Source organism: Ovis canadensis, chromosome 18 (genome assembly GCF_042477335.2).
Source record: "Ovis canadensis isolate MfBH-ARS-UI-01 breed Bighorn chromosome 18, ARS-UI_OviCan_v2, whole genome shotgun sequence".
Lineage (NCBI taxonomy): Eukaryota > Metazoa > Chordata > Mammalia > Artiodactyla > Bovidae > Ovis > Ovis canadensis.
This window is the reverse complement of record NC_091262.1, coordinates 63,643,304-63,787,482: the sequence shown is the minus strand read 5'-3', so window position 1 is coordinate 63,787,482 and position 144,179 is coordinate 63,643,304. Positions and strand designations below refer to the sequence as shown.

The 144,179-nt window shown below is 38.0% G+C and overlaps 2 pseudogenes; one reads left to right on the top strand and one right to left on the bottom strand.

Moving 5' to 3' along the window:
- The first annotated feature begins 50,966 nt into the window (after positions 1-50,966).
- Positions 50,967-51,956, top strand: LOC138423411 (tigger transposable element-derived protein 1-like; annotated as a pseudogene).
- Positions 51,957-79,385: 27,429 nt separating this feature from the next.
- LOC138423410 (RAB7A-interacting MON1-CCZ1 complex subunit 1-like) lies at positions 79,386-133,664 on the bottom strand (annotated as a pseudogene).
- Between the last annotated feature and the right edge of the window lie 10,515 nt (positions 133,665-144,179).

The window sequence follows — 144,179 nt, the reverse complement described above, 5'->3', positions numbered from 1 at the left end:
AAGTTCAGAGTCCATTGGGAGGGTGACCACACGTGTAGCCTAATGTTCGCAGCCTGGCCTAAGATGGAGTCCAGCTCTGTCTGTTTCCTCCTTCACAACCATTAAAGGAAAACTGAATATTTTTAAAAAGAAAAACAAAATTTCCTAGAAGAGTAAATTTTAAATTAACACCAGATTTCTATTCAGCAGAAGTGAATTACAAAAACAAAAAGTTACATTAAAACCAGAATTTTTTGTCTGGTCAATTTTTCTATAAAATTTGAAAGCAAAATGAAAATATGTATAGATAAATATGATTTTTAAATTACTCCAAAAACAATTTTTAAAAAACTGGAAATGGAATCAAGAATTTTGAGCACCTAGGATTAAAAAGCAGAAACTGCTGAGTATGTTTATGAAGTGGGATTGATAGCTAAATTCTGATGCTGAAAATATACTTCATTAGTGATACAGAGTTGCATAATTATAATAGTATTTCATTCTATTTATTGATTCTCAATTTTATCATCAACCTAGAAGTAAAACACAAGTTAAAATTATACTTTTTAGCAAATAATCAAAATACCATATGCTAAGTATCTGTTTATAAACATTACAAATACTTCAAAACATATAAAATAAATACAATAAAACATGTTATAGAAGGAACAGTGGGATAGGATAAGAATCGAAGAGGAAGTCTATTATAGAACACAATTTTCCAAAAAGGGAGAATAGAAACTGTTTACACTGATAAGAAATTTAAAAATAAGTATATTTAAAGTTATGACAAAGTCTGGCTGCACAGACCAAAAAAGAACAGTAGCTCAGTAAGTATGGAAAGAACATCATCTCTAATTTTAATTTATTCACTATTTCAATATTGTAACACATGCATGCATTACTTTTATAATTATAATATCAATTACTTACTGATATCCTAAAGTATGTAATTCCTATTTTAAAATGGCTTTGATATGCTAAACTTTTCACAGAATTAAACTTTTCACAATTCAAAACCAAATCAGTGTATGTGTTCATTTATGAAGGTTTTGTGCCATATTCAAGGAGTTCTCAATGTTTGGGTAACATATTTAATTAAGCAAACACTCATTAAGAACATAATTATAACTGGAGCTCAGGTTTTTTGAGCACAGGCCACCTGTTCTCCTTGCTTGCACTCAATATGCTCAGTCACGTCCAACTCTTTGTCACCCCATGGACTGCAGCCCACCAATCTCCTCTCTCTATGGAATTTTCCAGCCAAGAATGCTGGAGTGGGTTGCCATTTATTACTCCAGGGGATCTTTCCAACCCAGGAATTGAACTCAGTCTCCTGTGTCTCCTGTATTGGCAGGCATATATTTTTACCACTGAGCCACCTGGGAAGCCCTCTCCTTGCTTGGCCCTGCTATAAAGATTTCTCTGCTAAAAGAAAACAAAACAAAACTCTAAGCTTGACTATAACTTATTTTCTTAATCAGGATGTCTGGATGTATTAAAATTATCCTCTGCAGCAAAAGTTGGCAGATTTTTTTCTATAAAGGGCCAGCTAGTAAATATTTTAGGCTTTCTGGGCTATAAGTTTTTCATCACAACTACTCACCACTACTGTTGTAGCTTGTAAACAGCCATGGACAATACTTAAAGAATGAGTGTTACTGCTGCTAAGTCACTTCAGTCGTGTCCGCCTCCGTGCAACCCCATAGACGGCAGCCCACCAGGCTCCCCCGTCCCTGGGATTCTCCAGGCAAGGACACTGGAGTGGGTTGCCATTTCCTTCTTCAATGCATGAAAGTGAAAAGTGAAAGTGAAGTCGCTCAGTCGTGTCTGACTCGTTGCAACTCCATAACTTCCAATAAAACTTTATTTACAAAAGGAAGTGGAGAGCCAGCTTTGACACTCAGGCCTTATTTTATCAACACCAGTAATTCAGACTTGTCAGCTTTCCTTCATGCCTATTTTCTTGTTACCTACTTGCACAATTCTGACACATTATAACATACATGTCAGTATTAAATTGCTGGGTATATTGTAGAAAAATCATGTACTAGTAGGTATAAATCATTGACAGTTGTCTCTGCTTCATGCTGGGCCCATACGACTTTCCTAGTTTTCTCTCATTATTTAATAGATTTATAACTGGTTTCATAATCCAGTCCCTTTACACTGATTAGAAACAGAAAGCTTTATCACACTGACCATTCAGAGAATGTGATCCACATTTTATTTCATTTTGTCTACCTGGAAAACTCACTTGTGTTCAATTCTAATTTCTTGCTGCTTGTAACAAGAGGCCAAAACAGATTGTGAAGGCTTTTGTGTTATTTCTTTCAAACCTTGCTATATTAAGATAAAAACGATGAGCATTGTATTTCAATTGAGTCACTAACAGAATGATCTTAGTTTCTATTCAGAAAGCTCTGGTACATTCTCAGATATAGATGATAGATAATAGGCCTACAATAAATACTTTCTACCAGTTTGATTAAACTGACAAGACCAGGAGATAAGGAAGTTCCACATCCTCTTATTTTCCTGTTTAGCCCTTGGGGTGTTTTGTATTATAGCATTGTTGCTGTTTCCTCTGATAAAGCCAGGTGAAGGTATTTATGGAAAGACTGTGATATACTCTGAAGACAACTGACAACAACTTGAGACACACAATGAAGCTGAAAATTTCTAAACAGAAATGTATGCTGATGCTAGGATAAGAGTCATCTGAACACACTAAGGGCTTCTCTTGTGGCTCAACTAGAAAAGAAACCGCCTGCAAAGCAGGAGACCTGGGTTCAATCCCTGGGTTGGGAAAATCCCCTGGAGAAGGGAAAGGCTAGCCACTCCAGTATTCTGGCCTGGAGAATTCCATAGACTGTATAGTCCATGGGCTTCCCTCAGTTAGAAAAGAATCTGCCTGCAATGCAGGAGACATGGGTTAGATTCCTGCATCAGGAAGATCCCCTGGAGAAGGAAATGGCAACCCAGTCCAGTATTCTTGCTGAAGAACCCCATGGACAGAGGAGCCTGGCAGGCTACAGCCCATTGAGTCTCAAGAGTCAGACACAACTTAGCGACTTTCACTTTCAGTTTTTGGGCTTCCCTAGTGGTTGAGCTGGTAAAGAATCTGCCTGCAATGCAGGAGACCTGGGTTCAATCCCTGGATTGCGAAGATCCCCTAGAGAAGGAAATGACTATCCACTCAGGTATTCTCGCCTGGAGAATTCCATGGACTGTATAGTCCATGGGGTCACAAAGAGTTGGACACAACTGAGCAACTTTCACTTGAACACACTAATGTTTGGCTTTAATGCTAACACCACAGAGGCACATTATAGTGAACATTTCCTTTACTTCTCAGAATTAAAAAGTGTGTATATATAGATTTTTATCCTAGAGTGTTATATGGTTCTGCCCTCTAAAGTTTAGCGAAAAGGTCTGGTTGTAGCCACACGTTCTGGGAAGGAGGACTCACTCAGAAGGACAATGCAGATAGTGGAGTGCAGTTTATTACACCGGCGGGCCCAAGGCAGAGTCTCCTCTTAGCCAAGGACCCCAAACAGTATTTGTAAAAACCTTATATACCCTAAGTGTACGTGCCCAAATCCACCTCCCCAAATTCCCTGAAACTAGCCTGAACAAAGGAAAAGAAAGATACAGTCAAAGATAACCCATGATTCATGTGCCTTAGGCCTAGGTAGTTAACAGTGGACAATTATCAATAGGCCTGTGGTCATACCCCAATAAGCATAATAGAATTTATGATTCTATTTGGTTACACAGATAATTAGGGTATTCTTTTAGGTGATGGAGAGTCTAGGTATGAGCCCTGGGGCTCTTCCATCTGGGGGTATGGTTTTCCAGTTGGTATATCGTTTCCTTAGATACGGGCATATAGATCAAAGCCCACAGTCCAGCCCAAGATGGAGTCCTGCTTTCAAGACGGAGCCTGTTCTATCAGTTTCCTCCTTCAGTCTGTCTTCAGGTGCTGGAAATTTAAGTCCTCACAGAAAAGAGGCTGGGTTCATAGTAAGAAGGATTAGAGTTGAAAGGACTTGTATTACACATACTCATTCTTGCATCCCCACAAAAATCTAAGCTGCAGACTGGAATGTCACTCCTCTCTATTTACTGAATCCTTATAATTTTTCTTCTCCCAAAGTTGTATGGCTTAAAAGTTGGATTAAAGCTAAACATTCAGAAAACTAAGATGATAGCATCTCATTCCATCTCTTCATGGCAAATAGATGGGGAAACAGTGGAAAGAGGAACACACTTTATCTTGAGGGGCTCTAAAATCACTCCAGATGGTGACTGCAGCCATGAAATTAAAAGATGCTTGCTCCTTGGAAGAAAAGCTATGACCAACCTAGATAGCATATTAAAAATCCTCTGCTTTGCCAACAAAGGTCCATCTAGTCAAAGCTATGGTTTTTTCAGGGGTCATGTATGAATATGAGAGTTGGACTATAAAGACAGTTGAGTGCTGAAGAATTGATGCTTTTGAACTGTGGTGTTGGAGAAGACTCTTGAGGGTCCCCTGGACTTCAAGGAGATCCAACCAGTCCAACCTAAAGGAAATCAGTCCTGAATATTCATTGGAAGGACTAATGCTTAAGCTTAAACTCCAATACTTTGGCCACCTGATATTAAGAGCTGACTCATTTGAAAAGACCCTGATGCGGTGAAAGATTGAAGGTGGGAGAAGTGGGCAACAGAGGATGAGATGGTTGGATGGCATCACTGACTCAATCGACATGAGTTTGAATAAACTTCGGGAGCTGGTGATGGACAGGCAGGCCTGGCATGCTGCAGTCCATGGGGTCACAGAGAGTTGGACATGATTGAGCAACTGAATTGAACTGAAAGTTGTATACTCTGCTCCCACTTCTGTAAGATCCTCACTCTGCACATACCACCAAAGTGCAAAATATGTGGAGTTTTTTGTCCTTCTAGAAAGACATATTTCTCCACTTCTGGTAAGCAGGGGTGAAGACTGGTGTATCCTAAAAATGTATTTAGTAGCTATATGTGTGCTTTGTATTCCTTCCATTTATAGCCCAATATCTCCTGTCTTTTCTTCTTTCACTAGGAGTAAAAAATCTCTCAGAGATTTTGTAGGTTTGACTCAGAGTTTGACTCACTGCAGCACAATCCTTTCTCATAAACCTTTAAACTGGAGAATGGTGAATTCTCAAGGAGTAGGAACAGACTATTACCATTTAGTTTGCTCTAGCACAAAAGTTTTGGAGAAGGCAATGGCACCCTACTCTAGTACTCTTGCCTGGAAAATCCCATGGACAGAGGAGCCTGGTAGGCTGCAGTCCATGGGATTGCGAAGAGTCGAACACAACTGAGCGACTTCCCTTTCACTTTTCACTTTCATGCATTGGAGGAGGAAATGGCAACCCACTCCAGTGTTCTTGCCTGGAGAATCCCAGGGACGGGGGAGCCTGGTGGGCTGCCGTCTATGGGGTCACACAGAGTCAGACACGACTGAAGTGACTTAGCAGTAGCAGTAGCAGCACAAAGGTTTACATCTTTAATTTGGAGAGGAAAAAGTTGCTTACTGCCAACAGACACAGGCTGTCTCTCTTATCCACCTCTGAATCAACCACTACATTACACATCCTCTAAAATCTCGTATTATTTTCTACACTTGGGGCTTTGTGACACATCGTGGGGATATGGCCAAATAATGCTACTAGTCCAATTTGGAGGTCCTCGCCTCTCTGAGATTAAATCAGGTATTGCTTTTCCATTTTGCAACAAATGGAAAACTGTTTTTAAGTCCCATTTTCAAACTCTAAACTGGCTCTGAAGTATCTGATTAGAGTTTATTTACAAGAATTGTAGTGTTACTACCTGCAAGTGAAAAATTCTATGAAAGGTTTAGCCCACACTGAAGTTATTACTGCTGGGAACAATTGGCACTGGGACTTTAAAATAGCAAATCCATCAATCAATGCATATGTATTTTCCTAGAGACATACCTAAATAGATAACAATAAATATGGGAGAAAGGATAGCTTTATATAACATAACATATTTGTTAGAACTTTATAGATCAAACAGCAAAAATTACTAAGAATTTAGGTCATATGAGTAAAAATATTTGTTCTATTAAATAAAAATATATCAAATTCTGTCTCTAAGAACAGAGCCAACTTTCCTGTATATGTAGAACATTTATATAAAATTGACTCACTTCAAAAATTAAAAGTAATACAAGCAACAAAAGTTAATAACAAAAGTATATACAAGGTAAAGGAAAATATCATTTAGGGGGAAAAATTTATCTAATGTCTAAATCAGTGAGTAAAACCAAGTTAGTTACAGTTTTTAAAGATAAGCAATAATGAGAACAAAAGATGAAAATGTATAGAATTTTCCCAACACTGTGGTTTCAGAGAAAAATGTATATTTAATGATTTTTCTTATTAAATAAGAAACTATGATCATTAACATTAACTAAGATTCAAATTAAAAGTATAAATCTTAATGTAAATTGCAGTCTTTAAGGATATAAAAATAAGAACAAAGCCTACTAAAGCTTATTAACTTTACCCAAAACTGTATTCAGAGATAAATATGGCATTTAATGATATTTTCATTAAACAAAAATAATATTAACCATAACTAAGTTTGAGTTTAATTTTAATAATTATAAGCCAATGTTATTGATGTATATTTGAGCAATGTTAAGTGACATATAAATACATATATCATGTTTATAAAAAAGGGGACAAAGGCAGTATCATGGAAGAATTTACGATTTCAGGTAATATATGTTTTTTTCCATAAGCAAGCATAATCCAAAAAGCAAAGATAAAAACTTTACATATTTAGAAAGACTATATATTTTAATCATGAATATACTTTAAAATGTGAAAAAAGTATTATCCATTTACTTGAAAAATATAAAAAGTATAATTTTCGACAGGTATATTATGCATACAGTATATTACATATATACTTTATACATATATTTCCTCACATGCCCTCCAAAATGTTTAAAATGAAATAGAAAAACAAAATGTTTAAAATGTTAAAATAAAATGTTTAAGATGAAACAGAAAAAATAAAATGGAAAAAATGAAGACATTTAAAGATGAGCAAAATCTTTCCTTATGTTAACTCTAGCACTGATAATTCCATTAGACAAGATTTCCAATTTTTGCTACCAGTCCACAGAGTTCCCCTAGAAGATAAAAACAAACAAACAAAAACTACTATAATCCTATCACAGAGTGAACTGATCTCTATGACTAAACGGTTACTACACAATTCCAATGACAATTCCCAGGCCCCATAATTATGACAATAAGAAATACACTGATAAAGTTGTGTGGACCCAGAAATGAAGAGTATTCTGGTTGACAAGGCTAAGAACCAACTGTTTTTTGATCAATGAAGAATGCCACTGCTGGGAAAAAAAAAAGATTTTTACTGTTTCTGACCAGCATATGAAGCAAATGATACGGAAGAGTTACCACTATGAGTTTTTCCAATATTATAAACAGGAAATTTTACATGCTCTTTATTTTTAACCAAATATTTTATTGGGAATTTTCAGGTTTTACATTTACCTGTTGGTTTCTATAAAATATGTGTTAAAACGTCTTTCTGTTTGTGAAGTTCAATCATAGGCTAATACCTAGAATGAAGGAGAGGCCAAGATGAAAAGATAGAAAAAAAACTATAAGAGATAACGGTGAAAACAAGAAACAGGTCCATAGGGAGTGGGAGTTAAGAAGTTGGAAGTTGTTGTTGGAAAAGGATAATAAAATTATATAACATGATCCTGATTTGAAGCAAACTAGAGATAATTGTAGAATATGAAGCAGTCCAGAAATTGTGACGGTACAGTGTTTCAGGGTCTGTTCAGAAGAAACAAAGATTTTGGAAATGAAAAGGAAATGAAAAAACAGACAATCAGCACATAGGTAAAGACAAAGATTCAATCGGCAAGTTAGGAAAGAGAGTCACTTCCCCAGTTTAAAGCAGAAATGAATTGAGGTATGGAAAATATAAAATAAAACTATAGAAGTAAAGAATAAATGTTAAAGTATAATATCTTATTGGGTTTCCCAGATGGTACAGAGGTAAAGCATCTGCTTGCCAATGCAGGAGATGCAATAGATACAAGTTCGATCCTTGGGTCAGGAAGATCCCCTGGAGAAGGAAGTGACAACCCACTCCAATATTCTTACCCAGAAAATTACATGGACAGAGGAGCCTACAGTCCATGGGGATGCAAAGGGTCAGACACGACTGAGAGTGAGCACATACATATGCCCCGCCCCACCAACACACACACAATCTTATTCACAGGAAGTTCAAAAAGAAAGAAAGAAAAATAGTAAGAAACTTTTGAAAATTTTATAGTAAAGGATTCCCAGAACTAAAGTATGCTATGTTTTTTCATAGTGCATATTTAAAAGGAACAAGGTAGTATGAAAAATAAATTAAGAGCAATCTTTTCTACCTACATGAGAGTAAAATTTCTGAAATCAAGGATAAAGTGAAGCTTATTAAATATCTCGAGACTGACAAAAATACCTATAGTTAATTAGCATAAATTTGATAACTGATTTATCTTTAACAATACTGTAGGCCAAAAAATGCATACAAAGTGGAAAAAAAAACTTGGAAAATAAAAGTAAATTTCTAGTAGAGTAATATTTAAATAGTGGTTATTTTCAGACATATAAATGACTCAGAAAGCTTATCACCCAGAGACCCTCTCTGAAATGATTATTAAATGCTATCCAAGAAGAAAAAAAAATATATATATATCCAGGGGAAAATTAAGACATATGAAGTAAGTAACTGAATTTTTTATTGCCTATCCAATAACAATAGCATTCTCCCATAAAAGTTCAGAACCAAAAGGCCAAAGGTTAAAATTTTGGAGCTATGCTGGGGAAGACAGAAAAGAAAGGTTAGAGGTAGAAAGTAGCAAAAGGAAGAGAAATATTAAAAATAAACACAGACACAAAAATATGCTAAGGGACAGAATAGAGATAATATTTGTATTTAGAATTTGGAAATAAAACAATAGAAAAATATGTATCAGATAAATATTAACCAAACAAGAGAGAAGAAGAAATAGGATGAGAAGCAGCAACTAATGTGCCAATAAAAGGGACAATGATAAGCTTCATAATTTACATATTTATTGCATAAGTTAACATATAAAGCAGATCAACATTAGAAATTATATAGTTACATACCTTTGAACTTGCTATTTCAAAGAATTTATACCCAAGGAATAGAAAATAAAAAATATTCATCACATAATAAAAATATTATGAAACATTACCCACATATTACAGAAAAGTGGCTATCTGAAGAAATCAAAAATTTTAATTTTACAGGATAAATTCTTAGTTTACAATGCAATGTAATTAGAAATCAATAGTAGAAAGACAATTTTCATAATCCCATAGACAGAAGAGAAAACCCACACATATTTCACACTGCTGCTGCTGCTAAGTCACTTCAGTTGTGTCCAACTCTGTGTGACCCCATAGACGGCAGCCCAACAGGCTCCTCTGTCCCTGGGATTCTCCAGGCAAGAACACTGGAGTAGGTTGTTATTTCCTTCTCCAATGCATGAAAGTGAAAAGGGAAAGTGAAGACTCTCAGTCATGTCTGACTCTTAGCGACCCCATGGATTGTAGCCTACCAGGCTCCTCTGTCCATGGGATTTTCCAGGCAAGAGTACTGGAGTGGGATGCCATTGCTTTCTCTGATATTTCACACACTCACTCCTTAATACTCTAAGGATATACAGGAAATCTATGGAAGTTTTGGAAAAGAACTCCAGTGAAAGCACCCCAAAACAAAATCTGCTGGAACAAACTAAAATATACCTATCAGGAAATTTTAAAGGGATAAAGAAAAATGAAAGAGCTAATATGATTAACTACAGAAGATAGAAAGAGTACCATAGATAAATAAACCACTTTATGTTCGAAAACATGCAAGAAAAGATTAGTAGTGAGAGAAAAGAAAACAACATGAATATGCAAATATATATACAGAAAATGATAACTACAGAAAATATGGGCAGAGGCTATAAGGAGGCAATTCCTAGGTGAAACGTAATGATGCCACTCAGTATCAGGAGTACTCGAAGAAATGCACACTGGAACAAGGAGAAAACATTTTTCATCCATTAGACTGGCAAATTTGAAAGTGTGACTGCACCAAAGTTTGAGGGTATGGGGAAAAGAGAAACCCAAATATGCTGCCAGTAAAGCTATATACCACAAAGTATGAAAGAACAATCGGGTAATATAAGTAAAGGGAACATTTACCTTTATAGCCAAGCAATACTCTTAGATTTACACCCTAGGGAAATCTGTATATATACACATGGAGATAGGGGTAAAGTCATTCATTGTGGCATCCTCAGAAACAGCTTAACATGCTTCAGTTGGATCAGTGGATAGATAAAATGGGGCATGACACAAGCCGTAATACTATGTAATTAAAGAAATAGATCTCAAAATCTATTGATTTTTTTCAACATGCTTTTGTGACCCTATGGACTGTAACCTGCCAGGCTCCTCTGTCATTGGATTCTCCAGGAAATAATACTAGAGTGGGTTGCCACGCCCTCCTCCAGGGGATCATTCTAACCCAGGGATTGAACCCATGTCTCTTACGTCTCCTGCACTGGCAGACAGGTTCTTTACTATCTGGGAAGCCCTTTTTTCAGCATGGGTTACCTCAAAACGTAGATAAAAAAGTTGCAGTAGAACATTGCATTAAATAAACATAATTTTTAAACCACACATAATACACATTATTACTTACTTGTATGCACATTTGTATATAAATATAGAGATGGAGGACTGGCAATTTAAGTATTTTATTTGTGATTACGTGTTTTAATGATGAGATGGAAAGTTATGGATACAGGAGATTAAAAACAAAAGTATGGGGTCTGAATAAGAAGGATGATAAGGTGAATCAATATAAATCTATGCATCTAGATCCAACATGAAATAACTACTTCAAATGCATTAAAAATATGCAGTATGAGCCAAAGAAAATTTTGCTTTTGATAGCCAGGAAATACATGTATATATACCTTTTGTATAATAAACTTCAGATTCTGTTTTCTGTATCTATTAACCTATGAAATGACTGTGAATATGACATTGACAAGAATGTATTGTGGACATACATATGTATGTATATATATGACATTTTGCAATATTTCCAGCCCATATAAAACAGAAATATAACCAAATTGAAGCGTTGTTCCTTGTGTCTACAGAGTATGCCAGATGGCTGGCTCAAGGCTGAGTTGTAATTGCGCAGAAGACACTGCTGACCTTAGACATCAAAATGTAGGAATTTTACTTTTTCAGGTAACCCAACAACACAATGGGAATTTAAGTGGACCCACTGAAATTCAGGAAACAGAACTTCCTTCAAATAATTAGAATAGAATGGTTTAAATTCAGGCTTAATAGAAGGCAGTAACATTTCTAAGTGAATGACTAGAAGAGTTTTCATGAGGAAATGGATGTGTACTCCAGTGTGGAGGATTTGATTAGATACTTATGATAATGTGCTTTAGTAATTACATCCAGACAGGTGCTAAGCAGAAGTAATTAAAAAACAAAACAACTTTGAAGATTCTTTTAGATTAAGGTTTAACTAATATTAATAATACTGAGATAAACAAATTCCATAATCATCCTGTGTGCTGCAAATGACTGATAAATTAATGAATGAATATTGGTCCCATTTCCATAGCTTCCCCAGACCCTTTCCTGCTGCTATTTCTTATGCCTGTGGCTAGGGACATCCCTGGTCACTTCATCTCTTCTCCTGGTCTTGATGTTGCTTCTTTTGCTGCCTCATAAGATAATTTTTCCAGTTGCCCTAAACTCTGGGTACATGCTCAGTGTATACATGAAAAATTTTTGTCATGATAATATCTTCTGATTCAATAATTAAAATCTTCCTATTTAGCCAAAATGTATTTAAAATTCTTTTAATAAGACAAAAATAGGGCCCAATTAGTTTCTTATAACCTCTAATACAATTGTTGGATTGTTTTTGACTTTATATAATCCTCATACTATAATATCCTGATTCAAATTCTTCCAAAGACTGGCTGTAAAGAAATTCGATGTGGCATCACACAGGACATTCCAAGTCATCTATTCTCATCGGCAGTCCGCACATGTTCCTGAAGCTTCTAAACCAACCTGAACCACTATTCTTGTTCCTCCCCTAAATGATTCTGTTTCACATCAGGTAAACCAATTTGGAGCTTAAGGATTGTGCTTCCCACCTGATCAGTTTCTGTTCATTCTCACTGGTAGTTATCTCTTAACCTTGGAATATCTGATTGGGCACCTGGGTTAAAAGAAATTAATCTTATCCCCTTGCCCTCAAATTTCTGAGTCCCTTGAGTAACATATAAACAATAAATATTTCCTCTTAACTTCAAATTTAATCTGCATGTATAAAGATTAAAATTTTAAATTTAATCTTTATGTATAATCAAGAAAAGTGTTAAAATTTAATCTTAATGTATAATCAAAGATAAGTGTGGCCTACAGTGCGGCAGTAGGCCACAATAGGAATGTCATGGGCTATTGATAAAACACATTTCAAAATATTAATTCATTAAAGAGCATTTAAAACATTACAATATAGGGCTCCTACACACATCTTCCCTCCATTTATTTCCCTAACACACAGTCTACAATCTAGACAAACCAAACTATAGTTAATTGAGTATGTCTATGTTTTGTTTATGTCTAGTTTTGAATTTGTCTATGTTTTGCATCTGCTATTTCTTATTCTAGTAATGCAAAAAGAAGAAAAAAAGCTTAAAACCTTTTAGATTTTGACTTCCAATAAGATGTGTATTTTAAAGACCAACCAACCACACACAAATATATGAATATATGAGTGAATATAGGTATAAAAGAAAAAAACTTTCACATAAAAATCCTTAATCTTATTACATGATACATCTCATACTTTCATTTATTTTAAAAATTGATTACAATTTAATGGACTGATTTTGTGAATTTTAAAGTATCATGTCACTAAACTAAGGAGGAAACAAACCCAAAAGAATTGACTTATCTTTCCACTTAGGTAGTCTCCACTTCTTATCATCCCTGTCTTTAGTGTCTACCTATAGCATAGATATCAAGCGTTATTAAAATTTACTTGACCATTATCACCATGCACTCTTTACACTGGAGTCCCTTTAAATTCATCTTTGAATCTCCAAATCTCAGTATGGTGATTGACATATAAGAGGCATGTAACAAATGTTTCTTCATTGAATATAAGAACACTTATGGACTTCCCTGCTGGTCCAGTGGCTAAGACTTTGTTTTCCAATGCAGGGGGTACAAGTTTGATTCCTGGGTCAAGGAGCCAAGATCCCACATACCTCATAGCCAAAAAACCAAAACATGGAAGCAATGTTGTAACAAATTCAATAAAGACTTTTAAAATGCTCCACATTGAAATAAAACAATCTTTAAAAAAAAAAGAATACTTAAAACAATCCCTCAAACGTATTTCAAAAGCCTAAAATGAAAAATCATGAGAAAAAAAAAAATCATGAGAAACGTTGGGCTGGAGGAAGCACAAGCTGGAATCAAGATGGCTGGGAGAAATATCAATATCTTCAGATATGCAGATGACACCACCCTTATGGCAGAAAGTGAAGAGGAACTAAAAAGCCTCTTGATGAAAGTGAAAGAGGAGAGCAGAAAAGTTGGCTTAAAGCTCAACATTCAGAAAACGAAGATCATGACATTTGGTCCCATCACTTCATGGGAAATAGATGGGGAAACAGTGGAAACAGTGGCTGACTTTATTTTTCTGGGCTCCAAAATCACTGTAGATGGTGATTGCAGCCATGAAATTAAAAGACACTTACTCCTTGGAAAGAAAGTTATGACCAATCTAGACAGCATATTCAAAAGCAGAGACATTACTTTGTCAACAAAGGTGCGTCTAGTCAAGGCTATGGTTTTTCCAGTGGTCATGTATAGATGTGAGAGTTGGACTATAAAGAAAGCTCAGAGCCGAAGAATTGATGCTTTTGAACTGTGGTGTTGGAGAAGACTCTTGAGAGTCCCTTGGACTGCAAAGAGATCCAAACAATCCATCCTAAAGGAGACCAGTCCTGGGTATTCATTGGAAGGACTGATGTTGAAGCTGAAACTCCAACACTTTGGCCACCTCATGTGAAGAGTTGACTCATTGAAAAAGACCCTGATGCTGGGAAAGATTGAGGGCAGGAGGAGAAGGGGATGACAGAGGATGAGATGGTTGGATGGCATCACCAACTCAATGGACATGGGTTTGGGTGGACTCTGGGAGTTGGTGATGGACAGGGAGGCCTGGTGTGCTACAGTTCATGGGGTCGCAAAGAGTGGGACGTGACTGAGCAACTGAACCAAACTGAAAATGAAAAAAGTTACATTGCTGATACTTAGTTCAATAAGACAGTAGAATGGAGAAAACATGCTATGGTCCATTATAATATTGGCCCAGATTAGATAACATGTGAAAATAACTGAATCATTTAAGATTCAGTGTTATAGACTGAATGTGCCACCCACCGAAGACTGATATGTTGAAATACCATGACTTGATTTAATGATATCAAGAGTTGGGGCCTTTGAGAGGTAATTAGGCTTAGATGGGGTCATGAGTGTTGAATCTTCGTAAATGAGATTAATGCCCTATGAGAGTTCCGAGTTTCCTTCACCTCCTTACTCTGCCATGTGAGGATACAAGAAGTTAGTAGTCTGCAACCCAGAAGAGCAGCTCACCATACTGACATCCTGATCCTGAACTTCCTTCCACCCTTTAAAGCTATGAGAAATAAACTTCTGTTGCTTATTAGACCATCTAGCCTATAGTAATTTTATTATAGCAATCTGAGGTGTGAAAGACTCCTAGAAATGGCCAAGTTTTCCTCTCTAGTCTCTAAGAAGGCAGGAAGATTTTTGATATTGTTCATTCTTATTTGCTGCTGCTGCTGGTAAGTCACTTCAGTCATGCCCAACTCTTTGTGGCACTATGGACTGTAGCCTGCAAGCATCTTTATCCATGGGATTCTCCAGGCAAGAATACTGCAGTGGGTTGCCATGCCCTCCTCCAGGGAATCTTCCTGACTCAGGGATTGAACCAGCATCTCTTATGTCTCCTACCTTGGCAGGCAAGTTCTTTACCACTAGCATCCTGGGAAGCCCTCATTCTTACTTACATCAAAAACAATAATAAAATGAAACATTTTGATGATTATTTACTTAGGCTTCAGTTATCTGAAAAACATTCCTGTCCACACTGATTTTTTCTCTGTTTAGGCCAGAAATAGACAAAATATGGTTTTTTTTTCCTACTTCTTAAAATCTTTACTCAAAAATGCTTGAGTAAAAATAGATTTAGAGCCTGATGTGTTTTAAAGTGATGAAATTATTTTTTTAATCTGAAATAATTTTATAAGAATATGACAGACTTTTATAAAATTTCAAGATATTTCCAAAGCTTTTAAGCCTATGTGTTAGGGCAAATAAGTAGAGTTAAATACTGTTTCTTCTAAGATTTGGAGCTATCACAGTTACAGTTTACTTTCCTATGAGATATTTTGGATAAATGATTTGTGAACTCTGTAAGTATATTAACACTTGCAGATAGTTTTATTCTCAGAAGCAGGGGAAAAGTTTCTTAAAATGAGTTTATTGAAATGCAAAATTTTCTTCTCACCAAGTAACAGAAATAAATATAAGAGGACTAAGAAAGTATTCTGGAAATAAAATACAATTGACCTTCTCTATCCATGTGTTACATTACATCAAAAATATTCCAAAAAACAAAATTAAAAACTCCAAAAAGTTCCAAGAGCTATATCCGAATTTGCTACATATCTGCAACTATTCACATAGCATTTGAGTTCTGTTCAGTTCAGTCACTCAGTCATGTCCAACTCTTTGTGACCCTGTGAATTGCAGCACGCCAGGCCTCCCTGTCCATCACCAACTCCCAGAGTTCACCCAAACTCATGTGCATAGAGTCGGTAATGCTATCTAGCCATCTCATCCTGTGTTGTCCCCTTCCCCTCCTGCCCTCAATCCCTATCAGGGTCTTTTCCAATGAGTCAACTCTTCACATGAGGTGGCCAAAGTATTGGAGTTTCAGCTTTAGCATCTGTCCTTCCAATGAACACCCAGGACTGATCTCCTTTATTTTATTATTTTTTTAAATTTTACTTTAGTTTACTTTACAATACTGTATTGGTTTTGCCATACATCAACATGAATCTGCCACGGGTGTACATGGCCCACCTCCCTCCCCATACCATCTCTCTGGGTCATCCCAGTCCACCAGCCCCAAGCATCCTGTATCCTGCATCGAACCTAGACGGGTGATTCATTTCTTACATGATATTATACATGTTTCAATGCCATTCTCCCAAATCATCCCACCCTTTCCCTCTCCCACAGAGTCCAAAAGTCTGTTCTATACATCTGTGTCTCTTTTGCTGTCTCACACACAGGGTTATCATTACCATCTTTCTAAATTCCATATATATGTGTTAGTATACTGTATTGGTGTTTTTCTTTCTGGCTTACTTCACTCTGTATAATCGGCTCCAGTTTCATCCACCTCATTAGAACTGAGACATCTAGGTTGCTTCCATGTCCTGGCTATTATAAACAGTGCTGCGATGAACATTGGGGTACACGTGTCTCTTTCAATTCTGGTTTCCTCGGTGTGTATGCCCAGCAGTGGGATTGCTGGGTCATAAGGTAGTTCTATTTCCAGTTTTTTAAGGAATCTCCACACTGTTCTCCATAGTGGCTGTACTAGTTTGTATTCCCACCAACAGTGTAATAGGGTTCCCTTTTCTCCACACCTTCTCCAGCATTTATTTCTTGTAGACTTTTGGATCGCAGCCATTCTGACTGGTGTGAAATGGTACCTCATTATGGACTTGATTTGCATTTCCCTGATAATGAGTGATGTTGAGCATCTTTTCATGTGTTTGTTAGCCATCTGTATGTCTTTGCAGAAATGTATATTTAGTTCTTTGGCCCATTTTTTGATTGGGTCATTTATTTTTCTGGAATTGAGCTGCATGAGTTGCTTGTATATTTTTGAGATTAGTTGTTTGTCAGTTGCTTTATTTGCTATTATTTTCTCCCAATCTTGAGAAAGAAGAATGGAACTGGAGGAATCAACCTGCCTGACTTCAGGCTCTACTTCAAAGCCACAGTCATCAAGACAGTATGGGACTGGCACAAAGACAGAAACATAGATCAATGGAACAAAGTAGAAAGCCTAGAGATAAATCCACACACCTATGGACACCTTATCTTCGACAAAGGAGGCAAGAATATACAATGGTTTAAAGACAATTTCTTTAACAAGTGGTGCTGGAAAACTGGTCAACCACTTGTAAAAGAATGAAACTAGATCACTTTCTAACACCATACACAAAATAAACTCAAAATGGATTAAAGATCTAAACGTAAGACAAGAAACTATAAAACTCCTAGAGGAGAACATAGGCAAAACACTCTCCGACATAAATCACAGCAAGATCCTCTATGACCCATCTCCCAGAATACTGGAAATAAAAGCAAAAATAAACAAATGGGAGCTAATTAAAATTAAAAGCTTCTGTACAACAAAGGAAACTATAAGCAAGGTGAAAAGACAGCCTTCGGAATGGGAGAAAATAATAGCAAATGATCTCCTTCTGAATGGACTGGTTGGATCTCCTTGCAGTCCAAGGGACTCTCAAGAGTCTTCTCAAACACCACAGTTCAAAAGCATCAATTCTTTGGTGCTCAGCTTTCTCTATAGTCCAACTCTCACATCCATACATGACCACTGGAAAAACCATAGCCTTGACTAGACAGACCTTTGTTGGCAAAGTAATGTTTCTGCTTTTTAATATGCTATCTAGGTTGGTCATAACTTTCCTTCCAAGGCGTAAGTGTCTTTTAATTTCATGGCTGCAATCACCATTTGCAGTGATAGTGGAAACGTTGCATTTACATTGTATTAGATAGCATAAGTAACCAGAAATGGTTTAAAGTATATGCGAAGATAGGCAAATTCGACACTATTTTATATGAGGGGATTAAGCACTGCAGATTTTAGTCTCTGCAAGGTGTCCTGGAACCAATCCGTGATGGAGACCAAGGGATGACTGTGAATTCTTTTTCCTAATCTCTCAGCTGTCAGACTAGCACAGAGAAGAAAAAAATACTTCTAAAAACTCATAGCCCAGTAAAAAGATATTTTATGGGTATTTGATGCAAAACCACCAAGTATATCTTCCAAGACATGTGCTTACTTGATGGACAAACTAAATCAGAATTACAAAAATCTTAAGCTCAAAGTTAACTTTGAAATTTAAATAAAATTTGCAAATATTCAATGCATATATTGACATGGAAAATATTTCAAGCATATATTGCTTTTATCTTTGGGAAAAAAGAATAAAATTAATATATTACAGTACCCATGTGACTACAAATACACTGCACTTTGGGGAAACATGGAGTACGTTGCTTGAAATTACTATCATCATCAAAGTTCAGGCTGACAGGAAGTCTATCAATGTCATGATTTTAACTGAATAATTAGTAGTCACATCATGTATTCTCTAGTCAAGCACAAGGCTGTATTGCAGTATATAAGGCACAAATAAATGCATTCATAGGTAATTATCACAGTTAACTGTGGAGAAGGAAATGGCACTCCACTCCAGTATTCTTGCCTGGAGAATCCCATGGATAGAGGAGCCTGGCAAGCTGCAGTCCATGGGGTTGCAGAGAGTTGGACACGGCTGAGCAACCAACACACACACACATCACAGTTAACTGTAGAGTTTTGATGTGTGTATAAATGATACAAATTAAAAGTAAAATTACCCTACAAAGCTGAAGATTATGTTTTTAAAACAATATATCAAGAAATGCATAGACCATGAAAGTACACTTCAACGAATTTTCACAACCTGTGCATATTTGTGTTTGAGCAGACCTCTCAGCACCAAGGCTCTCACATGGCCCTCCTAGTTTCCTTACTTCCATTGTCAAGAGTGGTCTCCATCCTGATCTGTATCACAAACTATTGGATAGTTCTCTTCCTATATTTTATATAAATTGAATCAGTAATTCATGCTTTTGCATAGGGTTTCTTTGGCTCAATATTTATGAGATTCATCTTATTATGCCTTAACATTCCATTACATGAATATAGCAAATTTACTTACCCATTCTACCACTGATATACATTTGGGCTGTTTCCAAATTGGGCAAATTCAAACTGTGCTACTATGAATATTCTCCATATCTTTTGATGCATATATGAGGCCTGACTAAAAGGCCTGACTAATAAGATTTGCACATGACTAACTTTTGTAGAAACAATTGTGCTTTTTTCTGCAATAGTTTTCCCAAATTATGTTCCTGACAGAAATGCACAAAGTTTCTAATTACTGTACATATTGATCAAAAGGACTGCCAATTATTAGGTTTTTAAAAATTTTAGCCATTCTGATAGATATGCAGTTGTATAACATTGTCAGGTTAATGTGCATATTATTAAAAATTAAGTGAAATAAATTTTCATATTTATTGGCTACTTATTTTTTTGTCACACTCCAAAAGTCAGTTTTTGATATATTGTGTATGAGCTATTTGATACATATTGAAAATATCTTCTATTTCTGTGCATTGTGCTTTTACTTTCTAATGGTCCTTGTGACAAATATAAATAAATAGCCAAATTTATCTTCCCTGATGGCTCAGTAGGTAAAAAATCTGCATACAATGCAGGAGACCAAGGATTGATCCCTGGGTCAGGAAGATTCCCTGGAGAAGGAAATGGCCACCTACTCCAGTATTCTTGCCTGGGAAAATCTCATAGTCACAGGAGCCTGGGGGCTACAGTCCATAGAGTCACAGGGAGTTGGACACAACTTAGCAACTTATGAATCCTATCCATGCTGTACGATTATTGCCTTCCATTCCTTCCTTAAAATATCTTTGCTGAACTCATGGTCCTGACGATATTTTCAAGTTATCTTAAATAAATTCTATTGTTTTAATTCTTACATTTAAACATCCAATTCATTTGGAATTGACTTTTGTGTTATGATATAAGGTAGAAGGGAAGATTTACTTCTGTTTTCTGATTTTTCTAGGTAACTATCCAATTGACACAATATTCTTAATTAAAAATACCATCTTTTCTTCAATCCATTACATTCTCATCTTTAAACTAAACAGCAGTTCTATATCTGTGGGTCTATTTCCTGTCATTCATCTTTCTTCTATTTCTGTATCTGTGTATTCTTGAACCAATAATAGACATTACTAACCAGCTTTATAATTAGCCTTTATGACTGGTTGTGTACATCCTTTGGCTTAATTCTCATGCTTATGGAATACTGTGGCAGATAGAATTTTAAGATGGCCCATTAAGTTTTCCAACCCCTGGAATACATACTCTGCACAGTACCCTCTCCATGAGCATGGGCAGGACCTGAGGATATGATGGATTAATGGCTCCTTTGACTAGCTTATGTTATATAGAAAAAATGAAAGGATTGTCGTTCTCATGATTACATGACCTTATTTAAGACTATCATGTAGAAGAAATAAGTATCAGGTATTGTGAGAGCCACGCAGTTAGGCAATGTCTAGAAGCTGAGAGGCACCTGAGGCTAAGAGAAGCAAGAAAATAGGGACCTCAGCCTCACAGCTACAAGGAACTGAATTCTGACAACAACCTGAATCAGCTTAGAAATGTATCCAACACTAGTCAGTCCTCCAAAGGAGCATGTAGTCTGGCTGACACCCTGATTGTACCCTTATGAGACTTAAAATTACAGAACCCACCTGAGCTGGGCCTGGTCTTCTGAACTACAGAAACTGTGAAATAACAAGTGAATTTTGTTTTAAGCCACTGTTTGTTTTAACGGAAGCAAAAGAAAATTAACATAAGTAATTTGACTTTTCTTAGTCATTTTCATTTCCATATAAATTTTTAAATCACCTTATCAATTTCCATTTTAAAAACCTGCTGAAAACTTGAATGGAATGGTATTCAATTTGTAAATAAAACAGAGGAAACTTTTTCCTATTAATACAACTTTGGTTTATTCAGCTTAGAAGACTTACACCTTGTGTTAGAGTTAGCCTAGTTGTTTAATTTTCTATAGATGCTATGGATTTGAATATTTCAGTTTTATGTGATAATTATTTTGAGAGTATAAAAAGTTTTTTTTTTTTAAAGAAAAAGAGATCTCCTTAAGAAAATTAGAGATACCAAGGGAAGTTTTCATGCAAAGAGGGGCAAAATAAAGGACAGAACTGGTATCGACCTAACAGAAGCAGAAGATATTAAGCAGAGGTGACAAGAATACACAGAAGAACTATACAAAAAAAGATCTTACTGACCCAGATAACCATGAATGTGTGGTTACTCACCTAGAGCCAGACATCCTGGAATGGGAAGTCAAGTGGGCCTTAGGAAGCCTCACTACGAACAAAGCTAGTGGAGGTGATGAAACTCCAGTAGAGCTATTTCAAATCCTAAAAGACGATGCTGTGAATGTGCTGCAGTCAATATGCCAGCAAATTTGGAAAACTCAGCAGTGGCCACAGGACTAGAAAAGGTTAGTGTTCATTCCAATCCCAAAGAAGGGCAATGCCAAAGAATGCTCAAACTACCTCACAACTGCACTCATCTCACACACTTTCAAAATAGTGCTCCAAATTCTCCAAGCCAGGCTTCAACAGTATGTGAACTGTGAACTTCCAGATGTTCAAGCTAGATTTAGAAAAGGCAGAGGAACCAGAGATCAAATTGCCAACATTCACTGGATCCTGAAAAAAGCAAGAGATTTCCAGAAAAACATCTACTTCTGCTTTATTGACTATGCCGAAACTTTTGACTGTGTGGATCACCACAAACTGTGGAAAATTCTGAAAGAGATGGGAATACCAGACCACCTGACCTGCCTCCTGAGAAACCTGTATGCAGGTCATGAAGCAACAGTTAGAACTGAACATGGAACAACAGACTGGTTCCAAATAGGAAAAGGAGTATGGCAAGGCTGTATATTGTCACCCTACTTATTAAACTTACTTATATGCAGAGTACACCATGAGAAATGCTGGGCTGGATGAAGCATAAGCTGGAATCAAGATTGTGGGAAAAATATCTCAGATACACAGAAGACACCACCTTTATGGCAGAAAGTGAGTAGGAACTAAAGAGCCTCTGATCAAACTGAAAGAGCAAGGTGAAAATGTTGGCTTAAAACTCAATACTCAAAAAACATAGATCATGGCATCCAGTCCCATTACTTCATCACAAATAGATGGGGAAACAATGGAAACAGTGACAAACTTTCTTTTCTTGGACTCCAAAATCACTGCAGATGGTGACTGCAGCCATGAAATTAAAAGATACTTTTTCCTTGGAAGAAAAGCTATGACCAACCTAGACAGCATATTAAAAAGCAGAGATATTACTTTGCTGACAAAAGTCCATCCAGTCAAAGCTATGGTTTTTCCAGTAGTCATGTGTGCATGTGAGAGTTGGACCATAAGTAAAGCTGAGTGCGAAAGAATTGATGCTTTTGAACTGTGGTGTTGGAGAAGACTCTTGACAGTCCCTTGGTCTGCAAGGAGATCCAAGAAGTCCATCCTAAAGGAAATCAGTCCTGAATATTCATTGGAAGGATTGATGCTGTGGCTGAAGGTCCAATACTTTGGCCACATGATGTAGAGAACTTGTTCATTGGAAAAGCCCCTGATGCTGGGAAAGAACGCATATGTAGAGGGGGACTACAGGATATGAGATGGTTGCATGGAATTACCAACTCAATGGACATGTGTTTGAGCAAACTCCAGGAATAGTGATGGACAAGGAAGCCTCCCGTGCTGCAATTCATGGAGCAACAAAGATTGGACATGACTGAGCAACTGAACTGAACTGAATATATGTCATTACTGGTATAAATTTTCTTCTGAAACACAAAGGAAATAATACAGGTCAAATGAAAATAAAGGAAGGTTCAAGGAATGTAGAGTTTTCTATTTTTACTTTAGTACTGCAGATGTCAAGGGAAAGATCAAAGATCCCTCCAGAAATGTTGATTGAAATCATAGCATAATAAGATTGGAATGTTTGATTAAGAAATTGCATTTAAATCTATTGTGATCTTGTCAGCCCTAGAAAATAAATCATCAGCTACTTTAATAAGGTTATTTTTAGCAGTATGCAAACTACATTGGGACATAGGGGCAACTAATTAAAATTTCTCATGCAGAATGTACTGCAGGTTTGTATTATAACAAGACTCTCATGGGCATAAAAACATGAAAGCAATCATAGGTAAGAAAGTTAACTTAAAATTTAAACTGTGAAGCCATGAATTAAATTTAAAAACAAAGTAAAGGGCAGAATCAACAATGTCTCTAAAGTTTTAGCCTGTGTAAATATGATATAATGGGGTAGCTCTGTCATCAGTGGAAAGAAGGACTTCAAAGAACAACTGTCTTAAATGAGGGTAGGAATGGTGGAAATAAGAAGATAAAAAGATTAAGGATTAAAAAGGCTCCTATACCCCCTCTATTTGGTTTAAGATCGATTTCTTAAATGGTAAGAAAGGAGCAGGGGCAACTCTTGCTTGCAATTGCTCTGAAATGAATCAGACACCAAAGATAAGAAATTGGGTATCATAAGATTGGCAAAATAAAATACAGCTTACAAAAGCAGGTTTCCACAAAGCCAGACAGAGGGTTGAAGTGAAAATTTAGACTGGATATGTTTCTTAAGGAATCAAGAAAGCTAAAGATGAGCAGTGAGAACTTGTTTAAGAACACTATGGCAAACAATGGGCTTCCCCCAAGTCTTTCTAAAAACGAATATCTCAATTTGAAGGAAGTCAAGTCTCTACTTCCATTACCATTTTGGAATTATGAATGTTCCTCTAGTTAAAGCTAGAACATTTTCAAGGGTATGGGTAGTTCTGAAGCTACTTTAGATATATACTGTGTGTTAAGTCACTTCAGTTGTGTCTGACTCTTTGTGACCCTATGGACCATAGCCTGCTAGACTCCTCTGTCCATGGGATTCTCCAAGCACGAATACTGAAGTGGGTTGCCATGCCTTCCTCCAGGGGATCTTCCTGACACAGGGATCAAATCCGTGTCTCTTTAAGTGTCTTGAATTGGCAGGTGGGTTCTTTGCACTCAGTTCAGTTCAGTTCAGTAGCATCCAGCTCTTTGCAACCCCATGAGTCACAGCACACCCAGCCCCCCAGAGTTCACTCAAATGCATGTCCATCAGGTCGGTGATGCTATCCAGCCATCTCATCCTCTGTTGTCCCCTTCTCCTCCTGGCCCCAATCCCTCCCAGCATCAGAGTCTTTTCCTATGAGTCAACTTTTTGCATGAGGTGTTCAAAGTATTGGAGTTTCAACTTTAGTATCAGCACTTCCAATGAACATCCAGGATTGATCTCCTTTAGAATGGACTGGTTAGATCGCCTTGTAGTCCAAGGGACTCTCAAGATATCTTCTCCAACACCACAGTCCAAAAGCATCAACTCTTTGGTGCTCAGCCTTCTTCACAGTCCAACTCTCACATCCATACATGACCACTGGAAAAACCATAGCCTTGACTAGATGGACCTTTGTTGGCAAAGTAATATCTCTGCTTTTTAATACGCTGTCTAGGTTGGTCATATCTTTCCTTCCAAGAGTAAGCATCTTTTAATTTCATGGCTGCAATCACCATCTGCAGTGATTTTGCAGCCCCCCCCCCCAAAATAAAATCTGGCACTGTTTCCACTGTTTCCCCATATATTTGCCATGAAGTGATGGGACCAGATGCCATGATCTTCGTTTTCTGAATGTTGAGCTTTAGGCCAATTTTTTCCCTCTCCTCTTTCACTTTCATCAAGAGGCTTTTTAGTTCCTCTTCACTTTCTGTCATAAGGGTAGTGTCATCTGCATATCTGAGGTTATTGATATTTCTCCTGGCAATCTTGATTCCATCTTGTGTTTCTTCCAGTCCAGCATTTCTCATGATGTACTCTGCATATAAGTTAAATAAGCAGGGTGACAATATACAGCCTTGACATACCCCTTTTCCTATTTGGAACCAGTCTGTTGTTCCATGTTCAGTTTTAACTGTTGCTTCCTGACCTGCATATGGGTTTCTCACGAAGCAGGTCAGGTGGCTACGTAATGCCAGCAAATGTGGAAAACTCAGCAGTGGCCACAGGACTGGAAAAGGTCAGTGTTCATTCCAATCCCAAAGAAAGGAAATGCCAAAAAATGCTCAAACTACTGCATAATTGCTCTCATCTCACACGCTAGTAAAGTAATGCTCAAAATTCTCGAAGCCAGGCTTCAGCAATACGTGGACCGTGAACTTCCTGATGTTCAAGCTGGTTTTAGAAAAGGCAGAGGAACAAGAGATCAAATTGCCAACATTGGCTGGATCATCAAAAAAGCAAGAGATTTCCAGAAAAGCATCTATTTCTGCTTTATTGACTATGCCAAAGCCTTTGACTGTGTGGATCATAATAAACTGCAGTGTACTGCAATCCACGGGGTCACAAAGACTCAGACACAACTAAGTGATTGAACAACAACAATATGTGTATGTGTATGAAATCATCTTAGGTATCCAGAAATATATATGCAACATAGAATAAGCATAGCCTCAACTATTTTACTTATAGTCACCTGTACATAGTCATTGATTCTATTTATCACTCATTTATTATCTATAATGTCTCAGGCATGTGCTATGTTCCTATTTTATAACTATATACAATATAGAAATGTTTTCTTATTTCTTGACTCTTATGTTTTTGTAGGGGAGACAGATATTAAGTAATATAAGTGAAATATATATTCAGATTGTGATAATTACTAAGAAAAAAAATGGAAATGTATCATGATACAATAACCTGACTAGGTTGATAGGTTAAGAGTGGTCTCTTAAATAAATTGATTAGGAATGACAGACTTCTCTCGCCTGGATACCTAAAGGAAGTGAGAGAATAAATCATTTTCTAGCTAAGGAAGTGGGTTTAAGACTTTGTGAATAAGGCCTAGAAAAAGACTTTGCATATGGGACAACAGTAAGAAAACCACTGTTTCTGGATCTTAAAGCAACAGGGGATAGGAGGTGAGTGGTGGATTTTGAAATTTAGAAGTAGGCAGAAAGAATTTTGTGAAATATTCAAAATCTGGATTTTACTTCAAAACTTCTAGCAAAGGCTCAAACTAATCAGAGATTAAAAATCTACAACTTAGTTCATGCATAAGAGAACAAAATATCAATTCCATCTTCTTAAAACTAGAATCACATTTTCTTATATGCAAGAACATTTTACTTTGGGGGATAAAATTTCAAGTATCAAAACTGAACAGAAGAATATTAAAAAAAAATTTTCAATTTGGATTACATGGAAATTAATCCCCCACCCCATTTCAAAATAGCCTGGACCACTTTCCACAATATATTTTTGAACACAAATATCACTAGAAATATGTACATATCTAAGGAATATAAATATCCTCTGGCTGCAAAAAATAAATATTTTCATTGCCAAAAACATTATTTATGAATAATGTGTTAGACACTGATTTTTCTTTACTTTGAAAGAGAAAAAAATTTATTAAATGAGTATTTCCAAAAAGCTCTAAATTGTACCCTACATTTATGAGAGCTGTTGGATGATGTTTAACTCTGTACAGGAGTATTTCAAGTCATTACCTCTTTAACAATGCCTTCATTGTTCACGGTTCTCTAAGAACAGCAGGTATTAGTTAACAAATGGATGTATTCAGTAACTTTGTTGCCATTTGTGCCTTTCTTCATGAGCTGATTTTGTAAAGGTTATGATAAATGGTCATCTGTTTCTATTCCTCATTAGGTTATTTCTGAATTCACTGTTTCCTGGTCTCAAGGATGATTGCAGGAAATATGACCATAAAATGGTAGCTTCTCATTATACCTGGAAGCAGTAGGAGTATAGTATTTATAATCTCATTATCTCAATGGATAGCTGTAGCTGTGCGTATGCTCTCATTATCTCTACTGGGGACTGTAATGATATATATAGTCTCATTTTCTGTGCTGTGGAATTGGACAGTTATACTTAAAATTGAGTTTTCTGCACTGTAAGTAATATGAGGTGGGCGGATAACCATTTGAAAGCTCATCCAGCTTCCTATTATCTTATTAGAGTGTTCATTTTCCATTTACATTTGATATTTGCTCCTGAGAGTTTTACATGTAAAAATTCTGGCAAAAGTAGACAAGAAAATGAATCAAATAAAAGTACCAAAAAATACTAGCTAAAGAATGCAAGACAAACCAATCATGGATACCACCCTTTCCTCTCTCTACTTCTGTCCTACGTCGACCCACAAGACTGTCAATTAGGCAAAATACAAAGGAGAAATAACTCAGTAACAAGTTCACATGACAAACAAACGATATTTTAGTTTTGAACTTTCCTGTTCTCATTGCAATCCCTTAGCCATCAACTTTCTCACATAAGGCATTATGGAAAATACAATTTGCTTAAAATAATCCAAAATAAAACAGTTTGGTTTTAAGTATTTTCATAAACATGAAGCTATACAATCTCAAAACATTTTAAAAAGCTCAGAAGGAGGGACAAAGAAAACCCACAGTTCACATAGCTTATAAATTTTATCTCCAAATAAAACTATTCCAAAATAAAACCAAAAATAGGCAAAATTTTAGACTTAAAAGGCTAAATGGTGATACATGTTTCCAAGTAGTCTCCTATTATGTTATAAGCAAATGACATCAATGTAGACAGTTCCAGTATTTCTGGTTGGGTCTAACTCAATAGGTTTGAGAATAATTATATAACTTCTCTTTTCCAAATTTATATTCAATTCTGGAAACCTTACCTGCTCATATTAACAGGATATCAAATCTCTCCTTATTTAATTTCTACATTAAGATTATATGAGACATCAAAGATGAGAAATTTTTCTTTTTTTTTTTCCTATTCTAGTCTATGTAAGATTAGACACATAGAATTTGTACCTGATATTACTTTAGATTTCAAATATTTTAATGGTTATAGATTGTAACTTTTCTCCTTAAAAATATCATTACGTTCCCCACCCAAAAAATTAACTAATCTACCCTTACCAAATATATTTCAATAAGACTTTTGTCACTATTTTCAATCCTTTCCATACATACGTTGTATTTCTAACATTATATATTTTCCTTGCTTTGATTCAACAAATAATTCACTATTTAACTAAACTCTTCAGAGGAACACCTTCAGAGAGCCTAATAAAACTTTTGTTTCCTATCTCATCAAGTATATTCTTGTATTTATTATCCCTTCTTTCTATATTATCCATGTTTATTTTTCTTTATCTAATGACTTATATGGGAATATTTATTAAATTGTGATTATTATTATTTGTATATATTTAAAGTTATAGCTTTGTTTTAAACATTGCTATGTTACTTCACATATTACTAAATATGTTATTTTTAAATTTATTCTTTAGCATTAAGCATATTACTAAACTTTATATTTTAGCTCTGTTTCCCTCTTTACTATTTTAGATATTATGTATTCTATTTCTTTGTCTTTATGGATAGCAATAAATTTTGAACCTACATATTTGACATAAAAATTTCAAGTTAATACAAAAAGATCTTAGAAAACTTTAACTATAATTATCACCTCATGTCTTCTTTGATGATTTTCCCATTACTTTAATTGACCTTGTTTACACACTACAAAAGTCAAATTGTACAGGTAATATTGTACAGGAGGCAGTAAACAAAACCACCCCAAAGAAAAAGAAATGTCAGAAGGCAAAATGGTTGCCTGAGGAAGCTTTAAAATAGCTGAGAAAAGAAGAGAAGCAAAAAGCAAGGGAGAAAGGGAAAGGTATACCCAACTGAAGGCAGACTTCCAGAGAAAAGCAAGGAGACAAGAAGGCCTTCTTCAGTGAACAATGCAAAGAAATAGAGGAAAGTAACAGAAGGGGAATAACTAGAGAGCTCGTCAAGAAAAATGGAGACATTAAAGGAATATTTCATCCAAAGACGAGCACAATAAAGGACAGAAATAGTAAAGTCCTACTAGAAGAAGAAATCAAGAAAAAGATGGCAAGAATACACAGATGAATTGTACAAAATATCTTAATGACCCAGATAACATTGAAGGTGTGGTCACTCACCCAGAGCCAGACATTCTGGAGTGTGAAGTCAAGTGGGCCTCAGAAAGCACTGCTGCCAATAAATCTACTGGAGATGATGGAATTCCAGCAGAGCTATTTAAAATTCTAATAGATGATGCTATTAAAGTGCTGCACTCAATATGTCAGCAAATTTGGAAAACCCAGCAGTGACCACAGGACAGGAAAAAGTCAATCTGCATCCCAGTTCCCAAGAAGGGCTGTACTAAAGAATGTTCAAACTACCGGAAAAGCATGCTCATCTTCCATGTTATTAAGGTTATGCTCCAAATCCTTCAAGCTAGGCTTCAGCACTAGCTTGAAGAACTGTGAACTTCCAGATGTATACAAGCTGGGCTTAGAAAAAGCAGAGGAACCAGAGATCAAATTGCCAACATTTGCTGGATCATAGAAAAAGCAAGGGAATTCCAGAAAAATGTCTACCTCTGTTCCATTGACTATGCTAAAGCCTTTGACAGTGTGGATCATAACAAACTGAAAAACTCTCAAAGAGATGGAAATACCAGAGCATCTTACCTGTCTCCTGAGAAACCTGTATTTGGGTCAAGAAGCAAAAGTTAGAATCTTATATGGAACAACAGACTGGTTCAAAATTGAGAAAGAAGTATGACAAGGCTGTTTATTATCACCCTGTTTATCTAACTTATACACAGAACACATCATAAATTGCCATGCTGGATGATTTATAAGCTAGAATCCAGAGTGTCTGGAGAAATATTAACAACCTCAGATATGCAGATGATTCTACCTTAATGGCAGAAAGGAAAGAGGAACTAGAGAGTCTCTTGATAAGGGTGAAAGAGGATAATGAAAAAGTCAGCTTAAAACACAGTGTTTAAAAAAAAAAAAATAAGATCATGGCATTCAGTCCCATCATTTGCTGGCAAAATACAAGGGGAGACAGATTACTTCTTCTTGGATTCTAAAATCACTGTGGATGGTGACTGCAGCCATAAAATTAGTGACTGCTTCTTGGCAGGAAAGTTATGACAAACCTAGACAGTGAATTAAGAAGCAAAGATATCACTTTTTTCTGACAAAGGTCAGTATTGTCAAGGTCATGGTCTTTCCAGTAGTCATGCACAGGATGTGAGAGTTGGACAATAAAGGCAGCACAAGGCTGAAGAATTGATGCTTTTGAATTGTGGTGCTGGAGAAGACTCTTGAGAGGAGATCAAACCAGTCAATACTAAGGGAAATTGACCCTGAATACTCATTGGAAAGACTGATGCTGAAGCTCCAAAACTTTTGCCATCTAATATGGAAAAGACCCTGATTCTGAGAAAGATTAGGCAGAAGGGAAGAAGGTAACAGGATGAGATGGCTGGATAGCACCACCGATTCAATGGACATGAACTCGGGCAAACTCCCAGAGATGGTGGGGGACAGGGAAGCCTGGTATGCTCCAGTCTGTGGAGTCACAAAGAGTCAAACACAACTTAGCAATTGAACACCACCACCACCACATACTTCAAAATGAGTCACTATTTTCATTTCTTATATAGATTTAACTTTACTAATGAGAGGGTAACAGGCAGGAAGGCCAGGGGTCTCCAAACAGAGGAAATAGGCTACAAGTGTCAGACTTTTTTTTTAATCTCTCTTAAGAGGCAGGAGGAAACAAACTAGTGATATATTTTTTCCCTTTCTCTATACAAATTTAAAAAGAGATTTCTCTTGAAATACCGTGCTGCCATAATGACACCTGGTTCCACCTGAACTTAACTTTTCTCAAATTTTGAGCTAACCAATGCATTTTTCTTACGGAAATGTTTGTCTTAAGCTATGTTAATGCACTATGCATTTACCCCAGACTCTGTCTTCAAGTAGCTTCCACCTAAAGGCTCAGAACTGACTTGATAAACCAGTATGTTATAATCAGACATTGTTCTCCTAATCTACATAAAGGAAACTATTTGTAAGGTAATCCGCCTTTCTACAAGATTCAAGTCAATTGTTTTATGGCCCGAGGATGACTCACCGGGTGACAAGATTATCCCAAAATACATCTTGTCTGGTGCCATTCTCTGAGTTTTAAGACATTCCTTTCTTTCATTAACAGACTGCTAGTAACTTCATAGCATCCAGCTAAAGACTAGCAGGTGGGTACTCTTTCTGCCCCCTTCTGATGTCTACGTCAGAAGCTTTCTCTATCCCTTTTATGCTTTAATAAAAGTCTATTACACAAAAGCTCTGAGCGATCAAGCCTCTTCTATGGCCCCGTATTGAATTCTTCTCCTCTGGAGGCCAAGCATCCTGGCATCTTTCAAGGTTCAGCAACAACATTTTACTAATTTATTCATTCATTTCCTACTTGCATCTCATTTCTTTCTTTGGAATAACTTCCTTTCTTCGGAATTATTGTTTTCAGGGATGACAGACTCACTCAGTCTTTACTTAGTGGAAATATGTTTACTTCACCCTCAATCCTGAATGCTAATTTAACTGGGTACAGAGTTTTCAGTTGACAGCTATTTTATCTTATCAGTTTTAGCATTTTAAGTTATGTTTATTTTTCTGTTTTTGGATTCTTCTTGCTGTTGATCTATCTCTTGTCAGGTTAAATTGTAATAGTAGGTCTTTTCTCAGTGTCTTTCATAAGACTTTTTCATTTTTGTGTTCTGCAGTTTCATGACAATATTAAAGGGTGGTTTTATGTTTAGATTGTTCTGCTAAGGATTCCTGGTATTTGTTGACTGTGAAAATGCTTTTTATTAACTCCAGGAAATTTTCACCTTGTATACCAGCATACATTTACTTTCACTAATTGTAATACCTTCCCGAATATGATGTTTGGAACTTGTCAAGCTATTTTCCGTGTCTCTTAACATTTCACTTACTTTCCACTTCAATATTTCTCCAAACTGCTTTCTAATTCATAAGTCAGACCAGCTACAGTTAACTTATTCTGTTTTCAGCTGTATCAATCTGTTCTTTAATTGATCCACTAAATTTTTCTTAACAATAATGTTGATTTTCAATCATTTCTAGAGATTTCAGTTGGTCCTTTGGCAGATATGATTTTTCACATATACTATGGGCTCGATAAAGGACAGAAACGGTCTGGACATAACAGAAGGAGAAGATATTAAGAAGAGGTGGCAAGGATACACAGAAGATAATCATGATGGTGTGATCACTCATCTAGAGCCAGACATCCTGAAATGTGAAGTCAAGTGGGCCTTAGAAAGCATCGCTATGAACAAAGCTAGTGGAGGTGATGGAATTCCAGTTGAGCTGTTTCAAATCCTGAAAGATGATGCTGTGAAAGTGCTACACTCAATATGCCAGCACATTTGGAAAACTCAGCAGTGGCCACAGGACTGGAAAAGGTCAGTTTTCACTCCAATCCAAAAGAAAGGAAATGCCAAAGAATGCTGAAACTACCGCACAATTGCACTCATCTCACATGCTAGTAAAATAATGCTCAAAATTCTCCAAGCCAGGCTTCAGCAAGATGTGAACCGTGAACTTCCAGATGTTCAAGCTGGTTTTAGAAAAGGCAGAGGAACCAGAGATCAAATTCCCAACATCTGCTGGATCATCAAAAAAGCAAGAGAGTTCCAGAAAACCATCTAATTCTGCTTTATTGACTATGCCAAAGCCTTTGACTGTGTGGATCACGATAAACTGTGAAAAATTCTGAGAGAGATGGGAATACCAGATTACCTGACCTGCCTCTTGAGAAATCTGTATGCAGGTCAGAAAGCAGCAGTTAGAACTGAACATGGAACAACAGACTGGTTTCAAATAGGAAAAGGAGTACATCAAGGCTGTATATTGCCACCCTGCTTATTTAACTTATATGCATAGTACATCATGAGAAACGCTGGGCTGGATGAAACACAAGCTGGAATCAAGATTGCTGGGAGAAATATCAATGACCTCAGATATGCAGATGACACCACCCTTATGGCAGAAAGTGAAGAGGAACTAAAAAGCCTCTTGATGAAAGTGAAAATGGTGAGTGAAAAATTTGGCCCAAAGCTCAACATTCAGAAAATGAAGATCATGGCATCTGGTCCATTCACTTCATGGGAAATAGATGGGGAAACAGTGGAAACAGTGTCAGACTTTATTTTGGGGCTCCAAAATCACTGCAGATGGTGATTGCAGCCATGAAATTAAAAGACACTTACTCCTTGGAAGAAAAGTTATGACCAACCTAGATAGTATATTCAAAAGCAGAGACATTACTTTTCCAACAAAGGTCCGTCTAGTCAAGGCTATTGTTTTTCCTGTGGTCATGTATGGATGTGAGCGTTGGACTGTGAAGAAGGCTGAGCACCAAAGAATTGATGCTTTTGAACTGTGGTGTTGGAGAAGACTCTTGAGAGTCCCTTGGACTGCAAGGAAATCCAACCAGTCCATTCTGAAGGAGATCAGCCCTGGGATTTCTTTGGAAGGAATGACACTAAAGCTGAAACTCCAGTACTTTGGCCACCTCATGTGAAGAGTTGACTTCATTGGAAAAGACTGTGATGCTGGGAGGGATTGGGGGCAGGAGGAGAAGGGGACGACAGAGGATGAGATGGCTGGATGGCATCACTGACTCGATGGGCGTGAGTCTGAGTGAACTCCGGGAGTTGGTGATGGACAGGGAGGCCTGGCGTGCTGCGATTCAGGGGGTTGCAAAGAGTCGGACACGACTGAGCGACTGAGCTGAACTGAACTGAACGTCCTTGACATTTAATGTATAAATTGTTTGGGTGAAGATACTTTCTATTTTTTTTTTAATTGGAGGATAATTGCTCTACAATGCTGTGTTGGTTTTTGCCATACAACAATGTGAATCAGCCATAGGTATATGTATGTCCCCTCCCTCTGGAACCTCCCTCATGCCCCCACCCCATCCCAGCCCTCCAGGCTGTAACAGAGTACCTGGCCATGCTCCCTGTGCTATACAACAAATTCCCACTACTTACCTGTTTTCTTATGGCAATGTACATGTTTCAATGTTACTCTCTCAAGTCTTCCCACCTTCTCCTTCCCCAACAAGTCTGTGTCCACAAGTCTGTCCTCCATATCTGTATTTCTATTCCTGCCCTGCAAATAGGCTCATCATTACTATTTTTCTAGATCCATATGTATATATATATGTATATATATATATACACACACAATATTTGGTTTTTTTTTTTCTCTCTTTCTAATTTCATTCTATATAATCAGCTCTAGGTTGGGTGAAGACATTTTTCAAAGAATAATATTTCTCAACAAGGAGGAAAGAAGTAATAATAAGAGTTAATTATGTGACAATAATGACAATCTTATCATAAAAATTAGTTTCTCAGTTTCCATCCTTGCTTCTCTACAGCCTTTGTTCAAGAGATCAACCAAAATGATATTGTAAAATTATGTATTAGATCACAACAATACTCAAGTTGTGACTATCCCATCTCCTCCATCACATTTAATAAAATTCAAGTCTTTCCTATGATTTACAAAACTCTACATGATCTGGTTTCTCAGATGTGCTATGCACACTGCCTTCCTTGAAAATTTGCTTATGTTTGGCCTTCTCCTAGAACATTCTCCAAGGTATTCTCAGTATATTCAAGTCTTTGCTAAAATGTCATCTCATCCAAGATGTGAAGTTAAATCAATCCCCCCAGTTTAAGTAGCACTTACTTGTTACTCTCTATCACCTTATAATGCTATACTTATTTTTGCAACATTCATCACCATTTATGTATTGAGTTTCTACTATATGTTAGGAGGAAACAGACTGAACAGGCTCCATCTTGAAAGCAGGACTTCATCTTGTGCCAGACTGTGGACTTTGAACTATATGCCCAATATCTATGGAAACGACATACCAACTGGAAAACCAGGCCCCCTGGATGGAAGCGCCCCAGTGCTCGTACCTAGACTCTCTGTTGCCTAAAGGAGTATCCTAATTATCTGTGTAACTGAATAGAATCATAAATTCTATTATGCTTATTGGGTTATGAGCACAGGCCTATTGATAATTGTCCACTGTTAACTACCTAGGCTTAAGGCATATGAATCAGGGGTTAACTTTGATTGTATCTTTCTTTTTCTTTGTTCAGACTAGTTTCAGGGAATTTGGGGAGGTGGGTTTGGGCACATACACTTAGAGTATATAAGGTTTTCAGAAAAACTGGTCAGGGTCCTTTTGTGTAGTCCACTTGGCATCCTCCAGATCTGTGTAGTATGTGCTCTTCACCCTCATGTGGTAGATCCAGGGAGTGACACCTGCAACTTTAACTGCAGTAGGGCTGGTTAGAACAACAGTATATGGACCCTTCCAATGTGGGGCCAAGGAGTCATGTTTCCAGTCCTTGACCACACCTGATCCCTGGGCATAAATTCATGAATCTGTTCCCCAAGGGGGAATGGCACACTTTCTTGTACAAACTTAGTTACCTGATTTATTACCTTACCCAGTTGTTCCATCTGCTGTGAAACCTCATCTCCCCTTACCTAAGGAAAATTTGTTGACACCTGTTTTATTATGGGAGGGGGCCTCTCATACACAATTTTGTAGGGAGAAGAGCCAAGGGACTGTGGGGTCATCCTGAGTCTGAGCAGAGCCGTCAGAAACAAGTCCACCCAGGAACAGTCAGTCTCTAAGACCCACGTGAAGAGTGTCTTTAAGTGTCCAGTTGGTTCCTTCCACCATCCCAGAACTCTGGGGCCTATATGCTGTATGTAATTTCCACTTGATGTTTAAAGTTTTGCTTAATTGTTATACTAAATCAGCTATGAAAGCAGGGCCATTGTCTGATCCAATGCTGATAGGAAATCCCAATCTGGGAACTAGCTCCCTAAGCAGGCACCAGGCTACTTTTGATACTCTTTCAGTCCGGGTAGGAAAAGCTTCTACCCAATCCAAGAACATACATACTATGACCAGCAGGTAATGGTAGTGTCGGTGAGGTTTCATTTCAGTGAAGTCCACTTTCAGGTGTTCAAAGGGCAGTGTGCCTTTTAGCTGAATCCCTGGAGGTGTCTGTCTGTGCTGAGAGGCAGCATTGACCTGTGAGCAGGCAGTGCAGTTCTGAGATTTTGTCTGGGAGAGGTGGATACAATCTAGGAGGTCCAGCTGAGGTGGAATTCTGGGGGCATTGACCAGAGGTCTCCATTGCTGGGATTGGAGCCTGCTGAAACAGCGGCGCTATGAACTCCAGGAGAGCTGGTAGAAGAGCAGTGGCTGCTGCAGGAACTTCACCTGGCCCTGGATTGGACATTAAGGCGGCCTCTGGTCCTGGTGGAGTACTGGGAGGCGGGCACTTCTTTATCCAGTATGGCAGAGGGGTCAGGTCATCCCTGTCCAAATCCTGTAGAATTTCCTTTTTTATCATCAGTCAATTTTTGTGCCATTAATATTTTTCCCTTTCCCTTCTGGATATAGAACCTTGTCCAAGTAGGAGGGTCTTGAGCTAACCCTAGCCATGAGTCAATATGTGGATATTGATCCAGGTGTCCTGGCTCTCCTGTGACTGCTGTATAGATTGCTTCCACTATTTTTAAGTTCATGGTGTTCTCTGGTGGCCATCCTATGCCCATAGGGGGCCATTCGACCTCACAGAGTACGTGGAGGTGGATAGGCTTCATCTCCACCCCATAGTCTCCTCCAAATCCCTTCTTTAAATTTTTAATCATGCACTCCAATACAGTTGCCTTAGAGTCACTTGTTCCCATCTTGTTTACCTTCTCGGACCTTCTTCTATTTTTCCTTTTTGTTCTGTCTACGAAGTTCTCAGTACCCTGTGTACTTCTGATATTTCCACTCAATGACGCTTAAATTGCCATTCTGCCTCCTTCCTAGTCAGGGTGAGAAGAGGGACGATAGAGGATGAGATGGTTGGATGGCATCACTGACTCAATGGATGTGAGTCTGAGTGAACTCTGGGAGTTGGTGATGGACAGGGAGGCCTGGCTTGCTTACCTTCCTCTCCCCTTACCTGCCAGATCCCAGAGGGAGAAGGGGGATCGGCGTGTCTTCACCTGCCAATCAGTAAAGCCAAACCAGAACATCACGTGATCCAAGACTGTTTCTCCTTTAACTTTAAAGTCCATTCTGCCTTGGCGGACTTTATCAGGTGTGGATGAAAATACAGATGGGTTAAATATCCCACATCCCAGGCTGTCTCCAGAAATGCCAATTCGTACTCATTTATGTATCTCCCTCATTCTAGCCTGACAATTCAGGGCATCAAGAGTGTCAGGAATATCATAGCAGATGAGACACCTCCTTGGAGAGGGCAGAATACGAGCACACAAAAACCCACTTTCTTCTCCTAAAAATCCCCTGGAAATTGCTTGGTAATAATTTTCCCCAAGATGGTGTGGACACCACCTCCTAAATGACCTTCATATTTTCCTTCCTAAGCCCTAAAATGCTTGGCAACCTGTGTACAAAGCAATCGTTCGGTTCAGTTCAGTTGTTCAGTCATGTCATACTCTTTGCGACCCCATGAATCGCAGCACGCCAGGCCTCCCTGTCCATCACCAACTCCCAGAGTTCACTCAGACTCACGTCCATCAAGTTAGTGATGCCATCCAACCATCTCATCCTCTGTTGTCCCCTTCTCCTCCTGCCCCCAATCCCTCCCAGCATCAGAGTCTTTTCCAATGAGTCAACTATTCGCATGAAGTGGCCAAAGAACTGGAGTTTCAGCTTTAGCGTCATTCCTTCCAAAGAAATCCCAGGGCTGACCTCCTTCACAATGGACTGGTTGGATCTCCCTGCAGTCCAAGGGACTCTCAAGAGTCTTCTCCAACACCACAGTTCAAAAGCATCAATTCTTCGGTGCTCAGATTTCTTCACAGTCCAAGTCTAACATCCATACATGACCTCAGGAAAAACCATAGCCTTGACTAGACGGACCTTTGTTGGGAAAGTAATGTCTCTGCTTTTGAATATGCTATCTAGGTTGATCATAACTTTTCTTCCAAGGAGTAAGTGTCTTTTAATTTCATGGCTGCAGTCACCATCTGCAGTGACTTTGGAGCCCCCAAAATAAAGTCTGACACTGTTTCCACTGTTTCCCCATCTATTTCCCATGAAGTGATGGGACCAGATGCCATGATCTTCGTTTTCTGAATGTTGAGTTTTAAACCAACTTTGTCACTCTCCACTTTCACTTTCATCAAGAGGCTTTTTAGTTCCTCTTCACTTTCTGCCATAAGGGTGGTGTCACCTGTGTACCTGAGGTCATTGATATTTCTCCCAGCAATCTTGATTCCAGCTTGTGTTTCTTCCAGTCCAGCGTTTCTCATGATGTAATCTGCATAGAAGTTAAATAAGCAGGGTGACAATATACAGCCTTGATGCACTCCTTTTCCTATTTGAAACCAGTCTGTTGTTCCATGTTCAGTTCTAACTGTTGCTTCCTGACCTGCATACAGATTTCTCAAGAGGCAGGTCAAGCGGTCTGGTATTCCCATCTCTCTCAGAATTTTGCACAGTTTATTGTGATCCACACAGTCAAAGGCTTTGGCATAGTCAATAAAGCAGAAATAGATGTTTTTCTGGAACTCCCTTGCTTTTTCGATGATCCAGCGGATGTTGGCAATTTGATCTCTGGCTCCTCTGCCTTTTCTAAAACCAGCTTGAACATCTGGAAGTTCACGGTTCACATCTTGCTGAAGCCTGGCTTGGAGAATTTTGAGCATTACTTTACTAGCATGTGAGATGAGTGCAATTGTGCGGTAGTTTCAGCATTCTTTGGCATTTCCTTTCTTTGGGATTGGAATGAAAACTGACCTTTTCCAGTCCTGTGTCCACTGCTGAGTTTTCCAAATGTGCTGGCATATTGAGTGCAGCACTTTCACAGCATCATCTTTCAGGATTTGAAACAACTCAACTGGAATTCCATCACCTCCACTAGCTTTGTTTGTAGTGATGCTTTCTAAGGTCCACTTGACTTCACATTCCAGGATGTCTGGCTCTAGATGAGTGATCACACCATCATGATTATCTGGGTTGTGAAGATCTTTTTTATACAGATCTTCTGTGTATTCTTGCCATCTCTTCTTAATATCTTCTGCTTCTGTTAGGTCCAGACCATTTCTGTCCTTTATCGAGCCCATCTTTGCATGAAATGTTCCCTTGGTATCTCTAATTTTCTTGAAGAGATCTCTAGTCTTTCCATTTTGTTCTTTTCCTCTATTTCTTTGCATTGATCGCTAAAGAAGGCTTTCTTATCTCTTCTTGCTCTTCTTTGGAACTCTGCATTCAGATGCTTATATCTTTCCTTTTCTCCTTTCTTTTCTACCTTTTTTCTTTTCACAGCTATTTGTAAGGCCTCCCCAGCCAGCCATTTGCTTTTTTCCATTTCTTTTCCATGAGGATCGTCTTGATCCCTGTCTCCTGTACAATGTCACGAGCCTCATTCCATAGTTTATCAGGCACTCTATCTATCAGATCTGGGCCCTTAAATCTATTTCTCACTTCCACTGTATAATCATAAGGGATTTGATTTAGGTCATACCTGAATGGTCCAGCAGTTTTCCCTACTTTCTTCAATTTGAGTCTGAATTTGGTAATAAGGAGTTCATGATCTGAGCCACAGTCAGCTCCTGGTCTTGTTTTTGTTGACTGTATAGAGCTTCTCCATCTTTGGCTGTAAAGAATATAATCAATCTGATTTCGGTGTTGACCATCTGGTGATGTCCATGTGTAGTCTTCTCTTGTGTTGTTGGAAGAGGGTGTTTGCTATGACCAGTGAGTTTTCTTGGCAAAACTCTATTAGTCTTTGCCCTGCTTCATTCCAGATTCCAAGGCCAAATTTGCCTGTTACTCCAGGTGTTTCATGACTTCCTACTTTTGCATTCCAGTCCTCTGTAATGAAAAGGATATCTTTTTTAGGTGTTAGTTCTAAAAGGTCTTGTAGGTTTTCATAGAACCATTCAACTTCAGCTTCTCCAGTGTTACTGGTTGGGGCATAGACTTGGATTACTGTGATTTTGAATGGTTTGCCTTGGAAACAATCAGAGATCATTCTGTCGTTTTTGAGATTGCACCCAAGTACTGCATTTCGGACTCTTTTGTTGACCATGATGGCTACTCCATTTCTTCTGAGGGATTCCTGCCTGCAGTAGTAGATATAATAGTCATCTGAGTTAAATTCACCCATTCCAGTCCATTTTAGTTCGCTGATTCCTAGAATGTCGACGTTCACTCTTGCCATGTCTTGTTTGACCACTTCCAGTTTTCCAAGCAAGCATTGCCACCTGACTATTCCAGGCTCCTGTGGGTCAGCACCCCTTCTAATCCCTCCCAGGGGGGTGATCAGGCCCCTTCTTCCACCCTACCAGATGGGTTCCTCCTCACCTGAGTGCTCAGTTCCCATGCTGCCATCCACTACCTGCTAATGTGAAAGGTCCGGACATTGAGAAGCAGAATCCTTCCAGAAGGGCAAGGCACCTTCCCTCTCTAGATTTGAGCCGCAAAGCCTCAGAGTAGTCCCAAATGGGACTTGTCTCCTCAAAGTGAGGAGTTTCCCAGCCAACGCACCAAATGTTGTAGCCATGCGTCCTGGGAAACAAACTCACTCAGAAAGACAGTGCAGATAGTGGAGTGCAGTTTATTACATGGGCAGCCCAAGGAAGAGTCTCCTCTTAGCCAAGGACCCTGACCAGTTTTTCTGAAAACCTTATACACCCTAAGTGTACATGACCAAACAGAAAAAGAGATGAAGCTCTACAATTAACTGCTGCTACAAGGACTTGCTGGTATCATACAAAGAGGAATCTGTGCTATAATTAAAGTTGAACGTTGCGTATATGTTCCTAATTTATCTGGCTATATATCAGCCACCCTAGATGACATGAAAGGTCAAGTAAAAGTTATGTCTGATGATAATCTTCCTTTTTGGACTTCAGTCCTATCTTGGGTGAAGGGTGATTGGTGGAAAACTATATTTATCGTGGTTACAGTTGCCTTGATAGTTCTGCTTTGTGGACCCTTTATTTTACAATGTATTATGAACTTTGTAAATCAAAGGTTGATGCTGTTCTCCCAAATTGGAGGTTGGAGAGTCAGGGCAATATATCCCTATGAATGATGCTCACACTATGAGTTAAGAGCATCAAGAGCAGGGAATGAAGGAAGAAAGAGACAGAACAGGCTCCATCTTGAAAGTAGGACTCCATCTTGGGCCGGACGGTGGACTTTGAGCTATATGCCCAGTATCTATGGAAACGACATATCAACTGGAAAACCAGGCCCCCTGGATGGAAGCGCCCCAGGGCTCGTACCAAGACTCTCTGTACCAAGACTCTCTGTTGCCTAAAAGAATACCCTAATTATCTGTGTAACTGAATAGAATCATAAATTCTATTATGCTTATTGGGGAATGACCACAGACCTATTGATAATTGTCTACTGTTAACTACCTAGGCTTAAGGCATATGAATCAGGGGGTAACTTTGATTGTATCTTTCTTTTCCTTTGTTCAGACTAGTTTCAGGGAATTTGGGGAAGTGGATTTGGGCACATACACTTAGGGTATGTAAGTTTTTCAGAAAAACTGGTCAGGCTCCTTGGCTAAAAGGAGACTCTGCCGTGGGTCTGCCAGTGTAATAAACTTCACTCCACTATCTGCATTGTCCTTCTGAGTGAGTTTGTTTCCCAGATTCTATGGCTACGATAAGGCGATGCTCTAATGGCTAAGCAAAGCAAACAAAAATCCCTTCTCTCATAAAGCTTACATTTTAATTTCATATCAGATGACATATGTTTATTTTTTATTGCCTATCTTCTGCCATAACCATCCCCCCTGGAAACTTGATGTTTTTATCTCCCATTTTTACATAGTAAGCCTTCAGAAATGCATCAATTATAGTTCAGGTAAACTACTCTGGCACTGGTTTTCATGGAAGTTTTAGTTAGTAGGTTTCCACTTTCATAAGCCATAATTCCCTGTATTAGCCTGTCAATCTCCAATTTGAGGAAGGGGGCAGCGGTTTACTCTGTGACCTCATTTCTCTTATAGATCTAAGAAGAGTTGTTGATGTTTTACTTTCAGTATTTTATTTGCTGTTAGGAAAGAAGTGATGTTTTCTACGCTTTTCACATAACAAACTGGAAACTGGAAGTCTGCTTAAGGTTTTTCAGAAATATATTTTTCCTAATAAAAACAGGAACACAAACACACACACACATGATTATACATAAGAAATAAATGTATATACTGTTGTCTTTATCACCTATCCCTCAACATCCTTCTTCCTGATTTTGAATGGGTTTAGAATGTGATGATCGGAGCTGCTGCAGACATCCTATAACCAGGAAGCAAGACTTTGCTGACATGCTAAAGATGACAGATCAGAAAGATGAATGGAATTTAGACCCAGAATTTGATCTCTGTGCTGTATCTTGGACTGTCCATCTCTGGATTGTTGTTATGTGAGATAAAAATAGGCCTCTGTTATCTTGTTTAAGTCACTTTTGATCAGTTATTCTGTGACTTAAGAAGAACTAATGTTAAATCAGCCAGTTATGGCCTCTTTCATTTCAAACTATTAAATCAATCATCTATGTTCTGCTTCCTCTCTGTAATTCCTCCTAAGATGATATTTTGGGAGCTATAGGAAATATTTCTTTGTTCTTGAGGTCTCTGAAAACGTAGAGTTCCATCTTGCCACTGTTTCTGGCCCTTTTAGGTCCCTGCTACCAAGTGGCTGGTGAGGATCAGTTTCTGCTCAGCACATCTGCTCCTTCTGATCCTGGAAGCATTAGCATTTACTCTCCACTTCATCACTGTTCACCTTTTTGCTGTTTGAGAAGAGTTCACTCTATCCTAGGTAAGCTCCACAGGTCACCTTGGGTTGACTCTGCCTCCTTTCAGCTATTGTCAGTGCTTCATATCCCTTGGATTTTGACTGTGACTTCTACTCAAATCCTATCAAGGAAAGGATCTCCTTGTGCTGTCGACCACATAATCACATCTCGCTACATGACTAATGAGGGAACGCTTTGATACTTTTGTTGTTACAGGAAACAATGAACTTCAGGGGAACTCAAGGAATCCAAAAGAAGGCGTTCATGATGGCTAAACACTCTACACTACAGATACTATTCATGTGTACTTATCCCATATTGTCATAGTTCAGTAACTTTCCAAAGCACAAAATAGATAGTTGAGGAATAAAAAGGCCCTTGGTTTTGACTTTGCCCACAATTCTTTTAAATATTCCTTCAGTAACAACCATTCTGATAAGGGCAAGGAGGAAGGAGGATACATTTATCTCAACACTTGCCACCCTCCCTCCATGTTCCTTCTTCTTAAAATTAATTAGGAACCAAGAAAGTAGATTTTCTACTTATTTTTTTTTCATCCAGACTTCCTTAACACTGTATCTTTCACACTCATGCCTCTTCTTCAGTATTGTAATGATAGAATCATACTGAGAAGCATGACTTATGGGGAAAGAAGTGAAAAATCTTAGCAGTTAAACAATGCAAGACAATCAATATTCCTTAACCATAGCAACTTAAATTGATAAAGACTAAACTAATTGACAGGGAATTTGTTGGGCAGATAGTGGGTAGCTCAAAAATCTAAAGGGAGTGCTTTACAACTAGCCAAAAGAAAACTAAGAGTAATTGAAGGGGAAATGAGCACCAAGGTAAGTCTCTGTGCTGTTCTGTATTTGGTTGCTCAATTGTATCTGACTCTCTGTGACCCCATGGACTGTAGTCTGCCACACTCCTCTGTCCATGGGGGTTCTCCAGGCAAGAATACTGGAGTGGGTTGCCATGCCCTCCTCCAGGGGATCTTCCCAGCCCAGGTATCAAATCCAGGTCTCCCGTGCTGCAGGTGGATTCTTTACCATCCAAGCCACCAGCAAAGCCCAAGAGTACTGGAATGGGTAGCCTAGCCCTTCGCCAGGGCATCTTCCTGACCCAGGGATTGAACTGGGGTCTCCTGCACTGATAGGTAGATTCTTTACTGCTGAGCCACCAAATAAGACCCTGGTAGAAGGGTAATTTCCCACACACAAAAATGAGTTGCTTACAGATGCTGGGCAGCAAAACAGTAGACGTCTATTACATGAGGAGAGATCTGGACAAAGGAGATCTCCCAACTTCTTTCTCCCTTTGAAAAATTTCCACACTTAATAATCCTTAACATAATGCTATTGTCATTGCCTTCAGGGTGGAAGATATAGGTCTATGCTGCTGCTAAGTCGCGTCAGTCTTGTCTGACTCTGTGTGACCCCATAGACGGCAGCCCACCAGTCTCCCCCGTCCCTGGGATTCTCCAGGCAAGAACACTGGAGTGGGTTGCAATTTCCTTCTCTAATGCATGAAAGTGAAAAGTGAAAGGGAAGTCGCTCAGTCGTGTCCGACTTTTAGTGACCCCATGGACTGCAGCCTACCAGGCTCCTCTGTCCATGGGATTTTCCAGGCAAGAGTACTGGAGTGGGGTGCCATTGCCTTCTCTGATATAGCTCTACATCAGTGAGCAAATAAGGATTGTTTTATTATTAAAACATTTTATTTTCTAATCACTTTAGTGGATGCTAAGGGAACTCAGAAACATCAGGGTTCAACAAAACAACACAATGAACAGATACAGGATGTGAATTTAGTTTTGGGAGTATTTCACCATCATCATTTAAAAATAAATACACAGCATGCAATTACTCTGTGGGTAAAGCAAGAGTTTCAATCTCAGTTACATAACTAATAGAGAATCATGACAATAGAGTCTAATGAGCTTGGGTTTAGAACTCGACAGTCTTTGGATCAGTTTTCCCAGCTTGTGAAATTGGGACAATAATCCTGTTTCCTTAAACTATCTTCAGGAATCAAGGAAAAATCAAATAAGATAAGACAAATAAAATATTTTAGTGTACACATTATGTTTTTTACCGTCAATATTAAAAGGCTCCCTTAAATTAGTGCTAGATACATGAAGGATTCCATCAAGAAATAATACACTGAATATGGCTTATGTAAAGCACATTATAAAATGAATCTTCACAGATAAACAATTTTTGAGACAATATCATATTCATAACTCTCTCAAGGCTAACTTCAATATATCCAATTGAATCACTAGACTCTACTTCCTTCCCAGAGGAGACAACGTTTAGTTAACTTCAACAAAGCATACTTTTTACTTCTCTTTCTGAAAGATAATCAACTGCCAGAATAAAAAATATAAGGCATATCAAAGATACATATCAACATCCCAAAAGGAAAATAATCTTATCTCTCTTCTGCAATGCAGCTTTAATCAAATTTTATAATCAAGAGCAAAAGAAACTTTGCTAGTTTGCTGCCCATCAATTTTTGTAAAAATTTATTTTAGATTTTATACATATATATTTTTTTTGCTTAAAGTTTAAGTATATACTTTGTTTCTCAAATTTAGCTTCAAATTTCTCATTTGAATTTCATAAAGAAAATAGGAGGATTTTCTCTTTTCTCATACAACTATTTGGCAGAAGAAACTCCTACAATATTATGAACAGAGTTCTTAAACTGCATGCTAAGTCAAAAAGGGTCTCTCTAGGGTATGCGATGTTCTAGAACCTAAGAAATTTACAGTTTTAAGAAGTTCCACCTTAGAGTATCCATTTTTCAGTCTGTCTCTAATGCCAATGTACAAGACACAAGTAATTTATAATGCAGTAAACAGACACTCACATTGGCCTTTTTCTGCTGAGCAGTTTGAACAAGGCCACTAAAACAATGACATCCTGAAAATAACCTCTTTCATCTTGTGTATCAGCAATCAATATTAAAATACTAGAATGACTATAACACCAAGATAAATAGTTTAAAATACTTTGCTCTAGAAATAATAGCCTGGACAATAATCTAGAGTGTGGAAAATATATTCTAAAAATACAAAACATGAAATATGAAAATATTTCTACATGAGATAAGACACAAATTAATGCATGAAATGATTACAATTAGTCAGGTGACAAAAATCACTTTAATGAATAAATATTAATAATTACACAGGTCATCTAGATGTTTTGTCTGGCCAAACACAATCTCTTTTTCTATTAATTTATAATTAAAAACAATTTTAAAATACACTTGTTGCTAACATTTGTGTGCATGATTTAGAAACCATAAAGTTTATAACAAAACTGTTTATTTTTCCTAATATAAATGAGACAGTTCACTGAAATCTGACATAATCTCACTTCAATTCAGATAAATGAAACATTCTGTTGACAAATCTTTAAATATCTTCTAAGAATAGCATGAGTTATATTTGGATCTGCAATACAACAAACTCAAGTAGCAAAGAAAGTCATAGTCTTAAGCACAACTATTTTAAAAACTACAATATTCAGGATTTCTCTGCAAATGAAGATAACAACAGTATTTATTATTATTTATGGATCAATGTAAAAGAGCAGATAGTGATATGTAGTCATGTTCTCAAAGAGTACAAAGGAAAGCAATAATTTAAATTAGGAATTCATCTGGAATCTGTAGAGATGTGTACAATTTGAAAATATACTTCATTCTTAAAGAATGAAGAATCTGATGCTACTCAACATACTATGATAAATAAAAGAGGCTAATAGAATTACTGGCTAGTTCTTGTTTAAAAATACGTATTAGATCAGAATTTCTTTGATAACAGAATTACTAGTTTGTTCTTGTTTATTTTTCTAACTCAAGCTCCTATCTAGTCAGTGGCCTTAACTTTTCCCAAGATAGGTAAAGAAAAGCAAATTTAGAAAGAAAAAGTACAGTGGACATATTATTTTTCATATCCTTTATCTCTGTAGTTAAGAGTGAGAAAAGTTAGGCCGAGCATGAAGAATGGAGAATGGAATAGCCAATTTAATTTTCTTCTGTGGTTATTTCTTCAAACTCTGAATTAACCATTTTTTGTTTAATGTATTGTAAATTTACATAACAATTGAAGTTTTATATAGAATTTTATTTTTTCCCTCTTTCATTTTTTAAATTAAAATTAAAATTCAATCATTTTTTAATTTAAATTTATTTATTTTAATTGGAGGCTAATTACTCTACAATATTATATTGGTTCTGCCACACATCAATGTGAATCCACCACAGGCGTACACATGTTCCCCATCCTGAACCCTCCTCCCACCCCTCTCCCCGTACCATCCCTCTGGGTCATCCCAGTGCACCAGCCCCAAGCATCCTGTATTGAACCTGGACTGGCGATTTGTTTCTAATATGATATTATACATGTTTCCATGCCATTCCCCCAAATCATCCCACCCTCTCCCTCTCCCACAGAGTCCAAAAGACTGTTCTATACATCTGTGTCTCTTTTGCTGTCTCACATACAGGGTCATCGTTACCATCTTTATTTGGGAGAATGCCATTCTAACATGTATACTATCATGTGAATTGAATCGCCAGTCTATGTCTGACGCAGGATGCAGCATGCTTGGGGCTGGTGCATGGGGATGACCCAGAAAGATGTTATGGGGAGGGAGGTGGGAGGGGGGTTCATGTTTGGGAATGCATGTAAGAATTAAAGATTTTAAAATTTAAAAAAAAATAAATAAAATAAAATGTTAATACTCATAAAAAAAAATAAAAAAAATAAAAGTAAAAAAAAAAATAAAAAATAAAAAATAAATAAATTCCATATATATGCATTAGTATACTGTATTGGTGTTTTTCTTTCTGGCTTACTTCACTCTGTATAATAGGCTCCAGTTTCATCCACCTCATTAGAACTGATTCAAATGCATTCTTTTTAATGGCTGAGTAATACTCCATTGTGTATATGTACCACAGCTTTCTTATCCATTCATCTGCTAACGGGCATCTAGGTTGCTTCCATGTACTGGCTATTATAAACAGTGCTGCGGTGAACATTGGGGTACACGTGTCTCTTTCGATTCTGGTTTCCTCGGTGTGTATGCCCAGCAGTGGGATTGCTGGGTCATAAAGGAGTTCTATTTCCAGTTTTTTAAGGAATCTCCACACTGTTCTCCATAGTGGCTGTGCTAGTTTGCATTATATAGCATTTTAGTATAAGAAATAGAAAATTCTCCTGCTGACAGATTCAAGAAATGAGACTTATCTATTACATTCTTGCTTCATAACAATTAGAAACTTGGGATGTACTAGGAATACTTGTAACTATCAAATTCTGATAAGTGTTTTAATGTGCTTTCACAACCATTATTTATTTTGTAAAGTGCCTCTTGGAGGACATGAAAGCAGACAGAACTCCATTTTATAAAAGAAAGTTAATGATAAAGTTATTATAAATAAATTCAAGAATGTAATGAAAATTCACATGCCTTGATTATGTCCTTTCTTTTTACAATTACATGCATAATTCAAAGTTTTTCCTTATCATTTAATTTGGTCTATCAAGTGTCAGTGAAAAAATACTCAAACATCACTGAATTTAAAATACCATAAAATTTGACAGTATATATACTTGGGTTGATTGATATATAGTCATACCTCATTTTATTGCACATTGCTTTATTGCATTTTACAGATATTGCATTTTTCGCAAACTGAAGCTTTGTGGCAACTGTACCAAGCAAGATTATCAGTGACACTTTTCCAATAGCATTTGCTCATCCCATGTCTCTGTACCACATTTTGGTCATTCTCCCAACATTTCAAACTTTTTCATTATTACTATACCTGTTATGGTGATCTGTGATCAGTGACTTTTGATGTTACTATTTTATTTGTTTGGAGGCACTGTGAATTGTGCCCATATGATAAATAATGGCTAAATATTATGCATATTGTGACTCTACCACCGATCAGCCGTTCCTCTTTCTCTCTCCCTCTCCTCTGGTTCTTCTGTTCCCTGAGACACAACAGTATTGAAAATAGGCCAATTAATAAGCCTCAAAAGCCTCTCAGTGTTTAAGTGAAAAAAAAGAGTCACTTAAAATCAAAAGTTATAAATGACTAAACTTAGTGAGGAAGTCATGTCAAAAGCCGAGACAGATCAAAAGCTAAGCCTTGTGCCAAACAGTCAAGTTGTGAATGCAAAGGAAAAGTTCTTGAAGGAACTTAAAAGTACTACCCGAGTGAACACAAGAATAAGAAACAGCCTTACAGGTGAAATGGAGAAAGTTTTAGTGGTCTGGATAGAAGAACAAACCAGCCACAGCACTCCCTTATGTCAAAGCCTAATTCAGAGCAAGACCCTAACCTAACTCTCTTCAATTCTATGAAGAATGAGAGAGGTGAGGAAGCTGAAGAAAAGTATGAAGCTAGTAGAGATTGGTTCATGAGGTTTAACGGAAGAAGCTCTCTTCATGACATAAAATCATAAATGCTGACATTGAAGCTGCAGCAAGTTACTCAGAAGATCTAGCTAAGATCATTAATAAAGGCGGCAAAGGTCAGTTTTCATTCCAATCCCAAAGAAAGGAAATGCCAAAGAATGCTCAAACTACCACACAATTGCACTCATCTCACATGCTAGTAAAGTAATGCTCAAAATTCTCCAAGCCAGGCTTCAGCAATACGTGAACTATGAGCTTCCAGATGTTCAAGCTGGTTTTAGAAAAGGCAGAGGAACCAGAGATCAAATTGCCAACATCCGCTGGATCATGGAAAAAGCAAGAGAGTTCCAGAAAAACATGTATTTCTGCTTTATTGACTATGCCAAAGCCTTTGACTGTGTGGATCACAAGAAACTGTGGAAAATTCTGAAAGAGATGGGAATACCAGACCACCTGACCTGCCTCTTGAGAAATCTGTATGCAGGTCAGGAAGCAACAGTTAGAACTGGACATGGAACAACAGACTGGTTCCAAATAGGAAAAGGAGTGCGTCAAGGCTGTATATTGTCACCCTGCTTATTTAACTTCTATGCAGAGTACATCATGAGAAACGCTGGGCTGGAAGAAACACAAGATGGAATCAAGATTGCCTGGAAAAATATCAATAACCTCAGATATGCAGATGACACCACCCTTATGGCAGAAAGTGAAGAGGAACTAAAAAGCCTCTTGATGAAAGTGAAAGAGGAGAGCGAAAAAGTTGGCTTAAAGCTCAACATTCAGAAAACGAAGATCATGGCATCTGGTCCCATCACTTCATGGGAAATAGATGGGGAAACAGTGGAAACAGTGTCAGACTTTATTTTTCTGGGCTCCAAAACCACTGCAGATGGTGACTGCTGCCATGAAATTAAAAGACGCTTACTCCTTGGAAGAAAAGTTATGACCAACCTAGATAGCATATTCAAAAGCAGAGACATTACTTTGCCGACTAAGGTCCGTCTAGTCAAGGCTATGGTTTTTCCTGTGGTCATGTATGGATGTGAGAGTCGGACTGTGAAGAAGGCTGAGTGCTGAAGAATTGATGCTTTTGGACTGTGGTGTTGGAGATGACTCTTGAGAGTCCCTTGGACTGCAAGGAGATCCAACCAGTCCATTCTAAAGGAGATCAGCCCTGGGATTTCTTTGGAAGGAATGATGCTAAAGCTGAAACTCCAGTACTTTGGCCACCTCATGCGAAGAGTTGACTCATTGGAGAAGACTTTGACGCTGGGACGGATTGGGGGCAGGAGGAGAAGGGGACAACCGAGGATAAGATGGCTGGATGGCATCACTGACTCGATGGACGTGAGACTGAGTGAACTCCGGGAGATGGTGATGGACAGGGAGGCCTGATGTGCTGCAATTCATGGGGTCGCAAAGAGTAGGACACGACTGAGTGACTGAACTGAACTGAACTCTGCCTACGCTCCGTAAATGGAATAATATGGCATAGACAATAGCACATCTACTTACAACATGGTTTATCTGCTATTTTAAGCCCACTGTTGACACCTACAGCTAAATGAAAAAAAAATTCAAACTGGTACTGCTCAGTGCTAATGTACCTGGTCACCCTAGAAATCTGGTGGAGATGGTCAATGAGATTAATATTGTTTCCATGTCTGCTAACACAGCATGAATTCAGCAGCATGGAACAAGGAGTTATTTAGACTTTCGAGTCATATTGTTTAAGAATTACAGTTCATAACAATATAGCTGCCATAGAAACCAATTCTTTTGATGGATCTGGGCAAAGTAAATTGTAAACCTGGAAAGGATTTGTCATTCTAGATGCCATTGAGAAAATTTGTGACTCAGGGGAAGATGTCAAAATACCAACACTAACGGGAGTTTGGAAGGCAACGATTCCACTCCTTATGGATGACTGTGAGGAGTTCAAGACTTCAGTGGAGGAAGTCAATGCAGGTGTGGTAGAAATAGGAAGAGAACTGGAAGAGGAGCCTGAAAGATGTGACCAAATTGCTATAATCTGATGATAAAAATTTAACAGATGAGGAGTTGCTTCTTATGGATCAACAAAGAAAGTGGTTTCTTGAGATAGAATCTACTCCCAGTGAAGATGCTGTGAAAATTGTTGAACCAACAACAAAGGATTAGGAATAGCTATTAAAGCAGCAACATTTTGAGAGGATTGACTTCAATTTTGAGAGTTCTCCTGTGGGTGAAATATCATCAGACAACATTGGGTACTACAGAGAAATCATTTGTGAAACAAAGAATCAATCAATGCTACAACCTTCATTGTTGTCTTATCTTAAGAAATTGCCATAGTCACCCCAACCTTCAGCAGCAACCACCCGGATCAGTCAATCAGCAGCCATCTACTTGGAGGCAAGAACTTCCACAAACAAAAAAGATTATGATTCACTGGAGGCTCAGATGAACTTTAGCACTTTTAGCAAAAAAATATTTTTAATCAAGGTTAAGTGCATTATTTTAGGCTTCATGCTATTGGAGGCTTTATACTATACTCAACTGTAGTATAGTATAAACATAACTTTTATGTGCATTGCAAAATCAAAATATGTGTCACCTACTTTATTATATTTACCTTATCTCTGTGTCCTGGAAACAAAACTACAATATCTCCGAGATGTGTCTACAATTAATGATCTATTTTACTTAGTTTAAATATCTCCAAATAAACCATGTAATTACACGTCATCATGACCCCTCAACATATGACCATTCAACAACTAGTTCTAATTTTTTTCAAGTTCTTCAGTAGGCTTCAAATCATTTGAACACCTTTTACCACTGAAACTCATAATTTTTTGCATTCCATGATACTGTTTCTCTCCTCCCCTGTTGAACTGCATTTTCTGTCTCTATAGTCAGCTGCTCTTGTTTATTATGTTCCTGTATATAAATTCACAGGTTCATTCAGAGAATGTCTTCCTTTTCTTCACAGCTTCATAATTTCTCACAGATTGCCTGAGCACCTTAATGCACATGACTCAAAACTTTTCTTTAGCAATGGTGATATTTCCTTTGTTTTGTTTTATGCATATTTCATTGTTTTGTTACCCACTCCAGTGTTCTGGCCTGGAGAATCCCAGAGATGGGGGAGCCTGGTGGGCTGTCATCTATGGGGTTGCAGAGAGTCGGACATGACTGAAGTGACTTAGCAGCAGCAGCAGCAGCGTTGTTTTGTTATCAATTACATTCCTATATAGCTTCTCTGGCTTCCCTGGTGGCTCAAATCATAAAGAATCTGCCCGCAATGTAGGAGACCTGGGTTCAATCCTTGGGTTGGGAAGACCTTGGAGAAGGAAATGGCAACCCACACCAGTATTCTTGTCTGGAGAATCCCATGGACACAGGAGCCTGGCAGGCTACAGTCCATGGTGTCGCAAAGAGTCTGACATAACTATGTGACTACCACGTCACTTCACTCATAGTTTCTACCTTGAGTTTAGTACAAGAAAAAAGCATTTCAAATAGAATGTTTGAGAAATATTGGCATGTACATTTTCTATCAATTTTAATTTTTTCTTGTAACTCATGTTTAATCTGGGATATATTTTTATGACTGATGTTAGGTTAAGATGCTTTGGTTAGTTCACACTATTAAGAAACTATGTATACTTCTAACCTATGATCTTCAGTTCAGTTCAGTTCAGTAGCTCAGCTGTGTCCGACTCTTTGTGACCCCATGAATCGCAGCACGCCAGGCCTCCCTGTCCATCACCAACTCCCAGAGTTCACTCAGACTCACATCCATCGAGTCAGTGATGCCATCCAGCCATCTCATCCTCTGTCGTCCCCTTCTCCTGCCCCCAGTCCCTCCCAGCATCAGAGTCTTTTGCAATGAGTCAACTCTTCTCATGAGGTGGCCAAAGTACTGGAGTTTCAGCTTTAGCATCATTCCTTCCAAAGAAATCCCAGGGCTGATCTCCTTCAGAATGGACTGGTTGGATCTCCTTGCAGTCCAAGGGACTCTCAAGAGTCTTCTCCAATACCACAGTTCAACAGCATCAATTCTTCGACGCTCAGCTTTCTTCACAGTCCAACTCTCAAATCCATACATGACCACTGGAAAAATCATAGCCTTGACTAGACTGACCTTTGTTGGAAAAGTAATGTCTCTGCTTTTGAATATGCTATCTAGGTTGGTCATAACTTTCCTTCCAAGGAGTAAGCATCTTTTAATTTCATGGCTGCAGTCACCATCTGTAGTGATTTTGGATCCCAGAAAAATAAAGTCAGACACCGTTTCCACTGTTTCCCCATCTATTTGCCATGAAGTGATGGGACCAGATGCCATGATCCTATGCCAGAACCTCTGATCTTACTGAACTTAATTTGTGATAATAATGTTTCAGTTCATTTGTTGGATTTACCCAGAAGATATTCATTAGATTATTAAAAAACTGAGAATATTATTATAACATTCAGATATAATTTTAATTTTAAAAATATTTCTATTTTTGCATTACATAGGTTACTATGAATAACAGTAAATAAAAAGGGTGATATTAAAAACACTAGAATTATCCCAGAACAACTTCACTTCTGTCTACTCATTTTTGAGTAGACAAAATGAATGGTAGCACCTTCGCTACCATTCTCCACACTAGAAACAAAGATTATTTAGAAACAAAGATTATTTTGAAACAAAAGATTATTTAGAAACAAAGATTATTTAGAAACAAAAGATTATTAGAAACAAAGATTATTTTGAAACCTAAATGTGATTTTTCTTAATGTTTTCTGATGGCATCTCACTATTCTTACTGACTAGATGACTTAACTTGGCTTATGAAACCCTGTCTGATCTAATTCATCATTCAGCTTCTTCAGGTCTATTTCTTGCCATACCATCTCTTCTCCTGGTTCCAGTCACCCTGGCTGCCTTTTAATGCCTCTCATCCAGAAGACTTCTACCACTCACTATAAGGACTTTGAACTCCATCTAGTTAGTGCTCACTTTACTAGTTTGCATTCTTTATCCACATGCATTTTCATGAAGAGTATGTTAATGGTAAAATTTCTTCTGTGTTGTATCTCATGCAAGATTCATTTATTTTCTATGTACAAATCTCTGAGATTATAATTTACATTAAAATGTGAAAGAATAATCTCAATAAATTTAGAAAAAAATTTTAAATTACAGGAAAAAAAAAACTGTTATCAATCTACTTCTTTTTAAAATATAAATTTTTGGCCTAGATGCTTAAAAAAGAGCTAGTCTAATAAACACACATAATTCATTATAGGGAGTATATGGTGAAATAAACTTCTTGTTTCAGCTCAGATTTTCTATTTTCTTCTTTCTCAACTAATTTCCTTTATCTTGTCTGTTTTTCTCATTCCTTCACACTTCTTAAATCAGCAGTGATATTACTTAAAAATTATCTATAGATAGGTTTTTTAAAATACAATGATTAAGAAGGTAACTCTGCACTTGGAATAAATGTATCTGAAAACTATCCCCACTATTCTAGCTCTGAAGACTTTGGCCAGTAATTCAAGCTCTCTGTGTCTTAGTTTTCTCATTGGTTAAGTAATAAATGTTTAAAATAAAAAAAATAGCACTGGCTTTACATGGTTATAGCGAAGATTATAGTGCTTGGTAGATTAAAAAATGGGAAATACAGTATTCAAGGTTCAGGATAAATAAAAGATGCATTTGATGGAGAGATATCTCACAGAAAAAATTAATTTAAAATTAATTTTGGAAGATATTTGCTTTCAATGCACTCTAATGAAAGTAATGGATGTTCATAGATCCAAGAACATGACATCTATGATCAAAAGTAAGAAACTACAATAAACTACTAGAATGCATCAAAGTCCTATGAAATGTAATAATTTCCTACTGTCTGTGTGCACTCAATTTTTGAGCAGTCACAGTAAGAAATGCAGGTCTCTAGACACACTGGCCCCTGCTACTGCTTCTTAATTTTTGGCTTGAGTCAAGAGTTTGCCAGTATCTGGCCTAATTAAGCTTAACCCAGTGAATTATACAACAGAAAGAAATGGACCATCTGTTCAACCAAAAACAGAATGTTTTTCATTTCTTTCAATGTACCGTGTTCTCTCCTCTTGTTGCTATTGTTTAGTCACTAAGTTGTATCTGACTCTTTTGTGACCCCATGGACTGCAGCCCACCAGGCTCCTCTGTCCACAGGATTTTCCAGGCAAGAATACTGGAGTGGGTTGCCATTCCTCCTCCAGTAAATCTTCCCAATGCAGGGATCAAACCCATGTCTTTGGCTTGGCAGGCAGATTCTTTACCACTGAGCCACCTGGGAAGCCCTGTTCTCTCTCCTTTGTGTATGAAAAGTATGTGTTAGGCTCTCAGTTGTATCTGACTCTTTGAAACTCCATGAACTGTAGACTGTCAGGCTCCTCTGGCCATGGAATTCTCTGGGTAAGAATGCTGGAGTGGGTAATCATTCCCTTCTCCAGGGGGTCTTCCCAATCCAGGGATCGAACCCAGGTCTCCTACATTACAGGTGGATTGCTTACCATCTGAGCCACCATGGAAGCCTGTTCTCTCCTCTATATGGACCTAATGGAGCATTATACATGGTATTTTCTCTGAAATCCTACATTTCTTTCTTTACCTGCTACCGTATTTCAGATCTCATTTTAAATGTCATTTTCTCTAAGAAGATTCTGTGATCCTATTAAGAATACTCTCGTATAAACATTATTCACTCTCTTACCAATCTATACTTACCTGATCAGACAATTTATCATGCTTTATCATAATTACACAATTTTCTGTTTTGTTTGCTTGACTTTAGCCTCTTCCCGAAAAAGGACAGTGCCTGCTATGCTAAGTGTTAGGTCCCAACAATCAGGATAGTGCTTTATATAAAATTATAATAATCAACAAATATGTAAAAAGATTAATTAAATGAGACCACATCGGGCATCTGAGATCTATTCTGTGTTTTCTATGTTTTGCCTTTATGATTCATCAATTTCTTAACTTTATCCTCTATTTCACAAAATGGGCTTTTCTATTACCCTATCTTATATTCATTCCCTCCAAGTGCACTTTTAAAGCAGAAATTGTCAATCACATTTTCCTCTACAATAACCTTTATTATTCTTTTCACAACTATCCTTTAAAGCTATTTGATCTCATCAAATGTCCTTCTGAACTTTAATAAGTAAGTTGAAGATATTCAAACTTCTCTTATTGCTTATGGAAACACTTTTCAACTGTCTCTGATTTTTGTCCCAGTACAGAGATTGGTTCCTTATCTGTACTTTATAATAAAGCTTTACATGTATGTGAATTCATTTCATATGATATTTGCAAGATGTCACCAGGCTTTTGACCAGGAAATCAACATTACCCTGGGTCCTGACTTGATCCTGGCTGTCTCAAGCAGAGGAATACATACCAAGAAGTGGAGGAATTGAAATAGTATGCTAATTGTAACTTGACCTTTGGTCCCACACCACTATGTACTGCACTGATAATGGGAATGAACTGACATGGAACACGTGGAACACTTTTTTTTTTTTTTTTTTGGTTCATTTGCAATAGACTAATGCTCAGATCAAAGCAAATAAGATGACCTATTTCCCCTAAGCCACACAAATATAAAGATTTTCAATTCCATTGAGATGAGATGTGCCAGTACCTGATAAAACATATCTAGAGAGGAAGAAACAGCGTTCATCACTATTATAATATAAGCAGAGGTGTTTGTCATTCTTCACAGAAGAGAGACAAGGAAGACTCTTGAATAACTCCTAGAAACAAACACTAACTCAAGTAAGCTCTCCTACTCCTTTACCCCTAAAATGGGAGGTCTGTGTTTGCCATGATGGGAGATGATGCCAGTTTAGGCTACCAGCCCAGTAACCCAGCCTCTTCAAAGAAGAGGAAGGTAGCTGAACCATTGACTATCCAGTACATTAAGGTTTTCTCTGTATAGACTCTCTTGTTTCTAGAGAGTCCTATGCACCAGCACCAGCTTCCCTGACAAATATGAGATCTTGTTCAACCTGTTTCTTGGAGCTGCTGTAATAGTTTTTATCCCTATTGTATCAAGAGTCATAATAGGGGGAGGTCACAGTTTTTATCATTATTGTCACATGTCCACATACTCTAAATATATACTGTGATAAACTGTAGCTTCTCAGGTATGTGACTGCCCCACAAGTAAAGGGTAGTTCACTTTTGAAACCATTGATACAGTGGAATGCAAAAAGGCCAAAGCTAGAATTCTCAGTCTGTCTATAATATCATACTGTCTTGATCTCTGTGGCCTCCAAAGATGCAACAGGATCTTCATTTTCATAAATCACCTTCCTAAGAAATGTAAGTCAAAAGTTGATGTCACCCTTGAATGTCATGTCATATATATTAGTCTAGCAAAAGACCATTGATATTTATGGTCTGTGGATAGGACCCAATTTTTTCCAGTCTTATATAAATCTCTAATTTTTTGTTTAGTTCAGTTCAGTCACTCAGTCGTGTCCAACTCTTTGTGAACCCATGGACTGCAGCACACCAGGCCTCCCTGTCCATCACCAACTCCCAGAGTTTACTCAAACTCATGTCCATCGAGTCGGTGATGCCAACCAAACATCTCATCCTCTGTTGTCCCCTTCTCTTCCTGCCTTCAATATTTCCCAGCATCAGGGTCTTTTCAAAATAGTCAGTTCTTCGCATCATGTGGCCAAAGTACTGGAACTTCAGCTTCAGCATCAGTCCTTCCAATGAGTATTCAGGACTGATTTCCTTTAGGATGGACAGGCTGGATCCTTTTGTAGTCCAAAGGACTCTCAAGAGTCTTCTCCAACACCACACTTCAAAAGCATCAATTCTTTGGTGCTCAGCTTTCTTTATAGCCCAGCTCTCACATCCATCCATGACTACTGGAAAAACCATAGCTTTGATTAGATGGACATTTGTTGGCAAAGTAATGTCTCTGCTTTTGAATATGCTGTCTAGGTTGGTCATAGCTTTTCTTCCAAGGAGCAAACGTCTTTTAATTTCATGGCTGCAGTTACCATCTGCAGTGATTTTGGAGCCCAGAAAAATAAAGTCTGCCATTGTTTCCATTGTTTCCCCATATATTTGCCATGAAGTGATAGGACTGGATGTCATGATCTTAGTTTTCTGAATGCTGAGTTTTAAGCCAAATTTTTCATCTCCTCTTTCACTTTCATCAAGAGGCTCTTTAGTTCCTCTTCACTTTCTGACATAAGGGTGATATTATCTTCATATCTGAGGTTATTGATATTTCTCCGGGCAATCTTGATTCCAGCTTATGCTTCATCCATCCCAGCGTTTCTCATGATGTGCTCTGCGTATAAGTTAAATAAGAAGGGTGACAATAGACAGCCTTCATGTACTCCTTTTCCTATTTGGAACCAGTCTATTGTCCATGTCCAGTTCCAACTGTTGCTCCTGACCTTCATATAGGTTTCTCAGGAGGGCAGGTCAAGTGATCTGGTATTCCCATCTCTTTCAGAATTTTCCACAGTTTGTTGTGATCCACACAGTTAAAGGTTTTGGTATAGTCAACAAAGCAGAAGTAGATGTTTTTCTGGAACTCACTTGCTTTTTTGATGATCCAGTGGATGTTGGCAATTTGATCTCTGGTTTCTCTGCCTTTTCTAAATCCAGCTTGAACATCTGGAAATTCATGTTTCACATAGTGCTGAAGCCTGGTTTGAAATCCTTTCAAGAAATTAGGGTGGGTGCTATTATCCACATTTTAAACCTACATTGAAACTCACCATGGTTGAATGATAAGTTCCAAGCAGTAGAAGTTGTTGAAGAAAGCGAGCAGCCTAGCCAGTCTGGGCCTTCTTACACATTCTCGAGTCCTTTACTAAATACAACCTGTCATACTTACACTGACAAAAAATAAATGTGTGCTTCATAGAAAAGAGCTGCTCTTTTAGACAAAACTGACTGCAAATGTCTGCTAAATAACTCAAGATCATGTGACTGTAGCCTCTTTTAGACTAAATTTATCATCTATAATATAGGCAAATTATCATGATGAAGACAAGGGCTCTCTAATAACATGCATGCATGTTTAGTTGCTCAGTTATGTCCAACTCTTTGTGACCCTTTGGACTGCAGCCTGCCAGACTCCTGTCCATGGGATTTTCCTGGCAAGAATACTTGAGTGGGTTGCCGTTACCTCCTTGAGGAGATCTTCCCAACCCAGGGGTCAAACCCATGTCTCCTGTATTACAGGTGGATTCTTTACCCGCTGAGTCATTGAGGAAGCCCCTCTAATAATATACCACCACCTGAAAATCACGATACCCAAAACAAACAGTAGTTTATCCTTTAAAACCTTCTCTTTGTTTTTTCTCACATTTTATTAAAGCATAACAGACCCAAAGAATTGCCAACATCCGCTGGATCATGGAAAAAGCAAGAGAGTTCCAGAAAAACATCTATTTCTGCTTTATTGACTATGCCAAAGCCTTTGACTGTGTGGATCACAAGAAACTGTGGAAAATTCTGAAAGAGATGGGAACACCAGACCACCTGACCTGCCTCTTGAGAAATCTGTATGCAGGTCAGGAAGCAACACTTAGAACTGGACATGGAACAACAGACTGGTTCCAAATAAGAAAAGGAGTACGTCAAGGCTGTATATTGTCACCCTGCTTAATTAACTTATATGCAGAGTACATCATGAGGAACGCTGGGCTGGAAGAAACACAAGCTGGAATCAAGATTGCCAGGAGAAATATCAATAACCTCAGATATGCAGATGACACCACCCTTATGGCAAAAAGTGAAGAGGAGCTAAAAAGCCTCTTGATGAAAGTAAAAGGGGAGAGCAAAAAAGTTGGCTTAAAGCTCAACATTCAGAAAACGAAGATCATGGCATCCGATCCCATCACTTCATGGGAAATAGACGGGGAAACAGTGGAAACAGTGTCAGACTTTATTTTGGGGGGCTCCAAAATCACTGCAGATGGTGACTGCAGCCATGAAATTAAAAGACGCTTACTCCTTGGAAGAAAAGTTATGACCAACCTAGATAGTATATTCAAAAGCAGAGACATTACTTTGCCAACTAAGGTCCATCTAGTCAAGGCTATGGTTTTTCCAGTGGTCATGTATGGATGTGAGAGTTGGACTGTGAAGAAGGCTGAGAGCTGAAGAATTGATGCTTTTGAACTGTGGTGTTGGAGAAGACTCTTGAGAGTCCCTTGGACTGCAAGGAGATCCAACCAGTCCATTCTGAAGGAGATCAGCCCTGGGATTTCTTTGGAAGGAATGATGCTAAAGCTGAAACTCCAGTACTTTGGCACCTCATGTGAAGAGTTGACTCATTGGAAAAGACTCTGATGCTGGGAGGGATTGGGGGCAGGAGGAGAAGGGGACGACTGAGGATGAGATGGCTGGATGGCATCATGGACTCGATGGACGTGAATCTGAGTGAACTCTGGGAGATGGTGATGGACAGGGAGGCCTGGCGTGCTGTGATTCATGGGGTTGCAAAGAGTTGGACACGACTGAGTGACTGAACTGAACTACCAGTTATATTATTTCTATCCCTAAAACCTATTATAATCTTCTAGTTTTTTAATTTATATTTCCAAAAAGTATTTTCCTATTTCCTTGTAATTGGGAAATTACAATTGACATTTGTAATTGCCTCCTTATTGCCCCCAGACCAGAAATGTTTCCAAAATAATGTCTCTAAATGCCGAAGCCATGCCTTCAACAAACTGGCCATACCCAAGTATCAGTTCTAAATTCTAACAACCATGTATCTTCCACTGGCTGAAACAGAAGTATTTTCTCCTATAAAGAGTATTTTCCACATTCTAACACTATATGCTAATGTTCACACTGACCGCTCAACTTGGACTCTTTCCTTTACTCCTGCTGATGTGAAACTTTGAAGTCAGGGCTCAGCTGTCACTTCTTCATATAAACTATCAATGATACGTTCAAATAGGGACAACTGCTACCGTGAATCTGTCTTATTTCATTATAAAATTTATTTTTACTAAATTTATTAAAGCATGACTTAACTCTGTCTTGAATTAAAATGATGTGCCCATAAGCCTTAACTGAGTCTAGAACATAAATAACACTGCTTTACTATTTCCCAAAGTCCTTGCCATCAAGTGAGTTTATATTTGTTGAAGATTATTTTCCTTCATAATATTTTTATCTCTGTCATATACTTTCATTTTAAGCCCTTTAAAAAGTCCTCTCCAGTCTTCTTATTCTAGAAAGATTCATTTTCAGGACTGCAAACATGAAGGTGAGGATGCATCAAACACTTTCCAATGAAGCCCAGAAAACAAATTAAGATGTGACTTTGAGAAATAGCACCAGTCAAACATAATTCTAGAACTGGGCAAACAAGATACTTCTTGTTTCTTCAGGGAGATGCTCATTGCCAAGGCTGAAAATGATGAAGTGTTGATTTTGGTGAAAAGAGGCTCATGCATCTTGAGTTTTTTAGGTGGAAACTGGCCATATGTATGCATTAACTTTGTCATAATTTTCTGGTTTCTATAGCACATAAAACTTACTGTGCCTTTTCCCTTTGATATTTTTTAATCGGAGAGAACAATATTTTCTTAACTATAACTACAATCTAAGTTATAACTCAAAGCACAAGTGCTATGCTATAAAAATTCAGTGGCATTACTAAAGCTGAGACAATATTTATAAGAAAATGTAAAATTTTTGTCAAGGTAATAAACAGCTAGTGATTTCACTTTGGATTGGTTTAATGTTAATGTAATAATAATAATAATAATAGTAATTAGATTTCTGCTAGAATTTTTTCTTAAGGTACTTGGATGTGATTTAACTTTATGAACAAATTAGCAATTTAGGCTGAAGAAACTTAGCCATTTGGTTCTGAATTGTACTAGAAACATGTCAGATATACAGTATAATACATTGTCAAAAGGAAATTGGTTTTTAAGTTAGGCTGATTTTTGAAAATATATTTGAATTACCATATCTCTAAACTAAATTCATAAGAAAATGAAATTGAAATACAGACCAATTAACATATAAGAACAGGAAAAATATCATCTGATAATGCAATTATTTCACATATTTTTTAGAGTATGCATAAATGTGCATCAGATTATTTATAGTACCTGTATGGATAATCACTCAAATCATTAACATGTGTTAAAGTCTACTTGCTAAAATAAAAAATCAACATCATGGCATGCTGCTATAATTCTCTAGCGGTTTGTGACTGATTCTATTTTTGTCTCCTGTTTACTTGTGAAAACTGTAGAATCAGCATCTCTAATTCACCCTAGTAGGTCTCCAATTTGTACAGTAGCAGAATGTACAAAATTTGCTGCAGATTCAGTGTCACAATGATTTTTTTTCCCCTTTAACATGAAATTGTATTTCTAATGTAAATAAAACCTTTAAAATGAAAAGAAAAAACACTCTTTCCATTTCTGTCAGTGCTTAGAGTCTTAATGGGACATCAGGATGTTCTCTTCAAAGTTGCAGAGAAAGCAAACTTCCAACACCTCTGCTGCCTTAGACTCCTAGCATTTTAAACCAAATTTACTTAGCCCTTATTTGGGAAAGGGATAACAACACTTTTGTAAAGTCATGGACAGAGAATTCCTCAAGTATTTAATAAATCTCCATTCAAGTAAATCACAGTTAATAGTTACAAGCACCTTAAAAAGTGTTTCTTGCACTCCAACTGAGAATATTTTTCTATATATACCTATTGCATTTGTGGAAGATTTTAAAATATTTAATAGAAATACCTGAACAATTCAGATGAATTTATATTTAAGATTTCATTCAAATGTTAACATAAGCACGTCTCAAAATATTTAATGCAAAAATTAGATTGCTACAGCATACGTGATACTGCTCAAATATTCTGAACTAAAAGCAGTTGAGACGGCATGCTTAGTCATTTAAACTTACACAAAATCAATTTTCAAAAATTAGAAAAACATTTCTACTTTCAGTTTAAAAATATAAAGATTTTGGAAGCAGTCACTCTGATTCTTATAAGTAGAAAAAAACCTGGACAATCCAAAAATTGGTGACATTTCTCGGATCCAGTAGCAATCTGAGATCTCAGCGCAAACTGCCACTATTAAGTCTGGAGAGAAAGGTGAAGCTAGAGGATCAGAGCCAACTCTGCTTAGTGGGAGCAGAAGCTACTAGAGTCATAAAAGTCACAGTGTTAGTAGTTGAGTCATGTCTGACTCTTTGCAACCCCATGGATTATAACCCACCAGGCTCCTCTGTCCGTGGAATTCTCCAGGAATGAATACTGGAGTGAGCTGTCATTCCATTATCCAGGGGATCTTCCCAAACGATGGATCAAAGCCAAGTCTCCTGCATCGCAGGCAGATTCTTAACTATCTGAGCCACCAGGGAGATCCAGAGCCATAAACTAGTTCAGTTCAGTCACTCAGTTGCGTCTGACTCTTTGTGACCCATGGACTGCAGTACACTAGGCTTTCCTGTCCATCACCAACTCCTGAAGCCTACTCAAACTCATCTCCACTGTGTTGGTGATGCCATCCAACCATCTCATCCTCTGTTGTCCCATTCTCCTGCCCCCAATCTTTCCCAGCATTAAGGTCTTTTCAGATGAGTCAGTTCTTCACATCAGGTAGCCAAAGTATTGGAGTTTCAGCTTTAGCATCAGTCCTTCCAATGAATATTCAGGACTGATTTCCTTTAGGATGGAAGGTTGGATCTCCTTGCAGTCCAAAGGACTCTCAAGAGTCTTCTCCAACACCACAGTTCAAAAGCATCAATTCTTCAGTGCTCAGTTTTCCTTATGGTTCAATTCTCACATCCATACATGTCTACTGGAAAAACCATAGCTTTGACTAGATGGACCTTTGTCAGCAAAGTAATGTCTCTGCTTTTTAATATGCTGTCTAGGTTGGTCATAGCTTTTCTTCCAAGGAGCAAATGTCTTTTAATTTCATGGCTGCAGTCAAGTCATCTGTAGATGTAGAGTGTTCCCTCTCCCCCACATTTTAGCACCACAATCAGGCTGCTCCAGAAGATAATAGCTAAAAGAGCTAAAAGACGCTTACTCCTTCTGAGGAGCAGTACAGAGAAGCCCCCAAGTCAAGAGGAGAGATTAAAATAATGGCATTAGAGGAATTTGAAGCGTCTTGCACCTACAGTTGAACAGTGAATGTAGCTCCAAGCCAAATTAATACAAATTCTCACTAAAAGCCTATTTACTTGATTTCTTATTGTGTGTGCATTTGTGTGTATGTGTGCGTGCATGCATGCTAGTGACTGACCCTTGTACTATAGCCTGCCAGGCTCCTCTGTCCATGGGATTTTTCAGGAAAGAATACTGGAGTGGGTTCCCATTTCTTCCTCCATGGGATTATCCCAACCCAGGGATCAAACCCATGTCTCTGATGCCTTATTAACCAGTATAATCTGTCTGCTTTATAATAAAAAAAATTAAAAGTTATGCCAAAAAGTAAGAAAAAATCAACACTGTTTAAAGAGGCACAGCAGTATCAGAAACATGATCTGATAGGATATGGATGCTGGACCTAGTGGATTTAAAACATCAATCATTAATATGTTAAAGGCTCTATGGAAAAAAGAAGGAGGCAATATGCAATGACATGGGTAACATCAGCAAAGAGATAGAAACTACAAGAAGAGTCAAAAGCAAATGCTAGAATTCAAAACACAGTAACAGAAACAAAGAATGTCCCCCATGGGCTCATCGGTAGACAACACAACCTAGGAATCAGTGACCTTAAAGGAATATCAATAAAATTTGATAATGAACTTATGTAATGAACCAGTAATGAACTAAATGTAAACTGTAGACTTTGGGTGATGATGTGACAGTGAAGTTGCACTGACTGTTGACATTTTTATATTATGGTATTGGATGTTGACTGCAGGAGAGGTTGCATGTTGATGGAGGTAGGGGGTGTGTGGGAACTCTATGTTTTCTTCCAATTTTGCTGTGAACCTAAAACTCCTCTAAAAAGACAAAGTCTCTTTAAACAAACAAAGAAAATTATTTCAAACTGAAGTATAAAGAGAAAATATAAAAACAATTATAGCATCTATAACTGGAGCAAGAGAAAAAGAAAAAATAATAATGGAGCAGAAAAAATTTTAATAATGACTGATGACAAATTGAAATTGTAAGGGAGTATTTATAGTTCAGACACACAAAACTGGGGACAGGAAACCATTTAGGATCTGGTTCAAGATGTATCTCTAGACCACTGAGAACTTGAATTTTCTCCTAATTATATCAAATCAAATGATATCACCAGGTGTATTAGGAACAATGTCTACCAACTGCAACTTTAAGGTCTCAAGTCCCTCTCAATGATTGTAACTAGGCAACCATATCAGATCCCAACAAATCTTTGCTTAACAAGCACCGTTCTTGATAGATTCAATGACAATTCTTGACAAAAAATGTATGTGACTAACTGTGGCCCTACAGCTTTTGCCTTTATAAGCTTCCTCTATTTTACAGGCTGCTGGTGCTGCTGCTGCTAAGTCACTTCAGTCATGTCCGACTCTGTGTGACCCCATAGACGGCAGCCCACTGGGCTCCCAGATCCCTGAGATTCTCTAGGCAGGAACACTGGAGTGGGTTGCCATTTCCTTCTCCAATGCATGAAAGTGAAAAGTGAAAGTGAAGTCGTTCAGTAGTGTCCTACTCTTAGCGACCCCATGGACTGCAGCCTACCAGGCTCCTCTGTCCATGGGATTTTCCAGGCAAGAATACTGGAGTGGGGTGCCATTGCCTTCTCCATTTTACAGGCTAGCAGAACACAATTTAAGTGCTTGTTGAATCTGTGTCTCCCAGGCTGCAGTACTAGCAAACTACAAATAAATATTCCTCTTTACTTCAATCAGTCTTTGTTTCAAAAATTTTGGTTTATAGATATGGCTGAGCATCTATTAAAATTAATGGCAGTTACCAAAACACATTTTACAGAAGCTCAATGAATAAGCAGGATGAATATAAACAAACAGAAAACCACCCAAGCATATTATATTTAAACTGTAGAACACCAAACAGAAGAAGAAAATTGTGAAAGAATAAACAAGGAAAATGGATTATAGTAAATTTCTCATTAGAAATTATATAAGAGAGTTAAGAAAAATAAAGAGGGGAAAGAAAAAAAATATGCCAAGCTGGAATTCTATATCCAGTAAATTACTCATCAAAAGTGAAGAAAAAATGAAGACTCTCAAACTAACAAGAAACAGGAAATTACCAGCTGACTTGCCATTCATGAAATGTTAAGATCACAAGGCAAAAGAAAAATGATATAGATCAGAACTTCAATCTGCATAAGTAAGACTATCAGAGAAAGAATAAAGGTAAAATAATGTTCTATTCTTAATTGATCTAAAAGATACTCTTTGCTTAAAGTAAAACTAGTGAAAATGCATTGGCTGATTATAATACATCAGTAAGTGAAATGAATGATGTTAATTACCACAGACTGAACTGTGCCCCTAATACCTATATGTTAAAGCCCTAATCCCAATGTGACTGTATTTGGAGACAGAGCATATAAGAAGATAATTAAGACTGAGATCATAAGAGTGGGGCCCCAAACCGATAGGATTAGTATCCTTATAAGGAGAGACATCAAAGAGCTTGGACTCTCTTTTTGCCATGTGAAGATGTAACAAGAAGGTAACCATATAAATACATGCCAGAAAGAGAGCTCCCCTCAGCCACTGAACTGGTTATCACCTTGTTCTTGGACATCCCAAACTTCAGACCTGATAAAAAATAAATTTCTGTTCTTTAAGGCACACAGCAGGAAGCAGTGAAGTCGCTCAGTCGTGTCTGACTCTTTGCGACCCCATGGACTATAGCCTGCCAGGCTCCTCCATCCACGGGATGTTACAGGCAAAAATATTGGAATGGGTTGCCATTTCCTTTTCCACAGATCTTCCCCACCCAGAGATCAAACCCAGGTCTCCTGCACTGCAGGCAGACTCTACCATCTGAGCCACCAGGTAAGCCCTTAGGGCACATAGTCCTTGGTATTTTGTTATAGTAGCCCAAGCAGACTGATACAGTAATATAAGAAGCAACAAGAGAAATTGGGAATGTTCTGAGTACCTACACGACATTTAAAGCAGTACAGTGTCTTTTGAAAGTGGATTTAGATTAGTCAAAAATATGTATCTTATAAAATCCAGGAACACCACTAAATAATATTTTTAAAAATACAGTTGATATTCTAAGTGAGGAAATAAAATGAAATCACATAACAGCTCAATTAAAACACTAGATAATCCAACTATAATAATGATCACTTTTCAAGTGGTCTGAAAAACATCAGCTGAAAAAACTGAAATCATCAGAGTGGTTTAAACAGAAAAAAGAAAATGAAACGCCGAAATATGTTGACTACAAGAAACACACTCTACATACAAAAACTACATCTAGGTATAAAGGAAAGGGGAAAGATATACTAACAAACATCCAAAGAAACCTGGAATAACTACATTAACTTCACATAAAGCTTATTCAGAAGAAGAAAGATTATCCAGGATAAAAGAAGGGCACTGTATAATGATAAAAAGAGTCAGTCTTCAAAATACATTGAACTCCTAAATGCTGATGTACCTAACAGAACATCAAAATACAGGTGGGAAAAAAATGATAAAACGGAAAAAAGAAACAGAAATATTCACCATTACAGTCAGAGACATGAATATCCTCCAACAGTTGATGGATCAATTCAGCACAGCTTTGCATAACCTGCACTACAGTACACCTGATCTAACTGACATCTATGGAATATTCAACAGCAGCAGAATCCATTTATTTCTCAAGCTAATGTTGATTTCACCAAGATGGACCACGTTCTAGGCCATAAAACAGACCTTAATTTTAAAAGAACAGGAATTATACAAAGGATATTCTCAATCAGCAGTGGAATTAATTTAGAAAACAGTTATCAGAAAGATAGATGAAAATTCCTAATGATTTAGAAATCAAGCAGCGCCATTTCTAAATAAGGTATGGGTCAGTGCGAGATAGGCTGGGGCCTGAGACCTTCCTACCAGGGTGCTTGCACCGGGACAAATGTCTCCTTGCCCAACAGACTACAAAGAAACTATCAGAGACTAAAACTAACTGCACACTTAGGCAGTTATTAATAAAATGACGCAAAAATGCCACAAAACAACTTTGCCTTTCTTAGATGCCACAAGAAAAAGCAGGCTACTGCTGGTGATGCCTGCACCGGGGACCGCTAAGGCGGTGAACAGACCACTCAAACTATACCTCCTGCCCAAGCCAAAGACCCACCCCCACCTCGTTACCTCATTTAAGGAACCAGCTGGCCAAGGACACCTGTTTCTTGTTTTTGCTCCCTCCAGCTGCACCACGAAACCTATTAAAGCTTTGTTGGAAATTTTCCTTGCACCTGCTAACCAATTTCTGTTGATTAAACAGTCCAAGGGCCCAGGAGGGTATCAAAAGCGAAACCGAAAAATATTTTAACTGACTAAAACTTAAAATACAACTTACTAGAATCTACAAAATGCAACTAATGTGTGGCTTAGAGGGAAAAGTTTAGGAATTTTGAAAATTCCTAGATCTTTCGAACTCTTGCCGGACCCCAGAAGTCTTTTAAAAACAAAGTAGCATCTCCAGCACAAGTGTCTGGCAGCCCCGAGCAAGCCATCAAGGAAAATGTTAGTTCTTCTCCCGTAAATAAGAACTCCCCAATCCTGGACGGCTTTCTGGGAATGTCTTCCCAAGACAGAAGAGAGGCCCACACAGCGCGGAAGGAGAAAACTGAAGCGGTGTCTGCACCTCCACCCCTTGGCCCCTAGGAGGAGCCCAGAGAGCTCCGGCCCCTGGCATGCCGCAGCCACTGCAGAGTATACGCCTCGTCGGGAAAACACTTACCCGCCTGCCCTCTGAAGGCCGGACGGGCTGCGTCCCCACGTCCTCAGAAGGAAGAGCCAATGCCCAACCAGACGACTCTTCCAGCAGTGGGCTCCTATAGCCAGAATTTGACGTCTCTGAGGATGCTGTCAACAAAGCCCCCACCCAACCCCCTCACCAAGGAGACTAGGAAAAGGGGCCCAGCCTCAAACCTTCCCTGGGAGACCGAGGCAGGTAAAGGCCCCAGAGCAGGTAGAGGAGGGCCCTATTCCGTCGCCTTTGCTTCCAGCGTGGACTAAGATGAGCTGGGTGACCCAAACTTTAACCTGTTCCAAGGATGCAGAGAGACCCGGCTCCCCACGAAGACCCTCAAACAGGCTGGCAGAGCCTGAGGCTGGACGGCTCAGAGCAGGGCCTTTGACAACCAAACTCACCTTGGTGGAGCAAGGTGCTTTCCGCCTCCGTTGGATGACACCCCTCCACTGTAGGCCAGGGCAGGGACCGCCAGGAGCAGCAGGCAAGCCGGGATTCTCTGGGTGTGTGGGCTTCTGCTAGCAGTGCGGTCCGGGGCTCATCCCCTCCTCCGTGTGGCCAGAGCTGCCTTGGATGTGAATGAGGAGCGCTTCTGACCCAACTGAGCTTCCGGGTAACGGGCGGGGTGGATGGACTCTGGAGCAGTTTGGGACGTCCCTGGTTAAGGAATCAGCCTGGAGGAAACAGTCCTTATACCTCAAGTTCCAACTTCTCCTTTAAGGAAGGTCCACTAAGACCCGGGCCCGCGAGACCAGCCTGCATGCGTGCCCGAGGCCAAGCTCGCAGAGCCTGGTTTTCCACGAGCTCCGGATGTTCTCCGATCTGGCTGGCTCCTCTGTGTCCTCCTTGGCGTGGGATCCGCTGCTGCCTGTGGGGCGCATCATGGACATGCTGTCGCCGCACAACAGAGATGCGTGTTGAGAACTGCAAAGTGAGAAAGGAAGGCCAGAGACACCTGCCACGGAAGACCATGCAGGAGAGAAACCAAAGCTGGTAAAAGAGGAGCTTTCCCAGGTACCAGATCAGGCCCAAGCAGAGGCCCTTCAGATAAGTGTGAGGAATGAGTTAGTGCATCCACTCCCTGGAGAAGACCATGGTGGAAGACAGCAATGACCGGAATCTGTGATGACCTCATTCTCCAAGATGGAGATATGACATGGAAGTCCGGAAACTGGGAAAGCCGAACTGAAATCAATTCCATACTATTGTCTCTGCGTTTAGAAAGGTAAAATGTATGACTGTGTTCATATTTGTTTGTTCTTGACAGTTTATGACCTATTTGGGATTACACTTAATATCAGATAAATGCTCTCAGATCTAGATCCCATAGGCTTTGTTTTAGATTATTATGAAAGCCTGTGAGGCAGAATTTTAGTAAGGATTAAAACATAAAACAATACACAAGCTTGCCCCTTAGAAGTGATAGACCAAGATCCTACTATTTTCACAGTTTTCCATGTACTGACTTTAAGATGGAAGTAACAAGCAGGATGATGCAAGCAAACAGATATAATTAAAAACTGAAATTTCTCTAATAAAAAGAATAAATTTGGAACTGAGAAAACAAGAGTTTGTTTTAGTACAGAATTTAAATTTGTTAAATGTGGGAATCTTTTGTTGATTTTATAGGTCTAGGGGAATATAGCTTATTTCTACTAATAAAAATTAACAATTCAAAATAATCCCAGGTGAGGGGCTTACTCATTTGTCCATAAACATTTAAAAGGGACCCCCTCCTTCTTTATAAAATGAACCTGGAGAAAGTCAAGCTATCTGCCAAGATCCAAGAGTAATTAAAAAGCTGATGGAGTAGATGTACCTTTAGGTCAGGAGCTGCACTTTGACCTTCATAGTGGGCCATTGAGTAAAAAGGTATACTTTATGGCAGCAAAATCTGTACTTAAAACTTTTAGTCAGGATAAATTTAACATACTAAAATAGACACCATGATGAGATCAACCCCCATGTACCCTCCTAGTTTTAATAATTGCCAATTCATGAGACTCATGAATTCATCCATTTCCCAACTCCATATCATTATGAAGCAAATCTGCCGTCATGTCATGTCATCCATACATATTTCACTATCACTCAATGATAGTTTTAAAAGGCATAACCATACTATTATAATAAGTTGGTTATTATCTTTAAATAAGTGAGTAAAATTTCTAATTTCTTCATAAGTGTCATTTCTTCTTGACAGTTTATTTAATCAGAATCCAAATAAAGCCCACACTTTGTGGTTGGTTGGCATGCCTCATATTTCTTTTATCTTTTTTTTCCTTGCCACTTTCTTTTGAGAAAAACCAACTACTATAGAGTCATTCTCCATCTGAATTTTGCTGATTGAATCCTCAAAGTATAAACATCTATCGTCTAGATTTCCCGTACAATGTACATTCCACTTAGATCAAACTCCAGTATGATTTGGAGAAATGGACTGCTTCCTACCTGTTAACTGATGATCAAGTACTTAGATTCAATAAATTGATTAGCCATTACAAAATGTTATTCTGGTCATTCTTATATTATTATCTGAAAACTTCCCATAAACTTAGTCTCCCTCTCTTCTATTTCACTTGCTTAATTCTTTCACGTTATTTTCCAAATATTTTCCTTATTTTCAAAATAAGGAATGGATTTACTTGTACCCTACAACATTGAAAATTAGTATTTTTATGTATTAGTATTTTCATTAAATGTTATCTCATTTCAGTATATGTGATATATATTAGGATTTTAAGTATCTCTTATTTTCAGTCAAGGGTAGTTATTGGTCAAATTGTGTTATATTTGGGCAACAGAATCCCCTTCGTTTTGGCTCTTGAGTTCTTTTGACACAACTATTACCAACGTGGGTCCTTGGACTCTGTAATCAACAGAAACTTATTACAGGTCTGAGGATTTCAGCAAAGCTTTACTGATGCTCATGTTGCAGTGTGAGGGAGCAAAAACAAGAAACAGGTGCCCTTGCTTGTTCCCTGGGTTGAAGAGTGAGCTAGTTTCTTAAATGGAGTAACAGCTGGGGCGGGTCACCATGTTGGCCAGAAGGCATAGCTTCTGTGGTCTGCCCACTCCTTTGCTGGTACTGTGTGCAGGGATCATGCTCAGTAGCCTGCCTTTGCTACTGGCATCTGAGAAAGGCACAGCTAAGGCTAACAGAGATCAAGAGGGTGGCAACCATCCTCCATTTAGATCATTAATCACCACTGGAATTAACAGATTCGGAGGGACTGCAAGCAGAGTCAGTACCTAATTGAGGTTGCTAATGGCTTATCCAGCATTCTCTTAAATGTCCTCCTTCAGATGTGATTCTGGAAACGTTGATGAGTGAGTTTTGCACCATTGTCCCCTGGTTACAGGGACCAGTGAAGTGATCAGAATCAATGGGTGGGGCATGCTTGTGGAGTATTTCCCTTAGACCTAGTGAGGACGAAGGAGCTGCATTCCTGGTGGGGGTCGCTGAGCAGACCAGCAAAAAGCAAGCAGAAATACCCCAACAAGAGTGGCAAATAGAAATCCAACCCACCACATCAGTTGTTACTTATCTGTTGTCTTGTCTTTTGCATAGGTATCTCAGATCTTCCGCCAGCTCACAGGCGAATTCCTCTGTTGTGGCCTGCAGAGTTTTTGGAGGTAAGAGCTTTATTATGGACAAATGTACCCAACTAGGTATCATTTGCATTTTGACGGCTGTAGCGGGTGCTCAGATTACGCTTTCATTTTGGCAATTGTCCCTATCAGGGGGATCCTTCCTTCCAAGTTTTAAGAAGAAACTGGTCTCCAGGGTTAATTTGTGAAGGGACTGCCCCTTCTGTTTTTTTTTTTTTTTTTTTTTTAAGCAGGATCTTGCAGTGGTTTGTTGGCATAGTCCAGGATTGCCATTTGAATTTGTCTGAGATTAATAATAAACTGCTCAGTTTGGCTCATTTCCTTTTCAGATAGAATGTCAATAGTAAGAAAAGATCATAGGTCATTTCAGACGGGCTGAGTTGCTGATTACTCCTGGGATATATACAGACCCTAAGGAATACAATAGGAAACTGGTTGGTCTAAGATTTAAGAGTCTTCTGGCAAAACTCTGCTAAAGTTTTCTCTAAAGTGTGGTTCATTTTCTCTATCTTTCCTGAAGGTTGGGGCTACCATGAGGTGTGTAGGTAGGTTATAGCCTGTTTCTAGAACACTTGAGAGCCCCTGTGTGATTTTGGCTATAAGAGAGAACTTGTTATTGCTCTGGAGTGATTTTTAACTTATTTCCTTTAAGAGGGACTTACAGATTTTAGTAGCCTTTTTGCTTGGGGTAGGAAAGGCTCCAGCCCATCATGTGAAGGTGTCAGCAATTTCAAGAAGATATTTATATCTTAACTGCAGGGTCATTTGGGTGAAATAAACCAGTCTATTTTCGCTTGGGTGTTTCTGTTGGTGATGAACTAGCTTGAGAAATGAGGGGGGTGGGGGATTGTATGGGGCTGTGGGTTATTATGAACACACAGATCACAGGTCAGTGTTACTTATTTTGCTGTTCTTTTAAGCGCCTTCCCTAATAAGGTCTTTTGCATTAAATTCCATCATGTATCCCTCCCCTAGTTGGTGGCATCAGGTAAACTTGTAACATATTTCCACTGTTTAAGTCTCAGAGATAAATAAGCACCTTGCCATCCTTCATATACCAACCAGTGCTTCCTTTCTCATAATGCTGTTTTTTCAGTTTTTCTTATTCCTGTTGGAAACACTGGAGAAGGCCAGGAAGCCCCAAGGGGGAGGGGGTCGATCACAACCTGCTCAACCTCTTGCACTCAAGCTGCCTATTTTGTAGCTGGATCAGCTTTTCTGTTCTCTTGGTTCACAAAAGATCCACCCTTCTACAGTAGATTACTGCCATCTGGGTCAGGAGCTGCTCTGCCTCTAAAAGAGCCAGGATTGAATGTTTATATTTTATGGGAGAGTTTCCGGCAGTTAACATACCTCTTTCGTTCCAAATGGTGGCATGAGCTTGCAGCACATGGAACCCATACTTAGAGTCAGTAAAAATATTTAGTTTCTTATCCTTCCCTAACTGCAGAGCTCTCACTAATACATTTATTTCAGCCTTCTGGGCCAAAGTCTAGGGTGACAGAGCCTCAGCTTCTGTGACTTCTGGACTATTGCATACCCTGCCTTTCAGGTTCCGATTTCTATAAAACAACTCCCATCAGCAAATCATTCAAACTTTGGGCTGTCAAGAGGTTCATCTAGAAGATCAGACCTGCGGGAATTATTTTGTTCTGTAGTTTTTGTACACTGATGCAGTAAGTCTCTCAACAGCTAGAAGCAGAGTTACTGGGTTCAAAGTTTGGTACATCTTTAAGGTAATGTTGAGGGTGTCCATTAGGAGAGGCTGGTATCTTCTTAACCTTCCCAGGCAACAAGTGGTGCTCTTCTCGTGTGGATTGTAACTGATGAGGAGTTAATATGCGTAAATGTTGCTTTAGTTAAGCAACAGGGTAGCTGCTCCACCTGCAGGCAGCTTGACCATCCCAGGGCGACTGAGTCCAGTTGTTTTAAAAAGTAAGCTGCTAATTTTTGACCCCAGCTTTTGGGTCAGGACACTTAGAGCTATTCTCATGACATTATAGGATGAAGGGTTTGTCTAAATTTTGAAGCCCCAGTGCTGGTTTTCGGCTCAATTTGGACTTTAGAGTCTTGAAGTCTTGCTGGTGGTCCTTGTTCCATTGAAGTGGTTCCCTTTCTTCCCCCATCAAGGTCTCATATAGAGTTTTGGCTATAAGTCTATTATTCAGAGTCCAGGTACAACAGAACCCAGCCATCTTAACACCGTAGCCAGGAAAGCCTTAGAGTTGTATCTTTGTGGTTGAAGATAGTAATGCACTAATTGCTGTCTTCTGCTCTGTGGTCAGGGCTCTCACCTCGGGGTCAAAATAAATCCTAAATGTTGAATCTGCTACTGTGAGATCTGAGCCTTGAGATCTAATATATGAGACTTCATATCCCTTTTCTGCCAGAAAACTTAAAACTTTAACAGTATTCTCATCTGAATCTCATGTTGTCTCACAACTGATCAGTAAGCCATCAAGATTTTTTAACTGACTTCCATTCTCTTTCAACTACTCTGTTAAAGCATTTTCAAAGAGAAGAGGGCTGTCTCAAAAATCCTGTGGAAGCACTGGCCAAGTGTATCAAGTAGCTTTCAGGGTGTCAGGGTCCCACCATTCAAAGGCAAAAAGGTATTGAGTCAAGAGGCAAGGGGATACAGGAGAATGTACCCTGTAAGTCCAATGCAGAACACTGAGTACTCCCTGGCATTTGGGTGAGGAGGCTGCATGGGTTTGACATCACTGGGTGAATAGGGATGACTCATTTACAGTTCCTATGTCTTGCACAAACCAGTAATCCCCACTAGGCTTTGGAACAGGGAGAATCAGGGTGTTGCAAGGGAATTTGCAGAGCCTAATGAGTTTGTGTTTTCAGAATTTGGTGAGCAATGGTTGGATCCCCTTTAGCTTCTAGGGCTTTAAAGGATACTGTTTCTTCCAGGGGTATTTTCTCTTAGGTGTTAATCCTATTTTAACAGAATTTTATTTAATAGCAGAATATACTTGATTAACAATTTGGAAACAGTCCTTTGTTCCATGTCCAGTTCTAAATGTTGCTTCTTGACCTGCATACAGATTTCTCAGGAGGCAGGTCAGGTGGCCTGGTATTTCCTCCTCTTGCAGAATTTTCTAGTTTGTTGTGATCCACACAGTCAAAGGCTTTGACATAGTCAATAAAGCAGAAATAGATGTTTTTTCTGGAACTCTCTTGCTTTTTCGATGATCCAGTGGACGTTGGCAATTTGATCTCTGGTTCCTCAGCCTTTTCTAAATGTGGAACATACGAAAGTTCTTGGTTCATGTACTATTGAAGCCTGGCTTGGAGAATTTTGAGCATTACTTTGCTGGCATGTGAAATAAGTGCAATTGTGCAGTAGTTTGAACATTCTTTGGCATTGCTCTTCTTTGGGATTGGAATGAAAACTGACCTTTTCCAGTTCTGTGGCCAATGTTGTGTCTTCCAAATTTGCTGGCATATTGAATGCATTACTTTAATAGCATCATCTTTTAGGTTTTGAAATAACAGCGCCACTGTAATTCTATCACCTCCACTAGGTTTTTTCATAGTGATGCTTCCTAAGGCCCACTTGATTTCATATTCCACGATGTCTGGCTCTAGGTGAGTGACCATACCATTGTTTATTCCTTGGTCTTTTATTCTTTTTTATGGAACTATTTTTTTTTAATTTTATATGCTCCAAAACATTCTACTTGGAAATTTTCACTAGAAATAAGAAAACAAAAAAATTAAGGAACAGCAGCACAAATACCTAATGAACATTTTAATTATAGATATATTAAATGTATATTAATGTAATACTTCCATAACATGAAAGCTCATATTGTGTTCAAAAATAATACAAAGAGATTATACTAGAGAACTACATAATCTTGTACTCTGTAGCAGAAGGGATATCCTCATGGGAGCCAAAAAAGGAGCCCTGGAAAGTGGAGAGAGAAAAGTTACATGTGGTCTACAACTCACGTATCAGCCAGCTGTGGGTTTTTAAAACACGGTGTTAAAATGAATCTGAGAATGCCTTTAGAGATAATTCCCCCTTTAGAGAACATCAGAGAATTCCCAGTGGGATTGTAAAGGCAAGAATGGAAATTGTATTGTGAGGTTTTAGCCATGACTTTCACCTCACTCTGCTGTATGTGAAGAAATAAGGGAAAGTGTTCAGTCATGATGCGCACTTTAATCAGCATCAAACAATTCATGTTAGCCAGAAACACTGTAAATGCCTCAAAGCAGACAAGCCTAACTAAGTCTCAAAGCCTAGCTAACATAAGAAAATTCGTACTGGAAAAGAACCATGCAATTTAAGGATTATGAAAAATGCTGTAACAGAGTTAAAATTTTAGTAACCATCAAAGAGCTCAAAATGGAGAGAAACTCCAAGTGTAATAAATTCTACAAGGCTTTTAGGTTATCATTTACCCATTAGTTAACCCCACACTGGGGAGAAATCCTTTAAATGAGATCAAAATGAGAAGTTCCTAGGTAGTGATTCATGCATTTCAGCATCAAGACTTCCATAAGAAAGAGAAACTTTATGAATATACTGAATGTGTATTGGAGCATTTGATCATGTTTAACAGAGGAGCAACACAGATGCTGAAGTAGATAGGTGCATTGAGGTGCCTCCCCAACCACCTGAAATAAAACACCATCCTTCTCGAGAGTCACACTAGCCCTGTGCCCTGCTTTATTCTTTATAGCCCTCACCACCCCTACTGCTACTGCTACTGCTGCTGCTGCTGCTGCTGCTAAGTCGCTTCAGTCATGTCCGACTCTGTGCGACCCCATAGATGGCAGCCCACCAGGCTCCCCCATCCCTGGGATTCTCTAGGCAAGAACACTGGAGTGGGTTGCCATTTCCTCCTCCATGCTACACATTTATTTCTAAAAATGCATTAACTTACTCCATTAGAATGCAAACTCCGGGGTTTTACAAAGCTGTCTTAATACCTAGTGTGAACCTAGCATGTAGTAAATACATAATAATTGTTGATGAGTGAATTATAGTACTTTCCTTAGGTGGAATATTTGGTATCTTGAAGTTAATCCATTCTAAATGAAACAGAATTGACTTTAGCCGGCTTTTTGTTCATTGTTTTGTAATGCGTCAGAGTAGAAAGCATTGTAACTGCTATGATCTACAAATTATTCTCCAATTTTGTGGGGGATGAAAACGTTGTACAAGAAGCACCAGCACCCTCATTAGTGTACTGACCGGTGAGAGACCCAAGTGAAGTGCTTCAAAAGAATCATGAAGACAACATGGAGTTCCCAGCTTCTGGAGACAAAGTTCCCTTCTTTTCTCTGATTCTAAATCTAAATAACACCTTACTCCTCTGAGGAATAATTCTCTCTTGGCCTTGTCAACCACTGGTACAGAGGGCATGGCAGTTTGGAATCCAAGAGCAGTAACCCTCTTCTGGCAAAGTTAGGCACTTAGGAATCACATCTCTTATTAATTCAAAACACAATACTAAGGCCATACCATTCATTAAGTGCTATGCATAAGGATAAATTTTTAAAACATAGAGTTTGCCAACTCATAAGAAAAATGACTGTAAAACAGTGTGATCAGTGTGAGAGATTCAAGGAGTAAAAGCAGAGGAACATGCAACTTTGACTGAAAAGGGCTGGCAGAAGCCTTCTGAATGCAGTATCACTGGGGCTGAGTTCCAGAAGTTATATAGGCATTCACTTGGCCACAAAGCAGCACAGAGCATTCCAGTCAGAAGTCACAAGGATATCAAGGGGAAAAAACACACAGCACCTGGAGGAAGTAACTGGTATATGTGCAACTGATCATGATGCTCCAGAAAGGGTGGGATGAGGGTGGGCAATCTGTGATTTAAATATTCATAAAGCACAAAGGTATTTTCATAGCAAAACCTGTTAAAAGTTAAGTTAAATAAACATCTTCTTAGCTGTTTAATGATAAGGAGACTAAACATCCTTTTAGCTGTGTAAGGATGAACAAGGAGAGATAGGGAGAGATTCTCCTTGTCCCAGGAGGGACTATCAGAATGTTTATCAAAAAGGAGCCTAAGGAGCACTGAACTAGGATATAATCACCCAGCGAGATCTGCAGAGATGAGGCTGGCAAGGTAGGTGGAAGAAAGAAGGTTACAGCTTTCTATGTTGCCCTGCTTTGTGGAAAATCAAAAACAGAGAAAACACGAACCAGTAAAGATTTTAGATGAAACATGAGGATTAGTTGTTTGAAAATATTGAAATTAAAATTCCTAGGGGATGTCTAAGTTAAGATATTTAATAGGCAGTTAGAAGGTTAAGAGAGCAAAAACAGGGATTCAAACTGTAAGTCTGGGAGTCAGCCTAACGTTACAGGTTGTAAAAACCTTGGCTGTGAGTAACATCACGTAAAAGTACAGCCGACCCTTGACAACCTGGGGGTTAGGGGTGCAACCCTCCTGGAAGTCAGAAATCTGAGTGTAACCCTCCGTATCTGTGATTCCTTCAGATGCAACCAACCACTGACTGTGTACTGCTGTGGTATTTACTATTGAAAAAAATAATGTTTAAGTAGACCCATGTCGTTCAAGCCTGTGTTTTTCAAGGGTCAACTCTATTTAGAGTAAGTGAAAAACAAGAAAAGGAGAAAGCAAAGAAGGGAAAAGGGGAGAAGAGGGATGAAAAAAGAGAAAAAGCATAGTACTCTGGGAAAGAGCAATACCTACAGGGTATTGGCTGAAAAAAAGAGAAGCTCCAGGAAAAAGAAGAAAAACAGCACAGAGAAAAAGTGGTCTTCCGTAAGAAGCGGGAGACCTCTTTCCTTCTAAGAAGAGGGAAAATGAGTAGGGCAAGGTGGGTACGCAGACACTGATCTCCTATAGTCTATTTTCTGTAAAACAGGACCAAGGGCTGTGTGATAGGGAAAGGAACAAAAGGCCAGAGAAAAGTGAAGAGGCAAATCAGAGGTCTGGGTTAGCCATAGTGGAAAAGGGACAGGGGCCGTGCTAGTAACAGATGAAAGGCTTTGTTTACTCTGAGGGCTCTTCTAACGCTGAAGGCGAGATACTTAGAATGACTCCAGTTTGAGGAGAACTGGAACTTTATGGGAACTTCACGTGGAACTCAGCATTCCAGAAAGGAAGAGGGAATGATAATGATTAGGTTGAAGGGCAAGGGGAAGATAAATTTGAAAGGGCTGTGGAGAGCACTTCATATGGTGTCACATAAGGCCAAGGCTGGACAGAGAGGGAAGAAATTCTGAAAGAGGGTAATGGTAAGGAGAAAAGGGGGCAGCAAGAGGAGGAAACTATGAAGAAGCTAAAGAGAGAGAGAAAAATTAGTTTAAGTGAGAAAGTGAAAAGCTGGAAAGATGAGAATCTCATTAGTTTTTGAAATTTAAGATAACAGAAAGAGAAACTTAGGATGGTGATATCTGTGGTATGGCCATGATAGTTCCTGGAATGTGATGAAGCCAGTCGAAACAGCTCAAGGATATTGGCAAGCCATCATACAGGTCATCCCAAGATGACAGTAGGAACTGGGATAAACAGACAGACTGTCAGCAGGATGCCAAGTTAGGCTTTTGAACTTTCAGACTCACCCCTACAATTAAAGACAAAAAATGTTAAAAATTTCAAAATGTATGAAAAGATGTGCCCTAGAGATATGACTAATGACAGACGAACCTAACTTGGTTTTATCTTCATTATTCATTTAAGAAACCATGCATATTCCTTTAAACAAAATATGAAAATCACTGTAAAATTTTTATAAAATGCATAACAGACTAAAATTTTTAAATGCAATTAGTAGTATGTGGTGAAACAAATGAAAATTCTTTTGTGAAATCTTTTATTATTTATCTTATTGTGGAAATACTATTCTGGATTTGAGTCACGATTTTTCTATTTAACAATTTTTAAATATATCCATAGCATATATCCAAAGCAAAGAGTTGACATAATTTTAATCTCTGAAGCACAGCAAACTTCAAGATAGAGAAACTAAAGAATGATCTAAAAACAGTTAAAATGTTCAATTCTATGTTTATGTGTATTGTACCAAAATAAGAAAAATATAAAGTAATAGAATAAATCTTTATAGAGATAAAATGGATTCCTCCTTAATATTAGTTATAGGGTATCAGTAGTTCAAACTGAGTTATAATAACATAAATGCAATTTTTTAAATTAAAGAAGCAGTCTTTCACAAGTTTAAGGATATATAATAAAAAACGGTTCAGTTAAGTTCAGTCACTCAGTTGTGTCTGATTCTTTGTGACCTCATAGACTGCAGCACGCCAGGCCTAGGGAGTGCTCCATCACCAACTCCCAGAGTTTACTCAAACTCATGTCCATAGAGTCAGTAATACCATCCAACCATCTCATCCTCTGGTGTCCCCTTCTCCTCCTGCCTTCAATTTTCCCAGCATCAGGGTCTTTTCAAATGAGTCAGTTCTTCGCATCAGGTGGCCAAATAATTGGAGTTTCAGCTTCAACATTAGTTCTTGCAATGAATATTCAGGATTGATTAAGATGGACTGGTTGGATGTTACTGCAGTCCAAGGGACTCTCAAGAGTCTTATCCAACAGCACAATTCAAAACCATCAATTCTTTGGTGCTCAGCTTTGTTTAAGTCCAACTCTCACATCCATACGTGAGTACTGGAAAAACCACAGCTTTCACTGCTGCTGCTGCTGCTGCTAAGTCGCTTCAGTCGTGTCCGACTCTGCAAACCCAGGATGGCAGCCCATCAGGCTCCCCCGTCCCTGAGATTCTCCAGGCAAGAACACTGGAGTGGGTTGCCATTTCCTTCTCCAGTGCATGAAAGTGAAAAGTGAAAGTGAAGTCACTCAGTCATGTCTGACTCTTAGCGACCCCATGGACTGCAGCCTACCAGGCTCCTCCATCCATGGGATTTTCCAGGCAGGAGCACTGGAGTGGGGTGCCATTCACTAGAACTATGTTTTTTGTCAAAGTAATGTGTCTGCTTTTTAATAAGCTGTCTAGGTTGCTCATAACTTTTCTTCCAAGGAGCAAGCATCTTTTAATTACATGGCTGCAGTCACCATCTGTAGTGTTTTTGGAGCCCCCCAAAATAAAGTCTGTAACTGTTTCCATTGCTTCCCCATCTATTTCCCATGAAGTGATGGGACCAGATGCCATGATCTTAGTTTTCTGAGTGCTGAGTTTTAAGCCAACTTTTCAATCTCCTCTTTCACTTTCATCAAAAGGGTCTTTAGTTGTTCTTCACTTTCTGCGTAAGAGTGGTGTCATCTGCATATCTGAGGTTATTGATATTTCTCGTGGCAATCTTGATTCCAGCTTGTGCTTCATCCAGCCCAGCGTTTCTCATGATGTACTCTGCATATAAGTTTAATAAGCAGAGGGACAGTATACAGCCTTAACATACTCATTTCCCGATTTGGAACCAGTCTATTGTTCCATGGCCAGTTCTAACTGTTGCTTCCTGACCTGCATACAGATTTCTGAGTCTATGAAAGTGCTGCACTCAATATGCCAGCACATTTAGAAAACTCAGCAGTAGCCACAGGACGGGAAAAGGTCAGTTTTCATTCCAGTCTCAAAGGAAGGCAATGCCAAAGAATGCTCAAACTACCACAAACTTGCACTGATCTCACACGCTAGTAAAGCAATACTCAAAATTCTCCAAGCCAGGGTTCACCAGTACATGATCCATGAACTTCCAGATGATCAAGCTGGATTTAGAAAAGGCAGAGAAACCAGAGATCAAATTGCCAGTTTCTGTTGGATCATTGAAAAAGCAAGAGAGTTCCAAAAAACATCTACTTCTGCTTTATTGACTATGCCAAAGCTTTTGACTGTGTGGATCACAACAAACTGTGGAAAATTCTTAGAGATGGGAATACCAGACTGACCACCTGACCTGCCTCCTGAGAAAGACAGTGATGGCATTGAAGAATTTCACGATTTTCAGGCTGTTGATCTACACAATTCTTCAATCCCCAATAACACATGTCTCCACTGTACATCATAGCCAGCAGATGAATGCCACTGTGTATTCCTTCACTCAGTTAATTAGCTGTGTCTAGGTCTTGGAAGGAGAAGGCAATGGCACCCCACTCCAGTACTCTTGCCTGGAAAATCCCATGGACAGAGGAGCCTGGTAGGCTGCAGTCCATGGGATCGCCAAGAGTCAGACACGACTGAGTGACTTCCCTTTCACTTTTCACTTTCATGCATTGGAGAAGGACATGGCAACCCACTCCAGTGTTCTTGCCTGGAGAATCCCAGGGATGGCGGAGCCTGGTGGGCTGCCGTCTGTGGGGTCACACAGAGTCGGACAGGACTGAAGTGACTTAGTAGTAGCAGCAGCAGGTTTTGGAAAGAAACACCTTTATTTAACTGGATGGGACACCGAAAATTCAACACCTGTAGCAAGTAACTGATTCCATCAACAAGGTACTTTTTAAGCAAGTTGGATTTTCTTCTGAGCCATTCTGTCTTTTTGGTCAGAGAATGACAATACATGTAGGGTAGAGCTCCTCATCTCCAAGGGATACATTCCAGGAGTTAATCCCCAGGGAAATCACAATGTTTTGGATGCACATTATTTTCTTTAAAATTTCTGGTTCTGAAAGAAAATGGATCAACTCTTTTTGTGCAGTATCTTCAGGAAAATCTTCATCTACTAGCTTGTTCTCCACAAAATATGTCCAAATAGCCTGTTTGGAAAGTTGTTGATTTAATGGATTTGAATATTCTTTGTCTTCTTCACACAAAAGTTTCAGTTTTTCTAGAAGTGTAGAAGCCAGAATTAAAAAGGGATTATCTTCACCAGCGGAGTTGCTAAGTTATTGTATGTGGGCCTGAGCCAGGTCTCCAAGCTCCTCCACTTGCCTTACCACACTGGAACCTGCAGCGGCCTTGACCACAACAGGCAGACACACCCCTATTTTGTTCTTCTTGATGTGATGGTAAATGGGATTGTTTCTTCAACTTCTCTTCCCAGGTGGCTTAGTTGGTAAAGAGTCTGCCTGCAGTGCTGGAGACCTGGATTCAGTCCCTGGGTCGGGAAGATCCCCTGGAGGAGGAAATGGCAACCCACTCCAGTGTTCTTGCCTGGAGAATTCCATGTACAGAGGAGCCTGGCGGGCTACAATCCATGGGGTCACAAAGAGTCAGACATGACTGAGTGACTAACATACTACCTGTTGTTAGTGTATTTTTTCACCTTTTCTTGGCCCATATTATTTTAATTTTTTAAATATTTCATTGAAGTATAGTTGTTTTACAGTGTTGTTACTCTCAGGTGTACAGCCGAATGCATCAGTTATACATGTATCCACTAATTTTTTTTTTTAGATTCTTTACCCATATAGGCCATTACAGAGTACTGAGTAGACTTCCCTGTGCTACACAGTAGGTCCTTATTAGTTATCTATTTTGTATGTAGTAGTCTGTATGTGTCAATTCCAACCTCCCAGTTTATCCCTTCTACCTCTTGTATGCTGGTAATTATATTGTGTTTTCTATATCTGTAACTCTATTTCTGTTTTAGATAAGCCCATTTTTACCATTTTTTAAGTGATACCATATATTTGTCTTTCCGTCTGATATAGTTCACTCAGTAGGACCATCTCTAGGTTCATTCATGTGGCTGCAAATAGCATTATTTCTTTCTTTTTACGACGGAGTAATATTCTATTGTATACATGTACCACACCTTCTTTTTCCATTTTTCTATTGATGGACGTTTAGGTCGCTTCCATGTCCTGACTAATGTAAATAGTGCTGCAATGAACATTGGAGTGCATGTGTCTTTTTGAATTATAGTTCCCTCTGGATATATGTTGGAGAAGGAAATGGCACCCCACTCCAGTACTGTTGCCTGGAAAATCCCATGGACAGAGGAGCTTGGTAGGCTACAGTCCATGGGGTCGCAAAGAGTCTGACACGACTGAGCAACTTCACTAGTGACTGGATATATGTGCAGGCATAGGATTGCTGGATCATATGGTAGTTCTGTATTTTGTGTTTTAAGGAATCTCCAAACTCTTCTTCATAGCGGCTCTACCAATTTATTTCCCACCAGCAGTATGGGAGGGCTCCCTTTTCTTCACATCTTCTCCAGCATTTATCATTTGTAGATTTTTTTGATGATGGCCTTTCTGATGGATGTGAGGAGATGCTTTGTTGTTTTGATTTGCATTTGTCTAATAGTTAATGATGCTGAGCATCTTTTCATGTACTTTTTGGCCATCTGTAGGGCATCTTTGGAGAAATATCTCTTTGGATCTTTTGCTCATTTTTTTATATTTTTCTATAGTGGGCTGCATAAGCTGTTTGTATATTTTTATATTAATTCCTCATCAGTTGCTTCTTTTGAAAATATTTTCTCCTATTCTGAGGGCTGTTAGGTCCTAGTTGTTTATTTTTGTATTTTCATCACTCCAGGGGATGGATTTAAAAAGATCTTGCTGCAGTTTATGTCAAAGTGTATTCTATGCTTTCCTCTAAAAGTTTTAGTGTCAGGCGTGGCATTTAGGTTCAATCCATTTTGAGTTTAGTTTCATGTATAGTGTTAAGGAATATTCTAATTTCATTTTTTACATGTAGCTCTCCAGTTCCCAAGCAACACCTATTGAAGAGATGGACTTCTCTCCATTGTATATTTTTACCTCCTTCGTCACACATTAGGTGACCTTAGGTGCATGAGTTTATCTCTGGACTTTCTATCTTGTTCCATCGATCCATAATTCTGTTTTTGTGTGAGCACCATACTCTCTTGATGAATGTAGCTTTGTAATATAGTCTGAAGTCAAGAAGACTGATTCCTCCAGCTCCAATTTTTTTTCCAAGATTGCTTTAGCTTTTCAGGGTCTTTTGTGTTTCCACAAAAATTGTGAAGTTTTTAACTTTACATTTGAAATGTACTTACTTTACATTTACATTTAAAGTAAGTACATTGTAAATGTACTTTAAATTGTAAGTTTTTAAAGTTTTCTACTTCTGTGAAAAATACATTTAGTAATTTCACAGGGATTGCATTCATTCTGTAGATAGCTTTGAGTAGTATAGTCATTTTAACAATATTTATTCTTCTAATACAAGAACATGGTATGTCTTTCCATTTGTTTGTGTAACTTTTTATTTCTTTTATCAGTATGTTATAGTTTTCTGGCTATGGGTCTTTTGCTTCCTTAGGTAGGTTTCAGTTCAGTTCAGTTACTCAGTCGTGTCTGACTCTTTGCGACCCCATGAATCGCAGCACGCCAGGCCTCCCTGTCCATCACCAACTCCCGGAGTTCCATCAGACTCACGTCCATCGAGTCCGTGATGCCATCCAGCCATCTCATCCTCTGTCGTCCCCTTCTCCTCCTGCCCCCAACCCCTCCCAGTGTCAGAGTCTTTTCCAATGAGTCAGCTCTTCGCATGAGGTGGCCAAAGTACTGGAGTTTCAGCTTTAGCATCATTCCTTCCAAAGAAATCCCAGGGCTGATCTCCTTCAGAATGGACTGGTTGGATCTCCTTGCAGTTCAAGGGACTCTCAAGAGTCTTCTCCAACACCACAGTTCAAAAGTATCAATTCTTTGGCGCTCAGCCTTCTTCACAGTCCAACTCTCACATCCGTATATGCCTACTGGAAAAACCATAGCCTTGACTAGACGGACCTTAGTTGGCAAAGTAATGTCTCTGCTTTTGAATATGCTATCTAGGTTGGTCATAACTTTCCTTCCAAGGAGTAAGCATCTTTTAATTTCATGGCTGCAATCACCATCTGCAGTGATTTTGGAGCCCAAAAAAATAAAGTCTGACACTGTTTCCACTGTTTCCCCAGTAATTTGTTCTTTTTGATGCGATGGTAAATGGGATTGTTTCCTTAATTTCTCTTTATGATCTTTCATTAATAGTGTGTAGAAGAGATTTCTCTGTGTTAATGTTGTTATGCAACTCTACCTAATTAATTGATGAACTCTAGTAGTTTTCTGATAGCATCCGTAGGATTGTTTATGTAAAGTATCATGTTATCTGCAGACAATGACAGTTTTACTTCTTGTCCAATTTGGAATTATGTTCTTTTTCTTCTATGATTGTTATGACCAGGGAATGGACATTTTGTTGTACCCCTTAAAAGAAATGTTTTCAGTTTTTCCCCATTGAGTATGATGTTACTTGTAGGTTTGTCTTATATGAGTTTTACTATGTTGAGGTAAAGGGCTTCCCTGATAACTCAGTTGGTAAAGAATCCACCTGCAATGCAGGAGACCCCGGTTTGATTCCTGGGTCAGGAAGATCTGCTAGAAAAAGGATAGGCCACCCACTCCAGTATTCTTGAGCTTCCATTGTGGCTCTGGTAAAGAATCTACCTGCAATGTGGATGACCTGGGTTCTATCCCTGGGTTAGGAAGATGGCCTGGAGATGGGCCACCCACTTCAGTATTTTGTCCTGGAGAATTTGATGGACTGTATAGTCCATGGAGTCACAAACAGCTGGACACGACTGAGTGACTTTCACTTTCACTTTCTGGTTGAGGTGTGTTACCTTTCTGGAGAGTTTTTATCATAAATGGGTACTGGATTTTGTCAAAAGTTTTTTCTGCATCTATGGAGATGATCATATAGCTTTTATTCTTCAATTTGTTGTATCACACTGATTGATTTGCAGATATTGAAAAATATCAGAGACGTTGGGAAAAGTTTCACTTGGTCATGGTATTTGATCCCTTAAGTGTATTGTTAAATTTGATTTGCTATTATTTTGTTGAGTATTTTTGTGTCTGTGTTCATAAGTGATATTATTGACCTGATATTTTCTTTTTCTGTGGTATCTTTGTCTGGTTTTGGTATTAAGGTGATAGTGGCCTCATAGAATGAGTTTGGGAGTGTTCCTTCCTCTGCAATTTTTGGAATAGTTTCAGAAGGATAGGTACTAACACTTCTCTAAATATTTGATAGAATTTGCCTGTGAAGCCATCTGGTCCTGGATGTTGGCAGTGTTATACCTGGTTCCTCTGCCTTTTCTAAATCCAGCTTGAACATCTGGAAGTTCTTGGTTCACATACTCCTGAAGCCTAGCTTGAAGGAGTTTGAGAATTACCTCACTAGCATGTGAAACAAGCAAAACTGTGAGGTCATTGAACATTATTTGGCATTGCCCTTCTTTAGGATTAGAATGAAAACTGACCTTTTCCAGTCCTGTGGCCACCACTGAGTTTTCCAGATATGCTAGCATATTGAATGTGACACTTTAACAGCATCATCCTTTAGGACTTGAAATAGCTCACCTGGAATTCCTTCACCTCCACTAGCTTTGTTTGTAGTAATGGTTCCTAAGGGACTCTGATGCTGGGAGCGATTGGGGGCAGGAGGAGAAGGGGACGACAGAGAATGAGACGGCTGGATGACATCACCAACTCAATGGACATGGGTTTGGGTGAACTCCGGGATTGGTGATGGACAGGGAGGCCTGGCGTGCTGCAATTCATGGGGTCACAAAGAATCGGACATGACTGAGCAACTGAACTGAACTGAACTGAAGTTCCACTTGACTTCACACGCCAGGAATACTGGCTCTAGGTGAGTGATCACACCATTGTGGTTACCTGGGTCATGAAGACCTTTTTTGTATAGTTCGTCTGTGTATTCTTGCCACCTCTTCTTAATATCTTCTACTTCTGTTAGGTCCATACCATTTCTGTCCTTTATTGTGCATATCTTTGCATGAAATGTTCCCCTGGTATCTCTAATTTTCCTGAAGAGATCTCTAGTCTTTCGCATTCTATTGGTTTCTTCTATTTCTTTGCATTGTTCACTTAAGGCTTTCTTATCTGTCCTAACTATTCTTTGGAACTCTGCATTCAGATGGGTATATCTTTCCTTCTCTCCTTTGCCTTTTACTTCTCTTTTCTCAACTATTTGTAAGGCCTTCTTAGACAACCACTTTTCCTCGTTGAATTTCTTTTTCTTGGGGAAGGATTTGGTCACTGCCTTACAAACCTCCATCCACAGTTCTTCAGGCTCTCTGTCTACCAGATCTAATCCCTTAGATCTATTTGCCACTTCCACTGTATGGTCATAAGGGATTTGATTAGGTCATACCTGAATGGCCTAGTGGTTTTTCCTACTTCCAGTTTGTGGCTAAAGGATTTGATATATTAAGACTTGTGTTTGGATATAGGATATTTTTTGATAGGCTTAACATTTTTTGCCAATGGTTTTTAAGCACTTAGTTGTGGTTTTGTGTCTTAATAAGAAGGGGTGATCTCATGTCTTTCTACTCCACCATCTTCTCTCCATCCCTCTAATCTTCTATCAGGGAAACACGTTTCACCCTTCCTGGCACAGAAATATCTCAGTCCCCCAAGTCTACCTGTTTAAGTCCTTGGGAAACACCTTAGGGATCAGTAGGCAGGCTGTTTGAGGTCACCAATAGGTGTATTCCCTGCTCTGGTTTGTCATCTGTTGACTCTCACCTTGTTCTAAGAAAATACAGGCTCCCATTTTATTTAGTAAGTCTCTTCCTTTTGAAGTGGGGGACAGTCATTCTGACATATACAAAAATGAATGAGCAAAAATATTAGGTAAAAGGAAATATTAATCACCTTAGCTTTGTCTGTCCATTAACTCTCATCACAATACAGCCATAGCTGGAGACGTGGCCAGCCAGCCAAGTCAGGACAGAGCAGGCAGTTCCAGTGTTCATAAGGAATTCCATTCTCCTACCTTCCTCACATCAAGAGTGACCTGAGGCTCTGCTGGGGTGGTAAGGACAGATTGAGTACGGTTAGGCAGGGCACTTCAGGCCCATCCATCCATGTGTAGGAATCTGAAAAATTTGGGAGAAACTGGAGCCAGTTAGTGTTGTCCTTCTGGCATCTCACAGGAGGGCACTTGGGACATTCTCTCTTCCTAGTGCCCCTCTTTTTGAGAGAAGGTACACTGATTTTGGCCCAGGAGGATTCTCCTCTGTTTTTTTTGGTCTTCTTGGCCTCTAGGGTCCCGTCAAGGTGATGGGTGAATCAGAGAAACCAAAAGCTTTGTTTTCTTTACAAATGTCCTGTCCTGTTCTTATTGGCTTCCTCCGTCAAATCTCAGTTATTATAGACCTTGAGGATCTCTTCTGCCAAGGTTGACATGAGGTTTGGGGCCCAAACTCAAGCTTTTTAAATTTTCTCCTGATGTCAGGAGCAGACTGGGTGATAAAATGCATAGCCAGTGTCAGCCTCCCTTCTGCAGAATCAGGGTCTGTCTCAGTGTACTTCCTGAATGCCCTTATCACCTGGCTCTTGAAGACTGCCTGGTTTTCATCTCTTTCCTGTGTAACTTAGCAGACTTTATCATATTTTACAGGGTCCACCATACAAGTTTCACTCTTTCTGATACACAAGTAATATAATGCTCATACTATCCTTGAGCACGTGGTCTTCATAGCCCTGTTGTGGGTCATGATCTGGGACTGTGCCACCCCTGTTTGATAAATCTGGTGGTGCAGATTTGTTGCCATTAGGCTATCTGCATGTTCTATGGCCTTCCTTGTATCCATTCTTATCACCTGAGGTACAACCGCAGGCAAGAATAATTGTGATGTCCTGTCAGGTCAGAAAGAACCTTAATCCAAAGCTGATAATCCCATCCCTGAACTTGTTGAGGTTCTCCCAAGAACCTGCCAAACCTATCTTTATAGATTCCTTGTTCTCCCATTGAGAAAGGGGCATGCACTCTAGTACTTGCCCCATTTCTGTCAGCTGTTTTGGAATAAAGGCTCTGTGAAGCGAAAGTGAGAACTAATTTTAAGCCTGACTGGGGACAGCACTGGGAGCTCTGATTTGGGAATTTCTGACTTGAAAGGGTAAGGAAGGGGTGAGTCTAGAGGCTGAAAGCCATGTTAAAGGGGAGTAAACAGGTTTCTGAGAAGGAGACTTGCTGAGCTGATGGCTAGTTAGCCACTGGAAGCAGAGATCTGTGATAAGTTCTGCCTCCCAGTCTTTTGAAGAAATGGAAAGAGAGGCTACATAAACACACAGTAGGAGTGTCTTAGACTGGGGGTCTTGTTATTATTGTTTCGTAGCTAAAAGTCGTTTCTTACTCTTTTGTGACCCCCTGTACTGTAACCTGCCAGGCTCCTCTGTCCAGGGGATTTCTTAGGCAAGAGTACTGGAATGTGTTGCTTATGTATTTCCCATATTTACATATAAATAGGAGGGCTGACAACTAGAGATCCTGGGGGTGGGGATGGAGGGAGCCCTCGAGACTAGAGTAACAAGACCAAAGAGGGAGATGGCAAAGGAGATCATAGAATTCCCTTCCTCAGAGTTGGTGACACAAAACAGAAAGATGTTAGGGGTCATGGAGAGGGTGACCCAGTATGGAGTGTCCAAGATGCAAGGGACAGGCATGTAGCTTTGAAGACCAAAGGAGAGTAAGAGGGAGAGTCAGAGAGAGAGATTACCAGTTAAACTGCTCCTCTGTGGGTACCTATGCAGGCACTTCCAATTTCCTGAAAGGCCAGGAACCAACCATTTCACACAGAAAAGTCCAACTGCTTCAGCCTGTTTCTGATACAGCTTCTCTTGGTGACGGAGGAGGAGGGTGGGGATGAGAATTTTGTGATGATTGGACTTTAGCCACTACTTGATATGAGCGTTGAACCTCTGTCACTCTTAAATCTCCTGTCAGGGAGAGACCGCTGGGCCAAGATCTGTACAGTGTGAGGTGAGCCTGTCTCACCTCTGCTCGTCACCTGCCATTGTGAGCTGTTGTCAATCAAGGAAGCCTAGCATCATAAGCTGAGAGGAGTTAGGCTGTAACTGCCCCACATCCACTTTCTCGGAAGGAGAGGACAGGAAAAGTAGAGGTGATGAGACGGGAAGGGACAAGTGGTGCCTGAATGAGAGCTGTGGGGCCTGACGGAAGGCTCACCAAATGCAGTGAAATTGAGGCAAAAGGTTTAGGTGGCCACTTGTCAGCTGTGAAGCAGCTGCATTTGGCAGTGCTCAAATACCTATGTCCTCCCAACGAAGGGCAGTATAAACAGAAGCTCCATGGGCATCCCTTAGTGGTCACTAAACATGTTACTGACCTAGGTCCTTGAACTTTTTAATTCAATAGACATTGGTAAGAGGCCAGCAAGGACTTCAGGCAGGGCATTTTTAGATCCATGCTGCAGCATGGGAAAATAAAAACAAGAAGCTTTGTTCTTGGGAGGCTAGCTAGTTCCTTAAAGAGAGGAATGCCAGGAGTGGATCAGTGGATGGGGCGGGAGGTATAGCTTGGGTGGTCTGTCTACCGTTTTGGTGGTCCTGTGATCAGGGATCATGCACAGAAGCCTGCTTTTGCTCCACACATCACAAAATGATGGTTGGCATGTGGCCTTTTTGTTCAGAATTGCCCCCAGGTGCACTTGTGTGCAGTTATTTTCAGTCCTTTATAGTTCATTTGTATTCTGTTGCGTGAGGAGAGGTTTATCCAGTTTGACCCTCATGGAGAGAGTCCAGGTCCCAGACCATCTCACAGTCTTGATAATTTTGTATAGTTTCCTATATTTCTTGTACATAAAATACGTTAGCATCATCTTGTACATTTTCTGTTCCAGATTTGACTTAGACAATTCTCGAAGAAATAGTGGCCCTTATTTTTTATTTTCTTTTTCTTCGTGTTGAAAGATCACAATCTGGGTTCAAGTGCCTACAGTGTTTTATTTTTAAGAGATGTAATGAGTTCGTAAAAGCTTTACATCTGTTAATACACACTAGTAAACAATTACAATATGAAAATTGAAGCTAACATCCCCCAGAGTGGACTCAGTCTTGATTTTCCATCATGATAAGAAATTGAGACCCTTGAAAACTGATCCTTGATATTCTATAGAAAATTCTGACTTCATTTTCTAACCCCTTCCAACTTCACTAATTTGACTAAAAAGAGTGAAATATGGGAGGAAAATAAAGATGTATTGAACACATACACAAAGTATGCAACATCACTAAAATATCCTACCTTTTTCAAACTCAGATATTTTTCTAATTCCAGAAAATCTCTGCCAGTAGGAAATAAATGAATTTAACATCCATTGACTCAAGAAAAAAATTATTTTCAGACTAGAAGAGATCATCTTACTGATCTCTTCTGAATTTTATAGATAAGGAAACTTGCAAAAATGGATTAATTGATTTTTCTCAGTGAAAGTGATAGAGCTCACAGTTAAAGAGAGTGTCATATTACTTGCTCCTTTTGTTTCCACATACCACACAGACTCATATTATTTAACTTATGTTCAAGTGTAGTTGACTTACAATATCATGTTAGCTACACTTATAAAGCAAAGTGATTCAGCTATACATATATATATTTGTATATATATATATATATACACACACACATACATATAATACACATATATACACACTTTCTCAGAATCTTTTCTAAGTTATTACAATATATTGAGTATAGTTCAATGTACCATGCAGTAAATTCCTTTTGTTTACATGTTATATATATATATATATATATAGAGAGAGAGAGAGAGAGAGAGAGAGAGAGTGGTCTGTGTTTCCTAATCCCATACTCCTAATTTATCCCAGCATTCCTTTCCTCTTTAGAAACCATGTCTGTTTTCTATCTCTGAGTCTGTTTTGTTTTGGATATAGACTCATTGTATTGCTTTTTAGATTCCACATATAACTTATATAATATTTGCATAGTAATCTCTGCGTCCATCCATGTTGTTGCAAACGGCAGTACTTCATACTTTTTTAAGGCTGACTAAAACTCCATTGTACACATATGCCACTTCTTTATGCATTCTTCTGTCAATGGACACTTGCGTTGCTTCCATGTCTTGGCTATTGTAAGTAGTGCTGCAGTGAACACTGGGGTGTATGTATCTTTTCAAGTTAGAATTTTCATCTTTTCCAGATATATCCCAGGAGTGGGGCTCCTGTATCATATATTAGCTTTAATTTTAGTTTTTCTTTAAGGAACCGCCATACTGTTCTCCATAGTGGCTATACCAGTTGACATTCCCACCCACAGTTTAGGAGGGTTCCCTTTTCTACACACCATCCCCAGCATTTATTATTTGTAGACTTTTGATGATAGCCATTATACCCAGTTTCAGGTGATACCTCATCATAGTTTTAAATTTGCACATCTCTAATTAGTAGCAATGTTGAGCATCTTTTCATGTGTCTCTTGGCCATTTGTACATCTTCTTTGAAAAAGTCTGGCCAGGTCCTTGGCCCCCCCTTTTTTTTTTTTGATTGGGTTGTTTGTTTGCTTGTTTAATATTGAGTTATATGAGCTGTTTGTATACTTTGGAAATTAACCCCTTGTAGTCATATTGTTTGCAAATATTTTCTCCCAGTTTGCAGATTGTCTTTTTGTTTATGGTTTCCTTTACTGTGCAAAAGCTTATGTTTGATTCGATCCCATTTGTTTACTTTTGCTTTTATGTATTTTGCCTTGGGAAACTGATCAAAGAAAAAATTACAATTTTGTCCAAGAATGTGTTGCCTCTGTTCTCTTCTAGGAGTTTGTGCCTTTTATTTAGCCCTTTAAAATATTTTTAATTTATTTTTGTCTATGGTGTGATAGTAATGTGAAAGTGAAGGTGGCTCAGTCTGACTCTTTGTGACCCCATAGACTATACAGTCCATGGAATTCTCTAGGCCAAAATACTGGAGTGGGTAGCTTATCCCTTCTTCAGGGGATCTTCCTGACCCAGGAATTGAACCTGGGCCTCCTGCATTGCAGGCAGATTCTTTACCAACTGAGCTATCAGAATCCTGGTATATGGTATGAGGGGTATTCTAATTTCATAGATTTTCATGAGCCAGTCCAGCTTTCCCTACACCACTTGCTGAAAGACTGTCTTTTCTCCATTGCTTATTCTTGTGTTCTTTGCAAAGATTAACTGATCATAAATGAGGGCTTTATTTCTGGTCTCTATTCTGTTCTATTTATATGTCTATTTTTGTGCCAATAAAACACTATTTTGATTAATGTAGCTTTGTCCTATTGTATGAAGTGGGAGGGGATGGTTATGTCTCCAGCTTTTTCTGAGGGAAACTGGAGGGTTATGTCTACGGTTCTTTTTTCTTAGGATTACTTTGATAATTCTGGTCTTTTGTGTGTGTGTTTTTTTTTTAAATTTTATGATTATTTGTTCAAATTCTGTGGAAAATGTTTTAGGTAATTTGATAGGGATCACATTAAATCTGTAGACGACGTTGGGTAAGGTGAGGTGAAGTCGCTCAGTCGTGTCCGACTCTTTGCGACCCTGTGGACTGTAACCTACTAGGCTTTTCCGTCCATGGGATTCTCCAGGCAAGAATACTGGAGTGGATTGCCATTTCCTTCTCCAGGGGATCTTCCTGACCCAGGCATCAAACCCAGGTCTTGCGCATTGGAAGCAGACGCTTTAACCTCTGAGCCACCAGGGGTATGGCCATTTTAACAGTATTATTTCTTCTAATCCAAGAGCATGGAATACCGTTCCATTTCCTTGAATCTTCTTCAATTTTCTTTACCAGTGTTTTATAGTTCCCATTTTATAGGCCTTTTACATCCTTGGTTAGGCTATTCATATGTATTTTTTTGATGCGGTTTTAAATGGGATTATTTTTTACTTTCTGATATTTCATTGTTAGTGTAATGAAATGCAACAAATTTCTGTATATTAATCTTGCATTAATCTACCTTGCTGAATTCGTTTCTCACTTCTAATAGTTTTAGTGTAGGGAATTTAGGATTTTCTATATAGAGTATCATGTCATCTACATATAATTACAATTTTACCTCTTTCGTTCTAATTTGATTACCTTTTATTTCTTATCTGGTTGCTTGGCTAGGACTTCAATACTATGTTGAACAGACATGGTGAGAGTCAGCTTCCTTGTCTTGTTCCAGAATTTAGTGGAAAGGCTTTCAACTTTTCACCACTGAGCATTATATTGACTGTGGGTTTATCATAAATGGCTTTTATTATGTTGAGATGTGTTCACTCTATACCCAATTTGATGAGGGTTTTTTAATCATAGTCTTGCATTTTCCTTATCTATTGAGATCATTATATGGGTTTTTTTTTTCTCTGCTTGATGTGGTGTATCACATTAATTTACATGTGAGGAACCATCCCTTCAACCTGGAATGAATTCAACTTGACTATAGTGTATTATGATCCTTTTTGTGTGTTGTTGGTTTCAGTTTGCTAATATTTTATTGGAGACTTGCATCTATATTCATCAAAGTTTGGTTTTGAGATCAGGGTGATGGTAGCATCATAGCATGACTCAGGGAGTGTTCCCTACTCTCCAGTCTTTTGGAAGAGTTTGAGAAGGATCAGTGTTAGGTCTTCTCTGTATGTTTGGTAGAATTCCCCAGTGAAGCCATCTGGTCTTGAACTTTTGTATACAAGGAGCTGGGGTGGGGGGTGGTTGGTTTGGTTGATTTTTTTACAGATCAGGTTTTACTTCTAGTGATTGATCTGTTCAGATTTTCTGTTTATTGACTCAATTTGAAAGACTGTATGTTTCTAGAAACATGTCCATTTCTTCTAGGTTCTTCAATTCACTGGCCTATAATTCTTTACAGTATTTTCTTGTGATTTTTTTTTTAAAATTTCTTCAGTATTTACTATGTCTCATCATTCATTTCCTGTGTATTTGGATCCCCTCTCTTTTCTTCTTTTCTCTTTTAGCCTAGCTAAGTGTTGTCAGTTTGTTTGTCCTTTCAAAAATTAGCTCTTGGTTTTATTGATCTTTTCTTTTTTTTTATTTTTTTATTTTTATTTATTTATTTATTTTTTTGCTAGTTCGTTTTTTTTTTTGTATGCCATGTTGTCCTTTATAATTTTTTTTTAATTTTAAAATCTTTAATTCTTACATGTGTTCCCAAACACGAACCCCCCTCCCACCTCCCTCCCCATAACAACTCTGTGGGTCATCCCCATGCACCAGCCCCAAGCATGCTGTATCCTGCGTCAGACATAGACTGGCGATTCAATTCTTACATGATAGTAGACATGTTAGAATGCCATTCTCCCAAATCATCCCACCCCCTCTCCCTCTCCCTCTCCCTCTGAGTCCAAAAGTCCGTTATACACATCTGTGTCTTTTTTCCTGTCTTGCATACAGGGTCGTCATTGCCATCTTTCTAAATTCCATGATCTTTTCTATTGTTCTTTTAATCTCTGTTTTATTCTTTTCCTCTCTGATCTTTATTATTTTCTTCCTTCAGCTGAATCTGGTTTTTGTTCATTTTCTAATTCTTATAGGTGGTAGGATATAGTTGTTTCGTGGTTTTTTTTTTTTAATTTATTGGGAAAGGCCTGTATCACTATGAATATTCCTTTTAGAACTATTTTTTAATGCATAGATTTTTGTAAAGTTTTGTTTTCATTGTTTTTTTCCTCTGGATATTTTATAATTTCTTTGATTTCATCAATGACCATTGGTTTTTTAGTATCATGTTTTTTAGTCTCCACACAATCAGATTTTTTTTTCTTGTTTCTCTTTCTGTGGTTGGTTTTTAATTTCATATGATTGTGATCAGAAAAGATGATTGAAATCATTTCTGTTCTCTTAAATTTGTTGAGGCTTGTGCTCATTTCCATATCTTCTTCCATCATCTCACTTTCAATTTATGTCTGTCTTTCACCAGAGATGGAGTCTACTGTAGGCAACATATTATAGGTACTTGCTTTGCTATTCAGTCTTCCACTCTCTGTCTTTTGATTGAAGCATTGTGTCCATTATACGCTTAACTTCCTTTTTTTGATGTTTGTGATTCTATTTATGCTTTTGATTTGTGGTGGTGGTTGTTCAGTCACCCAGTCATGTCAACTCTTTCCAATACCATGGACTGCAGGACTCCAGGCTTCCCTTTCCCTCACCATCTCCTGGAGTTTGCCCAAGTTTGTGTCCATTGTATTGGTGATGTCATCCAGCCATCTCAATCTCTGATGCCTTCTTCTCCTCCTGCCCTCAATCCTTCCCAGCATTAGGGACTTTTCTAATGAGTTGGCTTTTCACATCAGGTGACCAAAATACTGGAGCTTCAATTTCAGCTTCAGTCCTTCCAATGAGTATTCAGGGTTGGTTTCCTTAAAGATTGACTATTTTGATCTCCTTGCTGTCCAAGGGGCACTCACGAGTCTTCTCCAGCACCACAATTTAAAGGCATCGATTCTTGCGCTCTGTCTGCTTAATAGTCCAGCTCCCAAAACCATATGTGACCACTGGGAAGACCACAGCCTTGACTATACAGACCTTAGTTGGCAGAGTGATGTCTTTGCTTTTCAACACCATGTCTTGGTTTGCATAGCTTTCCTGCTAAAAAGCAATCATCTGATTTCATGACTGCAGTCACCATCCACAGTGATTTTAGGGCCCCAAAAGAGAAAATCTGTTACTGCATCCACCTTTTCCCCTTCTAATTTGCCATGAAGTAATGAGGCCTGATGCCATGATATTAGTTTTTTTTAATATTTAGTTTTAAGCCGGCTTTTTCACTCTCCTCCTTCACTCTCATCAAGAGGTTCTTTAGTTCCTCTTCGCTTTCTGCCTTTAGAGTGGTATCATTCACATATCTGAGGTTGTTGCTGTTTCTCCCATCTATCTTGATTCCAGCTTGTAACTCATTCAGCCTGGCATTTCTCATGATGTGCTCCGCATATAGGGTAAACAAACAGGGTGACAGCAGACAGCCCTGTCGTACTCCTTTCTCAGTCTTGAGCCAGTCAGTTGTTCCATACAAAGTTCTAACTCTTGGATTTGTGGTTACCCTTAGCTTTATCTACCAGCTTTAGATTGATAGTCATATAAGTCCAAATATATTCTATAAAATCTACAGTTTTTCCTTTTCTCTCCCAATTTTTTTTATTTTGATCTCATTTTACATCTTTTTGCCTTTAATTGTACTTGTCTCTTTTACACAATTCTGACTGTTTTATTAATCTGTGTACTGATTTAAGTGATCTTCAGTCCTCTTATATATTTTCCTTTCATATTATGTTTTTCTTTTTCATATAGATTCTTGTTTCTCTATTTAGGGAAGATCTTTAGGTATTGTTTTTTAGATTGGATTAAGTATTATATTCTTTTAGTTTTTTCTTATCTGAGAAATTCTTAGTTTCTGCTTCTATTCTAAATGATAATCTTACTCAGTAGAGTATCCTAGATTTCAGGTTTTCCACTTTCATGACTTTGAATATATCTTTCTTTTCTGTGAAGTTTCTATAGAGAAAACTGATAGCCTTATGGAGGTTTCCTTGTAAGTGACTCTTTATTTCTCTTTCTGCCTTAAGAATCCTCTAATTATCTTTAACTTTGCCATTTTAATTATGATATGTCTTGGTGTGGGTCTTTTTCATCTTTGGGACCCTCTGTGCTTCCTGTTCCTGGATATATGTTTCCTTCTTTAGGTTTGGGAAGTTTTCAGTCATAAGTTCTTCAAATGCATTTATGATCCCCTTTTCTTTTCCTTCTGGAATACCTATTTGAGTACATTACCATGCATTATATTATTAAATATCTCATAGAATCTCATATGTTGCTTTCATTTTTTATCTATCTAATTGGATGATTTCCATTATTCTGTTTTCCAAATGATTATTCATTCTTCTGCATTATTTAGTGAACTATTCATTGCCTTTAGCTTGTTTTTTTATTTTGGCAATTGAGCTGTCTAATTTTAATTGGCTCCTCCTTATAGTTTCTAGTTCCTTGTTACAGTGATCTGCATTTCTTTTTTATAATCATTCTTAATTACTTTAACATCTTTATTACCTGCTCTCTGAAATCAGGGTCTGATAGATGGGTGTGGTCTGTTTCATTGTTCTTTCAGGGGATTTCTCTTTTCTTTTAGTTGGTGGTAGTTCCTCTGCTTTTTCATTTTATTTAAATTTCTCTTACTCTGAATTTAGGAGAAACAGTTATCTACTGTGGCCTTTAAGGGCTGTTTTTATGTGGGAGCTTCCCGACGTAGACTGTGTGGTGAGTCCAATATTTTTGGTGCCGGTGCCCTTTTGTTGTAGATGCCTGCCATGTCTTTCATCAGAATGTCCTGGCCATTATCTGCTTGACAGCGGATGTGTTCGGTGTTGTGGTGATGAGAGCCTACATTGGATATTGGTGGTGTCTTCACTTTGCTCTCTGGCTGTTCACAGCCCTGTTGATGCAGGGTCTGCTCCCTGGTTGTTGGAGTAGAAGCCCCTAGATCCAGTTCTAAGCTGTAGTGTGAGGTAGGTAGAACTGAATCAGTACTTCTGTAAAAATAGCCAATGCCTTTTCCTTCTCAGGAGCTGTCACCAGTTGGCTACCTGCCACCCATTGTGTGCACCCACAAATTCCATTGCTGCTGCTCCAGACCTTTCCCTGTTGTAGAATCTCTGGCAGTTGGCTGGGCCATCAGTCCCACTCCTGGCAAGTCTAGGCTCTCCATTTCTGCAGCCACTGGAGCTGTACCTCATTGTGAGGCTGTTGACAAAAGGGCTCCTATGGCAGATGCATCCCCCACCCTCTGCAGGATAATAATGGGACTCCTCTGGTGAGCCCTCTCTCCATCCCATGCAAGCCGATAGCTGCCTGTACAATCTAGGCCCTTCAGGCTGTCTGCATGTAGCCACACCAAGTCCTCTCCCCAGTTCTGTGCACTGAAGCCTGAGTTTAAACACTCAGGTACCACACACTCAACAGCAGGAATGCAGGTGAAGGAGTTTCCCAGAGCAAGGGAACCTTCCCTCTTTCACAGCTCACTCCCAAGGGTACAGGTCCCATTTGATTCCATTTTTCCCTTTTGTTCTACCCAGTTACATGGGGATCTTTCCTGTGGCTTTGGTTATATAAGAAATCTTTTGTTGCTTTCAGTTGGCTTTCTGTGAAAATTGTTCCACATGTAGATGTATTTTTGATATGTTTCTCGGGGGCAGTGAGCTCCATGTTGGTCTGTTCTGCCACTTTGATCTTCTCCACTATTTTTTTTCCCCTTGCTTTAAAATTTTGACTCTCATGATATCCTTTATGCTATATGGATGTAAAACAGAACAAGAAAACATATTTTTTCAGAGAGTATAATTAATAGAGGGAAAATGTAATTGGCAATTATTGGTGGATTAAGTATTTGAAATAGGTGTGTTTGAGTCAACTAATTTCTAAATGTTTAACCTTTAAATTGTTCAAATAAAACTTTAAATGATCCCTCAGACTTTAAAAACAACTCTGAAAGACATTTTTGTAACTATTAACCTTTGGAGATTATCTGGACAGAATTTTCTTCTCTAGTCATATTAAAACCACTATAAAATTTTTCAGTATTATGATAACTCTTAAATGGAGAAACTCAACACTTTCTATTTTTTGTTTCTGAAACTTTAATTATAGTTAGCCTCCTATCCAGATAGAAGGAATACTTTTTGTCCATTAGCTTTAACTTTTTCAATGGCAGAAAACTGCTTCAAGGCATGTCAATTCATATTGATGTGCCTACTCATTTTCTCAAGTCACCAGAAGATACCACTTGATCTCCTGTCAGCACTTTAGCCTCCTTTCCATTCAACGTATAATTAGCTGGGAGATGGGTCAGAACAATATAGATGCATGAAATTCTACAACGCATGCATTTGAACTGATTTTTGAGAGAATATTTTTGCTGCCTAGTAAATCAAACCTATAAAGCAATCTCTGTTCCATAATTAACATAATATGCTGATACCACTGTGTATCAGAAAATAAAAGGGCAAATACTTTCTGTCAGTAATTAGACCTTTTACCAAGTTTACTTAAGTCCTTAACAACAGTACCCATATAAGGGCAAGGTGCTGAGCCTCTAGGGAAGAGTACCATTATAGATAATGCCAAGTGCTGAAAAGAACACATTAAAATAGAGGTAATTTATTACATTTTGAAATTCCGCCCTTTTTCTACATTTGTAGTTTTTTCCATTTTAAAAAAGAGTCTTTTTACATATTTATAATGCATATCTTTTCTCTAACTTCTAACATGTGAGGGATATAATTACAGGTTGTCGTAAAAAATGCTATCAGTGTTTGAAATGGATTAATTAAATGCCACTGCTATAATTGTGTTTTAAAAAATTTTTATGTACAGCAGTTGAAATTGTGAATGTTTGATTTATTCTGTACTACTTTTATCATTTTTGAAATATATTGTTATATGGTATCAGAACATGTAGTCTTTTTTATATTAAAGCATATTTTGTATTTTCCTGTTTTTATTGCAGATGTGAGTTAATGGAACGCACTAATAGGATAAAGTAAATCAAACTGATCAAAATCACGAAATATAGTTTTTCTATATCCTGATTAATTTATATAGTTTTTGAACAGATTTTCACTGGAAACATGTTTTCTTTTTATCAAAATAGCTACACAAAAATTGATATAATATGGACAATTTAAATGTCTGCATCATTTTGAAGTTGAATCTACTAGGCACTGAAATAATTAACTCAAAAAGCAAAACAGCTTTAAATAAATAAATAAATAATAGACGGGAAAACATTCCTGAAAACATATACTATTTGTGAAAGATAATTCACAAAAACAATCGGTCAACTTGCCCAATATGAGACAAGGCTTGAAGTGGATCTATACTGATGCATAAAAGTTTAAAAAAACAGTGATTTTGGCAGTCGATTTCCAGAGTCTGTTATTTATAGTCAGTAAAACTCATCTAGGGAAAATATCTTCTTTCAACTATTGTTACTACATCAGCAATCTTGGACAAAACACTTTCAGCAAAGGTATTTGTATGCTTTTCCTTTGGAGAAATAATATTGTTCTATTTGTTTTACTCAGAGTCCATCTATTAATCTAAAGATCAGTTTTACTATATTAAACATTTTACTGGGGTGTTCATGGTATCTGTGACAGTCCTTTTATTCTCCTTTACTCTTCTGAAAGATATGTACTCTTTCTGATCTTTTAGTAAATTTTATAGAAATTTTAATATGCCTTCTAAATTTTCTCAAACTCTAAAATCAAATTTAATGTTTATCCTTCTGCTGAGCAGTTTAGCTTCTATGATCCCCTTCCTGATTTAAATGCTGTTTTCTTGTGTGTATTTGAGTTCTCTCATAATCCACAAAAAAATTATCACTCAGTTCAGTTCACTTCAGTTGCTCAGTTGTGTCCGACTCTTTGCAATGCCATGAACCGCAGCCAGGCCTCCCTGTCCATCACCAACTCCCGGAGTCCACCCAAACCCATATCCATCGAGTCGGTGATGCCATCCAACCATCTCATCCTCTGTTGTCTCCTTCTCCTCCCACCTTCAATCTTTCCCAGCATCAGGGTCTTTTCAAATGAGTCAGTTCTTTGCATGAATGTCCAAAGTATTGGAGTTTCAGCTTCAACATCAGTCCTTCTAATGAATATTCAGGACTAAATACTGAAAAGTTTGAAAAGTTAACTACTGACTACTGCCTTTCTTTGGAAGTAAACTGTCTTTTAGGCTGCTTCTGAGATTCCTCTTTGCCTTTCATGTTTTGTAGTTTAATTTTCATATTAGAAAATTCGTATATATATATGTACACACACACTCACATGCATATGAGAATTTCATTAAATTCTTCCATCTTGAAAGTTTGTAGACTTTCTGAGAGGCAATGACTTTGTCCGTAAGCAGTTCTACATGGGTCTTCTACATTCCTGTACATCTCATGAAGAGATATTGGGAGCTTTGTTCCAGCTTATCTTTTTAAGGGTGTGTGCATAGAAAACGGCCTTGGAATATACAATTTTCCTTCAGATCAAAGGAGAAATTTGTTTCCTGATCAGGATAATAAAACAATATGTCCCTCTAGGTAAATTGGGCAGCATTGCTAAAATCACTTTTCTTTCTTTTTTTTTTTTTTTTGCTATATCGCACTGCATGTGGGATCCTGGTTCTCCAACTAGGGATCAAACCTGTGCCCCCTGCATTGGAAGCAGACTCTTAGCCACTGGACCACCACTTTAAAATTTTGTGTTCCCTAAACTCAGAATTCCCCAGTTGTCACACAATCTACTATGAATATTATCCTCCTAGACCCTCCTCTTCATCTCCTTTATCAGATTTGGAGATCAGGAATTACTTAAACAAACATGAAGTACAATATCCCTACTTGTCCATGAGTAAAAAAGTCCTTTCTCTGACCAAGGCATCTTTTGTCTTCTGCCAACTTCTGTAAAACTGGCCACTTAACTCACAAGTAGTCTAAAATCTCAAACCCTTCAAAGCTCTAGAGTGATGTTTATTAGTTTTGCGTTATTCTTGAAGCCATTATTTTTTTATATATTCCCCTTGTCACATTCTTTTTCTCCTCTCTTTCTGGTACCCTACTGCAGTTTTGTTAGTACCTTTTACTCTATTCCTCTTTCATGATATTTCTCTCAGGTATTTCATCCTCTTCTTTGCCACATTCCAATTAATGTCTTCAGATATACCTTCAGGTTCACTAAAAGTATAATCTACTGAATTGATCTGCTAGGGCTGCCATAATAGAATACCACAAGCTGTGTGGCATAAACAATGGAAATTTACTATTCTCACAGTTCTGAAAACTGGAAATTCAAGATCAAACATCAGGTTTGGTTTTTGGTAAGACCTCTCTCCTTGGCTTACAGATTGTCACTTTCTCACTATGTCTTCACATGACCTTTTCTCTGTACACATGCATCCCTGACATCTCTTCCTCTTCCCACAAGGATAACAGTCCTATTGGATTAGGACTCTCCCTGGTAACCCCACTTAACCTTAATTACTGTCTTCTTAAAGACACTATCTCCAAATACAATTATATTAGAACTTCAGCATATGAATTTGGGGGTAGAAGTGACATAGTTTAGTTAGCATCTACTAATGGCCATTTTTCATTTGGGGAGGATATAAGGCAAAGTATTTTATTTTCCAGAAGAATACAAAAGAAACTCTTACATATAGCAGACAATATTGGGGAGAATAAGATTAGGAGAGGAGGAGGTAAACCTTTACTTTTCACTTTATTTTATGCATTTCATGGTATATATTTCTATATGGCTTTAATTTTTACCATATGGCAGACTGACTCTAAGGTAAGGTAAATCCCTGTAATGCCTGTATCCTGGTATTTATGCCCCGTGCTTATGTCATCCCTTCCCCTTGAGTGCTAATGAAGCCTGCAAGTTGCTTCTAACCAATCGAATAGGGCAAAGGTGATGAAATGTCCTGAACTCACTTAGGATCTCTCTCTCTCAACTGGCTTGATAAAGTGACTATGCTGGGAGGCCATGTGCCTTGGAGTTGAGGTCAGCTTATAGACAACAGCCAGGGCCTTTAGTATTATACCTTCAAGGAAGTCATTTCTGCAGCAACCTGAGTTAACTTGAAAGCAAATTTTTTCCACATCACGCTACTCAGTAAGAACCCAGTCCTAGCCACCACAGTGATTGCAGCTTTGCAGAATCTGTGGCCAGGCTCCTGACCCACAGAAACTTTCAGAAAAGAAATATGGGTTGTTTTTACACTGTTATGTTGTAATAATTTGTTATGCAGCATGGAAAACTAACACATATCATGCATACATAACTTTAAACTATGAACTATATTTGATTAAAAATTACATCTTCATGTTTTGACAGGCAAACATTTTAAGGTTTTCTTTTTTAAATGAAATATGCTATTCATTTCTGGAATTTTTATTTTATTTCATGTACTTCATAAGCATTTCATTATGCTTAGTCATTTTTCTAATCTGTTTCTTTTTTCCATATTTGTAATCCAGTGCTTATTTTAAACCATGTCTGACATTGTTGTGTTTCTGAATCTGCTTTGCATTGCTTCTGCTAAATCTTACTCATGACACTTTTGTTTTTATAGACATTTTCTGATTTCCTATGAGAAGCTCCCATTTTCTGGAACATTAAATATGCGAATTGTTCAAGGTCTGTGTGGAAATGGGTTTCTCCGGAGAGTCTCTGCTTTTGCTTCTCCACTGTCAACTCAGTCACTTCAAACTAACCCCAGAGCCTGAGGGTTTTAAGACAAGTCAGGTGGTGACATCTCATGTTATGGACGGCTTATGGTTATTGTTTCCCTTTCATTTTTTACTCAACTTTAAAGGCCACTCTGACCACCTAAATTTTCAAAGTTTTCTGAACTGTTTCCTTTGCTTCAGCTCACCTTTACTCTCCAGTTTATTGCAGTTAGTGTCCTTCTTTCCCCGAGATTCTTCTCAAACTGCACTCCAAGGATACCAGTACGTTTCATACTGAAAACCATTAGCTTCCTTTACTGTCTTTAGTTTACTGCTTATAACGCTGTACATCACTCTCCATGTTTGTTGTACTGTAGATTTTCTTGCTCCTTTTACAACCATCTCTTTCTCTCCACCTCAGTATCCTTCACATTCCTTATTCCTTTCCTTTCCTGACAAAATTCTTTCAATGCCCAATGTTTGGTCCTAACATGCTCCTCAATTTTTCATGTTTTCCCTCAAATTTCTCCTTCGTTTCTTACCTTCAAGTAGTAACTGCAATTTGCTGTTACCCAAAACTATGTCCAATAATTTTGACATACTCAGCTGTCCAGATCCATGATCATCTAAATAGCCCTTAATACTTTAATATTTATTAGATTCTATGTAATGGTCAAAGTGACCAAATATAAACTCACTGTTTTTTCAAACTCTGTCTCTTTTGCTTATTTTCAATAATAACAATGAGAAAAGCAACAATAACACTTAATATAGAGAATATATATGCCAGATACTGCTCTCAGTGCTTTGCAGAAATTAAACCAATATAAAAAGAATCCTGTAACATAAAGATTATCATTATTTCCTTTTTACGAATGATAGAACTGAGACACAGAGAGGTTAAATTATTTTCTAAGATGATACAGCCACTTAGTAATTGATCTAGCACCCACTAGGGCTCCAGGGTCCTTTCTTGGTAGATACGCTCATATACAGCTAGTTAATACAGTAGGTCACCAATTCCTTCTTCCCAGACACTTGCATATATATGTGAATTCTGTACCTAAACTCTCCCAATAACCAAGCTGTCACATATTGTAATAATCAATAGAAATAAATTTTGTTGTAAATCCTAAGTCCTTCATTCTTACTAGTAGACTAATTAATGTGCTAGATGTAATTAAATCAGCATAAATATCATAGTGGAATATCATGAAAAATGATCAGAAAATGTTATGCCCATTAATAGCTTCTGTAGCTATTCAAGCAAATATAATGTAGCAAGGATAATTAAATCTTGTGCTTCGGGGAACAAGTAGGTTTGCTTAAAGAACAGAAAGGAAAATATGCCTTTATTCTCTGCCCTAGGGAGAACAGTGGAATAACTGACTAGGTATATTAATGGAGTAGTATAAAGGGTAACATCTGCTATTCTCTGAAATATCAGCGCTTTGGCTGAGGTAGAATTAATTGACTCATATTTGGTATGGAATTATAGTAACTTTAATTTACCACATGGTGGAAACAGGCTCTATTTTAATTTCATTTTAGTTTTAATTTACTAACTACAAAAAAGCATGCTGTCTCATAAATACAACAAATATTATATTTTAGAAGGGCCTGGCAGGATATGCTTTTAATGATTTTCTATTTCTGTTTTCAAAGTTGATTTCAATGGTATTGAGTTCTCAGAGCAAGAGTTTACTTTTTCTTTCTGTGGTTCACACACTGGCCTGAATCTGAATTATCAATAGGCTATTACAGGCAGCAGGAGTAAACAGATAGGCATTAGCCTGATGAGCCTGAAATGCCAAACCAGCTATAGAGCAAAAGTCCCCAATTATAATTCATAGAATGCTGTCTTATTTTTAATACTTTAAATATGCTTTAGTATTGGTAGCAATTATCTGAGTAGACTGTGTAGAAGATTCAAATTTAATGCCCCCCAAAAATGATAATTTCTAATTTTAAATGTATACCTGCTTGCATCATTACCAATCTACCTCCTTAGTGGCCTCATATACTAATAGCAGTGAGCTTCAATAGGCTGAGTAACTCTAATTCCAGTTCTCAACTTCAGATTGTGAGTGTACTTTTAATACCTTTCTAAAATTAATTTTATTTCTATCTGCCCTCATTTTTTTTTAATGCCTGGGTCTCTGGGCTGTGCCAATTTGCATATTTGAATTAATGCACCAAATAATGTTTAAAAGTCTAATCTTATTAAATACCTTTAAATCCAGCAGTTCCCCTGACTGGTTAGACTTTATTAAATTAACCCATATGTTATCAAAACCTTACGCTGGCTATCTACTTGGTTGTCTCTGAGGGTCAAATGGACCAAATGGTTTCCTTTAAAAAAAAAAAAAGCATTGAGGCTAGAAAATTTATGTGAGGTTAGATTTCCAAAGATTTTCCACTAACGCAAAATGCCATGAATTATAGAATTTACGGTTGACTAATTGCTTAAGAGTTGACAGTTGTTGAGCTAAGGATATTTCATCTCATTTTCCCATCCCTTAGTAAAGCTTTGTCACAAGTAATTTTAAAGAGGAGAGTGAAATGATTTATATGTTCCATATGCTGTGACTGTACTATGGTGAAAGAAATACTTCACTGGGTAGTAATAGATCTAAGGAAAGAAATAAGGAAATAGCTGATAGTAAACTGTGATAACAAATCAAAATATGAACAACTCTCTGTTAAAGATTACAAATAAATTCTGGTGGCCTTATACAAGAGAAAGCAAAAAATGCCAAAAGTATAGATATGCTACAAACTATGAGGAATATACTTAAAGTGTATGTGTCTGTGATTTATCCTGTCAGTTATATATAGGACATTAAGCAACAAACTATTTAAATGATATCAATACAAGTCTCAGAAGATACTCTACTTCTAAGGATTAAATATGAGGAACTCAAGATAAGAGATTTCCATAGTTACCTCAGGCTGAGAAATAGCATTTGAGCCAAAGGCTACAGTTGTCCTAGAGGAAAGGATTTCTTACTCTAAACAAGAATTATAGATATGATCTTCTGAGTAAAAACAGCCAAGTTAAAGCACAAGGTCACTGTCCCCAAGGGGCTAGCCAGATAACTATATTTATGGGATGTTATCCTTTACTATCCAATGCAAGTGTCCTTATGCATATGGCTGCAAGAGAGGATCTGAAACAGGCCCAGTTGCTCACCTATTTCTTTTCCATTTTAAAAAAAATTTAATTATAGATGATTTACAATATTATGTTAATTTCAGGTATACATAAAAGTGATTCAGTTATATGTGTGTATGTATATATATGTGTGTATATATATATATATTTAGGTTGATTTTCATTATAAGTTATTACAAAATGTTGAATATAGTCCCTTGTGCTACACAGTAAATCCTTGTTGCATATCTATTTTATTTATAGTAGCTTGTATCTAGGGCTTCCCTGATAGGTCAATTGGTAAAAAACCTACCTGCAATGCAGGAGATCCCAGTTCAATTCTTGGGTCGGGAAGATCCACTGGAGAAGGGATAGGCTACCCACTCCAGTATTCTTGGGCTTCCCTTGTGGCTCAGCTGGTAAGGAATCTGCCTGCAATGTGGGAAACCTAGGTTCCTACTGGGTTGGGAAGATCCCCTGGAGAAGCAAAAGGCTACCCACTCTCATATTCCGGCCTGGAGAATTCCATGGATTGTATTGTTCATGGGGTCGCAGAGAATAGGACGCGACTGAGCGACTTTCACTTCCCACTTGTATCTGCTAATCTCATACTCCTATTTTATTTGTCCCTCCCTGTCTTTCACCTTTCCTAACTGTAAGTTTGCTTTCTATGTCTGTGAGTCTCTTTCTGTTTTGTATGTAGATTTATTTGTATTATTTTTATGTTATACTTACAGTGATATCATAGAATAGTCATCTTTCTGTGACGTTACTTCACTTAGTATGGATAGTATCTTGGTCCATCCATGTTGCTGCAGAGGGCAATATTTCACCCTTTTTATGGCTGAGTAATATTCCATTGTATGAAGATCACATCTTCTTAAACCAGTCATCTGTGGAAGGGCACTTGTGATGTTTCTGTGCTTGGATATTTTAAATAGTGCTGCTGTGAACATTGGGTACATGTATCTTTTTTAATTAGTGTGTTCATTTTTTTCTGGATATATAGTGTCAATAGGAACACTTAACAAGAGGGGTTATAAAGCCACATCACTTCTAAACCTGTGAACAAGATCTTGAGAGATAGTCCAGTGCAAAGTTCTGTTTATCATAATTCTTTAGTAATATTAACCTACTAAAATTCAGTGTAGCTTCTTTTAGAACCAGATGTAACCAATTTTTAAATCTACCTCTAAAAGTAATAATTTGTTGTCATTTAGTCACTCTGTCAAGTCCGATTCTTTGTGACTCCATGGACTGCAGCACGCCAGGCTTCCTTATTATTATGAAATAATAATAGCAACTTCATCTTACATACAATCAGGATTTATGACTTAGACTTGCTTCCCCAAAACTTGAGTGTGTTTGTGGCTGGCTGTTTGTGTGTATGGCAGAAATAAGGAGCAGGTCCCTTTTAAATCTTGTGATTTGTTTCTGAAAACAATAGTATAATGTTGGCTGAATAGCTCTGTCATAATTATAATAGAGTGACTCATAGCACACTACAAGTGCTGTTACAGCATTTTGTTGTACAAAAGAATGGTTGAATGATGATTCTCAAAATTAAAAAATACAAAACTAAAATGTAAATTGCAAAACTAACTACTATATTCACTTGGCAAATGAAAATTCTTAATGTAGGTATAGTCAAAAAACATTTCCAAGAGGAAAATCTGACCTAAAATTATTGTATTAAATATGCCTTTTCTTAGCTATTAATATATTCTCTTCCTATAAACAGTAATATAAAAGTTTAATAACCAGAATTTATAGTTGAAATTAACATATATCATTAGCATAGTTATGCAAGGAGATCATTGCCATTAAAAATAGGACATTTGCATAGACTAAATATCTTTGTTAATGGAAGAATTATATGTCAGAACAAATTGCAGTTAAAACATTTCATCAGCTTTCAAAGCCTTTGTGTGTCATCATGACTATTTATTGCCTTATTGAAAATGTAGTCTTTTAATATGCCAAAAATAGATATAAAATGAATTAAAACTGGTAATTCAGCTGAGAACAGCATGGACCACAATATACAGAGTCATCATGGTATGTCAGATTTGCATATAGTACATTAAATACTCATTACAATAAGATTAGGTATATATTATTAGTACCATTTTGAATATAAAGTGCAAGTAAGAGTTAGTATTTAAAATTCTAGTTTAGCTACTCAATATACTCCTCACCACTAGGCTACAATTTCATTTTTAACTGTAGAGCTAAGATCATGTCTTGCTAAAAGCATCTGATTCTCCCTTTCATTATCACAGGACTTGTAAAAGTTTCAACCAATCGTGATATCAGGTACAAAGTCCAGTATCTCTTGATCTGGTTGAAGTCTAGTTGCAGAGTCTCTTGATCTAAAGACTTATAAACTAAAGTAAAATTATCTCTCATATGATGATACAAGAGTCATGGGATAACAACAACAAATTCTCCCACTTAATTTTGGAAGGTGGGAAAGATTTAGTAATCACTGGTCTATAACAATTCTGAAATTCCACTTGACACTAACTGGGGCTTGAAAATATTCCTTGACTTATATCCTTTTAATAGGTCCATAGACTACTATTCTCAGCCCTGCCTTCTAGGAATTAATTTCTTTTTTTTTAATCACCTCCTTGGTCAATTATGAAAAGAAGATTCGAAGACATCTTTTTGGCAATCTATTTAACTACGTGCAGAATTTTGGAGACCAAGAGCAATTAATATCTCAAGAACTCTTGATCTCTTCTAGTCTAAGGTGGTGGTGCTTTTTGCTAACACAACTATACTTTACCCATAAATATATGTGGGGGTTTTTTTTAATTTATTTTTCAGTTCCACTCTGCCAAAATTGGGCTTCCCTTGTGGCTCAGCTGGCTGCAATGCAGTAGACCTGGGTTTGATCTTCCCAAACTGGGTTGGGAAGATCCCCTGGAGAAAGAAAGGCTATCCACTCCAGTATTCCATCCTGGAGAATTCCATGGACTGTATAGTACAGAGAGTCACAAAGAGTCGGATGCAACTGAGAGACTTTCACTTTCCGCCAAAATCTATTATTATGTCCATAATTCTTTCCCCAAACCTCTTTTTCTAGATTCAATTATATGTATTTTGGATGTATCATGTTTTAGTAAAAATACTACTTTATTCATCCAGCATCACTGTTATCTTGCTGAATGGCATTTTGTTCATTTTATAGGCATAATTTTAAGGGATGTTAATTAATTTAGAAGTTTTAATAAAAGATTCGATAACAGGCTTCACTGAATCTTTACCCTGAGATTATTTTTAGTGATAACCTCTGAGTTAGGCATTTTCCTTGTCTTATTAGCCACACCTTTAATTTGTCAAAAAATAATTTCACTTAGCAACTCTATAATCTTGTATTATCTCTACTACTACTAAACACTGCTCAAAAACTGGCTGTTTCTTTTCAGATTTCATCATTTTTTGGTACCTCTGTATGTTTATCAGGTACATAATCCTCCAAAGGCAGGCAATAACTTTAGTAAAAGTTTCAGTACTAAAATCCACAGGTCAGATTTTTCTAGTATTTCATTAGAGTTTCCTCACTTTTTCTGGCCATTTATAGCAGTTTTCTTGCAGCCTGTAGCCCTGATCAAAATCACATTTTGTTGAAATGGCACCTCATTTTACAGTGTCAACTTCTGGTCAGCTATTGTCATAGTAAGGCTGCAGACTATATCTTCCCAAAACTCAGTGGCTTAAAATAACATTTATTCTTATTCCTGTGTCTGCAAGCCATGTGAGGACATCTCTGCTGTTACCAGCAAGTCTTAAATAGGTTCAGTCCCAGCTACATGTTTGGTTTAGTCTATTCTGTATCTCTCTCATCCCTCTGAAACAGTTTTGAGTGTGGAAAAGAGGATGCCTACTCTTTCCCAGTTGGGCATCCCAGGTGCCTCAGTGGTAAAGAACCTGCCTGCCAGTGCAGGAGACACAGAAGATGTGGGTTTGATCCCTGGGTCAGGAAGATCTTCTGAAGGAGGGTATGGCAACCTACTCCAGTATTCTTGCCTAGAGAATTCCATGGACAGAGGAACCTGGCAGGCTATAGTCCACAAGGTTACAAAGAATCAGACATGACTGAAGCAACTTAGCATGCTTGCTCTTTCCCAGTAGCTAATCCAAATTGTGTGTGTGTGTGTTTAGATATTGCTCAGATGAATGTATTAGAGGTACATGGATACCACAACTTGTTGGTTTTGAAATGCTGAGCCTTGTGTAAAATCTACTGCAAAAGATGGTTCTGGCCAGCATATTGTTGACATAAAATCCTTCTAGTCTAGTTGGTATCGAGCAAAGGTAAGAAGTTTAGCAGACCTGCTAATGTCATTCATCATATGTATCATTATGCCTGATCAAAAAGATATTTTGAAGGAATCACTTAGTGTCAAAGCCTGGAATTGTGGAGTAGAATAGGATTTTTTCCACTTAATCTGACAGTGACAGCTGTCAAAATTGCAGTGTTATTTATCTAGTGATCATATATTTAGCTTCTTGATTTTCAGGCAGAAACCAAAATAAAGAGACTTCTCACTTTTCCCTCCACTGTATCTGCTCTTATAGATGTAGCTCATTTTGCAAGCACAGCTGTGGAAGTCATTGCTGCCTTGGCAGTGATCTCCGAATCTCATACAGTCTAGAGGCACGAGATCCTTGCCAAGGGACAGGGGAAAGTAGTGGCAAATAGCACTAGAGTAAGAGGGTAATGGTGGTAATAGAGTGACATGAAACCTTGTTGGATCTTTGGACATATATCTGTACATATTGCTAATGTAACTTTAAGCTCTCAGTGGTAGAATTGGGCAGAATGTCAAGTAAGTAACTATAACTGTGTAATTTATACATGACCAAGAATGATTAAGGGACTTCCCAGGTGACTCAGTGGTAAAGAATCCACCTGTCCATTGAAGAGACATGGGTTCAATCCCTGGGTGGGGAAGATGCCCTGGAGTAGGAAATGGCAACCCACTCTAATATTCTTGCCTGGAAAATTCCATGGACAAGAAGAGCCTGGCAGGTTATAGTCCATGGGGTCACAAAAAGTCGGACACAACTGAGCACACACACAAGAGTGATTAAAAACTGAGTTATCTTCATTGGAAAATCTAAGAATCTCTTCTAACTATGGAGCACACACTCTGAAGGAGCATCAGATTCCCTAAAGGGCTGTACCATATGCAAAATTTGTGACCTGATACACTCCAGGAATACAAATTATTCACAGTCTGGTTAAAGAGTTAATGCATCCTTCAGTCATGAAGGAACTGAATTAGATGCTTCTAGGCCCATTTCCAGGTGGCACTAGCAGTAAACAAAAAAAAAAAAAAAAACCCTCCTGCCAATGCAGGAGACATAAGGGATGCAGGTTCAATACCTAGGTTGGGAAGATTCCTCTGGAGAAAGGCATGGTAACCCATTCCAGTATTCTTGCCTGGAGAATTCCATGGACAGAAGAGCCTGATGGGCTACAGTCCATGGGGCTGCAAAGAGTCAGACATGATTAACATGACTTAGCATGCATGCAGGCCTATTTCAAATACGAAATGTCTTAGAATGTTTTTTTCCCCCCTTAATTTTAGTATTCTTTGGGTGAAAAAAAATCCCAGTAAAACTTCAGACTTAAGATAGAGATTCCCAGGCAACAGTACATTAAATCCTAGAAAGTCAGCAGTAGAATGAACTGAAGATCTGTGGGGGAAGAAAATCATTGCCTTGATTCACCCTCTGCCACATTTCGGCCTTAGGTAATAAAGAAAGGTCTGAGAAAATACAGTTTATGTGTTACTAAGGTATACTGGTTTCTGAGACAGGCGCAGTGAATTGAGCCCTTTTTCTATTACTGCTTGTCTGAACTTGGGGAAAATCTCATAAAACACTAAATCTTGATTTTCTTACTTTAAAATGGTTATGATAGTACCTATGGCATAATGTTGTTGAAAGATGAAATGACTTTATATGTATGGTGTTACTCTAGTATATGGTAAAAAGAAAATACAGAAAAAAAAATAGTACCATTCTGCTCCCTCTCTTTCCTCTTGTTTATGCCTTTTTCTTCTACCCACTCCAATCTGCCTCCTCTCCTCTGTATTTCCCCTCCCCCTTTTATCCACAAGAATCTAGATGTTTTCATAGATGTTAGATAGAATAATTATTTGATGAGTGCACAAAATTGAATCCTAGAGAAAAAATAATGAAAGCAAAACTCCTCTGAGATTTAGATCCAAATACTTAGGGACTTAAACATAAGGCTGTCAAAGTTTTAACCACAGCACAAAATGATTGTTTCCTATGAGCATATAAACAGCATAAGAGTCAAACATTAGCAAATAGAGTTGTACAACATCATGGTATTAATAGCTTAGCACTGAATAGATGTTCTCTTATACATTCATATATTTAGAATGCAGGTTGCAAAGAAATGCATGGCTTTAATTTCGCATCTTTGACTTATTGACCACCTTTATTCTAAATCTATTCTTAAATCAACTGAGGCCATGTCATATAAAAAATATTGTACTCTGTATCTAATTCCCAAAGCAAGAATCATAGTCAGTCTGTTTCAAGCCATTTTACTAGAGAAGCAAACAAATATGTTTTGTAGACAGCTCCATAAAATGCAGATTTGAGGGTCCTTTGAGGAAAAGAAACTATTGTGTGGTGCTCACTACTCATAATAATACAGATTTGAAACTGTGGAATTTACCTGTAAGGAAAAGGGATCATTGTATAGTACTTCAGACAACTCAGAGCTTTATTTTTCATGTTATAAAATGTCAGACAGGAGACAGGTGCTGGCGTTTTTATCAACTACTCTTGAAGGTCAGTTCTATGTCCAGTTCTAACTGTTGCTTCCTGACCTGTATACAGGTTTCTCAAGAGGCAGGTCAGGTGCTCTGGTATTCCCATCTCTTTCAGAGTTTTCCGCAGTTTATTGTGATCCACACAGTCAAAGGCTTTGGCATAGTCAATAAAGCAGAAATAGATGCTTTTCTGGAACTCTTTTGCTTTTTCGATGATCCAGCGGATGTTGGCAATTTGATCTCTGGTTCCTCTGCCTTTTCTAAAACCAGCTTGAACATCTGGAAGTTCACGGTTCATTTATTGCTGAAGCCTGGCTTGGAGAATTTTGAGAATTACTTTACTAGCGTGTGAGATGAGTGCAATTGTGTGGTAGTTGGAGCATTCTTTGGCATTGTCTTTCTTTGGGATTGGAATGAAAACTGACCTTTTCCAGTCCTGTGGCCACTGCTGAGTTTTCCAAATCTGCTGGCATATTGAGTGCAGCACTTTCACAGCATAATCTTTTAGGGTATGAAATAGCTCAACTGGAATTCCATCACCTCCAATAGCTTTGTTCACAGTGATGCTTCCTGAGGCCCACAAGACTTCACATTCCAGGATGTCTGGCTCTTGGTGAGTGTGAGTGATCACACCTTCCTGATTGTCTGGATCAGGAAGACCTTTTTTGTACAGTTCTGTGTATTCTTGCCACCTCTTCTTAATATCTTCTGCTTCTGTTAGGTCCATACCATTTCTGTCCTTTATTGAACCCATCTTTGCATGAAATGTTCCCTTGGTATTTCTATTTTCTTGAAGAGATCTCTAGTCTTTCCCATTCTGCTGTTTTCCTCTATTTCTTTGCATTGATCACTGAAGAAGGCTTTCTTATCTCTCTTTGCTGTTCTTTGGAACTCTGCATTCAAATGGGAATATCTTTCCTTTTCTCCTTTGCTTTTCGCTTCTCTTCTTTTTACAAATATTTGTAAGGCCTCCCCAAACAGCCATTTTGCTTTTTTGCATTTCTTTTTCTTGGGGATGGTCTTGATCCCTGTCTCCTGTACAATGTAACGAACCTCATTCCATAGATCATCAGGCACTCTGTCTATCACATCTAGTCACAGAACTGGACATGGCACAATAGACTGATTTCAAATAGGAAAAGGAGTACATCAAGGCTGTATATTGTCACCCTGCTTATTTAACTTATATGTGGAGTACATCATGAGAAATGCTGGGCTGGAGGAAGCAGAAGCTGGAATCAAGATTACTGGGGGAAATATCAATAACCTCAGATATGCAGATGACACCACCCTTATGGCAGAAAGTGAAGAAGAACTAAAGAGCCTCTTGATTAAAGTGAAACAGGAGAGTGAAAAAGTTGGCTTAAAGCTCAACATTCAGAAAACTAAGATCATGGCTTCAGTCCCATCACTTCATTGCAAATAGAAGGGAAAGAGTGGAAACAGTGGCTGACTTTATTTTTCTGGGCTCCAAAATCACTGTGGATGGTGAGTTCAGCCATGAAATTAAAAGACGCTTACTCCTTGGAAGGAAAGTTATAACCAACCTAGACAGTATACTAAAAAGCAGAGACAGTACTTTGCCAACAAAGGTCCATCTAGTTAAGGCTATAGTTTTTCCAGTAGTCATGTATGGATGTGAGAATTGGACTATAAAGAAAGCTGAGTGCCGAAGAATTGATGCTTTTGAACTGTGGTGTTGGAGAAGACTCTTGAGAGTCCCTGGACTACAAGAAGATCCAACCAGTCCATCCTAAAGGAGATCAGTCCTGGGTGTTCACTGGAGGGACTGATGTTGAAGCTGAAACTCCAATACTTTGGCTACCTGATGCAGAGAGGTGACTCACTTGAAAAGACCCTGATGCTGGGAAAGATTGAGGGTAGGAGGAGAAGGGGATGACAGAGGATGAGATGGTTGGATGGCATCACTGACACAATGGACATGGGTTTGGGTGGACTCCAGGAGTTGGTGATGGACAGGGAGGCCTGGCGTGCTGCAGTTCATGTGGTCGCAAAGAGTCGGACACGACTGAGCGACTGAACTGAACTTAATGGTCAGGGCCCAGGACTGAGATTATCTTGGCTTTACCTTCATAATGTGAAGTTAGATAGTGAAGAAGATAGTGAAGTTAGAAGTTTTTGGTACCTTCAACACATCAGAATTTGATTAGTACATAAGGCTATTTATTATGTAAGCAACAAAGAGTCTCTCCTGCAGTTCACATCTAACATTCATACACAACATTCATATGCACATCTTCCCACCTCCTTAAATACTGCAAAGTGCCATCTTTTGGGGCATCCAGGTCAAAATAAAAGATATCTGGGTAATGTTTAATCCTTCTCATCAGGTCTGACTATAACTCCTTGTGGTTTGATGATACATAAACTGAGTTATAAGTTACCTGCTCTTGATATATTTGGAGAGTGATCGAAGAATACAAGGAAAATTTTTAAAAACTACCATAAAAAGTGGAAAATAATGAGAAGTGCACAGCCCTCACTGGTCTCTAGCAATTGTGAAATCCTACTAGGAAGAGTATCAAGCAATACCTGCCTTGTGAATGAAGTTTTCTTCATCAACCTGTCAATTCCATATTCTGTGTATTAAGAATATCTGCTTTAAATATTGTTCTCAAAGGCTACAATTTAAGAGGACATGGGTATTATAGGGGCTAATTCGACTCTTAGCAACCTCATGAACTGCAGCCTACCAGGCTCCTCCATCTATGGGATTTTCCAGGCAAGAGCACTGGAGTGGATTGCCATTTCCTTCCCCTGGGGATCTTTCCGACCCAGGGATTGAACCTGGGTCTCCTGCATTGTAGACAGAAGCTTAACCGTCTGAGCCACCAGGGAAGTCCTGCAATTGAAGAGGACACTGGTATTATAGGGGCTAGGGGCTAATTCAGCTCTTAGCGACCCCATGAACTGCAGCCTACCAGCCTCCTCCATCTATGGGATTTTCCAGGCAAGAGTGCTGGAGTGGGGTCCCATTGCCTTCTCCGGATTAGAAGCCTGTCATCTGTCAGTGCCATTACAGAGACCCAGAATATATTCTGGATTTAAAAATCACTGGTTCTGTGGTCTCAACAGAGAAATTTGTATCAGACTAACACTCCCAATGAATGCAAGTCTAAAACATGCGTTTAAAAGAATAAGCTTTAGGATTACCAACAAAGGCGGGAGTACAGTGTTTATTTCATTCAGATATCTGCAAATTTCCTATGCTATGAAGAAAGGGCAAGTGTGTAGGTAGATAGGTGCTTGGGAGAGTTTCAGTGGGCTGTGGAGGCAAAGACTGGAGTTCAGAAACGCCAGCGGGCAGGGAATTGAGGGGTCATGATACTAGCAAGAGAATCATAGATGTGAGCCTGAAAGTCTCCATTAGCTTCTCCCTAAGTATTTGCCAACTCCTAAGCCTCTAATGCAGTGAACAAAATGCTAGAAAATACAAATAAGCAGAAAAGAGCCCTTGTAGACCAAAAATCTAACCAGGGATACTGACATTCTTATGGAGCTCATGCAGACTAATCTGCATGTAATCTCTGCTAGAAAGAAATCCAATTCTTTCACTGTGCAGAAGTAAACATCATTCAAGGCCTCTACAGTTTTCCCATACAGTATTAGGAATTCTATGAAAAAATATCAGATATGCCAGTAGAAATTAGTTTCAAGGAGTTCTACGAACTTTACATGAATCTGGAATTAGTCTGTGTTTTGAATCTTAATTTTCAGTTATTTGATTTTAAAATTACAGATTCATGTGAGGGTTATTAGATCTCTTGAATGTTCCTCTTTCATGTTTTACTAGTTTTATAAATGTCCTAACCAATATACTACTTTAGTCCTAATTTTATGCATGCTAAATGCTAGTCCTTTTTTGATCATATCTAATACATCACATAATCTTTCTACATTTCCATTTATTTTTTCTATTCTTTAATCTTCTTATTCAATAATACTATCTCCTTTTATATAACCTTATGAATTACTATTATTATTCCTACCTTGTGCACAATCTGAGAATCAAAGATTAACCAACCACTAACCAGCCTGATATCACAATACTGTGAATCATACCTGGGCAATGTGGATTAAGAATCCATTTCCCTTACATTTATTCTATACTGTCTCACACAAAATAAAGTGGATTGGATTCTCATTATATAGAACAGAAATAGGAGGGAAATCTTTCAAGGTGTTGACATTGATTATGTGTGGGTTTTGTGTATGTGTGTAAAATTATTGATGTTTTATCCTCACTTTTGTTTTCATTAAAGTTTTAAAAAAATTGTATAAGCACTATTTTTATATTTGAATATACTTTCAAGGAAAAAACTTGAAGATGAGGAGTGGTATAAAATTATTCTATCCTACTAGCAATAACTATAAACAAGTGTTTTCTAGTTACAATGACTGTAAATATAAATAGTTACTGTGGGGCCAAGCAAGTACTTCCTTTGTGGTTCATTCTAATAAATGCAAAAATAATTTTATATCCTACAAATTTGAGGTAAATATAAATTGGTTTTTGAAAGATTTGTAAGTATATACTGTAGCTATCTATTTTGCAGGAAATAGTTCTTTTTAAGCTTTATCAACCATTTCAAGACACTACATTGTCATAAATTTTACTGGAATTAGCAATTTTCTCACACCACTTTAATGCCTTTATCAAATAGTTCTAGTGCATAAACAATGTACTTCTGCCACACTGTTAGAACTGAATTAATATGAGTGTAGAATACTTCCTCCCAAATTCAATTTCAACAAGTCTGAACTGCGACATACATAGTATATCATTGTAATATATAACAGCAATAGTACTAAACATTTGGTAAGATAAACAATGCCTGGTGACTTAAACCACAGCTAAACTGAAAGTAGATAAAAAATAAACTTTTTTTAAAAAGCAAAATCTATCAGCTTGTATAGCAGAAAAAGAAATTGCCTGAGCATGAAATCACACAATGGTATGGACAGTAACTGTACCACAGGAGAGAAGTCATTGGAGATAAAAAGCTGTGCACAGATGGGTCACTTAAGCAGTTCCCGTGTCTGTGGCTGCACAGCTTTTCTACATGGTTTCTGCCATAACTCAAGTCACACTGATGAAATACACCTCTTCTACCTGAGCCTAAACTGTGCAGAAACTCATAAGTCATTCTGATAGTGACAGAAAAAGAAAAGCTTTTGCCCAAAGAACTCCTGATTAATAACCCTAGTAGCCACTGATTTTTAGATAAATTTTTCATAAATGTTACAAATACTAATTCAGCCCACCTGTAGATATGTTGCAATTTGTAATTTTCAATGCAACCAAAACCAAATCAAAATAATGAGTAATCCAGTAAGTTACAGTGTGAAGTATATAACTGGATAACTGGCGCAATATTTATTTATTTATTTTTAAGATAGTTTTTTCCAGTTTTCACAGATCTAATCAAGGGATTAGGGCTAGGGAAGTACACGTGCACCTGGACGCAGAACAAGGTTCACTTCTCACTTCTTTGGAAACACACCATTTCTTCCATTCCCTTCAGCATTTTTGAGTGATGTTTGAATGTAGTTTTGAGACTCCTTCCCAAACATCATACAAGAATACTGTATTTTAAAGAGATCAGATTATTCTATAGTATAATTAGAATTTTGCTATATTTTTTCCATGGGGATTATGAAGTGCTTTAACAAATGTGTCTCTTAAACATAAAAAGCAAGATTATGGACACAGAGCAAAATATACATTATTTCTTTAACTCATTAGTATATTCTACATATGTGACTTTATAAGCATCAAATGTTTGTATATATTTTGAATATGTGTGTGTATATTTTATTTTTATAGCTAGGCTACAGCTCAGGCTTTGGAGTTAGAGATCATAATCTCTGGGCTTATTTTATAGATGACTTCTTTTCCTCATTGAGTAATTCTATTCAAACATCTTTACACAATAGATATATATATAATTAGAAAAATATTTGAAATCATACTGCAACATAAGTCATTTTCCTAGCAAATATTAGATTTTTTAATTTAGATTTTATAAATATAGATTGGCATTACTGCTTATTTTATTATCCAATTTTATTGAGATATAATTGACATAACATTGTATAAGTTTAAGATGTACAGCCTGATGATTTGAGGCATGTATATATTGCAAAATTATTACCAAAACAGGATAGTTAACACATCCATAGCCTCACTTGATTACCATTTCTTGTTGTTATTGTTGTGGGAGAACATTTAAGATTTACTCTCTTTAGCAACTTTGAAGTATACACTATTGTGTTGTTAACTATGGTTTACATTTGAGCCCCAGAACTAACTCATTTTATAACTAGATGTTTGTACCCTTTGACCAAAGTCTTATTTTCCCCTATCCCCAGCCCCAGCCCCTGGCAATCACCATTAAAACTCTGTTTCTATAAGTTCATCTATTTTAGATTCCACACAAAGGTGAGTTTTTGTCTTTCTCTCTGATTTATCCCTTAGCATAATACCTTCACATTCCATTATTAATGTTTCAAGTTTGCTTTTTTTAAATGCCTGAATAATATTCGACCATATGTGTATGTGTGTGGCTATCACATTTTCATTATCGGTTTGCCTTTTGATGTAAACTTAGGTTGTTTCCATATTTTAGCTATTGTAAATGATACTATTAATACAATGGAAATGGCACTGCAAGTATCTCTTTGAGTTCTTGATTTCATTTCCTTCAGATATATACTCAGACATGAGATTGCTGCATTGTATGATAACTCTGCTTTAAATATTCAGAGGAATCGCCATACTGTTTTTTATATTGATTGTAACATTTTATATTCTCAATAACAGTGTAAAAGTTTTCCCTTTTTTTCCACATCCTCGCCAACACTTATCTCTTGTCTTTGTGATAATAGCCTTTCTAACAGGAATGTTGTGATATCTCATTGTGATTTTGATTTGCCATTTCCCTGATCATTAGTGACAATGATGTTGAACATCTTTCCATGTGTCTTTTGGCCATTTGTATGTTTTCTTTGGAAAAACATTCACATTCTTTGCCCATTTTTTAGCCAGATTTTTTTTGGCTATTGAGCTTTATGAGTTCCTTATGTAGCTATCCATTATCCGATGTATGATCTGAAAATATTTTCTCTCATTCTTTTTGCTGCCTTTTAATTTTGTTGATTATTTCTTTTGCTGTGTAGATGCTTCTTAGTTGGATATGGTTCTGCTTGTTTATTTTTACTTCTATTGCTTATGCTTTTGGTGTCATATCCAAAAATCATTGTCAAGACTAATGTCAAGGAGCTTTCTATGTCATCTTCTAGGACTTTTATGATTTCATGTCTTACATTTAAGTCCTTAGTAAATTTAGGGTTAATTTTTGAGCAACATAAGATGGGCATCCAATTTCACTTTTTTTCAAGTAAATATTCAAAACCACTTATTGAGTATCCTTGACTCCATTGTCAAAATTAGTTGACCTTCTATGTGGGTGTTTATTTCCAGGTTCTTGATTATTTTCCATTGGTCTATACGTCTCTTTTTATGCCAATACCATAATACTGTTTTGTTTACTCTAGCTTTGTGATATAGTTTGAAATCAAAAACTATGATTTGGCAAGATTTGTTCTTTCTCAAGATTGCTCTGGCTATTTGGGGTCTTTAGGGGTTTCATATGAGTTTTAGAAGATTCTTTTTACACATATCTGTGAAAAATAACATTGGAATTTTGAAAAAAAAATGGCATTGACTCTGTAGCACATACATATGCACTGTGACTGCAGGGGCTTGCCATCATTGTGTTCTCAGTAGTGGGTGTCAGTGATGAAAGTTGAGGCTAGCACTGAGTGAGTGTGCTGCTAAAGGAGCTGACTGTCAGCACAGGCAGCAGGGCAGACCATTGACAGAAGTCAGGGCAGATCTGGGCACTTGAAAAGCTGCAAGGGCCAAGGTTTCAGCCTGAACTCATGTGGCATCAGGGGCTAGCAATGGACATGTGTGTGGCAGTGAAGGCTGGAGATAAGAGTTGGGGCTCATGGTGTACACAGGCTAGCCATGGGCACATATGCAGTAGTAGAAGTGAGTGACAGGTGTTGAGGCTGGGAGTATCCAGGAGCTCGATGTGAGCATAGACTACACTGCAACCCTGTGACATGAGTTGAGGCCAGGTCCTGGCCTAAGAGTAGCTGTGGAGGCCTTGACCTTCCGTGTGCACTCCTTTGGCTATAGGGGCTCACATGGGCACACACATTGCCATGGAGATGGGTGACAGGAGCTGAGGGTGGCTATATGAAAGCATGCAGCTGCAGGAGCTATCTGGACATACACCTAGCTGTGTAGGCCAGTGACAGGAAACAGAGCCAGGTAAGGCCCATAGGCATATAGCTGCTTCTTAAACATGGATGAATCTCCTTCTCTATGTAAGGTCAAATTGGCTTGGAAAGTTGCTAAAATAATATTTTACAAAACTTTAATGAGGAAGAAAAATACAATATTCACAGCAGTCAGTTTTAACTGGAGGATGGCACCACAAAGAAATGATGCAATTTTACAGAAGTGAAAAAATGCATAACTAGAAGAAATAGGATTTTTAAGAATAAATAGTCCACATTGTCTAAATTTTACTCTGCCTCATGACGTTATATTACCTTTGGCTTTCCTTTTAGGACATAAGGCACTATGCTGAAATAGGCTGGATATCTAGAAAAGTTTGTTTTTTAACAGGTGAAGCCATCTGGTCATTAATTTGCCTTGAAATTTCTGTGAGATGCTGAGGGCAAAGCAGCAGATGTCATCAATGAACTGTGTAGAGACAATAATCAAATCATCTCCCTCTGCCTTAATGCATGAAACAAGAAAGAAAAGGGCATAAACACAGGGAAGAGGAATTTAAATGTCCTCAAAATTTTAATCCAAAAGCAAAAAAGATTATTCAATTAAGCTTCAGATATGCATTTATTTCTATAAGATGCACTAAAATTCAGAAATGTCTACTGAATGGGAACAAATGTATTATGTTGATTTCTGTTAGGATATAGAATCTTATATGTATTCACATCACAGTTATCCAAGTGTGGGCATTATTATTCATAATGTCATATATTAATGATGAGAAATAATGGAATATTTTCTTTTAAGGCAGTGGTTTTCAATTGAGGATGACTTTTCTGCCCAAGGGACAGAATGGATACATTTTTCGTTGTCACAACTGAGAAGATGTTACTGTTATCTAGTGGGTGGAGAACAGAGATACTAATAAATATCTGACAATGCACAGGACATCCCCTATAGTAAAGAATTTTCTGGCCCAAAATGTCAAAGATACCAAGATTGAGAAATTCTGTTTCAAAAAAAATATTGCATTTTCATTATTTTTAATTGAAGAGTCTTGAGAGTCCCTTGGACTGCAAGGAAATCAAACCAGTCCATTCTGAAGGAGATCAGTCCTGAGTGTTCATTGGAAGATTGATACTAAAGCTGAAACTCCAATACTTTGGCCACCTCATGTGAAGAGTTGACTCATTGGAAAAGACCCTGATGCTGGGAGGAATTGGGGGCAGGAGGAGAAGGGGACAACAGAGGATGAGATGGCTGGATGGCATCACCAACTCAATGGACATGAGTTTAAGTGAACTCCAGGAGTTGGTGATGGTCAGGGAGGCCTGGTGTGCTGTGATCCATGGGGTCGCAAAGAGTCAGACACAACTGAGGGACTGAACTGAATGTGGCTATTAAAAAATCCAGAATTTTTAAGTTATAAGAATTAGCAAATTTGATCATTTTAAAATGATTTTATAATCATTTTATAATCTTTTTGCAGAATTCCTTCTATACAAATCAGTAGGTTACAAAAATGGGGAAAGATCCTATACACAGTGATACTTTAGACACATGGCATTTTAATGCTTTCAGGCCTTTAAAATATTTTTCAAAAAATTCATATATGTGTGTACATATATACATAGACATGCACATATTTGTACATATACATGTATGTATGTATATATGATTTAGTGGTGAAGAGAAACCTTTGTACACAAACATGTATGCATATATATATTTATATATATATATATATGATTTATTGGTGAAGAGAAAACTTTCCTCTTAAAAATTAGACCCTCAGAGAGCCTAAAACAGGTAAGAGATTTTTTAGGTCTTATAAAACCCACTGATAGGAAGTCTGAGGCTGAAGTTCCAATGCTTTAGCCACTTGATATGAAGAGCTGACTCATTAGAAAAGACTCTAGTGCTGGGAAAGACCAAAGGCAAAAGGAGAAAGGGAGGCAGAGGATGAGATAGTAAGAGAGCATCACTGACTCAATGGACATGAATTTGAGCATACTCTGTGAGATAGTGGAGGACAGAGGAGCCTGGCATGCTGCAGCCCATGGGCTAGCAGAATTGAACGTGAATTAGCAACTAAATAACAGCAAATAATGCCCACAGCTACAGATATATAAATGCCCAAGAAATGAGGATAAGGCATCTGTACACCTTAGGGAGAGTTGAAGGTTAACCTTCAAAAGTTAACATGGAAAATTCTGGGGCAGGGGATTTAGACTATGGGTTAACAGATATCAATCTGTCAATAACCTATGTATATTGAATCATAAATATTCATTGAAAACTAAAATAATTCCAAAAACGTGTTTATCTTCTACATGATTATTAATTTCTGGATATTTGGAATCATAAGGCCTAAAGGATTGATTTGAGAGTCGGCTGGTTGCATGCTCCTGCTACTCGGGCTTCCTTGACTTTTACTATGCTTCTTTGATCGCTATCAGTCCTCTTTTGTGAAGAATCAGAGAACATCCTGAAGAATTAGTTATTATTTCCTTGCAAAATGACTTCCTTGTGACAGAGAAACTATATTTGAAAGTGTTGTGAGTATGTCAGCAGGGGCAATATATGTATTGACTGCAGTGTATCAGTCATCTGAAATGCTATTTTGAAATATTTTGCCAATCTATAAATTTTCAGAAGTTTTTCAAAAAAGGAAACATCACCCTTCTTAAAAGCCTGATTGCATTAATTATACAGATGCCAGTAAAACACCATATGAGCCATTTGTCTTTTATTATGCATAATGCTAAGACAGAAACATTCAGTGCTATTCACACTTGATTGATTAAAATAATTTTCAATTAAAACCATATTGTTTTAAAACAGTAAGAAGCTTTTGTGATATCAGTTTTAAAAATGTTGTTAAGAACATTTATCACAGGAGAGCAGTTTCTGAACACAGTCCAGATCAAACAAAAGCAAATACAAGAGTTTGCTTTTGGTTATTGGGGAATAAAAGCCAGCAGAATCGCCATATGGTAGTCTTTTATAGGTTCCTTTTATTACTTTGCACCTTTAAATGTTTTTCTGTGTTTTTGTCATTAAATGCCCTAAATATTTTTGAGAACCTTTTATATTTCCAAGGAGTGAGTTTGGTTGTGGAACCTGAAAATTACAGCAAGTTGTCATATTAGAAAAGAACAGAATTTGAGTTGAAATGTAGAATACTGTAATGGAAATGTTTCCAGTTTAAATGTATGTGCATTTTTGCCTGTGATTCAATAAATCACTCAAAAGTGCTAAGGCTTTGTGTAGCCTTAGCTATCACATAGGCTATAGTATTTCTTGAGCACTGGAAAATAACAGAGTGGTGGAAGGCAGAGTAATGTTTAAGCCCACAAATTAAAACACTTCTGGGGGTGAAAGGAAGTTTCCCTGTGCTCAAGCTTTCCCCAGAATAAGCAACCTTCTTTTTCCATCTGTGGGGACTGGGAGCCACTCATCCCATCTATCCTATCCAGCCCTTCTGTGTCTGTAGAGTTTACTGCATTGAAGGGATTCCAGCTCCTCTCAAAATACTCGTGTGTTATCCTGTACAGCAAAGAAATCAATGCATGTAACACGAGTGTAGATAACAGACACCTGAGAATGTGGATCAGGAAACATACTGAAAAACACCAGCGATAAGGAAGGTGAGTGCTCTGGTAAGGAAATCCGAGTAAGAGATGGACTGAGATGATCTGAAAGAGCTGTAAGGCAGCCGGATACTTGGAGAGAGGAAGGCAAGAAGACTCGCAGCTCATGCTGTGAGCTATAAATTAGCCTTAAGTGGACTTCAGGAGATGAAACTACATATTTTATTTCTAGATTGTATACGCTATTTCTCTGAATTCAATATTACAATAAGATTAAAACATAAGGAGCTCCAGAATTAATTCAAGTACATTTACATCTATTTAATTATTTAAATTCTAAAAAGCAAATAGGTCCTTGCATTCAAATTGCCATTTTAACCAGAAGTCTATTACTTCTATATTTTAAAGTAACATAGAAAGTCTGTATTTCCCAAATGTATTAGAAAAAATATTTGGGGCTCTAAATCATCTAAGTAGTTGCCTAATTATCTCAGTTTATTGCATATATAGCAATACCCTATTTTGTGCTGATAAATAAAGCACATGTTTCTTATTTACTGTTAAAATCCAAATAAATATAATGACATGATATTAAATTCCCAGGAAATATGGATGGTTGTGGTAAAAATGTTATTGATTTCATTTTTTTTTCCACTGAATTTAGACTGTAAGTTTTTCTTTGTTTCCTCTGTAGGCTTAACTATCAATCAGGAGGTTCCTATAAGCTAGGGTTGAGCTTCATGAAGAAGAGTTGTCCCAAAGAAATCTGTAACACGATGTGCAAAAATCATGATTTACAATATATTCCCAAAGACATCATACTTCTATACTGAATCAGAATATTAATATCCTCCTTTGAGCAACACCCAGAATTTCTAAAGGTGTGGTTTCAGTGTGCTCTTTTTGCAGTCCAAGAGCTGCTATTTACAAAATGCAAATAAGTGTTATTGACAAACAAAATTAGCAACTGGAAAGTGCTATGGACTGAACTGTGTTCCCACAAAATTCATATTTGGAAGCCCATTGTGGCTGTATATGGAGGTGGGGGGCATTTTTTGGTGGTAATTAGAAGGTCCCTTGGAGTGCAAGGAGATCCAACCAGTCCATTCTGAAGGAGATCAACCCTGGGATTTCTTTGGAAGGAATGATGCTAAAGCTGAAGCTCCAGTACTTTGGACACCTCATGCGAAGAGTTGACTCATTGGAAAAGACTCTGATGCTGAGAGGGGTTAGGGGCAGGAGGAGAAGGGGACGACAGAGGATGAGATGGCTGGATGGCATCACTGACTCGATGGACTTGAGTCTGAGTGAGCTCTGGGAGATGGTGATGGTCAGGGAGGCCTGCCGTGCTGTGATTCATGGGGTCGCAAAGAGTCGGACACGACTGAGCGACTGAACTGAACTGAACTGAAGGTTAAATGAGGTCATAAGAGTAGATCCCTGATTCAATAGGATTAATACTTTTATAAGAAGAAGACAGATCTCTCTCCACATGCTCACACTGAGAAAAAATATAATGTGAGAACACGGAAACTGGGTACATGCAAGGCAAGAAAAGAGCTCTCAACAGAAACCAAATTGGCTGGCACCTTGATCTTGGATTTTTCAGCCTCTAGAACTATAAGAAAATAAATATCTGTTGTTTAAGCTATCAGTATGTGGTATTTTGTTAAAGCAGCCTGAGCAGACAAAATACAAATTTTAGTATGAAGAAATGGGCGCTACTGCAACAAATATCTAAAAATGTTGAAACGGTTTTGAAACTAGGTGATGGGCAGAGGCTGGAAGAGTCCTGAGGTGAATGTCGGAAATGTGAATGTTAAAGGCAACTCTGGTGAGAGAAAAAAAGGACAGCTGGAGAGAAAGCTTTCATCTTCGTAGAGAACTCATGAATAATTATGACCATAATGTTGGCAGAAATGTGGATGTTAAGGGCCATTCTCTTGAAGTCTCCGACACAAATACAACATGTTATTAGAAACTAGAGGAAAGATGAACCTTGTTCTTAAGTGACAGGGGATTTGCATGAATTGTGCTGTAGTATTAATGTGGAATTCAGTCCTGAACATTCATTGGAAGCTGAAACTCCAATACTTTGGTCACCTGATGCGAAGAACTGACTCATTGGAAAAGACCCTGATGCTGGGAAAGATTGAAGGCAGGAGAAGGGGATGACAGAGGATGAGATGGTTGGATGGCATCACCAACTCGATGGACATGTGTTTGAGCAAGCTCCGGGAGTTGGTGATGGACAGGGAAGCCTGGCTTACTGCAGTCCATGAGGTTGCAAAGAGTTGGACATGACTGAGTGACTGAATTGAACTGATTAATATGGAAGGTAGAATTTGCAAGCAATGATATTGTGTAATTAGCTGAGGAGATTTCCAAGTGAAGGGTTGAAGGCACAGCTTGTTTCCTTCTAACTATTTACAGTAAAATATGAGAAAAGAGAAATGAATTAGAAAAAAAAAAAATCATTGGTCAAGAAACACAGCTTACAAATTTGGAAAATTCTCAGCCAATCCCCAGGTGGCGCTAGTGGTAAAGCAGCTGCCTGCCCTTGCAGGAAAAGAGACTTCTGGAGTTGATCCCTGGTTGGGAAAATCCCCTGGAGGAAGGCATGGCAACCCATTCTGATATTCCTGCCTAGAGAATCCCACGGACAGAGGAGCCTGGAAGACTGCAGTCCATAGAGTTGCAGAGAGTCGGACATAACAACTTAGCACGCATGCACCCTGAAGTGAGAACGCTTCTTCTGAAGGGAATACTAAGGGTGTAGCTATATTATCACTTGACAAAGAGATAGTAGATGTGACTGAGGGATCGAATCAGCTATCTCAGCAGAAGTCAGGAATAAAGATGGAATTACACCAGAATATGAACTGATATTTTGGACAAAATGGCAGGGAGGTGGGGCGGTTGTAAATGAAAGAAGACTGTTCAACTTCTTAAGATACTACAGGAATAGACCATAAAGCAATTCAGGGGGCAGATATGCACTATTATTCTTTAAAAATGGAAACATGAACTCTGAAGGTAACTCAGAGACCATCTGAGCTGCTTCATTGGTTTTAAAGTGTGGGGCCATTTCCTTTGTTTCAATAGGTCAGAAGATCTCTGGCTGGATGTCAGGGTCATCCTATGGAGCCCCAGGAATGGAGACCCACTTGGCAAAGCTTGCGGGGGCACAGTTCCCACACAGTGGAGCCATGGAGCTGGGACTGCCATTCCATTAGGTCTAGAAGGTGAAACCACCACCCCAGTAGGTCTGGAAGATGGGACATAGAGCCAAACAGGATTATTCTGGAATCTTAAAATCTTGTGTTATTTATCTTGCTTGATTTTGGACACTAGCACCCTTTTTTTTCTTTCTGATTTCTCCCGTTTGGAATGGGAACATCCATCCTATGCCTTTCCCATCATTGTATCTTGGAAGCACATAGATTGTCTTGTTTCACAGGTTCACAACTAGAGAAGAATTTTTCCTTCAGATGAATCATATCTTGAGTCTCATATCTGATTTAGATATTTTCATGAAACTTTGAACCTAAGATATGAAACTGGGATGAGTCAAGAGTTTGGGGCTGTGGGGATGAAATGAATCTGTTTTGCATGTGATAAGGACATGTACTAGGGCAAGGGGCAAAATGCCATGGCTTATATTGTGTTCCACCAAAATTCATACACTGAAGCCCTACATTCCAATGTGACTGTATTTGGAGATAGGGCTTTTAGGGGACAATTAAGGTACATGAGATCATAAGGGTGAAATTGTGATCGAATAGGATTCAGTTCAGTTCAGTCATTCAGTCATGTGCGACTCTTTACGACCACATGGACTGCAGCAAGCCAGGCTTCCCTGTCCATCACCTACCCCGGAGTTTGCTCAAACTCATGTCCATCAAGTTGGTGATGCTATCCAACCATCTAATCTTCTGTTGTCCCCTTCTCCTCCTGCCTTCAATCTTTCCCAGCATCAGGGTCCTTTCCAATGAGTCATTTCTTCACGTCAGGTTACCAAAGTATTGGAACTTCAGCTTCAGCATCAGTCCTTCCAATGAGTACTCAGGATTGATTTCCTTTAGGATTGACTGATTGGATCTCCTTGCAGTCCAAGGGACTCTCAAGAGTCTTCTCCAACATTACAGTTCAAAAGCATCAATTTTTTGGCACTCAGCTTTCTTTATAGTCTAACTCTCGCATCCATACATGACTACTGGAAAAATCATAGCTTTGATTAGACAGATATTTGTCAGCAAAGTAAGGTCTCTGCTTTTTAATATGATTTCTAGGTTGATGATAGCTTTACTTCCAAGGAGCCAAGCGTCTTTTAATTTCATGGCTGCAGTCACCATCTGCAGTGATTTTGGAGTCCGAGATAGAAAGTCTGTCACTGTTTCCATTGTTTCACCATCTATTTTCCATGAAGTGATGGGACCGGATGCCATCATCTTCATTTTTTGAATGTTGAATTTTAAGCCAACTTTTCACTCTCCTCTTTCACTTTCATCAAGAGGCTCCTTAGTTCTTCTTCACTTTCTGCCTTAAGGATGGCATCATCTGCATATCTGAGGTTATGGATATTTTCCCAGCAGTCTTGATTCCATCTTGTGCTTGATCCAGCTTGGCATTTCCCATGATGTGCTCTGCTGCTGCTGCTGCTAAGTTGCTTCAGTCGTGTCCGACTCTATGCGACTCCATAGACAGCAGCCCACCAGGCTCCCCTGTCTCTGGGATTCTCCAGGCAAGAACACTGGAGTGGGTTACCATTTCCTTCTCCAATGCATGAAAGTGAAAAGTGAAAGTAAAGTCGCTCAGTCGTGTCCGACTTTTAGCAACCTCATGGACTGCAGCCTACCAGGCTCCTCCGTCCATGGGATTTTCCAGGCAAGAGTATTGGAATGGGTTGCCATTGCCTTCTCCGGCAATCTTGATTCCAGCTTGTGTTTCTTCCAATCCAGCGTTTCTCATGATGTGCTGCGCATATAAGTTAAATAAGCAGGGTGACAATATACAGCCTTGACATACTCCTTTCCCAATTTGGAACCAGTCTGTTGTTCCATGTCCAGTTCTAACTGTTGCTTCTTGACCTGCATGCAGATTTCTCAGAAGACATCTAAGGTGGTCTAATATTCCCATTTCTTTAGGAATATTCCACAGTTTGTTGCAATACACACAGTCAAAGGCTGTGACGTAGCCAATAAAGCAGAAGTAGATGTTTTTCTGAAACTCTCTTGCTTTTTCAATGATCCAACGGATGTTGGCAATTTGATCTCTGGGTCCTCTGCCTTTTCTCAATCCAGCTTGTACATCTTGAAGTTCTTGGTTCATGTACTCTTGACACCTGGGTTGGCGAATTTTGAGCATTACTTTACTAGCATGTGAGATGAGTCCAATTGTGTGGTAGTTTGAGCATTCTTTGGCATTGCCTTTCTTTCGGATTGGAATGAAAACTGACCTTTTCCAGTCCTGTGGCCTCTGCTGAGTTTTCCAAATTTGCTGGCATATTGAGTGTAGCACTTTCACAGCATCATCTTTAGGATTTGAAATAGCTCAACTGGAATTCCATCACTTCCACTAGCTTTGTTCGTAGTCATGCTTCCTTCAGTCCACTTGACTTTGCATCCAAGGATGTCTGGCTCTAGGTGAGTGACTACACCATTATAATTACCTGGATCATGAAGATCTTTTCTGTACAGTTCTTCTGTGTGTTCTTGCCACCTCTTCTTAATATCTTCTGCTTCTGTCAAGTCCACACTGTTTCTGTCCTTTATTGTGCCCATCTTTAGGTTAGAAACCTCAAAGAAGAATAAAAGACACCAGAGGCTCCTCCCTCTATGACCTGCGAACTCAGCAAGAGGGCTGCAGTCTGTAGCAATCAGGTTAGCTGTCACCTTGAACTTGGACTACCCAATCTCCAGAACTGTGAGACAATAAACTTCTGTTGTCAAAGTCACCCAGCCTATGGTATTTCGTTATGGTAGTCGAAGGGGACTATTAGAGAAATGCACAAAAGAACCACTGTCATTTTCAAGACTGATAATTGCAGGGATTTATATACATGTATATGTACTGCTATCTGCTAAAATGGTACAGATTAGGAATTAGAAGATCTGGTGAGAAAGAGAAAAGGATATTTTTCAGGAAATGTCAAGTTTAAGGTAACTCTTAGTCAACTTGAGGAAAAACCAAGGAAGGCAATAATTGAGTATATGTTTTGAGGCTTCTAGAACGAATTCATGAAAGAACATGAGTATATCAGAGCTCTGCTACAGAGAAGGGGAGCTATATGCACACTTAATACCAAGAAACCAAATGATCATAAATAATCAGAACATGGTAGTAGAAAAGAGGCCAAAGTAGTGGGAATTTCAATATTTAGGGATCAAGCCAGTAGTGAACAGAGTCCTACTCAGAGAGGATGCTGAATAGGAGAAAACAGCAGAGAGAAAAGTGTCATAGAAATCAAAAATGAAAAATGAATAGGAAATTTCTAACTGTAACTAATGTTGCTCAGAAGTCAAGTAAGATAAAAGGAGAACCTTGTCAATTGCATATTGTAGGTCATCTTCGATATAGCATTTTCAGGGGAGTTGTGGGACAGTAACACAATTGAAGTTAGTTGAAGGAGAACTTGAAATGTGGTAGTGTGAACAGTGATTACAGCTTAAGCATTCTTTAAAGTGCAGTTATGCAACTGTTGCTAGAATAGAAGTTAAAGAAGTTGTTTTGTTTTTATAAATTAAAAAAAATGGCTACAGTAATATTATTTTTTGAAAATGAACCCATGGTGAGAAAGAGGGATGACAGTAGAGAAAGAGAACACCTTGCAAATCTTTGCCAGTGAGTTAATTTTGGAAATGCATGCTAGAAGGTAGTGGTATACTTAGAATAACATACTGGTTACATATTAAAATATTGGTTGTGTCATCAAATATTTGGTAAATAGGGAGATGCCAGCCTGCTTGAGGACTTCCCTTGTGGCTCAGCTGGTAAAGAATCCACCTGCAATGCAGGAGACTTGGGTGAAAAACATATTCAATCATTTGACTTGAAGGGGAAGATTAGAAATAGACACAAGGCCACTGTTACCAAAGTTACTAGGGAGTGCAAAAAGAGATTAAGATTAAAATCATAAAGAGATTAAGAATTACAGTGTGGTTAAATGGCAACCCATGCCAGCCAGTACTCCTGCCTGGAAAATTCCATGGACAGAGCAGCCTGGTAGGCTACAGTCCATAGGGTTCCAAAGAGTCAGACACGACTGAGCAACTTCACTTTCTTTCTTTCACTTTCTTAAGCACAAAACAGTGATAGGTCCAGCATAGGTTCCATTGGGTGGATGAGAAGCTCAGCTACTAAAGGCAGTGATTTTTCCATTGCTTTATTCCATGGGGCTTAGTGCTATAGCAGGTATAGACATGCACATCAAAAGAAGGCTTTCAGTTCTAAAAATGTTTTAAGACTTAGAATATCTCTATGAATTTCTAGTTACCATAATTGTTAAGTATAAACATAAATCCATAGAAAGGATTTCTACAAAGGTTTGGGGATAATTGACTAGTCATACAGGAAAATATTGCTATAAAATTTAATTCCAGTAAAAATTGAAATGCAAAAAACAAAACATAAATACAAAGTAAACAAAAATACACATATGTCCCCTTACAGTGATGAAGGAATTCTAAGGCTAACATAGGAAAAAAAAAAATCTTTAAGGAAGTATATAAGACTTGAAGCTAAATTTTTCATTTTTAAAAAAAATATTGAGTTATAGTTGACTTACAATCTTGTGTTAATTTCTGGTGTACAGCAAAGTGATTTAGCTATGCATACATATAATAGCCTGCATTTGCCAATCCCAAACTCCCAGTCTATCTCTGCCTGACACCCCTCATCCTTGGCATCCACGAGTCTATTATCTATGTCTGTGAGTCTTCTTCTGTTTCATAAATAAGTTAATTTGTGTCATATTTTAGAATCCACATGTAAGTGATATCATGATATTTCTTTCTCTGTCTGACTTCCTCACTTAGTATGATAATCTCTAGTTGCATGCATGTTGCTGCAGATGGCATTGTTTCATTCTTTTCTATGGCTGACTAGTATTTCATTGTGTATACACACACATATACACATATATATACACACACCCCACACTTTCTTCATCCATTCACCTGTCTGTGGGCATTTAGGTTGCTTCCATGTCTTGGCTATTATAAATGATGCTACTGTGAACATAGAGATGCATGTATCTTTTTGAATTATAGTTTTATCTGGACATATGCCCAGGAGTGGGATTTCAGAATCATATGGCAATCCTATTTTTAGTTTTTTGAGGAAACTCCAAACTGTTCTTCATAGTGGCTACACCAGTTTACATACCCACCAATAGTGTAGAAGGGTTCCCTTTTCTCCACACCCTCTCTAGTGTTTGTTATTTGTAGACTTTTTAATGGTGGCCATTCTGACCTGTGTGATGGTAGACCTCATTGTAATTTTGATTTTAACCTCTCTGATAAGTAGCAAATTAGGCCTCAGAGTACAAAATGAGGCAGGGCAAAAGTTAACAGGTTTTAGCCAAGAGAATTCACTGGTCATAGCAAACACCCTCTTGCCAACAAGGTAAGAGACAACACATGGACATCACTAGATGGTCAGTACCAACATCAGATTGATTATATTCTTCACAGCCGAAGATGAAGAAGCACTGTACAGTCAGCAAAAACAAAACACGGAGATAAATGTGGCTCAGATCATGAACTCCTTATTGTAAAATGCAGACTTCAGTTGGAGGAAGTAGGGAAAACCACTAGACCATTCAGATACGACCTAAATCAAATCCCTTAGGATTATACAGTGGAAGTGACAAATAGATTCAAGGGATTAGATCTGATAGAGTGCCTGAAGAAGTATAGATAGAGGTCCATAACATTGTACAGGATATGGTGACCAAAACCATCCCCAAGGGGGAAAAAATGATTATCTGATGAGGCCTTACAAATAGCTGACAAAAGAAGAGAAATGAAAGGCAAAGAATGAAAGGAAAGATATATCTATTTGAATGCAGAGTTCCAAAGAATAGCAAGGAGAGTTAAGAAAGCCTTCCTCAGTGATCAGTGCAAAGAAATAGAGGGAAAAAAATAGAATGAGAAAGACTAGAGATGTCTTCAAGAAAATTAGAGGTACCATGGAAACATTTCATGCAAAGAGGGGCACAATGGAGAGAATGGTATAGACCTAACAGAAGTAGAAGATAGTATGAAGAGGTGGAAAGGATACACATGAGAACTATTCAAAAAAGATCTTAACAACCCAAATAACCATAATGGTGTGATCACTCACCTAGAGTCAGACATCCTGGAGTGCAAAGTCAAGTGGACCTTAAGGAGCATTACTATGAACAAAGCTAGTGGAGGCAAGGAATGCCAGCTGAGCTATTTCAAATCCTAAAAGATGATACTGTTAAAGTGCCTCACCAGTATGCCAGCAAATTTGGAAAACTCAGAAGTGGCTACAGGACTGGAAAAGGTCTGTTTTCATTCCAATCCCAAAGAAAGGCAATGCGAAAGAATTGTCAGACTACTGCACAGTTGGATTCATTTTGCATGCTAGCAAAATAATGCTCAAAATTCTCCAAGGTAGGCTTCAACAGTATGTGAACCAAGAACTTCCAAATGTACAAGCTGGATTCAGAAAAGGCAGAGGAACCAGAGATCAAATTGCCAACATCCACTGTATCATAATCAAAAAAGTAAGAGAGTTCCAGAAAACATCTACTACTCCTTCATTGACTATGCTAAAATCTTTGAATGTGTGGGTCACAACAAAGTGTTGAAAATTCTTAAAGAAGTAATATCAGACCACCTTACCTGCCTCCTGAGAAATCTGTCTGCAGGTCAAGAAGCAACAATTAGAACCAGACATAGAACAACAGACTGGTTCCAAATTAGGAAAGGAGTACGTCAAGGCTGTATAATGTCAACCCTGCTTATTTAACTTATATTCAGAGTACATCATGGGAAATGCAGGGCTGGATGAAGCATAAGCTGGAATATAGATTGCCAGGAGAAATATAGATCTCAGATATGCAGATGATACCACCCTTACGGCAGAAAGAAAAAAGGAACTAAAGTGCCTCTTGATGAAAGCGAAAGAGGAGAGCGAAAAAGTTGGCTTAAAACTCAACATTTAAAAAATGAAGACCATGGCAACAGCCCCATCACTGCAGGCATGAAATTAAAAGACGCTTGCTCCTTGTAAGAAAAGCTATCACCAACCTAGACTTCATATTAAAAAGCAGAGATATTTCTTTGCCGACAAAGGTCCGTCTAGTCAAAGCTGTGGTTTTTCCAGGAGTTGTGTATGGATGTGAGACTTGGACCATAAAGAAAGCTTAGCACTGAAGAATTGATGCTTTTGAACTGTGGTGTTGGAGAAGACTCTTGAGAGTCCCTTGGACTGCAAGGAGATCCAACCAGTCAATCCTAAAGGAAATCAATCCTGAATATTCATTGGAAGGACTGATGTTGAAGCTGAAGCTCCAATACTTTGGCCACCTGATGCAAAGAACTGACTCATTTGAAAAGACCCTGATGCCAGGAAAATTGAAGGCAGGAGGAGAAGGAGATGACAGAGGATGAGATGACTGGATGGCATCCTACTCAATGGACATGAGTTTGAGCAAGCTCTTGGAGTTGGTGATGGACAGGGAAGCCTGGCATGCTGCAGTCCATGAGGTGGAAAAGAGCTGGACACAACTGAGTGACTGAACTGAACTGAATAGCTGTCAATGTTGAACATCTTCTCCTTGCCTATTGGTCTACTGTATTTCTTCTTGGGAGTATCTTTTCATGCCTTCTGCCCCTTTTTTGACAGGGTTATTTTTTTGTTTGTTTGAATAGAGTTGTGTGAGCTGTTCATATATTTGGAAACCCTTGTCAGTTGCTTTATTTGCAAAGATTTTCTCTCAGTTGGTGGGCTGTCTTTTCATTTTGTTATGGTTTCCTTTCCTGTGCAAAAGCTTTTAGGTTTGAATATGTCCTGATTATTTTATTTTTGTTTATATTTCCTTGGGAGACTAACCTGAGAAAAGATTTCTAAGATTTATGTCAGAGAATATTTTGCCTATATTCTCTTCTCGAAGTTTTATGGTATCATATTTAAGTTTTTAAGCCACTTTGAGTTTATTTTTGTGTATGGTATGAGTTTGTGTTCTAGATTCATTGATTTACACGAGGCTCTCCAGCTTTCCATGCATGCATCACTTGCTAAAAAGATTGTCTTTTCTCTGTTGTATATCCTTGCCTTCTTTTTCAAAGACAGTAGGTTTATGAGTTTATTACTGGGCTCTCTATTTTGTTCCATTGATCTTTTGTGTGTTTTTGTGCCAGTAAAATGCTGTTTGATCATTTCAGCTTTGTAGTATGGCCTGAAGTCTGGAAGAGTTATGCCTCTAACTTTGTACTTTTTCCTCAGAATTGCTTAGGAAATTCTAGGTCTTTAATGATTCCATATATATTTTAGGATTGTTTGTTCCAGTTCTGTGAAAATTGTCATGGGTAATTTGATAGGGGTCATATTAAATCTGTAGATTACTTTGGGCAGTGTATCCATTTTAACAATATTAATTCTTTCAGTCCAAGGATGTGTAGTATCTTCATTTGAATAACCTTCAATTTCCTTTATTAATAGTTTATACTTCTCAGCATATGTCTTTCATATCCTTGGTCATGTTTATTCCTAAGTATTTTTGATGCTATTTTAAAGGTGGTTTTGTTTTTGTTTTTTTGTTTTTGTTTTTTTTTTTACATACACTTTAGGATATTTAATTGTTACTGTAAAGAAATGCAACTGATTTCTGAATGTTAATCTTTTATCCGACCACCTTGCTGAATTTATCATTTCTAGCAGTATATGTGTGGAATCTATGTATACTCTCATGTCTTCTGCATATAATTAAAATTTTACCTCTTCTCTTTGGATATCTTTTATTATATGTCTTGTTTGATTGCCATGGCTAGACTTCTAGTACTGTGTTGAATAAAAGTAATGAGAGTGGGCATCCTTGCCTTGTTCAAGATTTTAGTGGAAGGTCTTTCAGCTTTCCACCACTGTATAATGTTCATTGTATTTTATATAAATAGCTTTTATTTTATCCCCTCTATACCCACTTTGGTAAGAGTTTATCATGAATGATGATAAGCATTTTTATCAAATACTTTTCCTTGATCTATTGGGATGATCCTGTGGTTTTTGTCTTTTGTTGGTATGGTGTATCACATTAATTGATAGGCATGTGTTAAACCATCTTTGTGACCCTGTGATGAATCATAGTCATGGGTAGCAAAATTTTCTGATTTCTAGTTATTAACAGTAATCTAGATATTTAATAAGTATAAATAATAATTTGAAAAAAATGTATGCATGTACAATGACAAGATTGGCAGTTGTATTATTAACCTTAAAAGACTTTTTCAAATAATGATGTAGAAAACAGGCAAATGCTAAAAAATAATAGACAAAGAAAAAATCATCTCTAATTTGGCAATTAGAAGTATTTTTACATTAATGGAACTATTTTGCATTAATTAACATAATGGAAAAAGTAAATGTAACTAAAGTAATATCTATATTCACTAAAATTCAAAGAAATTTGAAACAATAAAATTTAAAAATTTTAAAGAAAGTTTTTTTGGTAACCAGTTCATAAAAATTGTGAACTGAAAGCAAAATTCTGAAAGCAGAAAAAAATTCTGCTTTCATATAATTTCTGGGAAATGTGTACTTTCTTAATTTATTGGAGTGAGTAGAGAAAAATTGGGGTCGCACAGAGTTGGACACAACTGAAGCAACTTAGCAGCAGCAGAGAAAAATTTATACAATGTCCCTCTCCTTTTCCCAGTATTCAGTCCTCCATGTCTTAATAGTGTCATCTTTAGGTTTCTATCAGAAAGCAACATGGACTAATACATGAAAAAATTCTAATTAAGTATGAAATATTTTGGAAGTCCAACACAATAAGAATTTTCTTCAGTTGTTAGTACATTCATATAATAGATATGTTATTTTAAAATATTTTTTAAAATACATCATCTTAATGAGAACGAGTAAGTGCTAAAAGTAAACATATAAGAAATAAGAGAAAGATGGTGACAAACAGATGACATTTTTAAAAATGGAAAGACAGTCACAAAATAGTAATAAAAGTGTTTTCTGGCTTAGTATAATAGCCATACAAAATATGATTTGAAATCTTTGCAAAAATAGCTGAATTTATACAAATAGTAGAAAACACCTAAATGTAGTGTATTATCAACCAAAGAAACTAGTTTTGGGAAAAAAAAAAAAAACAGATTATTCCTGTGGAAGATATTTGTCACTTTTACCTATAGAACTTTTGTACACTAAAACATGTTTTCCAAAAAGTGAATGTGTTGATGTGTAAATTCAAATATATCACTATATACTGAACAAGAATCATAGATTTTAATGAATGAAACAAAATAGAGGTATTTGAGAATAAAAAAAAATACTTAAAATGTGAGAGAAAATTGACTCCAATGGTCACTAAAACCAAATGTATTTTTAAAAATTCAAATATTTACTTTTATTTTCTTATTGAAATATAATTTATGTATAATATTACATTCGTTTTAGGTGTATAGCTAATATATTTTTGTTATTTTCCGTTATACAGTACTACAAGGCATTGAATATAGTTCCTTGTGCTGTAGAGAATTCCTTATTTTATTTATTCTGTCTATAAGGTGTGTATCTGGTAGTCCCATGCTCCTAATTTACTCATCCACCCCCTTTTATATTTGATAGCCATAAGTTGTATTCTGTATCTGTAAGTTTCTGTTTTGAATATAGATTATTTTATATTATTTTTAGATTCTGCATATATGTAATATAATATTTGTATTTCCTTGTCTGACTTTCTCCACTAAGTATGATATTCTCTGGGCCTATACATGTTGTTGCAAATGACAATATTTAATTTTTGTAAGTGGCTGAGTAATAATCCATTGTATCCATATACCACTTCTTTATCCATTCACCTGCTGATGGACACTTAAGTTGCGTCTGTATCTTTGATATTGTAAATAGTGCTGCAGTGGGTATTGGGGTGCATGTATATTTTGAATTATGGTTTTATCCAGATCACAAAAGTAATCACAAAAATGTGATTACAGGATCAAATGGAAGTTCTATTTTTAGTTTTTTTAAGCAACCTCCATACCGTTATGCATAGTCACTTCAGTTCACTTGTGTCCTGCTCTTTGCAACCCCATGGACTGCAGCACGCCAGGCTTCCCTGACCATCACCTATTACTGGAGTTCGCTCAAACTCATGTCCATCAAGTTGGTGATGCCATCCAACCATCTCACACTCAGTCACCCCCTTCTCCTCCTGCCTTCAGTCTTTCCCAGCATCAGGGTCTTTTCCAATGAGTCAGTTCTTTGCATCAGGTGGCCAAAGTATTGGAGCTTCAGCTTCATCATCAGTCCTTCCAATGTGTATTAAAGACTGATTTCCTTTTGGATTGACTGGTTGGATCTCCTTGCAGTCCAAGGGACTTTCAAGATTCTTCTCCAACACCCCAGTTCAAAAGCATCAATTCTTGGGTGCTCAGCTTTTTTTATAGTCCAGCTCTCATATACATACATGAGTACTGGAAAAACCATAGCTTTGACCAGATAGACCTTTGTTGGTAAAGTAATGTCTCTGCTTTTTCTGTGCTTTCTGGGTTGGCCAAAGCTTTTCTTCCAAAGAGTGAAGATCTTTTAATTTCTTGGCTGCAGTCACATTCTGCAGTGATTTTTGAGCCCAAGAAAATAAAAATCTGTCACTATTCCCATTGTTTCCCCATCTATTTGCCATGAAGAGATGGGACCAGGTGGCTTAATTTTTTGAATGTTGAGTTTTAAGCTAGCTTTTTCACTCTCCTCTTTCACCTTCATCAAGAGGCTTTTTAGTTCCTCTTTGCTTTCTGCCATGAGCATGGTATCATTGGCATATCTGAACTTATTGATTTTTCTCCTGGCAGTTTTTATTCCAGCTTGAGCTCCAACCAGCCTGGCATTTCACAGGATGTACTCAACCCACTCCAGTATTCTTGCCTGGAGAATCCCCATGGACAGAGGATCCTGGAGGGCTATAGCCCATGGAGTCTCAAAGAGTTAGACGCAGCTAAGTTACTAACACACACACACTCTGTATAGAAGTTAAATAAGTAACTGGGTGACAATATACAGAGGGTGACAATATACAGCTTTGATGTGCTCTTTGCCCAGTTTTGAAGAAGTTCGTTTTCAATGTCCTGTTCTAACTGTTGCTTCTTGATCTACGTGCAGGTTTCTCAGGAGGCAGGTGAGGTGGTCTGGTATTCCCACCTCTTGAAGAATTTTCCACAGTTTGTTGTGATCCACACAGTCAAAGGCTTTAGAGTAGTCAGTGAAGCAGAAGTAGATGTTTTTTTGGAATTCCCTTACTTTTTCTGTGATCCATCAGATATTGGCAATCTCATCTCTGGTTCCGCCTTTTTGACGTCCACCTTGGTAATTGAATAGTGGTAGCAATGAATCTGTAGATTGCCTTAGGCAGTATAGTCACTTAGATAGTATTGATACTTCCAGTCCAAGAACACGTTATATCTTTCCATCTGTTTGTGTCACCTTTGAATACTTTCATTGGTGTCTTACAGTTATAAGAGTACATGTTTTTGTCTCCTTGGGTAGGTTTATTACTAGGTATTTTATTCTTTTTAATGTAGTGGTAAATGGCATTGTTTAATTTCTCTTTCTGATCTTTTATTGTTAGTATATAGGAATGCAAGAGATTTTTGTGTACTAATTTTGTTATCCTAAAACTTTACCAAATTCATTGATGAACCCTAGTATTTTTCTATTATAGTAATGCCTTTAGGATTTTCTATGTATTGTATTATTTCCTCTGCAAACGGTGACAGTTTTACTTCTTGTCCAATTTGGATTCCTTTTATTTCTTTAATTCTTCGATTGTCTGAGATAGGACTTCCAAAGCTATGTTGAATAATGCTGATGAGCATGGACATCCTTATTATGTTTCTGATTGTGGAGGAAATGCTTTCAGCTTTTCACCATTGATTGTGATGTTAGCTGTGGGTTTGTTTTATATGGCCTTTATTATATTGAAGTAGGTTCCCTCCATGTCCACTTTCTGGAGAGTCTGTTTATCATAAATAGATTTTGAATTTTATCAAAAGCTTTATCTGCCTCTGTTGAGATGATCCTATGTTTTTTATTCTATAGTT